Here is a 144,179-nt window from a genome sequence, read left to right as displayed (position 1 = left end):
TCTGTATACTTTGAGGATTATTAATTAGTCCCAAGGAAACCATTGTCATTCGATCCATTATTACGAGATCTTCAATACTAAGGTCACTATAACTTCTTCATCGTAGGGACATTTTTTATAGTATAGATTCCTCCTCATCACTTTCAAAATCATCCTCTTCAAACTCCATTGTTTCTTCTAGTATGGATTCCTTCTCATCACTTTCAAAATCCTCCTCTTCAGTCTCCATTTTTTCTTCTAGAGGAGCTCAGTAAGAAATATTCTACTTTCTATTTCCAACACCTCTTTTGTCTCTAGCTCCAAGGGTGGCCATATAAGAAGATAAACAATGCATTCATGCTTCAATGTGTCAAGAATCGCGTGGTGGGGGGGACTTGCTCAAGATGCTGCGCCGAACACACATAGAATGCACAAGGAGAAGCTCACTCAAGAGACAAGAAGAGAGATGGAGGCCAAAACGTTTTTTTCTTGCTGGTTTCTTCTTCTTCTTCCACACACTTTACAATGTACACAAAGTATAGATAAGATACAACATAAAGGAAAGTGGCCTACTAAATCAAACAATGCATAACCGACTACACTAGTCGATTGGAGCTATAACTATGCCAGGCTATAAATAGGTGTAACAACCTGAATATAATAAGTAATGAGTCAGTGGCCATGTGAGAGTCATAATAACCACCGACATGCTAAGTGTAGACGTGTGGACCCATCTAACCAGGTGGTCCATCATCAATGTCCGCATGTGTTGAGCTTGTCATCTCAACACAATGTCTATGTTGGAATTAACTTTAGAAGTTACTTCTAGATTAGGCAAGAGGTATTCATCTATTGATAATGGCTTTGTTTCTTTTGGTAATTAGTTTATATGGCCTACTGTTAAGGACTATGCCTATGTTTTCTTGGAAAGGATTTGCCTTATGGTCTCCTCTTCTACCAATGTATTATTTTGAGTTTCTTTGCCAAAGTCCAAAGTGACTTCTATGGAGGTGGATCTATTTCCTTTTTTAGGATTATATAGCTTCATGTCTACTTTATTTCCTTCCCTACCTAGGATAATTAGGATTCCTTTAAACCAATTAGTCCTTGTTCTTGCTTCAAATAGCCATGGTCTTCCCAATTGCAATGGTGGGTAAGATGTCCTATATGAGATAGGTTTCACCATAAATCAGTCCTTGCCCTTGCTTCAAACAACCATCACTACAAGGGAATGGGGATATATGACGAGCATTTTCGACGCAAATTAGCGACATCGCTATTTGCGACACCGTCTCCAATAGTGATGTCACTCTGAGAAAAAAATAAGTGGGTGAAAACCCGAGCACGGCATTTTGCCGCAAAGAGTTTGAGAGAGAGTGAAAGAGATCATGGCTTTGGGAGGGAGAGGGAGAGGAAGAGAGAAAGAGAGAGAAGGAGAGCTTCTCACCACCGCTGCCGCCATCGAAGAAGAGGGAAAAGTGCACAAAGGAGGAAGAGGGGCCATTGTGAAGAGGAGATAAAGAATCCATCATTGGGTTTTTGCGGTAAGTACATTGCCTCCTCTTGGTTTGTTCATGTTCTTTCTTCTTTTCTTTTGTTTGTTTTTCTTGAGAATAAGGTGCATTGAGGGAGAAAGAGAGGAAATGAGAGAGGGAGAAAAAGAAAGGAAAAGGGAGAGAGAGAGAGAGAGAGAGAGAGAGAGAAAGAGAGAGAGAGAGAGAATAAACATAAAAGATAATAAAGAAAGAGAGAAAGGGAGAGAGTGAAAGGGAGGAGAGAGGAGAATGAGTGAGAAAACACAATGGGGTAGAGAGAAACAAAGAGAGGGGCAACAAAGAAAGAGAAAGAGAGAAAGAAAGGGAAGGGAGAGAGAATATGAAACGAAGAGTGTAGAGAGAGATGGATAAATTGTGTTAGGTTAGTTTTTAGACAACTAAAGCTACTCCTCGAGGGAAGCGGGTGTTTACATTGCCCATGGATTTTTTATACAACAAAGTGGTCCTGATTAGCCAAGAGAATTCCATTAAAATTTTGAAATGTTAGATTAGGTCAAGTTAGGAATGATTGAATATCAACTATCCTAGTGTGTCATCCTAGATCCAAATCAATGTTATTTTAGGGGGCCTGAGTTGAGACTATACCTTATTAATAAAGTGATCGATGTATATCACTCCCCCTCATTTCTCACTCTCTTTAAACCAATGTAATGTTCTACTTAGTTTGAGAGATGATAGCAAAGTAGTTATCTTAAGCTAATGTTAGATAACCATGATAGGAGACTATAGTTACGATTTAGGCTTGCTTTAGGTTGATCCTTGTGGGGTTGAGGTGGAACTTTCCCTATGAGGTAGATTTAAGTAGTTTTAGGTAATGCAGTTTGATTATTACAAGGGAGTTTTGAGCGGAAGTTACATTGATTACCTCTTGATAAATTTGTGCCATTAGGATTTTGTGGATAGACATGTTACAAATATAGATATGCACCTAGATATGATTATAGTATCTAGATTTGCAAGGCCATGCACTCTCTAGATTTTGGATGAAAAGGGATCAATTTGTGCACACCTTAGATTGACCTTATGATCTTTCTCCATCATGAAAGGTGTTGGATATGGAATGGCATGTATTGCTTTATCAATGCCGATCATCTTCCCTATGTTAGAACCAACCTTAAGTAGATTAGTGGATGGAAAATATAAACGTTGTTAAATATTTATTAATGTATCTAATTTCCATGGGCAAATCTTTATAATAGGATTCTTATCATGATGTAATGTCTCTTAGCTATTGGAAAAACTTAAATAAAAGATGACTATTTGCCTTCTACTTGTGCAAGCTCAATAGCTCCTAAAAATAAATGTTAAAATGTAAGAAGGTTTATATGGAATCTTAATAGTGTATATTAAGGTAGCTCGTTATGTGTTGTAAACCAAGACGTTTCAATTGACATTAATTCTATTGAGTTATAAGAGAAGAAATCCCTTCTCAAACAAATTAAAAAAGAAAAAGAGAATGAGAACAAAAATTAGTTGTTTGTCGTAATGTAGACAAAATGGAAAACGATGATGGTGGTGATGTCCAAGATCGCAAGGCATATCTTAATTAGTGTGTCCCATATCCTTGCTCTTAATGCAAGTTGGCAATTAGACAAAAGTGTCGCTTGTTTATAGAACACCTACAACACTTCGGAGATCATTGATCAAGCGATCTCAGACTTTGAGCGAACAGTAAGAAAAGTTTGTATCAATCATGCCTTACATTCACAAACTAATTGAATATCATATACAAAAACATTAGACATAGCTGTAAAATTTATACAGGGAGGTGACGTCTCATCCCAAGGAGGAATGCACCTATTGCGGCTAGTTCGAAGAGTTCGTGGGCATGCAATGGATGGAGTGCCTGAGCCAATCCACCACTTAGAAGGCATGACTTAGTCTATACCATCAATATCAAAGGAGACACATAGCCTTTTGGACCTTCCTCCAATCTTGGAGCCTGAGATGGAGGCAATGATCAATGCATTGATGCCCATGGATGTCGAATCATCTGATCCGCTAAGAGAGGAAGCATTTATACCATTATATGATAGGTGCCAAGTATCTCGTTTGAAGATGCTGCTTGCACTCCTAAGTGTGCAGACAAAATACGGGTGGAGAGATGCGAGTGTAATCGAGTTGTTCAGGTATATTCTACATACACTACATTGAATTTTTTTCGGTACCATTATAAAAAACACGTGTTTTTTCAAGGTGTTTTATGATTTTTTTCAAGTTACTAAAGTATCATATATTATCACTTGAAAATACCATGCATGAGTCTCATGATGATGTGGGACATGTTTTACAAAAGCTTGGCATGGACTACAATAGCATCCATGCATGTGTCAACGATTGCGTATTGTTTCGAGGAGAGTACGAGACTATGGAGACATGTCTAAAGTGTGCTTCTCACATGTATCAACAGGACTTGCAAGGGCAAACCATCAATTAGAAAGTTCTTAGACACTTTTTCACTTATCCCTCGTATACGTCCGATGTTTCGTACGTCGGGCATAGCGACCTTAACAACGTGCATGCACAAAATAGATCCAAAAATGGAGTCCAACGAATATCAATGGATTCACGTGCATGGAGCCACATTGACTCTACCTTTTCAAGCTTTGCACAAGAGCCAATGAATCTTTGGCTCGATCTTGCTATAGATGGTGTGAGCCCATTTGGTCTCCACTCAACTTCTTACAATGTGTGGCATGTAATCCTTGTTAACTACAACATTCCGCCATGGCTTTCTACGAAGAAAGGACACCTAATCCTTAGCTTGCTCATTCTTGAGCACTACAAAGTCAAGAATATGAACATCTATCTCCATCCATTAGTTGATGAGCTTAAGATTTTATGGGAGGATGGAGTCACCATGGAAGATATGAGCAAGCGCAATGGTCGACAGTCTGCCAATATACGAGCCATTCTCATGTGGACCATGCATGACTTTTTGGGATTCAAGGAGTGCTCAGGTAAGTAGGCTTTCGTTCTCTTTGGTGATATCTAACATAGCTCGTTCAAGTCTATGATACAATAGGGATGTTGAGACAAATCTGGTTACCTTAGGTTATCATACATGGCTATTGTGTGGGCCTAGACTCCCGAAGGTCACGAACCAATGGTAAATCAAGGACACGCCACTTTCTTACCGGAGCATCAAAACTAAGGGAAGGTTTTCTTGGAGGACCTCCAGTATGAATGAACGCCCAAAGCTGGTACGAGTTGAAAACGGTCCATACGTAGTCACATCCAAACGGAATGCGAGGGTTCTCGGTTTTCTACGAGTTTCTGTATCGGACCCACTTATAGATCAACCACTTGTTGGATCCCATGCATATTCTCAGAAATGTGGGCAACTTAATGTGGGACCACATCATAGGAAAGAGTGACACTGCAGGGGCACGAATGGATTTAAAGGAGGTAGGCAGATGGAGGCGCTTTGGCCACTGTCGAGCGCTGATGGTCACTTGCAACAACCTCACACTCCTTGATTCTCTCCACTAAAGAAGAGTGCATTGTGAAGCAAATTATCATGTCTATCCACACCCCGACGGATATGATATGTTCTCTCAAATCCGCTTTTTCTAAAGATGACCAACTATCATGGCTAAAATCCCATGATTGGCATAAAATATGTCAGGTACCTTCTGGCCTCGATTGTAACTGATCTGCGTATTTTTCTATTTAGTGTCCAATTAGTGTTCGTAATGCTTCTTCATTTGTGGCAGTTTGTACTATCAATCGTGATTGCATGATGCCTCACTCCAGAAATATGCGGGGTGATTTACACGTCGTCGAATTTAGTGCAATGGATCTCACAGAAGGAGATCAAGACATCCTCTATTGAATCTGCAAGGCGGGGAGCAGTGGAGATGGTGTGTCTCTTTGGGAAGTACCTACCTACCAACAGACTCACGATATAAACCCACCTCTTGGTGCATCTTATAGTAGATGAAGTGGAGATTGCGATACCCATCCATACGTGATGGATATTCTTCTTAGCGCGCTTCATGAAAACTATGAAAGGTTTTGTGCAACAATGAGCTTAGCTAAAAGGTAGCATGGTTGAAGGTTGGTTGGTATCGGAGGAGGCAGTGCATATTTCATAATGGCTACCAATGGTGGGCTTAGACAATAATATGCTATGGTCATTGAAAGATGGTGATAGACTGACTGGAGATGTGGTGGTTGGAAATGGGGTAGAAAAAAGTATGGGTGTTGCAATGGACGAGAAAGAAGTGAATCGTTTTTGTATATTACACCATGCATCCATGGAGACATGGCTCGCCAGATATGAGCAAGCCAGAAATGATCGGGAAGAAGCGTGATCGGAATTTCGATGCATTACGCACCATCAACCGATTTGATATCTTGAGGGCATGGAAGAGATGCCGCGGTTTATGTCTATGCGATGGTTACATGGAGCTTTGATCATAGCTTCTCGCGAAGAGGTGGAGGTCTCTACTGAATGAGTAGTGCGAATTATCGAGGGGATGTAGTCTGAAGGTGACCACATGTTTTATAAGCTATTGTATCTAGATTTTATATGTGATAATTAATATAACCGTTTCAATATACAATACAAAATATACATTGTTGCATGGTCATATGGGTGACATTTTTGCATCGAGTGCATCGACAAAATGCGCTCCACAATGGATTATGGTGTCATACCAAAGTTCAAGTAAGAGAGCTGACGGCGAGCCACGGATCCAAACACTATTATAGATGAGATGGAGTATTTTGGAAAATTGCAAAGTGTTATCTCAATGGATTACCATAGCTTCTCCATGATCATGGTTCAGAGTGGTATTGGAAGGAGATAGGGCAACCATTCGGCAAGGTCCATCTAGATTTCTTGAAATAGATTCTGAGAAAAGATGGACGGATCTGCGTGACACGTTTGTCTTACCAACCCATTGTGACAATGTGCATAAATTATTTTTTAAATTTTTTTCATGACACAGATATGTCACAAATATTGAATCTCTCTTATATGTGATTTTGAACATGTATTTTTCTATCTAAACCCTCGACAATCTCGATGGTGGTATGTTGTGCCTTTAGCTCCTTGGAGTTTGAGAGTGTATGATGGAAGCAATATTCTCAGCATAGATGAGGAGAGTATGTAGGTGAAGGGGTCGATATTGCAAGGGGTGGAGGTCGAAGGTAGCTTGGAGCGTGTAGAGGAGATAGAACCGGGAACAATGACAGAAAGACAAGAGGCCATGAATTCTTTGAGAACGAGGTGGACTCATCCTTTTGTGGTGACATGTCTATCGACCTTCTAGTGTATGCGAAGTTGTGCTAGGAGATTGACATGAAACCATAGGCTACGTCATACTTGCAGCATCCGCCTACTCAATTCGTTGATGAATCGCTTATAAGGATACTCTATAATATGCATTTCAAGTAACATCAAGATTTTCAGAGTTATATTACCATGCTTTGCTTAAATCTTTATATTGATTATGCTAACATCATTTTCTTTCTGTGTCAGTGACCTTGGATGATATTTGGAGAGTAGGATGAGCGACGAGGAGTTACAAGAGATATTCACATGTATGTCTCTAGATCAGATGGCCCGATTCAGAGATATGGCAGACTAGGAGCTGTCTCAGACACCATCAAGTCATTCCATTAGATCTACTTCGGCACGCTTTGATGCTTTAGTTTCTAGTAGATGAGATCAACACTTCAGATTGGGCCCAGATGGAGGAAGTGGTTTTGGGGGGTGTTGCGGTGCCCAGGAGCGCAATCGTATAGATGGAAGAGAACACACCTTAGACATACCCCAGAGGGATATGGATACCTCATAGATGACATGACAGGAGCCATGATCATGAGTGATGAGGGGAGGAGGGTGATGTCTCACATGAGAGAGTTGTACCAACAAGTTATTTGGCACGTCTTGGACCATTGGAAGGACTTACCCAAGGGGAGCAAGGACTACATAGTAGCATCATTGCACGAGGAGTTTCCGGTACCCACCGCGACAGATAGGTTTTCTGTTGGGTGGATGATGGAGTGAATGCGTATGTACATGTCACATAGACGCTCGATGGACGCACGCAAGGCACTCAAGAGTGACACCTCAAAGCTTGAGTGGCTAGACATAGATGACTGACAAAGACTCAGGGATGAGGCTATAGATTCTCCAGGACGTTGGTGATAGTAGCGGGAGGCAGTGAGGGCATGACTTGAGGTAAGGGTAGTCCATCATCTTGGGAGTAACGGCTACAGGACTTATCTAAAGGACTTTGTAAGTTTTTCTTTTCTTCTTCTCGCTTTCTTATTTGCAATATCACTTGTACTGACAATCTGTTTCTAACAGTTGTGTTGTGTTTACTTTGCAGCACTCCATTACAAACCGCGATCCCACCCTTTTGAAGACTCGATATGCGAAGAAACATGATCTCACTACATTGATCAATAGACTATATGCATGCGGCGACCTAGTAAGTCAATCATCTTTCTTGTCCGTAGTTACTATTTTCTTTTAATGCATTTTGTATGGTGGACTGATGTATAGTTGTTCATTTTATAGAGTCCGATCGATGCTCCTTTGCGTCAGGACAAGCTTTTGAATGGCGAGGATCTATAGCTCATGCTTGGATTCATGGAGCGCACATCCTTTTCTTTTTTGGTCCTGTGATTTATGGAGCCATCTTCTATGTATTATGTTGTTATCATCCTTTGTATCTTACCATAATTCCATGAGTTTTTATCAATAATCCCAAATCCTTCATTGTCATGTATGTCATTATGTTCACTAAGGAGCCTCTATCAATCAATTCATCGTGCAATCCATAAGCTAGTCTCTAGAGTGCTAGTATCCAAAATGACATTGGCCACATCCATTTCCTCCATAGGCTCTAGAGCTTTGTTAGGTTTAGTTACGGTTGTTGGACTAACAATCCTCAATCCCACTCTTCTTGTTAGAATGCTGTTGAATCTTTTCAAGAGCAAATAAGGGACAACATTAACAACTCACAAAATGTTAGGTTAAGTCGGAATGGAAGAGGACCAAGACGCGCAAATAAGGGACAACATTAACAACTCACGAAATGTTAGGTTAAGTTGGAATGGAAGAGGACCAAGAGGCAGATAGCTAGTGGTGGTGAAAGATGGAATGGGAGAAAGTCACGGGTGTGTAGTGGGTATGGTAGTGGTGGAGAGGAGGTATGGGTGCTTCTCTCTCCTTGCATGGCTTCTTGTTCTTGTTTCGCTTCTTATAGAGCAAGAGTGGGGGCTGGGATACTGGGGTATTTTTTGCTGCAGTCGATGCAGACGTCATTGGAGATGGCAACGGTGTGGGAGATGATGATGATGATGATGATGGTTGCTAGTAGGCAGGCACTTGGGTATATGGCGACAGCTCCTCATGTTCATGGCAATGCACATGACGCCAGCACCCAGCACACAACGAGCACACGATGCAATGTAGGTCCATGCAAGCATCACATGTTGGCTCTATCCGGCACATTGTGGATGGTGTGAGCATTCTGGCTGATTGTGGAGGGCATCGGTAAGCACCTAGGCTAATGGTAGGGTGCACGTTGCCAAATGATGGTGTTGCAACAGCAGCATCAGGACCACCACCATATGGGTCTGGATAGATCCCAAGCCCCCCAACCTATCATTTTCTCCACGCAAGCATGTGGCGGACCCCGCAAGAAGCTAATCGGGGTAAACAAGAAATGCACACCTTTCTCTCTCTCTCCCTTTCACCCGTTAGGTCTGAGGGCTGCAGTAAACTCGCCACGAATCTAGCCTAGATCTGGATGTCGTTCCCTTCGACACATCATGCCTCTCCACCCTCACCTTATAATAATGATCGCAAGTAGCGGCTCAACAACCCCCACCACACGGCATCTACCATCCAATGAGTATTCCCTCACTATCACCTACCATCCTAGAATCCATTATCCCCCACTATCACTGCAAACGCATCTTAAATGAGAGAATGTGGCTCAAACAATTCAAATTTTACCACCATTCTTCCATAACCTACATCAACTAGCTAGAACTATAAAAGGTTATGAAAAGACATAGTTCTCCACATCACCAAATCACCTATATTTTCTTCACTTCCTTCTTCGTTGACACTAGTTAGAACTATTTCTAATTACACTTTCTCCATCCTATCCTTCTGTTACACTTATATACTTGCAATGGCTCAAGAATGCTGTCAAATCAATGTTCAAAACCCCCCACCAGGTTTGATTCCACAAATCTTCAATTGGAAACACGAGAAGATCCCCTTTCAAGGTTCAATGCTTTGCATCTTGCCTACATTCCATGGGAACGTGCCAATGATTTCATCCATGGTGAAAATAAAAGACCGGAAGCACCCACAAATTTTTGTGTGGAGTGGACTAAAAAAAGATTGCATGGGTCCCTAACCCATCCTACTAAAGATAGCTATCTACAATTAGTGGCGTAAGTTTTCTTTTGCTTTAGATTTTTCTAATTCTTATAGAATATGTGTTAGTATGACTAATTCTATATTTAATCTATCTTTAATTTTATAGATATTGGTGCGCCTTTGGCCCTAAAGATGCTCGTGAAAGCATGAATTCCGCAAATTTCAAAAAGAGAAAGGTGTCTTCCAAAATGCATTGTGTTGGATGCCAATGTCGCTTTGTGACAATACAACTATATTTATGGCCTTCTATAGCTTGTCTAAGCTACGTCTAATATCACCATGTCGATTCTCATGGCAATGTATGTCATGGACCACGTTACATAGGGGAAAGTTCTACAAAAATATTATTCGTGCCATGGCTATCACAAGAGATGAGAACTTGGGTCTATGACATGTTATATAAGGGTTTTACCCTCAACAGGTCTTACAACAACATATACATCTTCATGGGTGCAAATGATGGAAAAGTGCATATTGTAAGAGATATGTAAGCATTAGGATATATTTTGAATGTTGCTAGCAAACATGAGGCTTTGACTTTGCAAACCCATCAAGATGATGCTCATAATGTCCATTATTGGGTGCTGTCAAATAAAAGTCAAGCTTTTATTTATCAAATATATGATGAGGCAAAAAATCAACCATTTATACTAGGTATCCAAACTTCTTGGCAATTGGAGGTGCTCAATAGACATGGGAACAATAGTTTATTAGCAATCAATGCAACCTTTAGTAAGAATAAGTATAAGGTAAAATTTTATTATTATATTTTTTATATTTGTAGTAATAATTTCACTATGTGATCTTGATGTTCTCTTTACTTTTATCATTAATTGTGTGCAATTTTCTCTTTACACTATGTTAGTATTTGATGCACATCACAATGGTGTCCCAATTGCGTGGATAGTAACCTCCTGCTCAACAACCGAAGTCACTAAACTTTGGTTGATTGCCCTAAGGAACCACATTTTGGATCACAACAAATCATGGGAAGCAAATGCACTTATGGTAGATGATGCCCAAGCTGAGATTTAGGCTATCAAATATGTAATTTTCTCATAGGTTATATAAAAAAGTTCTACTTCTATGGACTAAATAGTTCAATGTGTCATTGCAGGGAAGTATTTGGTATACCAATTTATTTATGTCTATGGCACGTATGAAGGTGTTGGCTCAAGAATTTAATTAAAAAATTCAATGATCCTGTTACTCGTGCAACAAAGTTTAGAGCACTTGGGCATATCATGAATATGCAAACATCCAATGGAGTACTAAACAAAGAAGAAGAGGCAAAAGATCTAGTGCAAAAGTTTCTACACAAACTTCCTTTATTCTGTACTTCAAGAACTAGTGGCTAGGGAGAATAGGTACAAAGCTAAAATACTTTACATTGTTTTTTACAACTCTTAAAATTAAGATTAGAATCCACACTAATGTGAGAAAATTGTTTAGACATGTGGGTACGTGCAACAAGGATATTGCCTCATGCAAATCAAGAGACAAAATGGGAGCATAGAATCATATCATGGCATTTTAAAGTCTCAATTCTTGATTGGAAAGAAGACAATCCATGGACATCGACTAGATTGGTTGATCCAAAAATTGCTAGGTCCTTGCCACTCGTATTATTGGTATCACAACATGTTAAAGGAGGCACGTTTCAAGAAAAACTTTAATGTTCTTGAGGTTGTCTTAAGTTCACTAGAGCATGCAAAAGCAATTCCAGATGACCATATTCAATTTTTGGACGAGGAAAAGAAGATTGCAAGAGTAAAGAGCCAAAGCCAAAATGAGTATTGGTATACTATTCAAAATGCAGATTGTGAATGGGCTTGTTGCTCATGTGATTGGGCCACGAAAGGGAATATATGCAAGCATCAATTGAAGGCTATGATTGCAAATGGCCTACACACATCCATGGTGGTTGCCAAGTCTATGAACTTATACAATGATGATTACAAAGATGTGTCGCATAAGTATCCCTTAAGCCTATGTAAAGTTGCTTTGTAGCATGCATTATATCCTTGAGCCTAAAATGATTTTGCAAGCCATGCAATCTTAAACATCTCAAGAGACAAAGCATCCACACAAGCAACTACTTCAACAACAACCTTTCCCAATGAGACTATGACAATAGGTTGGATTTTTATTTTTTTTTTCTAAAGTACTTTTACATGTGCCTCAAATATGAATTGTGACATGTATATAAAACACTTGAGAATACAATTCATGTCTATTTTGCAAGGGCTCTCACAAAAGACTATCCAAGATGTTGATGATGTTGATAGGGCAAAAAATCAATTGGAGCATGTGCTCAACGAAGTCAAGGATGTTTGTGGTTAGTATAGGTGACTTTCAAATCATGGTTTTGAACATTTTAAACTCTTGAATATGAAATGTTTTCCCTTAAGCAGGTGTAGATATAGATATTCTCTTGTATGCACAACGATTGGGGCTTCAAATGGTAGCTTCCTTGTAGCAATTAAAGGCCTCTAAATGAACATGGGATCACATCCATGCTCGCATGTGCAAGTATTGAATCCGTCCAACTCCACTGTGGTGTTGAACCTAGTGATGGCTTTGATGTAGTGATAATAAGTTGCAGCTATGGTGAGTCTATCATGGCATGCTAGCTATTAATGATAGCACTAAGAGTTTGCTTTGCTAGGACCTAGCATAGCTAGGTTGTTACCATTTGCAACGAAAAATTGTGATTCCTTATAATCAATTAATCGATTCTGAAACTTGGCACTAACATTAAGTAGTATCAATAGTACTAACAAGTGTAACTAACATTACTAATACTACTAGTACTACTAATAAGTCTAACTATTTAACATTGATAATAAACTAATAGTAATACTATTAATAAGTCTAGCTAATTAACTAATACTAGTAATCGTACTTAATTTAGTAGTAACTAATATAATTGCTAAGTATAATAATATAATCTAATTATTAAAACTAATGGTTTTAACTAAATTGACAAAATCTAATGTAAACGTTAAAACTAGTCGTTTGAACTATGACAAAACTAACTATTCTAAGGAAGGACAAAAACTAAATAAATAATCATGTTGACTAATTAGAATAAACTAATCTTGACAAAACTAACTATTCTAAGTATGGACAAAGACTAACTAATGATGTTGACTAATTATAATATACTAAAAAGATAAAGGACAAATTTGTTTAAGCTAATCCTAAAAAGAACGAATGACGAAGATTTGAATCTAACCTTAATAAACTAAAAAGATGAAGGACAAATTTGTTTAAACTAATCCTAAAAAGAACGAATGACGAAGATTTAGATCTAACCTTTTGTCTTGCAAACATGATGACTCGGGAACTGACGTACACATCTCCACACACTTGTGTATGACCTTCCTCTCTCCTCAAATAAGAGACTAATTTCATAATGAAGAGAATGGCCCATACTATTTAGCTCTCCCCCCTTTATATAGGCTTAATGCTTCCCAACATTCAAAGCTTTCCTTTAAGCTTTTTAAAGCCTTTATAGTTTACAAACTTGAAAAGCCTACAAGCTTTCAAACATTTAAGCCTTTCTTAAAAAACTTTTCTTCAATTTGGGTGTAAGCTTATTTTTCCCTTCTTTAACCTGAAAAAATAACAAAAAAGATAATTACAAAATGTCACATAACTGTATCTGTAATAACATTACAAAACATTTATTTTCTTAGTTCCAATCATTGTCACGCTTATCTTTCTTTCAATATTCAACTTGCAAATTTTGTTTCCTGTTCTGTAACACATGAACATGCAAACAAATTCATGCTCAATGTCATCCATGTCTTAGCCCAATGAAAGTAAAATGTTGAGCTCAATGATGGGGCTTTGGACACCCTCTTATTCATTTAAGAGGTTCAACCACAAAGCACGATGACTATCTCTCATTTAGCCTCTCGCATATATCAGGAATACCAAGATCCACTTGTAATGAGCTTGTGTGGCCTTTCTTCAAGCATGAAGCATACTGTTGCAAAGATCCATGATCCACGAACGTGCCCCTTTCGTTCCCAACCCTCGATGGTCCTTACATGCAAGTGTGACATACCTGCCCTAGCTAAGCTAGGGGAGAGAACATTTGGTAATCGTTTGGATGTCTATCTTGGGAAAGTGCCATCTTGACTCCTCATGACTGACATACTTTATTGATCAAAGTGACTTCCAAGTCTACCTCGCAATAGAACATCACGCCATGACCTATTGGGATCAACCTAAGGGACTTATGATTTAAAAGTCTCTAACAGCTTTCTAGTGCCTAGCCGTGAAGATCGCATTGTAATTTGTCATAACTAAGAGTGAACTAGTTACCACACTTGGTTTAAAGAGAGTGAGAGACTATGAGAAGTCTGACTTGATCCCTCTGCTCATAAGGCATAATCTCAAAATTGGTCCCCTAAAATAGCACATAATCTCGAAAACATGGACCTTGGACAATTAACATTTGGCTCTATTCATATTTTCAATTTTTTCGAAAGCACCCAACTAATCGGGTCCACCCATCCATCGAACAACGATAGTGTGATGATTGCCTATGCACTTTCCATGCACACACTCAATGTGCTTAATTATCTAGTTAAGTTTTATCACATTCTTAACATATAAAAATAGCTTTCTTAATTATTTATTTAAATAATGATCATTGAACACCTTTAACTACATACATAGAAACAATGAAAATCATCTTTTACATAGTTTTAATTCCTTTTATTTTTACTCATCATCTCTAGCCTTATGTCCAAGACTTTAGCCACCATTAGGCATTCACCCCACCATTGGATGTTTTTGACCCCATCCCAAGTCTCTACCTCACCCTTATCCACTCTTTCTCTTGGGGTCTCTCCAGTGCACTAGCCTCACGCACTATGCTTGTTGAGGATTCTTTCCCTATCTTCACACTAGTTTGAGTATTACGATTATCAGAGTCCCATTAGTTCTTGTACTACCTTAAGGAATGAACATTGCTCACACGTTTGACCTCATGTCTAGGTGGTGGTCTACATTCTAGATAGATATAAACCAACTAGGCATAAGCCATGATGCCAAGACCTTAGGGAGAGTACATGCTAGCCATGGCGCTACCTCTTGTGGCAAGTTTGCACTTGACCACAATGTTGCCTCTAACGATGAGTCTATACTGATCATAGACTACCTCTTGTGAGATGAATCCGCACTACTATAGTACTACCTCTTGCGATAAATTTGCACTATATCTTTATATATTATCTACTTAATCTTTTTAAACACATCCAAAAATAGCCACATTCATCCATAATTAGAAATGGCCTTCACTAGGCTAAAATATCTTTATCAAGCAAAAATTCGCAACCAACCACCATAATTAGGCTTCGTACATTTCAACTATAGAACTCCACAACCAATCCTAACCAAGCTAAAATTGTTTGGTCAATAGCCCAAACCAAGCAAATCACATCAAATTCAATCAACCAAAAATTTTATTTTCTAGTCACAATTTTACTTTTAAACATCCATTTTTAATTATAACACCCTTTGTAATACCCCCCACTTATGTTAGGACACATCCATGTCCTTGTGATAGTGCATTCATGTAACCACGAGATTGATTGTTGCATAATCCTAATCAATGGAATTTCCATGCACATCCTAGTTTTATTACAGGTAACATTAGTCATATGTGCACACAACGTTGTAAGATTCTATTTGTGCAACAACAATCCTACCCATGCACAACCATCGCATGACTTGACTCATTTATCCATTCACATACCAATGTATAATTCTATCTCAACGTGGTATTTCCATGCACGTACTTAATAGCATTCCTCTAGCATTATGTATTAAGATGCAACCTTCTCTTTCTATGTTATATTTCCTTATTTTCAAGTTTATTTGTATTTATTTTTCTCTCCTGGGCTCACATAATTCGCAAATTTATTTTTGTTGAGCAGTCAAATGATTTTTTTCTTTTATCTATCAACTCATTGCCTAATTCGTAGGCCCAATATATATTTACTTTTTGCAACAATAAATTCCCTGATAAATATTTTCTATCATTGTAACTAGCTATCAAACTTTGCTAAGTACATTTGGTCATTTTTTTCTTTTGTTTGGATTTCCTTCTTTTCTTTAAATACTTAATGTTCCCTTATGCTATTTGATGTTTCCTTATCTTCTCTAGAAAGTCCCCATTGATTCCTATCCATAAGCATGAATGTCACGCTTTTAAAAAGACTTGTATGTTTCATTTCCTTTGTTGCTTACGAGTTTGTTAAGTCAATCCTACTACTTTATTTATTCTACTAAGAATCTTATTTTAAGACACTAACCTTTTCTCTTTTCCATCTTTTCATTAATTCTAGTCATTGAAATATACTTTTGTTCTTAATGCAACAATATCAAAATTTTAACGTCTACACTTAGACTATTCCATTTCTATTTTGTGATTTAGCCTTTTTAAAGAGACAACTATATTTTCACCAAATTTTCTCAATATTCATAATAACGAATCAATATGAGAAAAGAATCTAAAAATTTAGTGGCGATCGCACTTTTGGGTTCATTGATTGTGTTTGTAGAATAGTCCCATGAGCACCTTGCAATACCATAAAAGTCCAAGGAATGATACATAGATACAGAAGAAGGGGTAGGATAGTAGTAGCTTCGCACATAGTCTATGGTACTGCATGTAGCCCCCTCTTTTTCTCTACTTTTTTCCCTTTATTTCTTTTCTCTCTTATATCTTTTTCCCATATCTATTTTCTATTCTTCTTTTCCTATGTTTCTCTTCTTTCTATGTCTCTATTCTTCTCCCTCCCTCCCCCCCCCCCTCTCTCTCTCTCTCTCTCTCTCTCTCTCTCTCTCTCTCTCTCTCTCTCTCTCTCTCTCTCTCTCTCTCTCTCTCTCTCTCTCTCTCTCTCTCTCTCTCTCTCTCTCTCTCTCTCTCTCTCTCTCTCTCTCTCTCTCTCTCTCTCTCTCTCTCTCTCTCTCTCTCTCTCTCTCTCTCACAAATGAAAGGCAAGAAGGCAAGTACACTAAAATTGCACACACAAGAATAGCCAGTTTCATTCATTTTCATATGTTTTATATAAGAAATCTCAGGTTAGGGTTTTCCCATCCCCTTGGGCATCATGTCTCTTTTGTGGTCTTTCTAGTCAGTCATAGCTCTTCTTTATATGCAATCAAACCTTAACCTTGATGAAAAATAACCAGGCACGGGATGCTAGCTACTAAATACAATTTGTACGAGAGGGAGCATGAGTCTCATAAAAATAACTGTAAAAAGTGCTACAATAATTACTCATTTTTCGCCAACGTGACAAAAGGAGATTTGCATTGAACAAAGAGGACAAACATCAAACATGTGTGTCACTTTGATGTTGGTCAAGAGATGATGGACATTGTATGACATGCCTTGAACTCACCATACATATGAGGAAATTACATGCCCAAACCAATTGGCCTATAACCATTGGTTGATACAATAGTGCAAACACACACAATTGACTTTGATCCAATTGTTTGTGAATACAAGGGGAATAGACATGGGTTTTTCACAATCTGTCCTTACTTGTTTCTTGAGTCTTGATCCTTCTGAGTATTTTAACTTGGCCATTCCTTGTGAAGTTATAGTTTTTTTTTAAAGTGAAAAGATGATTGTATTACTAAATATCTTTGTTTACAAAATGTTTGGGGCTATAGAATGAAAGCCACACACTTCACTTTATTTGCCTTGCCCAATTTGCCAAGCATGCATCCCATTTCCAAAAACGAAGATGGTTTAAGAGCTATTTCCTACCATGCAAGCTTTGTCATTCCTCCTCTAAAGACCCTGGTATTTCAAGCATCCTAGATTGATCTGAGTGTTATTAACCTGGTTACATGAAGTGCTAATGGCTTGTGCTTGCTCATGCTACTAGTTTCTCCAAAAATCTAGGTCTTCATGAGTCAAGAAGAGGCTCCAAGCACCTTGAAAAGCTAATGTACTTGGGACCAAATGGGGAGTGCACTACTATAGCCATCCCAAAAGATGTGTGTGAGGGACTCTTCATGTATGCATCCACATAGGCCATCTTTCATGCCCCTTTCCTTAACTTCGGACCATAGAGCCATGCTTTAGTCATTACTCTCCATAAGAAGACCCTATCTTTGAGTGGGATAGGAAGGGACCAACTCATGGCAAAACAATTCTACAATGTGACTCCTCCTATCTTCACTCCCTAGTTTTAGTTGATCCAGACTTGTGGGTCAATTGCTTTATTTAGTGTAACCCTCCTAATGTTCTTAGAGCAAAGAGTTGTGGAGATTTCTTTGCCATTCAAATAGAGTGTTGTTATTTCTCTCTTAGTTACCAGGGGACTATTTAGTTCAATACACTTTTGGGCTACCTACTAGAGCCTTGAGATGTTCAATGCTCTAGATGTGTTTGGCAGTTTGGAGGCTTGGATTTCTTGGGGATTGCCATCATTGGGCTCAAGCTAGTTTCTGAAAGGTAATGCCCAACCTTGACCAAGTACATTCCTCACCTACCAAGTTGTATTGCTAGAGGAGGATTGAACTGTTTGGACCAAAAGACATTCTTGTTTTGACATTACCGTTAGGAGTTGGCTAGCTTTCTACTAGAACTGATGCCCAAAATGTAAGAAAATTATTCAACATTTTTTGTGCTTTAACCTTGCTATAAGTGCATGCGGTTGTGTGATCTCTAACCCATTTATGTCCCATGTGCCGCAGAATTTATGATTGTGGTGGAAATAATGTCTACTAGCATGTGCACCCATGGCATATCCTAGGCAACATCTTTTTAAAAACTTGGCTTTGAGGGCTATACTTTCTATGACTATGTCAAGTAGCCCTAGTCCTCCTTTGTCCTTAGGCATCTTGATCTAGTTCATCTAGATGGGGGCTCCTTCCCTGCCCCATAGAAACTGGCCTATCATTGATTTCCATTGCTTCTCCTCTTTGGATCCCCATTTTATGAAGGGGAGATAGAACAAAACCATGGGGCTGATGAATAGATTTAGGATTTTCAACTTTACATGTAGTGGCCAACTTGTTAGGTTCCAACAATTGATCTTGGATCTGATTTTTCCTAGCACCCTAGGAAGACCTGGATGACTGTATTGCAACTATCTCGATGGGTATGCCAAGGTATCAAAAGACTACACCCCTATTTACTATGTTGCCTTCCGATCCTAGATTGGCTAGGTGCATTTCCGTGATGCCAATGAGAGATGATTTCCTAAAATTGATGGTGAAACCTGTTGCTTGATAGTAAGCCTCTAGAAGTTTAAGTGCTTGCTCTATATTCTCTTTCTTAGCTAGGAGAGACATCAATAGGTAGTCTACGAATCCTTACCTGATGAGTTGTTTGCCCCAATAGCAAATCCCATGGAGCTTTCCCTTCTATGCTAACTTTTCCATGAGGCAGAATAGGGGGTGGGTTGCAGTAGCAAAAAGAAGAGGTCTAAGGGGGTAGCCTTGCCTCACTCCCTTGGAGATGATGAGAATAGAAAATGATGCTTGCCCATAGAGGCTAGATGTATGCTCTAGGAAGAGGGTTCAAAATCCCATATGCACAGTGAGGAGAGTGGTACTATCCAGAAAGCTATAAAGGCATGTACTTGACACTCATTTCAGTGTGTTGAAACTATCAATTTGAGTCATTGTCAGTGTCATTGTTCATCTTACAGAAGATTGTGTTTATGAGTCCAAACTAATCTATCTTGGAACCTAATTCACTTGTGTAACAATTAGTCTATCTAAGTCTATGTCATCGGTGAATTGTATATTCATCTTCCATCCACCATAGCTCCCACTATGCTCTAGATCCATGCTTCTCACATGGTATCAGAGCTCAGCTGAGCATGGCCCTAGCTCTCCTTTCACTCCTCTTAGCTCCTCTTCATCTCAGTGAAGTTCAGTTTGAGTGTATGACCCCCATTCTTCACTTGAATCTCACAATCACTGTTTGGCAACCATAGCCAAACAGGACCTACAACACTTGGAGCCTTCATATATATATATATATATATATATATATATATATATATATATATATATATATATATATATATATATATATATATATATATATATATCTCTCTCTCTCTCTCTCTCTCTCTCTCTCTCTCTCTCTCTCTCTCTCTCTCTCTCTCTCTCTCTCTCTCTCTCTCTCTATGTGTGTGTGTTTGTGTTTGTGTCTCTCTCTCTCTTCTTCACTATCAGCATTGTTTCTCTTCCCCATCATAGATCAGGGCAAGGGTTTAGGTTCTGATGCTACCAAGTTAGCCTCTATCCAAGGTTAACTTCGAATGAAGGGACAACGAAGATTAGCTTTGATTCAAGGGTGACCAATGGCCGCCATAGCATATGCATGATACAATCACGAGTGTAGGTGCTAGTAACATGAAAACTGCGAACAGCTGAAGTGCTTTGATGTGAATGATTTGCAGACCATTAGGCTCTCCTTAAAAGGTTCTGTTTGACTAACATATTATCATCAATCCTGGGATTTCTTGAAGTATGTTTATGCAAGCAGGCTATCAATGATAGTAGTACAATTTCCTTCTCACCTTTTGTATTGACACTTCTTGCGTCAGACACCTAGTTGAGATATGGTGGCGCATCCCATGGACTGAGAAATCCATGACAGATTTCTTATTGTTTTGGTTATTCCACCCCCTCACCCCAAAATCTTGAAAGCAATGACCTGTTAGCCTAAATGATATCAATATGGATACAACCTTGCAACAAACGACAATGTTCATTTGAAAGTAAGATCCTCCAGAGGTGGAAGCTGAAAACATTTCATTTTAGTAGAACAACGAGCAATGGAGAAAGTTTGTGATGGTCCGTTGTGAGGGAGCAGGTGTGCCTGTGCCAGAATTTGGACAAGTGATACAGGCTCTTAAATGGAAATTCTCTCAATTATTTGGGGAGCATGCAAAAGGAGAAGATATAATTTCTGCCATCAAATTTGTTAAGTCTGGGGAGCACCTTGCAACAAGAGACAGAGGAGGCCATGTTGTCCTTTTCAAAAAGACTGATGGGAAAGAGGTGCTTCCTCATGCTACCTTGGAGAGAACATCGGTACAAAACTGAATTCCAAAGTCATGAACCAGAGTTTAACTACTTAAAAAGTCCAGAGATAGAAGAGAAGATCAACAAGATATGGTGCAAAATAGCTAATGGTGCTCTTTTTTTGCTCTCAACAAATGACAAAACCATAACGTTGTGGAAGATCTCAGAGAAGAAGGTTGAAAAAGTGACATAAATGAATGTGGAGCCTTTAGTTCCTATGGGTGATGGATCTCCTTGTTCTAAAGAGCTATCAATGAATCTATTAGAAGATTTTGAAGACATTTCTACTACCTCAAAAATGATGAAAACTTTGCTAAAGGGGGACATGGACAAGAATAGCAAAGTCAAAGTCAAAGAAGCTACAAGCAAAGTAAAGAGTGACAAAGAGAGAAAAATGAAAGATAAGATGTTGTATGATCTCATTAGAAAATCCAATGTAATGTCAAGCCATGAGTCAAAGCCATATGAAATCCCAAAATCTATGTATCCCAAGATTTATGTCATGGTTCAAAAGTCATGTCAAGTCATAGCAATGTACCCATCTCAAACTCATTGAGAAAGTAGACCAAAAGGACCTCACAAAGAAGACTAGAGCACAAGATAATGAAGAACAAGTCAAAGATGAAGAGCATGAAGACCAAGAAGGAGTCCAAGAAGATCAAAGACACCCAAAAGATCAAGAAAAGTAAAGGATGCAAAAGAAGCATGAAGAAGATAAAGAAATTTCCATTGCTAACAACAAAGAGATTTTCCCTTAGGGGATCATGTTTTCCCATAGTGGATCTCTATTTCCCGTAGTGGATCTTATTTCCCATGGTTGATATTGTAAAAACCCTACCAAAAATGTAAAGTTTCAAACCTTAACTTGACTAGGCTGCCAAAGAGCTAGTCTCCCAGGCCATGCCATCATATAGGGGGGCAAAACCCAGCAAGGGTAGAGACTCATCATTTGAGGGGGGTGTTGAGAATAGCAAATGATGCTTGCCCATAGAGGCTAGATGTATGCGGAAGAGGGTTCAAAATCCCATATTCATAGTGAGGAGAGTCGTACTATCCAGAAAGCTATAAAGGCATGTACTTGACACTCATTTCAGTGTGTTGGAACTATCAGTTTGAGTCATTGTTAGTGTCATTGTTCATCATACACAAGATTGTGTTTATGAGTCCAAGCTAATCTATCTTGGAACCTAATTCACTTGTGTAACAGTTAGTCTATCTAAGTCTATGTCATCATGAATTGTATATTCATCTTCCATCCACTATAGCTCCCACCATGCTCTAGATATGTGCTTCTCACATGAGATAGGAATGCACCTAGAAGTGTCCCATTTAAGGAGATTTGTGCTTCACCTTGTTTGGTCAACCATGAAGGGAGGCTCGCTATCTTGTTGTGGAAACCCATCTTACAAAGTACTTTCTAGATGTATGTCCAAGAGACCTTATCAAAGGCCTTTTAGATGTCCGACTAGAGGAATATCACCTCTTTTTTTTGTGCCCATTCTATTGCCAACATCGCACTTAGCACATTGTTTGCAATATTTCGCACCCAGATGAATCCATATTTGTGCTTATTAATATGCTTATTGAAGAGTGGCATTAATCTATTGGCCAAAGCCTTGGCCAAAAGCTTGTAAATTATGTGCAAAAGGGAGATGGGTTTCCAATCTGTGAGCTGGGAGCATTGTTTCTGCTTTGGGATGAGGGTGATGATGCTTCTACTCCAAGATTGCAAGAGTTTCCTCCCCTCCAATAGTTGTTTATTAGGGCCTGGATGCTCTTTCCTATAAAGCTCTAGCTATGTTTGAGGAATTGGATTGTGACTCCATCATGATCTGGTGATTTGTGGATGCTCTTTCCTATGAAGCTCTAGTTGTGTTTGAGGAATTTGATTGTGACTCCATCATGACCAAGTGATTTGTGTGGTTCGAAGCTCTTCAGTGTTTCTACCAATTCTTCTAGGTTGAATGGTTGTAGAAAGTGGTCATTTTCCTCTTCTATGATGACCGTGGGTACCACATCAAGGAGGGCCTTTGTTGCTTGATCATTGGAAACCTACAAAGCACCATTGTCTCTATTAATATAGAATTCAGTGCACATTGACCCTATTTGTGTTTGGTCTGTGAGCCACTTGCCCTCCTTGTCTTGAATCATTATCGAACTTTGCCTAAGCCTTTGTCTATGCAACCCCTTTATGAATTCAAGTTAGATGCAATTGACATCAAAAATAGTATTTTGTTGAAAGAGTGGCTTATTTTTCCGAGCTCTTGTGTCAGAGTTGCTTGCCTAATTGCTTGACATTTAACAGGGAGTTGGAGCTCTTTACTTCCAAGAGGTTTGTGAGTGGCCACCTCAGCAATGCTAGCGAGGACTTCACTCACCCAATTGAGTTCTCTTCTTTTTGGACTATAGATCTAGGATCCTCGTTGCAAGGATACCATGTGCTGTGAGGTATTTGTGAAGTAGCCCCAAGGATCTAGGTGTTGTTTGTCAATATTTTTTGCTAGTTTTTGGGCTACTCCTACCAACATGTAGTTAAAGGAAAGTTATTTGAAGTGTCTTGCATTGATGTTGAACCATTTATGCTCTCCTCTAGTTATGTTGAAGGGGACCATCCTTAGTTGTAGTATGATTGCAAGGTGGTTTGATAAAAGACAGGAGCAATCTATGTGTAGCAATGCAATTGTTGGTAGCCACTCTCCACTTCTGATGCATACCATCTGTCTATGCACGCCTAGTAGCCCTTACTTCTAAGGGAGTTGTATGTGTAAAAGGGAGTATGCGGATTGGAGTGTTCCACCAGATCTCTGAACTTGTGTAATTCTGCTCTGCAGAGTTCCAAGCATTCCCCTCTTCTCCATACAAGATTGCAAAATGGGGATGATGAATCCAGAGGAATTAAGACCATGTTGAAGCCCCCCCCCCCCCCCCCCCCCCGTGAAGAGGTGATGACCAACAGGTGCTTGCATAAGGTGATGCCATTGCTTGACTGTGATTCTTTTGTCGATGGAGCCATAGACATTTGTTATAAACATCTTCTCTTCTCACCACATTATTGACACCAAGACCACTTGGTCATTCAAATGGTTTAAGGCATAGTGGACTAATGGCTAGTTTGACAATTGTCATGCTACCTGAATATGAGCCAGGTGAGCCTCCCATGAAGCATGTGTAGTCCTTGTGACCGAATTGAGTTTTCTATCTCATCCCCAATATCAGCATCAACACTCAACTTCACATTTTGCTCCAATGGCACTGAAAGAGGCTTACATGCTATCATACCATACTTGCACAACATATCCAAGCCATATTGCCTTTGGGATAGCCATATAGCATCATTCCTCATTTCTTCCATTGGATTTTCAAGAGTGTGGGTGATCAAACTCAAGCCCTTTAAGATCATAACCTAGCACTAGCTGATCACTAAGCTTATTTGGCTCTGAGCTACTTCCCATGGCATATTGGTCATTATTAAGTTGACCAACCCTGATTATCCCCCAGCAATTGATATGAATGGTTGTGCTTTGTGGCTACTTGGATCTTTGCGTTGAACCCTAGGAATTCCTTGTTTAATTGATGGAGAGGAATCCTAATGCATTGAGTGAAGGTACTTGCTCGGCCCCTACTTCTTTGGGGAATGGAGACCTTATTCTAGAAGTCCTTAATGGGATGTGAATTGGATGCATTATTTTGTTGGATAATGGATGGCCAACTTTATTCACTATAGCTTTATGTTTGTGGGATTTGACTATCTTCCGACCCTCCCCCCTTTGTCTCCCTTGGGTTTGTGCTATGCTTACTTGCTTCCTTGGGCTTTGCCGTTTCTATTTTAGAAGTTTCCTCGCCTAATTTTCCTTCTCCTTTTTCACACTCATTACTAGGGCGTTCCTTGTAGTAGTGTCCCCATTGTCTACATTTGTGATAAGAGCCTACAAATTTGCTCCATGATATCTTAAGTTTGATGCTTCCCACCAATGGGATATCTAGCTCCATGTAACCCGGTTTATGATCCTGTGTATTGCAGAGGAGGCATATATAGTTTCTAAATGGGCTAGCCAATGGGGGAATGTATAGGGGTTTCCCCAACCCTTTGGCAATATCTGGTAGTAGATTTTAGAGATAGGCTAGTAGTTTGGGTATTTCAACCCAAATCGGGCATTCCTTTTGTAGGCAGTCTCATCCAATCTCAATGGTTTGCCATGCCATGAGATAGACTAGGTCCAAGCTCTAGAACAAGATTCCTTTATTAAGGACTTTCTAAGTTGCAATTTTTTTGCTAAGAACCACTTTGTAAATTCCTTTTCCCCCATAGTAGATCTGTTCCACATGCCCCTTGCCTTTGAGTAGGGCATTGAAGCAGGAGGTGGCATCTGTAGCCTTAGGGGGCTTTCTAGTGAAAAATGCCAGGATCGTGCGGGTGTTGAATCAAGGAATGTTATGGTGTACCTTCTTAGACTTGAGGGTGATTTGTTTTGTAGAGTCATTAGGCTTCTCATCCATACCCTTCTATAGGACCGGGCCGAGCAAGTCCACAACCACTTGTGGGTTTGCTTCCAATTGGAGTTGGAAGTCTTCTTGTGTCCAGAGTCTTATCCCCTACTAATGTGCAGTTGCCTTTTTTGTTTGTTAGCTCATGCTAGGATTGTGGGTTCTGTATCTAGGCTAGTGTTGTCTTGCTTCCTTTTGAGAGATGGTGGCTACATCCCCTACCATGCTACCTTCCTCAAATGTATCCTCCATTTCTGCATCCTCATTTTGTTGGGAGGCCTTGCTTAGGATGCTCTAGGTAAGGCTCCATATAGTCGTTTGCATGGAAGAGTCGCTTCTAGTCCTACATACTACCACTTAAGTATTAGTTAAGAGTAGTTAGTGGGCTTGATGGGCTTAGTTAGTAGATAATCATTTCTCGCCACCTTTCGGACCCAAAGACGCGGTGTATATCCCTCTTTTTAGTTACCATAGTGCGCCCATGTGTTTTTATCTATTCTTACTTATTATTTTCGTTGGAGGTTTGGTTATCTCCCGAAACTCCATTTTTCTCCCAAGCCTCTATCTTCCTCCCAAGCCTCTCTTTTTCTCCCAAACCTTTTGAATTTGAATTGCATGCTTGAATTTGAATTGCATGCATACATGGGAGGTTGAGGTGGCTTTAATGCCCCACGTCTTCACGTCCTCCCTCTCTCATGATGAGGATAAACTTAGATACAGATAGGAGGGTGGAGAAGGCTTCGCTTTCGTTCATTTAGGTGCTTGAGGAGCTTTCGAGGAGCTTTCGTTGATTCACGAGCTGAAGAAGCTGAAGCAGCTTCGTGTTCGTTCGTTGAAGGAGCTGAACGTGCTCTGAGCGCCGTGTTCATTCATTCAAGGTTCTCTCTCTCTCTCTCTCTCTCTCTCTCTCTCTCTCTCTCTCTCTCTCTCTCTCTCTCTCTCTCTCTCTCTCTCTCTCTCTCTCTCTCTCTCTCTCTCTCTCTCCAACCCCCCCAAGTCACGCTGCCCCCCCCCCCCCCCCCCGGCCAGTGATACCCTTCCCCCCCACCACCACCAAGTTATCCTCCCTCCCCGCCAAGTCATCCCCCTCCCCAGTCACGCTGCCCAGCCAGTCATCCTCCCCCCCCGGGCAGTATTAATCCCCCCCGGCAGTTATTAATCGCGCCCCCCCCGCTAGTGACGCGCCTGCCCCCCGCACGCCGCTGCGCCCCCCCACGCCGCTGCAGCCCCCCCCCCCTCCCCCCCACGCAATTATTAATATTAATAATCATTAATTAATAATAATTTAATTAATTGTTAGTTACTGTGATTAACGTGATTACTGTTAGTTACTAATGTGATGTGATGTGATCAATGTTAATGATTAATGTGATGTGATTAATTACTGTGGACAATGTAATGTGATGTGATCAATGTTAATGATTAATGTAATGTAATGATTAATTTTAGTTAATGTTAGTTTATCTTATTAATGTGAATGTTAGTTAATGTTAAATTAATGTTAAATGTTATGTTAGTTATTATCAATGTTAATTATTAATGTAATGTAATGATTAATTTTAGTTAATGTTAGTTGTTAGTTTATGTGATTAATGTGAATGTTAGTTTATTATTATTACATTGCATTACATTTTTATTATTGTATATTGTTATTATTATTATGTTAAAATGTTAATGTGTTAAGTGAATGTGTTAATGTTAATGTGAATGATAATAATAATAAAATTATTATTAGGTTATTATTACATTATATATTGTATATTTTTATTATTGTATATTGTTATTATTTATGTTAAAATGTTAATGTGTTAAGTGAATGTGTTAAATGTTAATGTGAATGTGAATGTGTTAATGTTAATGTGAATGATAATAATAATAAAATTATTCTTATTATGTTATATGTTATTATTACATTACATTTTTATTTTTATTATTGTATATTTTTATTATGTTAAAATGGTAATGTGTTAAGTGAATGTGTTAAATGTTAATGTTAATGTGAATGATAATAATAAAAAAATTATTATTATGTTAGTATAGTTATATAGTTTTAAATAAATATGCATTATATTATAAATATGTATTGTTTGTTTGTTATGTTATGTTATTATTAGTTATGTTATGTTATGTTTATGTTAATTTTGTTAATGGTTGTTATTTTAACTTTGTTATTGTTAGTTATAAATATGTATTATATTATAAATATGTATTATTTGTTTGTTATGTTATGTTATTATTAGTTATGTTATGTTATGTTTATGTTTATGTTATGTTATTGTTGTTAATGTTATGTTGATAGTTGTGTTATGTTAATGTTTTTTATGTTATGTTATGTTATTATTGTTATTGTTAATTAATAATAAATGTCATGTTAATGTTTATAGTTATGTTAATGTTAATATCTATCTAATTATTATGTTGTTTTATGTTATGTTTATGTTATGTTATTGTTGTTAATGTTAATGTTGTTAATGCTATGTTATGTTAATGTTAATATGTTTAATGTTATGTTATCTATCTATCTAATTAGTTTATTTATTTATGTATTTATTTATTTATATTAGATTAGATTAGATTATTAGATTAGATAGATAGAATGAGTATTTTATTAGTTTATCTAATCTAAATCTAAATAATTGAAAAGTTATGAAATGAAATGAAATTATGAATTATGATTATGATTATGATTATGATATGATGATTATGATTATGACTATTTTATTTTATTATTTTTAATTATTATATAACTAACTAATTAGTTTGATTAGTTTATTGTTATCTATCTAATTAGTTTATTAGTTTATTTATTGTTATCTAATTAGTTTATTAATTAATAAATATTAATTAATGTTATGTTAATGTTAATGTTGATAGTTATGTTAATATCTATCTAATTATTATGTTATGTTTATGTTGATGTTATGTTATTATTGTTAATGCTATGTTATGTTTATGTTTATGTTATGTTAATGTTAATATGTTTAATAATATGTTTCATGTTTAATGTTTATAAGTTTAAGTTTATGAATATGAATATGAATTATGATTATGAATTATGAATTATGATTATGATATGATGATTAATGATTATGATTATGACTATTTTATTATGTTTATTGTTATCTAACTAACTAATTAGTTTTATTAGTTTATCTAATTAGTTTATTTTTTAGATATTAGATTACTAATTACTTTTATTGGTTTATTGTTAATGTTAATGTTAATTAATAATAATAATAATAATAATGATTAATGATAATGAATAGATGATGAAATTGTTTTATTAGGTTATTAGTTTACTAATTAGTTTATTGGTTTATTTATTGTTATCTAATTTCTAACTAACTAATTAGTTTTATTAGTTTATTGTTATCTAATTAGTTTTATTAGTTTATTTATGATGATGATGATGATGATGATGATGTTTAGATGTTTGGATTAAGATAAAATTTAGATTTAGATATTGTTTTATTAGTTTATTGTTAGTTTATTGTGGTATCTAATTAGATATTATTATTATTGTTGTTGTTGTTGTTGTTTTATTGTTATCTAATTGGTTTATTAGTTTACTAATTAGTTTATTGTTATCTAATATCTAATTAGTTTATGATTTTATTGTTATCTTATTAGTTTATTAGTTTATTGTTAGTTAGATCATGATTAGTTTATTAGTTTATTGTTAGTTGTTAATGATGATGATTGTTATTGTTAGTTTATTGTTGTGGTATTATTTTATTTATTTACTAAGTAGTTTATTAGTTTATTTATTGTTCTCTAATTATTTATTGTTATCTAACTAACTAATTAGTTTTATTAGTTTATTGTTATCATCATATAAAGATAGATAACAATAAACTAATAAAACTAATTAGTTAGTTAGATAACAATAAATAAACTAATGATAATGATGATGATAACTAATGATGATGTTTAGATGTTTAGATTAAGAGAAGATTTAGATTTAGATATTGTTTTATTAGTTTATTGTGGTATCTAATTAGATATTATTATTATTATTGTTTTATTGTTATTATTATTTTATTGTTATCTAACTAACTAATTAGTTTTATTAGTTTATTGTTATCTAAAATGATGATGATTGTTGTTGTATAATGATGATGATGATGATGATTAGTTATTTAGTTTATTAGTTTATAATTTTTATAATGATGATCATGATGATGATTGTTATTGTTAGTTTATTGTTGTGGTATTATTTTATTGTATTTAGATTAGATTTAGATATTATTAGTTTGTATCTAAATAATAATATCTAATCTTAATAATAATAATAATAATATTTAATTAGTTTTGATGATGATAATGATGATGAATTATTTTATTGTGATTAAGATAAGATATAAGATTTAGTTATTATTATTTATGATTTATGATTGTGATTAGGAATAGTTTATTATTATTGTTGTTTATTGTTATTATTGGTTGTTTTTTATTTAGATATTATTAGTTATTAGTTTATCATTGTTTAGATGGATATTATTAGTTTATTATTAATTATTAGTTTATTTATGATGATGATGATTCCTGTTGTATTGTTTATTAGTTTAATGTTATAGTTAATTAATTAATTAATAGTTAATAGTTATAGTTTAATTATGGTGATTATTTTATTATTATTATTATTAATTTTTTAGATATTATTAATTTATTATTATTTATTATTTTTAGATATTATTAGTTTATCTAATTAATAATATTGATCATAATAATAATATCTAACTAATTAGTTTATATAATATAATAATTAAAAATGATGGTGATAATGATAATAATGAAATGATGATGCTGATGATTACTGTTGTATTGTTTATTAGTTTATTTATTATTAGTTTATAATTTATTGTGGTTTTATTTTATTTAGATTAGATTAAGATAAGATTTAGATTAGATATTGTTTTATTAGTTTATTGTTATCTAATTAGTTTGCAGATATAGATATAGAAGATTAGATTAGATAGATGTAGATATTAGTTTATTGTTTTTGTTGTCTTATTTTATTGTTGTTATTATCTTGCTGATAAACGTTTTAGGATATGTGGATAGAACTATCCTTTGCCTCATTGATTGCAATTCGTAGGGCATTATTCAACTTAGAAAGCTAGATATAGATTATATTGCTATTTACTTATTCGTGGTCGTGACTTTCATTATTGAGAGGTACAACTATCCTTCAGATCAACTCATTGTGATTTGTGGAATTGGCATGGATGTGGTAACCCTTCATGGCATCAAAAATTCATTATTGATGTTTTTAAACTTAGGAGATTGTTTAGTGTGTGAATTATAGTTTCATTGGCAAGGGTGGGACATGATTTTCTAAGAAAGGATATTAGTTGGTGTGCACCATGCAATGTTAGGTGCACCACCTAAAATACCAACTCACTGGTCATTGTGGCGTTGGCTTTGATCCTTGACTTTTCTCATTATGCAAGGCGGGTTTTGCATCATAAAATCGATACATCCATTGTGACAAAAAGCCTAATCTCTCAACTAGGAAGCCATGAGAATTTGCTTGAAATAATCCAAATGCATCTTGAAGACCCACTTGACTCCTATGTGTGGGATAAACAAATTGAAACCTCACTTTAGATGCTACTTACTATAGCAAATTCTATTATAGTCAATCATATGGTCTAATGCACGTATGTTTAAATTTAATGCATTAGAAGTTAATCTAATGTCATCTAGGATCTTTCACTGTTTCTAATTTTTAAGATAAGATAAGAATAGTTGATATGCACCTGGATGTTGACGCATGTGTTTTGCGCGGCATGGAGGAAAAAAATGCGTCTGTAGCAAATGTTGTGCAGTGCACTCCTAGTGTGCAAATGAATGTGTGCAAAGGGAAAGAGGTTGTAAGGAAGAAGGCAGTTCGTCGTGCACACAGGCATGTTGGAGGATATGAAAGTTCTGTTAGTTTTTTGAGATTCATTCATCGCTTGGATGGGCTTGAGAAGCAAGTAAAGGCACTATTTCGACATCAAAGGGCTTCGATTTCTCTTGGTGAGAGCATTGATAGCTATCTATAAAGGATTGAGAGAATTTTGGAGGAGAAATACGAAGGAAACCTTTGTGATGGGGTGAGGATACAGGATGAGTTGGAAGAAATCAAGGGTTATATGGGCGAGATATATGACCATGTCCGAAAGTATTGGCCACGTATTGGATCCTTGGATGATCATGATGAGAATATGAAAGATCTTATTGACAGTGCTGGTCATATAGAGGATGGCGTATGTGAGTTAATTGCTCACAAGAATGAAAATGTTTCCCTTGATGTGCAACTTACTTCTTTAAAAGTTTCCCTTAATAGGTTTTCGACAATCTTAACCCAGATGAATCACTGTGTGGGTTCATTCCCTTTCACTCGAGAGCATTGCCCTTGATGTGCAATTTGCTTCTTTCAAAGTTTATCTAGATAGGTTTTTGGCAATGTTAACTTGGATGAGTCGCCGCTGCATAAGCGCATCCTTGAAAATCTCCATTTTGAAAAACATTGTCTATCTCTTCCAAATTGAAAATCGCCACATACTTGATATATATAATCTTTGCAAGACTTTTTAAATGAGTTGTGTAAAGACTTTTTAAATTGATAAAAATCTCCATTTTAATTTTAATAAACATTTTCTATCTCTTCCAAATTATTAAGATTTTTTTATTTTTGATCTCATTTTGATAGTTTATATTTTCATATTTTCACCTTGGTATTCATTCATCTTTGAGCATCGAACATCTTTGGATCTTTAACACATTTGAGCCTTTGCCAAGACCTGTGTATGGATCTAGACTAATGAACATCCATTAGTAGGGCTTGCACACACACACACACACACACACACACACACACATAGAGGAGAGGAGGTAAGGCATGGCTATACATTTGGTGAGTGTCATGTGCACATGTAGATGAATGGACATCCATTGAAGAGGGGAATCATTAATTGGATTTTGGTGAGCACTGTGTATGTGTGTGCTCATGCATGATTATTTACACGTGTTCGTGCATGACTATTTTTTTGTCTTCGAGTCCAACACGCTTTCGATTTAGGGTTTTTAGTTGGAAATGTGTTTGTCTTCAATGGCTTTGAGATTTGAGATTTCTCTATTGGGACTCTTATACTCTATTGAAAGTTTTGTGCAGTCATCATGGAACAAAGCAAAGCTATGGACGATGTTCTAGACATACTGCATTCGACTCCATTGAATGCAATTGATTTGGTTGAATCAAAGAAAACAACGACAACATCATCTCTTCGACGCTTGCCTGCTTGGAGTTGTTCGCATGGGTATGGGAGATAGTTATTATTCTAATAATTGTATTTTCACCAAGGTATTTTGTTCTTTTTTTAAAGATAGTCATTTGTGTATTTTGTTGCAGCCAAAATGTGGAGTTTAATAGAGGGAATAAAGTTAATGTGCGAAAGATGAAAGAAGTGGCGGGGCAACAAGGAGGGCATGTTAGTAAATCCACAAGGACATCAACGATCCGAAGAAACACAAAGGTTGCTTCAAGTTCTTTGGAGTTTAAACGCCTCGAGACCAAGATGAATGAGTTGATGGAATTGCAAATGAGTTTATCCACATGTGTCGATTATGCACTTGCTATTTACTCTGCAGAGTTGCATGAACAAGCTAAGGGTTTGTATGGTGTTGTGTGTGAGACAAAGCACACCCAGAGTGTTCTTCAACAAGTCTCGAGTGGTTTGGGTGGTGAAGTGAGGGAACTTTCAGCAATTGTCTCTGAGACAAGTAGGTTGATGAATTTGTCGTTGAATGATATGTGGGCATCGTTTTGGGGGCATGGAGATGACCGCGAGCCTATAATTTGCCAGAGGGGTTGTCGACTACCGTTTTTGCAGTTCCAAATGAATGTTAATAGGTTCAATGCCTTGCTACAACAATTGAGTCGTCAAATGAACGGTCCCAATTGAGGAGGATTTGCTTGGCTGAGGCTTATGATCTATTATCATCTCGCTTATATCTTGCTTGGAAGTGCTTGGACCAATGTTTTTTTTGTAATGATGTGTGCTTCCTTTTTGTGAAGCTTATATTGGTTTTAAAGTAACGATGTGATACCTCTTTCTTGAGGTTTGATCTGCATAAAGAATTCTATGGTCTAATTGTAATATTCTCTCTCTCCCTCTCTCTCTCTCTCTCTCTCTCCAGTGTTTGGTTCAATTTATTGGGGGTGATGCATTCTTCTCTCTTTTAAAGAGTTTGTAAACATTGATCTATATCTATAGTTTATTTATAGATATAATTATTATGTCTTGCAATCTAGAGAGAAAACTTCATTGATTTTTTATATGTAGTACGTATCAAAGAGTAATATTTTTGCAATGTAGTACATATCAAAGAGTAATATTTTCTGTAAAATATGTTTCAATGTCTAGGAACTTGCTATGTATTAGAATAAGATTGTGTATTCTTTCTCTTTTCAAGAGTTTGTAAATATTAAGTACATTTTTATTTTTAAATGTATTGTCTCTTTCTTGAGGTTTGATTTATAGAAATACTTATTATGTCTTGCAATCTATAGAGAATAGTTCATTGATTTAAAAATCCTAACATTTTATAGTTTATTGCGCATTCATGTTGAAGAGTGATGTTTGGGTTTGAGTTATAGGTTGGGGGATCATGCGCCGGTTAGATATAGCTTTCTTTTTTGTCTTTGGGTTAGATATATTTTGACTACTATTGTTCCTTGCATGTAGGAGGATTGTGCTGATTTAAATTATCGTAGAATTTTTTGGATTATGTGCTTCTAGATTGATTCTACTTTTAAGTCTTTTTGAAAATACTAATCCCAATCAAGTCTCTCCTTGAAAGAATGCATGTTTTCTCTTGATGTGCAGGCTTTGTGAGAATCCAAATAATATGGGATTAAATAATCAGAGAACTAGCAGGGATTATGTGTTGCGTATTCATAGGCATAGACTCAACTCTACACGATATAGACGACGACAGATTGCTAGGCTTAGGGCTCAAATGGCAAGACATGACCGGAGGGGGTATAAAGAGATGTGTTCTACTATAGTTAAGTGCCAGAACGTTTTGCAAGGAGGGGCTCTAAATCATGATAGCTTGATTCGTGAGAGACTTCACAGCTTGATTGAGCAGCAATTTGCTAATGATTATAATTGTGATGCTGAAAATCACCAAAACTTAGGAAATGCTGTGATTAATGAGTCACATGTCAATAATGCACCAACCTTTAGTGCTCGAAATGGAGGTTTTTGCTCCATTTTACATGCTTTGCCTGCAATGGATATTCATCCTGCAACTACAATATTGTTATTTCAAGACCCGATTGTGCATTCCATGGGGAGTCTTTCTAAGATCTGTGAGAGATGTTCGGCTAAATTGTGGATATGTGAGGCTCAAGTGCAGGGGTCAGTTTTGTTCGGTAAACATTGTTGTCAAAATGGAAAAGTAATGTTGCCACAGTTGCAATATCCACCACAACTATTGCATGATTTGTTGCATGGTATGCATCCTCAAAGCAGAGTATTTAAAAATAATATACGAGCATATAATAGTGCTCTTGCATTTGTGTCGCTTGGTGTCAATGTTGATGAGCTTTTGCCTGTTGTGGGAAATTCTTATACCTTTAGAGTGCATAGCTCCATTTATCATCGTATAGGCTCTTTGATTCCTAATGTGCAACGACAAGAAAGGCCAAGATTTGCACAACTTTATGTTTATGATACTGAGCATGAGTTATCTAATCGGTTGGATGTTATGCCTAATTTATTGCCAAACTTGCTTGGGGAGCTTCAGTCTATGATGCATCAACACAATGCATATGCACAAGCTTTTAGATCCGTGGGTATGCAATTGCAAAACAATCCCTTGCATGATTTGAGAATGACTATTTTTGGGGTTCAACATGCTAATAGACAATACTTAGCTCCAGTGGCAACTGAGGTTGCAGCTATCATGCCAGGACAAGGCGGTGAGAATACTCTTGATCGTCAAGACATACATGTTTATAGTCGGGATGGACGATGTATTGCTATTTCAAACTTGCATAGGGCATATATGCCAATGCTATACGTCCTTCTTTTTCCTATGGGTGATGATGGTTGGCATGTAAATGTACCTTATAGTGGTGTTAATGTTCCAATTAATATACATGGATTATCTAATAAGGATTGTGTTACTCAGATGTAATTTTATGCATTTCGACTACAAGTGCGTGAGGACACTGAGGTGTGCATGTTGCGGGGTGGGTGATTGTCGCAACAATTTATTGTTGATGCTTATTGTAGTATAGAGCAATGTAGGTTAGCTTGGTGTTGTCAAAATCAATCAGTTTTAAGCTCAGAAGTTTATAAAGGCTTAGCAGATATGGTGGGAGTGATGGATGATGGGCCGATGGGGATTATTGGTGCATCTATTGGTAAAAGGGTGGTTTTGCCGTCTTCTTTTACTGGTGGGCCAAGACACATGTATCAGTTGTATCAGGATGCCATGGCTATGGTGCAAAGTAAGGGAAAACCTGATTTGTTTATAACGATGACATGTAATCCAAAGTGGTTAGAGATAACTAATGCTTTGTTGCCTGGACAGACTGCTTATGATCGTCCGGATTTGACTGCTTGGGTATTTCATAAAAAACATGCTGATATGATGCATACATTGTTGAAAAGGAATCTGTTTGGAAATGTTGCAGGTTATGTTAGTGTGATTGAGTTTCAAAAGTGGGGGCTACCACATTCTCATACTTTGCTAATTTTGGAGCACCCTTTTAAATCCTCTGAAGTATGCCATTATGATAGATTTGTTTGTGCTGAGTTTCCTGATAGATAAAAGTTTTCAGCTTCGTTTGAAACTATCTCAAAATGCAATGTCCATGGTCCTTGCGGTGTAATGAATCCCAAGAGCCCTTGCATGCGCAATGGTCGATGCACTAAAAAATTCCCTCGGAGGTTTGTGAATGTAACAACTGTTGATAGCTTTGGCTATCCTATTTATAAAAGACGAGATGATGGAAAGACAGTCACAATAAAGGGTAATACTATTGATAATCAATGGATTGCTCCATACAATCCGTGCTTGAGTAAAAAATACAATGCACATATAAATGTTGAGGTATGCTCAATGGTGGCAGCTGTCAAGTATTTGTATAAGTATATATACAAGGGACATGATCGTGTAATGATTAAATTTTCTATTGGAAACTCAGGGTTAAATGGTACGACCTTTCGTGAAGTAGATGAGATTGAGAGTTATTTAGATGCACGGTATGTTTCTGCTTCGGAAGCGTGTTGGCGAATATATGACTATGCATTGCACAATGAGAAGCCTGATATACAGCGGTTGCAGGTGCACTTGCCTGCTGAGAATTATGTGGTGTTTCAAGATACAGACAATATATCAGATGTTATGCAGAATGAAGATATCAGGAAAACTACTCTTACGGAATGGTTTGTATGCAATCGTGTTCATCCAGAGGCTCGAGCTATTCGGTATCAAGACTTCCCGGTGTATTGGGTGTGGAATGCACAATGAAAGGTATGGACAAAGAGAAAGCATGGAAATACGTGTGGTCGAATATACTTTGTGCCGCCCACATCTGGTGAGCGTTATTACTTGTGAATGCTTTTGATAGTGTCTCGAGGATGTATATCTTTTGATGATTTGCGTATTGTTGGCAATGTGGTGTACAACACCTTTAAGGAAGCCTGCATTGCAAAGGGCATGTTAGAGGGTGATGATGAGTGTGTTGTGTGCTTGGAAGAGGCTGCATCTGTACAAGTTGGTGCCCAGTTGCGTGCTTTGTTTGCTGCAATTTTGGTCTTCTGTGAGCTTGCACAGCTTGGTCAGCTCTGGGATAGGTTTATGTCATCGATGGTGGAGGATATTTTGTATAAGTTACAACTAGAGCATGTGCATATATCTTCTGCAGTTCTACAACAAGAGGCATCAAAGAGGGCTTTATTGCATCTTCAGGATCTTTTGTGACAGCATGGGCGAAGATTGTTTGATTTTGATGGATTGCCAGAACCTCATCGAACAGATTCTCAGTTATGTGCTAACCCTCTTTTAGAAGATGAATATGCATATGATATACTGGAGCAACGTAGAGTTTGTGTTTGTATGGAGGCAATGTTGAATGATGGACAGAGGGTTGCATATAATGCAGTTATAGGTGCCATTGGTGGAAACTTTGGGGATTTTTTTTTTTTGGATGGTCCCAATGGGTCTGGAAAGACATTTCTTTACAAGTGCTTGCTTGCTAGGTTGCACAGTGATGGTCATATAGCATTGGCAATGGTATCATCTGGCATTGCTGCTTTGCTTCTACAGGGTGGTTGTACTGCTCACGTGAGATTTAAAATTCCATTGGATCTATGTAATCGATCCACCTGTAATATTCCTGTTCAAAGCGATCTTGCTCAACCGTTCAAACAATCGAGCCTTATTTTATGGGATGAGGCTCCCATGATGCACATGTTTGCATTTGAAGCTGTTGATAGAACTTTAAGAGATATTATGAGCTGTGATAAACCATTTGGTGGAAAGGCTACTTTGCTTAGGGGTGATTTTAGGCAAATCTTGCCTGTCGTGGTGATGAAGGGCTCCCGTGAAGATATTGCTAATGCGGCACTATGTTGCTCTCATTTATGGCAGTATGTTAAGGTGCTAAGGTTGTCTGGGAATATGAGGATGTCAATCGCTAGTGGTGTAATGGATAATGGATTTGTTGGTTGGATTCAAGGGATAGGGGATGGAGTGGGTATTACGGAGAATTGTGATAAGTTACATATTCCATCTAGCATGGTATTGAAAGGGTGCTCTATTGAAACCTTGGTTAATATTGTGTACGGTGAAGTATCCGCGGTGGGAGACTTTGGGGCATATTTTAGTGAGCGTGCTATACTTGCAGTATGGAATAGAGAGGTGGCTTATTTGAATCATTGTGCATTGCAATCGATGCCAGGAGAAGTTATAAAGTACTATAGTGCGGATTCAATTGCAGAGACGGGTGATAGCTCATTTTTATACTCTGTAGAGTATTTAAATACACTGGATCTTGGAGGTGGATTTCCTCCCCATCTATTGTTGCTAAAGATGAATGCGCCTATTATTCTGTTTAGGAACTTAAATCCAGCAAAAGGTTTGTGTGATGGTACACGGTTGATGGGTAAGGCATTCAATAAAAAAGTGATAGATGCTAAAATAATAGTAGGGTCAAATGTAAGGGAACGAGTTTTTATTCCTAGGATCACTTTTATTCCTAGCACCTTGCAGTTTCCGTTTGCTATGAGGCGGAGGCAATTTCCTATTCGATTGGCCTTCGCTATGACAATCAATAAGTCGCAAGGCCAGACATTGTTCGTTGTTGGTCTTTACTTAAAGACACCAGTATTTACACATGGATAGTTGTATGTTGCATTTTCAAGGGTGAAATCCTCATGCGGTGTGAGGGTGTTATTGGGTGAGGATGGAAGCACTATGAATGTCATGACGAACATTGTGTACAAGGAGGTTCTTCAGAAGATGCAATGAGGTGCATTGCTTTTTTGCAAAGATGCATACGGAGATGAGTTTTTTGGAGAGTGGAAGATATGCTTGCATTTTTTTAGAGATGTATCTATTGAATTTTGATGGCTTTGTAGTCCTTGCTTGGTGTGTAGGTGAGATAGCCTCGAAGCTGTATTCGGTTGACATATACTCGATGGTAATTGAGTATATATCCCCTACATTGTATATAAGTGTTTGCTTGACTTTTGCAGATGCCTACTCCAAGCTGGGGTTATTATCCAGCTTCTGAGTATCACAAGGAACTGCAGTGTAACTTGCGTGCAGTGACAACGGATGATATTATAAGAAGAACGCTTGCAAGGGTCATTGAGCATTTGTATGATGATGTCAACATAGAGATTTTACTTCCAGTCTTTATTGAGGTGGTGCATTGTGGGTATACTCAGTGCTTTCGAGTGCATATGGGTGAAGCTGAGCAGGACAAGAGGTTTCGGCGATCTCACACTGATAGAATACCGAGGAGGTGGCCGGCGTATGAATTTAAGGATCTCAATTGTTTTGTGACGCTACATCAAGCTGTGACAATGCCTGCCAAGTGGTTTGCAAGTGCTAAGCCAGGTATTGTTATTCCAATGTTAAGTGATCTTTGTCAATTGTTGGATGTGTTCATATTTACGTTGTGAGCTTTTAAAATTTAAGGTGCAAGAAAAAGAGGAAAGACTATCATGTCCCCTGCACCATCACCGGGACAAAGAGTGGAAATGGAACTTGCTTCTCCTGAGCATGCTGTGTTTGAGAATGGAATTTTTCCCAGTGATTCCTCAAAGAAAAGAAAGCTTCATTTTGGTTAGGCCCGATGGAAAGTTTCAACATCTTTGTAGCGTTTGGATGTAGATGTATCTATATCTACTTATCATAGGTGTAATCAAGAAGTGGTACTTCGTGGTCTGTTGATACTTGGATTCATGGTACAAAGTTTTCGGCTCTGAAGCAAGGTTTGGTTTTGGGCTTTGCTTCACCTATCTGTATTTGATGCTTGGATATGCTTACACTTTGTGGTTCATTTCAGCGTAGCAATGTTATTTCTGATTGTAACGCCGAATGATCATGTAGAGCTACTTCTAGCTATTGCGCATAGCAGGTGGTGTTGTTTGAATGTTAAGTCCCCTGTACCATCAACAAGACGAAGAGTGGCGATCGGACTTGCTTCACCTTGCCATGCTATATTGGAGAGCGGAAATACTATTATGTTCCCTGTATCATCAACAAGACGAAGAGTGGCGATCGGACTTGCTTCACTTGGTCATGCTATGTTGAAGAGTGGAAAATTTTCCAATTATTTCTCAAAGAAATAAAAGCTTCGTTTTGGTTAGACCCTATGGGAACTGTAAATTTTTTTGTAACATTTGGATGTAGATGCATAGGCACAATCAAGGAGTGACACTTTGTGGTTTGTTGATACTTGAAATTGTGGTGCAAAGTTATTGGTGCAGTCTCTAGAAGAAACTTTGGTTTCGGGCTTTGCTTCACCTATGTGGGTTATTAATACTGGGAGTTTGCATGCAATGCTTGGACAAACTTAAATTTGTGGTGTGGCTCATATATCTTTTATTTGTGGTTCGTTTCACCGTAGGAATGTTATTTCTCATGGTAACATCCAAGGATACAAGTTGTGTCTAATTGTTGTGCAGAGCAAGTATAGATACAAGTCTATAAGTTTGGGGCATGATCATTGCATGTATATATGAGTCTTGATGCAAATGGATATTTGGCCTTTTATACATGTGTGTAAGAGAGAGAGAGAGTGATTGAGTGAGTGAGTGAGTGTGGATAGAGAGGGGGGAGGTGTAAATGGGATGAGAGATAGAGGGGTTGTGAGTAGAGGAGAGTAAAGTATGTGATGTTTTTGTGATTGCATCGCACGGCAGCTTCACTTCCCTCGCACCCCGCTTCGCAGCTTAGAGGGATAGCGTTCCTTGTGCGCGAAGCGCGCCAAGAACGCTAGTTTGGACTATGGAGTTATAGTTAACTGGTTGGTTTTTCTCAATAAACACTTTATGCCGGACATTTATTGGAATTTATAAACCGTCATACGCAGTATGTCTCAATTGTGTGAAATTTGTTAGAATTCGACATGGGAGCTGCAGACTCAAAGTATTTCAGACATGGAGTGTTTGCGGTCATTCTATTGTTTGCAGTTCTAGTTCGAGTCCTAATTTCTCTGCATTCTTATTCTGGTGAGTGAACGCACACACACACACACACACACACACACACACACACACACAGAGGCTGACAAACCCCCTTCTCTGGCTGTGTATGTGAAAGGTGCCGGCGCGCCCCCTCGATTTGGTGACTATGAGGCCCAGCGGCACTGGATGGAGATTACTCTGCACACCCCCATACGTGACTGGTATACTAATACCACTGACAATGATCTGGAGTACTGGGGTCTGGATTACCCGCCTCTCACAGCATACCAGAGCCTCCTTCATGGCCTTGCTTTGAATGCTGTGGAACGAGAGTCCGTTGCGTTGCATACATCTCGTGGCTATGAAACGGCTAGCAGGTTATTTTCATCAGCTTCAGCTTTAAGAAAATTGGTCATGCAAATAATTCAAGTGAACACATTCTTTCCCATACGTTCATAAATGAAGCTTACATTTAACCCAACCACCTATTGCCATTGTATATCCCAAACTCGAGATTGCTTCATTCAGAGGTACGAACATTAGCCCAAGAGGCTACTTCATTCATGGGTAAGAATGTTTCTAGGACGATCCCATAATTCAGAAGTGCCACTTTTGCAAACGTAAGAAGAAGATGCAGCTACATATCTGGAAAACTGAAAGTAGAGTCCAAGAGATTGTACTCCTGTTACACTATAACGGGCATAATCTACTATCACCACCTGCAAATGCTGGCATATTCAGCTTACGGTAAAGAAGCAAAACATTCTATAGCAGGCATATACCCTTCCCTCAGTTACTCACACTTGACAATGGATAATGAGACATAAGACCTATGCAAAATGGGCACTCGCGTTCTCTAAAGGCAAGCAATGAAAAATCAGGCCATAGCTATTGCTATTTGATCACAAAAATATTGGCCAAATTTATTCGGCTCTAGAATAGTTTGATATAAGAAATATTGTCTCATGGTAGGAAAAAAGTCCAACATCGTAAAAGCGGCCAATGGGGTACTATCACACTTCATTTTCGAACACTTCAGTTTGCCCAGCCTCCATGCTAGCTTCATAACTCACATGACTGCCTTACTGCATGGCAACCATCTTTGGTGCCCTAGCAATTGCTTTGCTACTTGGTGGCCATCCTCGTTGCTACTGCATGTTGCTATCTGATAGAGCTCATTTGAGTGTCTTACGTACCTTAGTAGAATTAGGTGGCCACTCTTTTGGCTACTTTGTGTTTCTCTTCGAGGGCAATTACTCATTTGAGTTTGTGTGTCCTTGCCCTTTTGTGGGGTCTCTTATGTACTTCGCTTTGGCATCTCATTGTACAGACCTTGGAGGCGAGAGCTGCTGCCCTTGGCATGGATGGGAGGCTACAATTGTTGCTTCTCTTCATTGTGGTGATGGCTATCGTATCTTGTCATGTTGCATATTGGTGGATTCAATTTCTTTGCTCTCATCAAACTCTTTATGCGCACATCTGTTGGTTGCCAAAGAGAAGCTGTTTCCTTTGTTTCCTTCCTGTATTGCACTCTATGATATGGGATCTTGCATTTCTAATTTACTTTGGTGATTATTCTTGCTGAGGTGCTTTTAAAAGGAGCTGAAGAGAGATGCACAAGAGATCTCTTGTTGTGTTGTTGCTTGCCAGAGACCCATAATATAGGACTTGTTGTTTGATGCTCAAGGATTGAGGGGTGCTTTGAAGTGATGTCACCCCAACAAGCAGCCCAAGTGAAATGCTTGTGGGGTCTCCAAATTGGATGTTTGTGTCTCAAACCTAGAGTACAAGACTGACTTCATTTGATCAAGCCAAGCAAAATCTCTCTCCTTGGTTGATATAAACGCTCTGAAAGCATCTCATCCCCATCAAATTAGAGAGCGACAAAGACTTCATTTGATCAGGCTAAGCAAAATATCTCTCCTTGGTTGATACAAACACTCTGAAAGTACTCTCATCCCCATCAAATTAGAAAGTGGTTCATTCACAAATTCTATGTCTATAAGCTTATCATGAGGATTGGGAGTCTAAAAGCTTGTAGTGCCTTTTGTGTTTGTCAGTAACCTATGGGGAGACCTCAATAAAGGTAGGCTGTTTGAATTTCATAAGATTATGCAGCATCCAAGAGACGCTCAAGAGATCAGTTCATCTCATCCTCAAGGCATCGAGATAGATTGGACATTATCCCATAGTGAGGACCAATCACTTTTCTAGAAAGTGAGTGTAAGGTCCTAGTTAAGACTAGTCATCTTTCCCTTATGGGGCATGCCATTATACATACTTTTTGTAAAGAAATGGTATGGCAAGCATAGAAAATGCAAAGTGCACGACAAAAGTAGAGACCACAATCTGTAGAATGCTGAACGATAATGAAGATGATACAATCAGGGGGCCTCGAACCTCCATGTCCAAGGATCCCAAAAGTGCAGCAACAGCAGTCCAATATGTCTGATGTAGGTGGCAGCAGTGTATGCAGTTCAAAATGTGAAAATGCAGACCTGGCTGACCTGCATTAGTCAAAGATATTCTAAAGCTGCTACATTTGTGTTTTACATGCAATGTCTGATGTAGGTGGCAGCAGTGTATGCAGTTCAAAATGTGAAAATGCAGACCTGGCTGACCTGCATTAGTCAAAGATATTCTAAAGCTGCTACATTTGTGTTTTACATGCAATGTCTGATGTAGGTGGCAGCAGTGTATGCAGTTCAAAATGTGAAAATGCAGACCTGGCTGACCTGCATTAGTCAAAGATATTCTAAAGCTGCTACATTTGTGTTTTGCATGCAGCCTGCATGTAAAACACAAATGTAGCAGCTTTAGAAGATCTTTGTCCAGCAAATAGCAACTGCTGGTATGATGATGACAGGTTGAGGATGATGCAGGGATGCTGGCCGGCCTGTCAAACCAACAAAAGCAGAGTAGAGAGTGAAGACAATTGTTGGAGAAGACCTTGAACATTTGGGTAGTGTGTAGGCTGAGGAAACACGCTGGTAAGCATCAGAAGTGGATGCAGCAATGGAAGCATAGAAAACTGCTGCAATAGACAGCGTAACACAAGAAAGAGGAGAAAAGAGAAACACTACAAACAAAGAAGAACAATGTGCAAGGAACTCAGAAGAAAAGAGATGCTTGGGAAATGGAACCCATATACCAAGACATGAGATAGTATAGAAACGATAGTGAGTCATTGGCTGTGTGAGTCACTGGCTGTGTGGACAAAATAATTGGTCAGCCTGGAAAATGCTAGCAATACATAGGTGCACATAAATGAGGCAACCACATCACACTTTGAAAGAAATGTGCCTAGCCCATTGGGACATGCATAGACTCACTCATGAACGGACTCATATGCTAATAGTAGGAGTGTTTGAAACATGTTGCCTATGTGAGGAAGGGTTGTGGTCAATTGGGTGGACTGGAGATGATGAAGATGATGTAGTAGGAGTCCTCTGAATCAGGTCCAGACTGATTGGCAGCACTTTGATGAACCTTCTTGAACTGGTGATGTCCTCTGGAAGGCGTGTGGGTAGGAGTGAGGGAGAGAGTGCTAAAGGCTGAAGGCTGGTGTAACAATGGATTGAGGACTAGCATGGATTTATATCTATAGAGGATTGGGGTGCACTTGTCCTATAAAAAACAAGCTATTTATTTTTGGTAATTCAGCATTAGTTGCTTTTTGGGGCTGTTAAATGGAGATTAAAGTAGGGGTTAATGCATGATAATTGTGATTGAGTGCAAACTCTAATATTAGTGGCTCAACACCCCCTCTTAGGCCCAAAAGGATTGTGTCCAAGATGATGCGTAAGTCATGTTTCCACCCCTTTTATATCTAAAGGGTCCCACCCTAAAGAAACCAAGGTATTGGACCAATAGTGCCCCTATGGCTTGCCCAAGGGCCTACCATGATTGTAGAGGTGATGGTATCTTCTTTCAAGTAGCCTAATTTAAGGGATCTTACTTTTTAAAAAAATGGCTATAGTAAGAGGGGAGATTGTAGCATCCTCTATAAATAAAAAAAATGTAAGACAAGGCTAGGGTGAAGAAGTATATGCGAGGGAGTAGTTGCCATTGTAGATTGCCATGATGTTAATATATTGCAAGTATGATAGATCCTGTTGTCCACTCTTTTGACGAGGTAAAAGGGAGACATGTTAACATAGTGCAAGGAGTTTTCATCCTTGTATGGGCACCTCCTTTCATAGGTTTTTTCCTATTGAAAGCACTCTGTTTCACACTAACAAAATGCCAGTGCATGGGTGATGCAAGCATTGTACACAATGTTATGCTCAAAGAGAATGCTATACACAATGTAGTGGTATCATTTGAGTAGTGACCTCATAGTGGAATTGCTGACTTGCCCAAGTGCCCTTTTGCAAGCATGATCATCAAGATGCAAGTGAATGATAATACAAAGGGATGAAGATATCAATACAATAACCAAGATCCTATAAGAACCAAGAGAATGAGGCCTCCCCTCACTACAAGACGATGAAGAAGTAAGCACCCCCTCTTACCCTAGCATGTTGATGCCGAAGGGGAAGGAGAAGCATTTGATAAAGATGAGTGAAGCACAATTTGATAAAAGTAAGTGAAGCACATGTCTAGTTGAGAACTTGTGAAATGAGTGGCCTCCATGGTAGTCTCAAGAAAGTTTGCAACTTTGCCTTGGAAGGAGAATCTCCATGCTGGTCTAGAAGTGCGAAGCTCAACCAAAGAGGAGCAACCTATATAGGAGTGCGGAATTGGAGTATACTAAGATATGAACTGATCTTCTTCAAGCTTCAATACAAATGGTTGTCATAAATGACCAGAAACAACAATAATCAATGGGCCCCTTGATTTGAGTGGAGATTGGTCATAAATCGATCCTTAAGCTCTTGTATGTAAGTCAAATCAAATGGAAATGGTCTCATCCCTCAAATCAGTTGTAAATCCTCAATTCACTGCTGCTACTTTAACTACAAGGCTTTCAATTATTGGGCACGGATTCCCAAGTGGTTGAGAGACCCCAATTGTTGCTGTAAATTAGGGTATTGCTCTTCACCAATTGTTGGAATCTGTTGAGAATTGTTGAGGGAATATCGAAGAATGAGAGAGAAATCAGCTGAAGTCAATTATTGGGCATGGACCCCCAAGTGGCCGAGAAACGCCAATCGTTGCTGTAAATTAGGGTTTGGCTCTTCACCAATGGCTGGAACCTAATGAGAATTGTTGAGGGAATATTAGAGAATGAGAGATAAAATCAGCTTGAGAGAGAATCTTTTGAACTATAGCTCTGATGGCGTTAGTAGGTTCAAAAGGGGGGTAAAATCCTAGTGTGATTTTGTGTGACTAGCGAGCGCTCGTCTTCTATCATTACCTCTCACCAAGGCAGAAAAGGAAACATGTTGCCTTGTCTTGTGATAGTAGGTGATCAGCTATCATTTGATCATTTAGGTTGTTGCCAACCTCAAGGAAGCCTCTGGATGCTGTCGCTTGCTATTTGTGGGTCTTCTTCTGGTTGGTACAGCCTCCAATCTGCTCCTAGCTGGTTGGAAACCTCTCTCACAGCAGCTGTCCACCTCTTCCTCGAGAATGGCGGCCAGCACCCTTAGCCAGCCCAAACAGCCTTCTCTTAGTTTGCAAGGGCAAGTTTGCCAACTGGCAGCCTTCTAACAACAATCTCTAGCATTAATTAATTATGCATTTGACCTTGCCCATTCATTGGTTGGTGCCTATCCACATTACTAGTATTAATTTATTAATTAATGCCTAGTCGTGATGTCACCATAGGACATTCTAAAGGCCCAACTAATGTCCTAGGTTTAAATTGACACCAGGCACCCACAAGTACTTGTCCAACATAACTAAATACAACTTTTGCCAATGTCACCCATTGCACACTTAGGGTACTTAGGTTGTCACCGTGACTTAATTGACTTACACTTCACATATGTATCTCACATATGCATAACTTAACAGTACCAAAGCTAAGGATTAAAAATACATACCCTAGTGACATTTCCCGCCTTCGAAAAGTGAGACTATCAGAGTGTCCCCTCATGTGAGCTTGGACTAGAAGCCATAGTCATAGGGAATGGACGGGACGGACCCTTGGGACAACGAGATGCTGTCCCCGAGACGGATTCGTGATGGGATGCGCCACTTTCAGATGTGACATCACTTTTATATCTGTCACAAAGTGACGGAGCGAGATGCGAAATGTGATGCCAGGTCATGTTTGTGATGGAAGGTTGGGACAGATTTGTGATGGGGGTAGTTGACTCATGAAAGTTTATTATCGAACTTCAAAGGCTTAAGCCTTATCTAGATGAAATGTGACATACATTTGCGATTAAAAGATGTTGATACGAAGGCAAGATGACATGTCAGATTAAAAAACGGGGGCTTCAGCCGACTCATCCTATGACATGTGGCCCGTTGAGTTAGAAATTAGCTGACTCCCTTTGCTTTGGTAAGCTTTGAACAAGTTATATTAAAGTGTTTGCTACAGACATGTTTAAAACTTCACTTCAGAACAATAACGTTAGCCTCTAGCTAGCTCTGAACAGTAAACTCCACGCTTATAGCCCAGAGCCTGCCTCTCTCTCTCTCTCTCTCTCTCTCTCTCTGTGCTACAGACTGTAGCCTATCCCAAGTTTCAATCTCTCTCTAGACATCCACACCACAGAAAAATTAAAGCCATCATTGAGTGCCACTGGAGACAGATGCTGAGACGCCTCAGCCATGCAGAGATACACCTCCCTAGAGAACAGACATATTGATGGAGAGTTTTCCTTTCTCTACTCTCACTTTCAGATCAGTGACATGTTTCCCTTTTATAGGACACCATTTCATTCTTTTTCAGTCTTATAGGCATGTTTTTCATCTTTTTCTTGTTCTAGATGAGAAACACACCATCATTGTATGTACTGCTTTGGTCTCATAGGCCACATTGGCCTTTTAGAGATGTTAATATACTCTCTCTCTCTCTCTCTCTGTGTCTGTGTCAACCTGTTTTAATCTTCCTCATCATCTCAGATTCTCATGGCATCAACAGCTTGAGCATGGAGTAACCACTCTTGTCGAGGTGGTCATCATGGTGGAAGAAATAGGAGGGCTAACACATGGTCTTGGTGGGATGAGGTGCATGCTGAGCATCTCAGAAGTGGTGGAGGATTTCGTGCATGGACATGTAAATTATGCCCATATCGGCATATGAGTGGAACAAGCAAAGTTCGAGCTCACTTCTTATATATTGAAGGATATGAGGTGCAATATTGCCCTAATGTGACCCCCGAGAAGAGAGGAGAGCTCACAGAGAAGGATGTCAGGCTACGGGTCTGGTCTTCTGTGAGAAGAGCAACACGTGTGCTAGCCGTCGACCCTGCTGCATTTGAGATGGTATCGACCTCTCAGGTATCTCGTACACCATCTAGCGCCGATGTTACTTCATTTGTTTGAGATACATTTGTGATTGGAACATTAGTTGGGCAAGCACATCAGTTGATCCTCCTAGGCGACAACGCACTCTTGATACTGTTTGGGAGCCACAACAAAAAGAGGAAGTTGATGCTGTTGTTGCACTTTTTTTTTCCATGATCACATAGCCTTTAATGTTGGACGTCTGAATATTTCAAAGTGATGTGCAAAAGGTAGGGGAGTATGGTCCAACTTATACTCCTTCATCGGAAACATTGCGTACTACATTGCTTGAAAAGGAAAGGCAAGTGGTGGAGGAAGCAGCTGAAAAGACCAAGCGTACATGGCAAAGGAATGATGTGTCACTCATTGCAGATGGATGGAGTGACTCGTGCGAGAGATCTATCCATGGGGTGGTTGCTTATTCTCGAGGTGACATGTACTTCATTTCATCTCATGATGCTTTAGGTACAGGAAAGTCAGTTGATGCACTTGTTGCTAAGGGGACAGATGCAGTAGAGTTTATTGGCAGAGATCTTGTTATGGGGTTTGTTGTTGATGGTGAGCCCACAAATAGGGCTGTAGCTATTATTTTACAAAGCGTTTATCCTCATATTACAGTTTCTTTTTGCATGGCTCACTGTCTAAATAACTTGTTGAAAGATATTGGAAAGCTCTCATGGATAGAGCATGCCATTGATAATGCAAATTTGATGGTACCATTTCTGCTGAATCATCAGTTCTTGCGCCATGAGTTCAGCAAGAAGTCAAATAAAATGCTTTAAAAATATTTTGATATCCGGTTTACATTTAATTTTCTCATGTTGGGTCGATTGAGCTCATGCAATGGTGCTTTGGGACAACTTTTTATTAGTGATGAGTTTACTTCTTTGCCGCTGGCTATCATTGTTGCAAGGATGGAATGTAAAGAATTGACAAAAATTCTTGTGTTTTGGGATGATGTGAAGACTATTGATGCTATGGTACAACCAATAATGCATTTATTGAGGGTTGTGGATGGTATACAACCATGCATTGGTAAGGTGCATGAGGTCATGGACAGGATGATAAGAGAGATTGAAAGATTTGGAGTCTGATGCAGATAGGTATGAGACCATCTTGTCAGAGTGAAGCAATGCGGAAGTGAATGACCAAGACAGAGTGAATAGAGAGAGAAGAGAGAGAGAAAGAGATAGTGAAACACATAAAATCTGCAGTGAAGAATTTTCTATAAGGATGTAGAATTATACACGGGTATAGAGAGAATATTTGCGTATGTCTCCACCTTGAAGATCTCGGTCTCCGTCAGCCCTGAGTGGAGTCTCCATGGTCTGGAACTTGAAATCTGTGGGAGACAGCTGATTGAGACTATTGGAGACAAAGCCTATAAATAGGCTGAAAATAATGGCCAAAAAGATGCAGGTCAGCTGCAATTAATGCAGCCGATTGCTGCAGTTCGATTGCAGGCCACGTGGCACCTGACCAATTGCCTGCCATGCGGTGCTTGCCTGTTTGGGAGATGACTAGCTAACACCCCCTCTCAGATCTTGGACAAGGCATAAGGCGGAGGGATTTGGAATGTTGGCAAAGTAGAGCATGGGTGTGACGATGACAGATGACTCAGAAGAAGACTATGAAGCCAGAAGAAAACAGTCGGGATGGGTGAGCACGAGTCCTTTCTTTCACCTCCCAGCCTTGCTTAGTATATTGCTGGCCAGACCATCGTGATCCGATTGCCAGCCGTCAAACCTTGGTGAGTCCTACTATTCTTGGACTCTTTTTAGTTCTAGGCTCCCCTTAACCCCGTTCGGGCGCCCAAGAGCCCGGACGGTCATCCTCGTTCGTGTTCCCCTTGATTTACCTTAATGTCACATTAAATGTCACTTTAATGTCACATTCAATATTTGTGACCTTAATGTCACATTAAATATCACTTTTATGTCACATTAATGTCACAATGGGGAAGTGCCTTCGTAAACAGATCTGCAAGGTTGTCCTCAGTCTTATAGTATTCCATATCAATGGTCTCATCCAAAAGCTTCTCCTGATGAAGTGGTACTGAATCTCTATATGCTTCGTCTAGGCATGGAATACAGGATTCCGTGCCAAGGCAATACAACTCTCATTGTTGCACCACAGAATAGTAGGATGAGTCTGGGGGCAGCCAAGCTCCTCCAACAATTATTGAAGCCACACAATCTCACATGTGGTAGAAGACGCGGCCCGATACTCCACCTTAGTCAAAGATAGGGCTATCGGGCTGCTTCTTGCTACTCCAAGAGATAACACCGGCACCCAAGGTAAAACAATAGCATGTGGTAGATTGCCTATGGTCCATATTGTCAGCCTAATCCGAATCACTCCAACCTACAAGAACAAGAATGAAAGTACTTGTACTTGCTGGATAGGAAATCCCGAGGTCGAAGGTTCCCCTCAGAAATGGTAATATCCTCTGAGCAGCCTGCCAATGCACCTATTGAGGTGCACTCATGAACCCAACCAAGAGACCTACAACAAAACATAGATCAACCCGGGTGTTGAGAAGCCAAATCAACGATCCAATCAGCTGACAATAGCAGGCAGCATCCGCCAAAGGAGAATTTGAATGTGAAGTGGCCTTCCAGTTCTGATCCATAGGAGTAGAAATGGACCAACAATCCTTCATCTTAAAAGTCACCAAGAGCTCCTATACATCTCTCTGCTGAGAGATGAAAATCCCCCTCCGAGTCTGATAAATCTCGTGGCCCAAAAAGAAATGGAGAAGTCCTAAATTCATCATCTCGAACTTCAGATGTAAGGTTGCCTTCGTCTCTGTGACCTGCTGTCAAAAGATGACGTACCAGTGAGACAATAGGGTTTGCGGGGAGGAACACGGAGTGAACTCGACAAACATGGAGAAGAGAAGAGAAGAGAGAAGAAACTCTGATGAATGGAATGATGAAGATCTGAATCATGGAGTGAGTGTGATACAAGAAAATAATGAGAATAAGGGTGCCGTAGCACAATGAAGATGATGAAGACAACCACGAACCCCGAACCGCAATATCCTCGTGAAGGGGTGTAAGGGTAGTGCAGAGGCTGGAGAGAAGAGGTGATGGACTGAATGAATCAGCCGTAAAGAATGAGTGACAGAGGCAGCCTATAAATAGGCAAGAGACTGTCTAGGGTGGCGCCACATTGTGGCCGCCCAGTCCCTTTTTGGGGCTGTCCAGTGTGAAACCCTATATGCAAAACACGAAACCCTAAACGCAAAATGCAAAACACAAAATTGTGGGTGAAGGGTTTCTCAACACCGCCTCTTAGGCCCAAAAAAGGGGAGCAAGAGAAGAGAGAGGTGGAGATGCAATGCTACATGTTGAAGAATGCTCATGCAGCAGGTGCCACTTGGACAGTGTCCCTTGTGGGAAATTGTTCACTTGCCCAAGCGCCCTAGTACAAAGATGATGAAAACATGCATTGCATAGGAGGAATGTCAGACTTTGTGCAGTGCCGAGAACCATAAGGATATGCCTGTACTCGATCATCTTGGGAGTTGGCTCCTTGCTGACCAAGGGACGAAGAAGATCCACCTTGTAATATGAGAATACCACTTGAAAGGAGACCTTTGAAGATATTCAGGAGAGTGGATGAGGTGTAGAACCTGAAACTCAACCTCAGGAAAAGAGCCACTAGCTCCGTGACTCCATGCTGTAAGGAATACGAAGGCCTAGCCACCAAGTCATTGCTAAAGACCCAAGGGCCTGGATCTAGGTAGATCCTCTAGATCCTGGGTATGAGTAGAGGATATCACTGCTTAAAGGAGAGTTACTCCTCGAAAGTGAAAGGTGATGGTGTGTGAAGAACTTCATCACATAGGGTCCCTCTCTAAATCGGAAGGAGTAGAAGTAGGAGTCCCCTCTGAAGCTAAAGAAGAACTGGAAGCGCCCTTTGATGGTAAAGTAAGAAAATCCCCCTCTGACTCCCAGACTGAGAGAGAAAGGAAATCCAACCACGGGCCTCTCAAACCTGAGTGGAAGAGGGTGGGGAAGAAGGAGGCTTAGGATGAGCCAAGGGTGGGGAACAATCGCAGGCTCTCAGGAGAGTGGACTGTGGAGGAGATGTGTGCCGTGGAAGCCACTGTACCTGGAAGTAGGTGGGGGAATCCTCTGTGCAGTGGGGTGGTTTCCAGGAGGGCTTATCACCTTGTAAGGTCTTAGAGCCTCCGTGTGCTCGAAAGGACTTAGTGTGCGTTGGTTGCGGCTTATTGCCTTGAGCATAATACTCTGATAGCTGATGTAGAACGATCTTTGTGGCTCAGAAAGGAGAGGTGGCACAAGGAGTGCCTGGTGGAAGATGCATATACTCCGGAGGGGTGGGGAGCAAAGGTCGATGTTGATAGTCATCGATGGAATGACTGTTCTTGCCGTAGTAGGAACACCTTGTAGACTAGTCATTTGTTGGGGAAGAAGCCATGGGTACCAGTGTGCCTTGTTGAAGAAGGAAGAGATCAGCCACAAAGCACAAGCCACAATGTCTGCCTCAAGGGGTGGGAGGGCAGGGAAGGGCTGGAAGTGGGCTGCTGGCTGCAAGAGTGTGCGTAGGAGGTGGCTGCCAAGAGGAGGAAAACAATCGCCCGCATCAGAGAAGAGCCGCTGGTTGGAAGGAGCTGCTTGGTGCAAACGTTGGAAGGGCTAAACCACCAATGGTTGGGAAGAACCACCAGCAGTCAAGGTGCAGCCACTGGCTGTGGGAAAAAACCGCCAGCTGTGAAAAACAGTCCTGGTTGTGCCGCCAGCAGTAGCCTGTGCAAACACAAGCAGATAGGGAGAAACCGCCTGCTGTAAACACAGACCAATAGAAGGGAGGACAGCCAGCTAACTGGGTGGAACCGCTAGTATGCAGCCAGTGCCGCTAGGTAAGAGAGTGGAGCCTCCAGCAGCTTTTGGCAGCGCCGCTAGGTAGAGAGCAGATATGCAGGCTCATAGGGTGTAGCCGCTGGCAGCAGGAGCTGAGCTGTCGCGGCTGACAGGAAAACGCCGCCAGTAGATAGGCTGTGCTGCCAACAGCAGACACTTGAAAAACGTAGGCAGATGGAGTTGAAACACAACATTGCCAGGAGGGAGAAACACTGCCAGCTACCAGAGAACAGCTGCCAGGAGTTGGGCGGAGGTCAGCCAGATGCAAACGCAAGCTGGGCTAACCCTTAAGCTGGTTTGGCTGAGTTGCAGGCTACAAACGCTGCTTAGAATAGCCGTAAAAAAAGTGTTGATGCAGCAAAAGAAGAAAAGAAGTGGATGCCGAACCCGCCACCAGTCTTTGCCTTCACTGGAGTGGAGGATCTTTGCCACTATTTGAGCAGATCTAGCTCTGATACCATGTCAAAAGATGACGTACTAGTGAGATAATAGGGTTTACGAGGAGGAACATGGAGTGAACTTGGCAAACATGGAGAAGAGAAGAGAGAAGAAACTCTGATGAATGGAATGATGATCTGAATCATGGAGTGAATGTGATACAAGAGAACATGGCTGCCGTAGCACAAGGAAGATGATGAAGACAGCCACGAACCACGAACCGCAATGTCCTCCTGAAGGGATGTGAGGGTAGTGGAGAGGCTAGAGAGAAGAGGTGACGGACTAAATGAATCAGCCGTAAAGAATGAGTGACAGAGGGAGCCTATAAATAGGCAAGACTATCTAGGGTGGTGCTCGGAGGGAAGGCATCAATTGTCTAGGGTGGCCCCACATTGTGGGCGCCCAGTCCCTTTTGGGGCTGTCCACTGTGAAACCCTAAACGTAAAACGCAGAACGCAAAACTGTGGGTGAAGGATTTCTCAACACTTGCTGGGCATGGTTACCCTGTAACAATCAAGTCATCAACGTACAAAACAAACAACACATGACCATATGTAGAAGTGTGCACATAAAGCTGTGGATCGGCCCTAGAGCGTCGATATCCCAACTTTGCTTGAAGAAACGAGTCAATCTTCTCGTTCCAAGCACGTGGAGCCTGCTTCAGGCTATACAAGGCCTTCTTCAACGTGTAAACCTACCCATCTGAGGAACCAAAGCCAGGAGGTTGCTCTACATAGATCTCCTCCTTCAAATTACTGTTCAAGAAGGCCGACTTCACATCCAACTGAAAGACAGGCTAGCTTCTGAAACCAACCTTCCTTCCGTGGATGGGTGGTAAATCATTGATTACAACTTAATTACAGCAGCAAACAATAAATGCAAATCTGAAAATACAAATTTACCTACTGATCTTGGACAATGCATACTCGATTGGCCCCAAAATTGGCGCCCCTTTCAGTATTTCTTTAGCTTTATTGAAGAAGAAGTTGATTTACAATGGGATTCTCCCAATCCCCTTTGCAATCCAAACTCCCCTTGCTGTCCAAAGCGACCAGCAAGTCTTCAATCTATTTTGCCCCTTGATTCGAGCACTTAATTGGCTTACCCACTTCATAGATGATGGAAATGCCCCAAATTCAATGGTTGGCTAGTTCTCCACTTGAATTTAGCTGAAATTTACCTTCAGCCCTAAAATATTCAAGACTTGGAGCTTCCAATTTTGGCGCGCTTTCCAAGGCTGCTGCTAACCCCTAATTTTTGCTGTAAATTAGGGTTTACAGTAGAAAAATTTGCAATTTCTTAGCCTCCAAGGGTCCAAATGCTGAGATCTTCGGAGCAAGGCTGTGAAATGGCTGGGAGATGAGAGAGAAAGATGTAGAGAAAGAGAATTTAGAGTTTTGTTGTGAAGAATGACTGAAAATCAGTCAATTGCAGCTATTGCCCTGCCACAACAGCATTAAATGCTGTTGCCTACAACTGATACATCCAAATCAGCTGCCACCTTGTACCTAGATGTGATCGCCCAGTAGTGGAGGGTGAGAATCTGCAATTGCCTCCTCAAAACTCACTTGTGGCTGGCTGCAATGGCTGAAAATAGGTTGGCCATGGCTGCTCACAGCTCTCCCACATTTTCTGTAGCTAGAATCATCTCGTTTTTCCTCTTCTTCAACCTTTTACCAGCCTGTATGGGCAAGCCTGCCAAGTGGCAGCCTTTCCAAATGGTTTTTTCAATATTATCCATCATTAAATATTAATTTTCAGTCTTTAATTAGTGAAAATTAATCTAATAGTTATTTCAGTGCCGAGAAAAATAATGTCTGGCGAATAATTAAGTTGGCTAGGCATCTTCCACTCCCAAGTCTCTCTGTGCCATCTTTGACCATTAGATCAACGCTAGGTACCATTAAATGCCACATATCTAGTGTCACCAACTGTCACTTATGGCCAAATGAATGACCTAGGCCAACAATTGACACCAGATACCACCAAGTACCTGTGCAACATAACTTACAATAACTTTTGTCTTTGATATCCCATGATTTTCTCGGGTCCCGGGCTCGTAAATTTACTCTAATCCCAGTTGCACCTCACATATGTAACATTTACTTAATCATGTGATTAAAAATTAATCCACATGTTAAGTGAGGTTTCCAAAATACATGCCCTCATGACAGCCCTCTCCCTTGAAATTCTTACAATCGTCTTCAATTGCACTGCAAAATGCATCAAAAGCAAAGTACTTCACTGGAAATTTCCATAGGGCATCATAGTCAACACAAGATTGCGCATTGCTGTTCAACCATTCCATATGCCCAACATATGCTGAAAATTACCAGCCAACATAACATAACGTAAGACTCACAAAGAATCTCAAAAACATTGCTAGATTATCGTGTGGCATTTTTATTTCTCATGAGCTCAACTCATCTGGCAAAACCAAACCATAGTATAGCGAAAACCAAGCATAAACCATGGCTGAAACATCAATGTCATCATAAGACGTGTTGCTGGCCATTAACTGATGCTACACCCAAGTATAACCAATGCTATACCAAGCGTAACTGATTACACACCGAGCATAACGGATGCAAATGTACAGTTTCAAAGCTACAATGAAAACCATATCAATCTGCATACCAAACATAGTGACTAGTACACTGAATAGTGATCTCTTGGCAAACATACTGTTCAGCTATAGTACCCTGAATGTATGCCGAATACATTCGAGATCCACTACTTGTAGAGCTGTCCCCATTACTGAGGAGTGGAGGTGCTAGCTTCCTCACAAGCATTAGGTACTACTCTGGACCTTTGCTTTGCTGAACTTGATTGAGCTCGAACTAAAGTTGGCTCTAACTGGAAAGCATCAAGGTAAAGCTGCAACAAATTAGGATGGTTTGCCAAGTCATCCTCCATCCATTTGGCATCCATTGGTGAATAATTGTGAAACTTCACCAAGTACCTTTTGGAACTCTTATCCCTGATCTTTCTCTCTGTGTGCCAAAATCTGCTTTGGTACCGGTATTTCATCGAGCTCTTCAACCTCCGGCTGAATTTCAACAGATTCATCCTCTAGCACATCTCCATGAAAAGGTCCAAGCAAGCTCACATGAAAGGTATTGTGTATCCGCTAGTGTGGAGGCAATTTCAGCCTATAGCATGAAGCATTGATCCTCTCCAACACTTGAAATGGCCCATAGTATCTCATAGACAACTTTGGATATAATCACTCTTTGCCCTTCATCTTTTTTCAGCCGTGCCTTTTCAAATCGTAGCAATACATAATCTCTCTCTGCAAAGTGCAAAGCACGCCTACGATGATCAACTACTCGCTTTTGCTTGTCCTGTGATCTTTGAAGCGCATACTTAACCTTTTGATAAGCTGCATCCATGCTTTCCACATAGCAATCAGCCTCAAAGATCTTATTTTTTGTGTGCAAAATAGGGGGTACTTTCTTACCACCCTCTACCACCTCAAAAGGGGCCTTACGAGTGAAACTATGCACCGTGTTGTTGTATGCAAACTCAATCAACGGCAAATACTATTCCCACTGTGCTTTGTGGTCTAATACATAGCACTTCAAAAGATCTAACGCTATGGAATTTGCCCTGAGACTGACCATCAGTTTGTGGATGGAAGGATGAAGAGAATTTCAGCGTTGTGCCCATATTCTCAAACTATCCTTTCCAAAACAAACTTGTCGTCCGTGGGTCACGATCACTAATGATTGACTCTGGCATACCATGATACTTAAACACATGCTGCATAAAAAGTTGTGCCATATGATCAGCCTTTATCTTTTTCCTCAATGGAATAAAGTGGGCCTGCTTACTAAACTTGCATATGATAGTCCATATCCCATCATTCCCTGTAGGTATGCGTGGAAGCTCAAAGATAAAATCCATAGCAATGCTTTGCCAAGGCCCATCGAGAATAGGCAAGGGCTGCAATAAACCCAGCATCTTTTGCCTATCATACTTAACTTTTTGTCACACTATGCATGTCCTGACAAATTGCTCAACATCATGCCTCAAAGCTAGCCAATAAAAGAAGCGCTCAATTGCCTTAAATGTGGCATCAATAACCCTATGACCCGCATAAGGAGGAGCATGATTCTTAGTCATCACCTTGGCCCTCAACTACTTTGTGACACACAGTTGTCCATACATCATCAGAAAGCCCTCTCGAAGTACGAAATGATCATGCCTTTGGCCATTGCAAAGCTGATCATAGACATTTCCAAAGTCAGAATTAGTAGCATACTGATCCTTCATGGCATCCAACTCAGTGTGATAAACCATAATGACAGCCGACAATTGAGGTTTACGTGACATTGCATCAGCCAATACATTCTTTTTGCCATCTATGTACACAATCTGATAACATAGACAAAAAGTTTGCCCACCGCATGTGCTTCTCAGATAACTTCATTTGAGTCAAAAAGTAGTGCAAAGTTTGGTGGTCTGTCTGCACTGTGAAATCAGCCCCTAAGAGATAGTGTTTCCATGTGGAAAGTGCATGAATTACAGCCAAGAGCTCTTTCTCATAGACCTGCAAATTCCTCTTTGCACCATGGAGCAATACAAACATAGGATTTGAAGTCGTCTTTTCTTTTAATGCATCAAATGTTGAAATTTCCACTGTTGTCCATCTGAATGGCACATTCTTCTTCTGCAATGCATGCAATGGAGAAGCAATTTCAACAAAGTTCGGTACATACTTCCTGTAGTACGAACATAGACCCATAAAGCTACGGATCTCATGAACAATTCGAAGATGTGGCCATGAGCAAATTGCCTCAACTTTAGTAGGATCCATACGAATGCCATCAGCCGATACAATGTGGCCCAAAAAGTGAATTTCATGCAAAAAGAATTCACTTTTCTTGTATTAATCAACAACTGATGCTTACGCATCTCATTGAATACTATGGCAGCTGAATAAAAATAAGTGCTTTCAGCCTATCTTGCGCACCACTGAAAGGCTCAAACTTCACGCTTTTGCCACCTTCATCATAGTCCTTCGATGGACCCATGGGAGTCAAGTTATCATAAATGGGCTGCTGCAAAAAGGGTGCATTGGCTATATTTGCAAAAAAATCAGCACTATTTGAATCACCTACATGACTAGCACCAAATCCTTGTGCTCCAACAGTCCCTGGGGGTGCCGATACATATCCATATGACCCGCTTTGTGCCCCAGGCATCATGCATATGCTGCCGTACATGGGATTAGGCATTCCACTTACATTACCTGGATACATTGGGTGTTGTGAGCCATGCATTGGCTGCTGCATACCATAGGGATTTGTGCCATACATTTCCGTATGTGGTGCCTGTCCAATCATAGCATGAAAAATGGTACCACCAAAGTATCCTTGCTGTCCCATGCTTACATGTGCATAATTGCCTTGTTGCCCATGTTTCCATGGATTGGCACTACCAAGTTGGCCATGCATTTGCACTTACTGCCCCACGGATACCAACTGTTTGTGCTCATTATGCATTTTGGGCTCTTCTAAAGAAGGCTTAGGCATTTCCTTTGGTTATTGTGGCTGTTCCGAAGCTGTAGAAGGTGTCTTCTTCTCTTTGCCTTTGCTGTCCTTCTTTAGGGCATTCAAGAATTGAGTAAACTGGGGATCCTTTGCCAATTCAGCAAAAAGATTTGTTGCTGTACGGATTCGATCCTTGAAGCTATCATCAAATTCTTCAGCCCCTTGTTGGTCGTTAGCCTCTTCATGCATTGAAGTGCCAACATTTGGGTCATTTCCCACATTTTCAGCATGCTGTCCATGCTGAGAACCATGCCCAACATCAATCCCTTCACCTCGTGATTGACCAAGGAGTGATGCATCCTCTCCACTTGATCCCATATCACCATGTGAAGACATGCTTGCTGTAATTCACTACTAAGAACAATTTCAGCAATAATGCAATAGTCCCAAGTTGCAATAAAGTACCACGGGCCCACCAATTCAAAGAATTTGATGGTGTCCCGAATGGAACCATGTAACCAGCCTTCCTTTTGTGGATGGGTGGTAAATCCTTGATTACAACTTAATTACAATAGCAAACAATAAATTCAAATCTGAAAATACAAATTTACCTATTGATCTTGGACAATGCACACCCGATTGGCCCCAAAATTGGCGTCCTTTTTGGTATTTCTTTAGCTTTATTGAAGAAAAAGTTGATTTACAATGGGATTCTCTCGATCCCCTTCGCAATCCAAACTCCCCTTGCTGTCCAAAGTGACCAACACGTTTTCAATTTATTTTTCCCCTTGATTCGAGCACTTAATTAGTCTTCACTCACTTCATAGACGATGGAAATGTCCCAAATTCAATGGCTGGCTAGTCCTCCACCTGAATTTAGCTGAAATTCACCTTCAGCCATGAAAAATCCAAGTCTTGGAGCTTCCAATTTTTGGCACGCTTCCCAAGCTTGTTGCTACACCCTAATTTCTATTGTAAATGAGGGTTTACAACAGAGAAATTTGCAATTTCTTAGCCTCCAAGGGTCCAAATACTGAGATCTTTGGAGCAAGGCTGTGAAACGGTTGGGAGATGAGAGAGAAAGCTATAGAGAGAGAGAATTTAGAGTTTTGTCACGAAGAATGATTGAAAATCAGTCAAACGCAGCTACTACCTTGCCACAACAGCATTAAATGCTATCGCCTACAGCTGAGACATTCAAATCAGCTGTCACCTTGTACTTGAATGCAATTGCCTAGTTGTGGAGGGTTTGAATCTGCAATTGCCTCCTCAAAACTTATTCGTGGCTGGTTGCAATGGTTGAAAATAGGCTGGCCATGGTTGCTCACAGCTCTCCCACATTTGCTACAGTAAGAATCATCTCGTTTTTTCTCTTCTTCAACCTTTTACCAACCTGTATGGGCAAGTTTGCCAAGTGGCAGCCTTTCCAAATGGTTTTTTCAACATTATCCATCATTAAATATTAATTTTCAGTCTTTAATTATTAAAAATTAATCTAATAATTATTTCAGTGCCCAGAAAAATAATCTATCTGGCCAATAATTAAATTGGCTAGGCATCTTCCACTCTTGAGTCTCTCTATGCCATCTTTGACCATAAGATCGGCATTAGGTACCATTAAATGCTACATCTCTAGCGTCACCAATTGACACTTATGGCCAAATGAATGACCTAGGCCAACAATTGACACTAGATACTACCAAGTACCTATGCAACATAACTTATAACAACTTTTGCCTTTAACATCCCGTGATTTTCTCAGGTCCTAGGCTCGTAAATTTACTCTGACCCCAATTGCACCTCACATGTGTAACATTTACTTAATCATGTGATTAAAAATTAATCCACATGTTAAGTGAGGTTTCAAAAATACATGTCCTCATGACAGTTTCTATGACCAGTAACGCAAGAGTAACACAGATCGTTGCCATACGAGTAGTGGGGGCAAAAGTATCATGGAAATCAATGTGTGGGCATTGAGCAAAACCTTTAGCAACAAGGCGGGTCTTGTGCTTGTCCGAAGAGCCATCACTATGGTACTTGGTCTTGAAGACCGATTTGACACCGATCACCTTCTTATGAGAGGGATGAGACACAAGGTACCAAGTGCCATTCCGCTCAATAGCCTCCAACGCGGCTTGTATCGCTTTTCGCCAGTGGTTAGACTGTAAAGCCTTCTTCACGGAGGTAGGCTTTCTATCCTGCATAACATGGGACATCAAATAGTAGTTAGAGAAACAAGCTTCGTAGAATATGTCTGGTTTCTCCATGACCACCGCGGTCCATCCTACGATTGCTACTCCTTAGGGACCCCCTCGATCTCTGAATCTCGGAGTGTGTCGGGCCCAACGAGGAGGCCGGATCTCGCCTCGGCGGTCAGCCATCCGCTGAAGTTTCTGGAAGGTCCATCGACGACAGAGCATCAGTGAATCCGGTGGCTGGGAACTAAGCTCCTCATCCGAAGAAGAGGCCTCAAGAGTCACAGGCTCCAGAGGAACAATTGTTGGGGCCTAGCTATCAATGGGATCTCCAAGAACAGGGTGGTCCTCCCCCCCCTCTAGGGTTGGAACCTCCATGAACTGAACGTCACGGCTCGTGTAGACATCCCGCTTAACAGGATCATACAATTGGTAGCCTTGAGATTGTGAGCTATAGCCCACAAACACCTGTCTTTTGGAAGCTGCTTTAAATTTGTCACGTTGTGTCTTCGAGATGTGAACATAGGCATCACACCCAAAGACCTTGAAATAAGAAACATCTGGGTTTGACCCAAAGTACGCCCCATAAGGAGTCATACCAACAACAATGGAAGTAGGGGAACGATTAAGGATGTGAACAATAGTAGCCATAGCCTTAGCCCATAGACACTGAAGTGTCTGACAATGCTCCAGCATGGTACGGGCCATCTCGATCACATTGCTTCTGCTCCAAGATGCCATTCTCCTGAGGGGTGTTTGTATTGGCAAACTCCTAGGGAATACCACGATCTGCACAAAAACGAGCAAATTCATTAGAAACAAACTCTTCGCCTTTATCCGATTGTAAGGTTTTTAACTTCCACCCCAGTCGGTTCTCCTCAAAGAGCAACCGATTCTTAAAGTTGGAGAAAGCCATCGACTTCAGCTTCAAGAAATAGGCCCATGTCATCTTGCTGTAATCATCCATAATCAGTATGAAATACAAGCTCCCTCTAAGGGACTCCGTCCTCATTAGTCCACAAAGTTCGGTAGAAACAAGCTCCAAGTGTGCTAAAGACGCCTTGAAGCCTTGCTGGGAACAACATCACGAGTTTGATTTCCACAGATGTAGGATACACAAGGCTGTTGGCTCACCACAATATTTGGCAAACCTTGAACAAAATGGCCCTTAGACACCTTGTGAAGATAATCATAATTGAGGTGGCCAAATCGAGCATGCCAAAGCTCGGACTAAGTTTGAGAGGTAAGAAAAAGAGAAGTCAAGGCAAAAGAAGAACGCAACTTGTAGACTCCATTCTCCTCATAACCTGAAGAAAGAACTTGTCTCGATCCTCGATTAAGAATCCGAAAGGAATCCACTTCGAATTCGACCAAAAGGTCGAGGCCACAAATCTTGTGCACTGAGAGAAGATGATACCCCAAAGCCGGCTCATAAAGTACCTCAGATGCATGGGCACCACCACGTCCATTTGGAATGAGGTGCATGTTACTCCGTCCTTGAATAGGAATAGACGAACTATCACCACCTGACCATGGAAAGGCCGCAAATGAGCAACACTTGTTGAAGAGGAGTCATGTGCCGGGAGGCACCATTGTCAACAATCGACTCCCGAGTGAATGGGTTGTTGAGGCAGCATCAGAAGCCGTCAGGGTCGAATCCTCAACCACCTCCAAATGGAAGCAGTTGATGAGGGAGTAGCCATTGCTCCGGAATTCTTCGAAGATTTCTCCTTATTCTCCTTCTCCTTCTTCTCCTTGTCGGGGCAATCCTTCTTCTAGTGACCTATTTTGCCACAAATGTGACAAGTAGACTCCTTGTCTTTGTCCTTCTTAGATTTGTCCTCCTCCTTCTTTTGGTTCTTCCCCTTCTTCTGAGAGGATTGACCAACCAAGGCCTTAGATTTCGAAGCATTGGTTCCTTTCAGTTGCTCCTCTTGGTCCAAGAATATAGGAACCAACTCTTCCCACTGAAGAGTCTTAGGGTACCCTGAAATAATCAAGGTGGAATAAAACCATTGAAGCGAGGCGGTAGCTGGGAAAGAAGAGTTATCGCCATGTCTTCAGAAGTAATCACCTTCCTTGCGTTTTGAACTTGTATCTGAAGTTGCCTTAGCTTGTTGATATATTCGCATGGATGATGACTTGTTGACACTCATGGTCCGCATCTACACTTTCAAAGAAACTTGCTTCACGATGGTCATCCAATTATACATCTGATTCAACTCCAGTCATATCTCTCGGGCCATCGTCAAATGCTTTATATGAGAGATAACAGCCATAGTATAGGAGAGAAATAAAAACGAGCGAATGTGAGCATTGAGTTTATCCCAATGTACCTCAGCCTTTGCCCAACTCCACCTTCTCACTGGAAGAGAGTTTGGACTCGTCGTGCGAAGAAGTACGATGGATAGCCTCCATAACAAGCTCCACCATAAGACTCCAATATGGCAAGCATCATGATCTACCAGATGCGGTAGTTCTCACCATCGAGCTTTTGATTTGAAGGAAGAGTTAGTAGGACAGGCACCTTCCGGTCCATGATCACCTGAAACTTTGTCTTAGTCTTAGAAGACATCTTCACCTACAATGACTGCCCAAAACACAAAGAGCAGCCTCCTCTGACTGTGAAAATACAGCCTGCTAGGGCTATGGTTTGCTCGTTCTTCTCCTTCACCCATCGGAGGCAATGAAAAGGTAAAATCTGCACTTGAAGGCCCAAAATGCAGCCTTATTCCTTGTCTAACAGCAAAAAACAGTAGCAGCTTCAGCAAATCTTCTCTTTTCTAGCACGTCCACACTCACCTCAGCCTTGTTCTAATGGCAGCTCACTTGCTCGCACTTGAATGCTGAAAACACAGCCTTGTGTCGTGCTGAAATCTCCTCTTTAGATGGGTCCACCCTAGGTCAATCCTTAGTGCTTTGATACCATGTCAGAGTGAAGCAATGTGGAAGCAAATGACCAAGACAAAGAGTGAACAAAGAGAGAAGAGAGAGAGAGAGAAAGAGACAGTGAAACACAGAAAATCTGCAATGAAGAATGTTGTATAAGGATGCAAAATTAAACATGGGTGCAGAGAGAATATCTACGTATGTCTCCACCTCGAAGATCTCGGTTTCCATCAACCCCGAGGGTAATCTCCACGGTTTATAGCCTGACATCTGTGGGACACAACTGACTGAGATTGTTGGAGACAAAGCCTATAAATAGGCTGAAAATAATGGCCAAAAAGATGCAGGTCAGCTGCAATTAATGCAGCCGACTGCTGCAGCCCGACTGCAGGCCACGTGGCACCTGGCCGATTGCGTGCCGTGTGGTGCTTGCTTGTCCGGTAGATGACTAGCTAACACATCCGTGAGTTTTGTGTTAGCAGATGGAATTCCTGCCACTCTGCCTTGCATGCAGCAGCATTTGTCTTGGATCCGAAGTTTCAGGGCGGTGATCAAATGACAAATAAAGAAGTATTGGCTGGTTGGAGAGCAATATTGGATAGGTTGGTGCCCAATACCAACACTAGGAGAAAAATTAGAAATCAGCTAGCTTAATACAGGGAGCAAGAGGGCTCCTTGTGCTGTCCAGATGCACTTGTGGATCATTTCACAACGCTATGGTGGGAGGATTATGGTGTGGATGGGTGTGAGCTGCAGAGTTTGGCCATGTGTGTGCTTAGCCAAGCAGTTAGTTCATCGTGTTTGGAGAAATTATGGAGCTCCTACAGCCATATAGCATCCAAGAAAAGAAATCGACTTAGCATACAAAAGGCAAGTGACTTGGTTTTTGTGAGTGCCAACTTGCGTATGCTTGGTAAAAGCATGATTGCAAAGGCGGATCCTTTTGTGGAGCGGGAAATGTAATAGACAAAAGAGGCAGAGCCTAGAGGAGCATGCCACTAGTAGGATGAGGATGAGGAGGATTTCGAGTGATGTCAGATGCTTCCAACTTTCAGCTTTGGCATCAGTGATGCCCATTTGGATTAGTGCTTGCTTGCAACTCAATGTATCTTGGGGCTTGGCATGCATCATATACCATTTTTGACTTGTCATGACTCATTTCGATTTGTTAGCCTTTGCCACAGTCATTTGGACTTTGTTTGAGCAGATTTTCTACTTTGGTCCTGAGTTTCAGCTTTATACTATGTACTTGTAGTCTTGCTGGCAGCTGAAATTTGACCATCAATGGCAAAGCTAACATGTCACATGAATCAAACCTTGTTCGAGCAGATTTCCTACTTCGGTCTTAAGTTTACTGTTTCAACTTTATATGTTTCAGCTTTATTATTTATAGTATGTACTTGTAGTCTTGCTGGCAGATGAAATTTGACCATCAATGGCTAAGCTAACATGTCACATGAATCAGACTTTGTTTGAGCAGATTTTCTACTTCGGTCTTGAGTTTCAGCTTTGTATGTTTCAACTTTCAACTTTCAGCTTTTTAGTATGTACTTGTAGTCTTGCTGGCAGCTGAAATTTGATCATCAATGGCAAAGCTAACAAGTCACATGAATCATGAATTTATCATTATACATTATGCAGAATTTCAGATATTTGAATTTTGTATTATATAACATGTTATTATTAATTAGACTTTAGCTTGAGGCTTGAGCCTTGTATTAGTGTTGTAGCTCGTTACTCGTAAGTTGTTGCTCAAGTTACACTTTTGTATTTTGCTTTGATGATGCGTATTCTCATTCTAAAGAAAGTTACAGATTTTGTTAAATTTTAAGTATATTTTGCATTTTTTTAATGCCATCCCGGTCCCTCGTCTCCTACTTTTGGCTGTCCCCATCCCCGTCCCCCGTCACTTGTGACTATGCTAGAAGCAAAGAATGCTTGGTGCTCTCTGTCACAAAAACAACCCGTCATGAACTAGGAAGTCAATCTTGCTCTAGGATTTCAAGACTTTGCGAGACTTCAAAAATGGGTGTAGGAAGCTACACTCTAGATCCATTGCACTTGCAGATCAATGAGGCTAAAATACCTCACCATCACCACTCTCTCACATTTCTCTTTGACATTCTAGAGTCATGAGGGATGGCATCACACTAGGGCTTGAAGATGAAAGAGGAGGCCTTAATGCTCTTCACCTTTGCTGCATAAGAAGACCCCTTTGTAGCCTTGGCAAGAGGGCTTGAGTCGGAGTCTCAATTTGAAGATGACTTGTCAGAGGATTTCTTACCTTTCTTCTTCTCTTTCTCCTTCCATTGTGCCGCTAGTTCCTTGCACTCCTTTTGGAGATGCCTCGCTCGTCTTACCACAATAATAACATTGTGCTTTTGTTGCAAGGATGTGAAATTTTATTGCTTTGTTGCTTTGCTTAGCATTTGATTAAAAGTTAGTCAAATATGCTAATGTGACTTGCACATCTGAGGTGCAAGTTAATTATTTCATAATGTGGAACATCCAACGCATGAGAAAATTCTCATTAGTGATAGCTCTTCGGTCCCCATCAAAGGCGAATGTGATATGCAATTGATTTTGGATAGGCATGGTGGTGCTCACACATTAGAAGTTCTCTGTGTGCCGAGTTTGGGATATCATCTACTTTTTGTGAGCAAGATTCATGCACTTGAAGTTATGATGGAGTTCAATAAGGACTCCTTCCGAGTTCTTGATGGAGATTCAAAATAGGTTCTTCATGTAGGCCCCAAGGAGAATGAAGTGTACAAGATGCAGATTTCGTTCGCCTTTATCTCTCTTTTTCTTTCTTCTCAGCTCGCAGATTGAGCTAGGGTATGCTGTGTTTAGCTACCTCAACTATGAGTACCATAGGAAGGCGGCTCGTGGACAGCTTATATATGGATTGTTGAAGATTGGGATGAGCCATTCCCCATGTGTGTCTTGCGTTTGTGGCAAGTAGCATAAATAGATGATTCCCAACAAGGCTTTGTGAAGGAAAAAGGAGCCCTTGAAGCTTGTTTCAATGGACTTATGTGGACTAATGAATGGAGTCCCTTAAAGGGAGTTTGTACTGTATGCTAATTGTTGATGATCTCAGTAGGATGATATGGGTTTTTTTCTTGGAGTTGAAGTCTAAATCATTTTCATACTTTAAGGATTGATTGATCTTCTAGGAGAACATGTCTGGTACAAAATTAAAGGTCTAGTGATTCGACAAAGGAGGGATTTTTTGTCACAAGGACGTGAAATTTTATTGCTTTGCTTAGTGTTTGATTAAAAGTTAATCAAATATGCAAATGTGACTTCCACATGTGAGATACAAGTTAATTATTTCACAATGTGGAACCTAGTACCTTGAGATATTAGTTGGTACCAAAGGGAAAAGCTGTAATAAGTTATGCTAATAGGTACTAGATGGTACTCGATGTTAGATTTTGGTCTAGACTAATTTATTGGCCACTAATGTTAATGGTGACATTAGATACTTGACATTAATTGATTAACTAATGCTAGTTTAAGTGCTAATAATTGCTTAAGGATACTTGGAAGACAAATTGGCCTAGCCAAAATCAATTATTGGTTGGTAAAATTATTTTTTGATACTGGAATAATTATTAAATTAATTTAATAAACTGCATAATGTTAAAAATAAAATTAGAAGGTTGCCACTTGGAAAAACTTGACCATGTAAGTAGGAAAAACGTTTTTGGGGGTTGGTGGAAGTCTATTCTCGCCATTATGAGAGAGGAGGATGTTGTTAGAGAGCAAGGAGTTGCTACTGTGATTTGTAGCCACCACACGGACAAGTCCAGGTGTAGATGACAGTAGCCCAATGTCCTTCTGGTGTCAGTGATAGCATATAGGTGGGGGCAACAGCCTTTTTGATGGTTCTAAGTTATAGTTGACAGCTTCCATGTCTATTGAGCAGGGCAATAATAGTTTTTTAGCCTTTCTCACAATGAAACTTTGAAATTTCTCTTTTTACAGCATCCCTTCTCATCTTACAGCCATGCCGCAAGTTATTTCAACAAAATCTAGCCATTTGAGTCATCAGAGGTGGAGATTTTGATTAATCTATGCTGTAAACTCTAATTACAGTGGAAATTAGGGTTTGACAGCCACCTCAGGATGTGTGCTTAGAATTGAGAGCCTAAGATTTGAAATCCAACAGTTGAAATGAAAGATTTTCAAGGAGATTCAAGAGACCAACTAGGCCATATCAAATTTGGGACTTAATTTGTCTTTCGAGGAGCAAGGTGAAGGCCAATCCTGAAGCAAACCAAGGGGTAAATTGGTTTGAAGGCTTGTTGGTTAGTTTTGACAGCAGGAGGCACTTGGATTAGCGGAGTAGATCGGAATATCATAAGCAGTGCTAGTTTTGGGGCCAACAAGCTATTCATTGTCCAAGATTAAATAGTAACATTTGCATTTTTAGTTTATTTGAACTTTATGCTTGTTGTCAGTGTCAAATCAGGTTAGTTATTACCCTAGGGATCCAAGAAGAAAGACTGGTTTCAAGGTTTCATCATTGGGATACCATCAAGTCCCTTGAATTGGTGGGTCTGAGACACCTAATTGAAGGTCAAAAGCTTCGCTCTAGTGCTGAAATTATATTTAGTTGAGCATTATCTTGGACAAGGCATGCAACATGGATAACAAGTTGATAATGTTGGTTTAGAACAAAATGTGGGCCTTTTTAGATCTCTTGAAGCTGATGATTAACAAGAGGAAGAGGAATTTGATGATTAGTTTAAAGATTAACTGAGGATAGTAGCTGAAATGTTTGTGCAATTGGCGAATGATCCTTAATTTATGTGCTTTTTGAACCGCTTAAGGTTAGTTAAGTTGGACTTGGAGCAATGTGAAAGTATAAAGCATTGCAATGCTTAAGAGGGAAAAAGACCTAGAACCTAGTGGAGATTTGAGGTAACAAGAGATAAAGTTTCCATGTGCTTCTTGATGAGACTTAGCATTGTTTCACCTATGAAAGAATGCAATTGAATGAAGGAGAATGACCTAGCAGATCATCCTCAGTGATGCACTTTACCTTCATGTGTTTCAATTAGATCCAATTTTGGATGAGGCTCATTCAGGTATAGTAGAGCATAGAAGGTCCATAGTATTGCGTATTGCTTAATGGGGATGTTGTATCTCCACTCCTCTAGTGATGGACAACTCAATTATGTAGTGGATCTCAGATGTACTTAGTTTGCATCTAGGGTGTTGTATGCTGACATTATTTCTACCATTGGGATCACTATTCAATATACTAGTTACCTATGAGTTGGTATGCAAATGGTATGGTTTGCACCTAGGCTCTCAAACTATACATTTACAAGGTTGCTAGCATGTATGGAATACATAGAATGTACATTTGGATGTAAAGTATGTTTGCAAGGCATGTATGGAATACATGGATGCTATACAATGTACATTTATAGGTGATGCAAGAGAAGTACAATTGCATAAGTTACATATGGTTTGCAACTGATGTATGCTTTACATGCCTATCATGTGGTACGTCATTGCTATGAGGTGTTGTTTATGCTTAATTTATGTATTACAATGCCTTAGTGGGCCTAGAATAGTGCTAGGTTTTGGGTTGTGGATGCATTCCTTATGGTTTTGACAATGGTTATGGATTATAACTAGTTTAAGTAATTGGAATTTCACATGCAGAGGGCATGATTATGCTTAAGCAATAGGTATACATGTTTGACTACGATGCCAATATGTATTTTTAGTAGTGGCAATGGATGCTTTGGCACATTGCAATGCAATTGAGGACGATTACAAGTATTTCAAGGGGGTGGTTTGTCACAAGAACATGGATTTTTATTGCTTTGCTTAGCATTTGGTAAAGTTGATTAAATGTGCTAACGTAACTTACATATGTGAGATGCAAGTTAATTATTTCACAATGTGGGACCTAGGATTCTGAGATATTAGTTAATGCTAAAGGGAAAAGTTATAATAAGTTATGCTTAATAGGTACCAAGTGGTACTCGGTGTAAGATTTTGGCCTAAATCAATTTATTGGCTACTAATATCAATGGTGACATTAGAGACTAGGCATTAATTAACTAATTAATGCAGTATAAGGGCTACTAATATCAATGGTGACATTAGAGACTAGGCATTAATTAACTAATTAATGCAGTATAAGGGCTCATAATTACTCAGGATACTTAGAAGACGAATTGGCCTAGCCAATTTAATTATTAGCTGGTGGAATTATTTTTTTGAGCACTAGAATAATTATTAAATTAGTTTTTAGAATGAATATCCGAAAAATTAATTTAATAAGTAGGATAATGTTAAAAAATGGGATTAGAAGATTGCCACTTGGAAAAACTTGACATTGCAAGTAGAAAAAACGTTTTTAGGGGTTGGTGAAAGTCTACTTTAGCCATTGTGAGAGAGGAGGCTATTAGAGAGTAAGGAGATACTGCTGATGTGATTTGCAACCACCAGGGAGTAGTCCAAGCATACTAATATGTAGGGCTTTCAACAACAAGGTCGTTAATGCAGAAATAATTATAGGGCCAATATTGGAGATAGAGTATTTATCCCAAGAATAAATTTCATCCCAATCACACTATAGCTTCCTTTCTCAATGAAGCATTTACAATTCCCTGTTCGTTTGGCATTTGTAATGACAATCAACAAATCTCAAGACCAAACGTTCTCATGTTTGGGGATATTTATGAAGATCCCATTCTTTACTTATGGTAAACTGTATATTGCTTTCTCAAGAGTAAAGACCCCAAACAAATTGCAAGTGCAAATGACAACAATCCAAGGTTTTTTATATGCAGGTGATAACATATAGGAGGAGACAACAACCTTTTTGATGGTCCTATGCTGTAGGTGACTGCTTCCATGGCTATTTGAGTAGGGCACAACAAATTTTCAGTCTTTCTCGTGATAAAACTCTAAAATTTCTCTCTCTATAGCATTCTCTCTCATCCTACAGCCATGCCTCAAGTTATCTCAAAAAAATCCAGTCATTTGAGTCATGAGAGGTGGAGATTTTGGTTAATCTTTGTTGTAAATCCTAATTTATAGTACAAATTGGGGTTTGATAGCAACCTCAAGATGTGTGTTCACAATTGAGGGCCTAAGACTCGAAGTCCAATAGCTGAAATTAAAGAATTTCAAGGAGATTTAAGAGGCTAGCAAGGCCATATCAGATTTGGGGTTTAATTTGTCTTTCAAGAAGCAAGATGAAGGCCAATCTCCAAGCAAACCAAGGGATAAATTGGTTTGAAGGCTTGTTGGTCAGTTTTGACAACAAGAGGCACTTGGATTAGTGGAGATCATCACAGAATTTCCATTGTACTCCATCCATTTGCAATACAAGCTAAATAAATACTGCAAGGGGTGCCAGTTTTGGAGCCAACAGGCTGTCCATTGTCCAAGATTAAGAGGTAACATTTGCATTCTTAGTTTATATGAATTTTATGCTTGCTGTAGTTAGTGTTAAATTAGGTTACTTACCACCCAATTCAAGAAGGAAGGTTGATTTTAGTATGTCTTTAACAAGCTGGCCATATTATGTGTAGATTATGGTATTCACAACAGTTTGCCAACATAAACACACTTCAAGAGAATGGCATATTGGAGCAGAAAAATTGGAGTGTGATTGAAATGGCATGGACTATGTTGGAGCATTGGTAGACACTGCAATGCCCATGGGTTGAGGCAATGACTACTGCTGTCTATATCCTTAATTGATTACCTACATCAGCCATGGTTGATATGACCCCTTTTGGGTCTTACTTTGGTCTAAAATCCGATTTTTCTTATTTCAGGGTGCTCGAGTGTGATATCTATCTTCACATCTTGAGGTGGCTTCCAAAAGACATGTGTTCATGGGACATAGCTCACAGTCACAGGGATAGAGGCTTTATGATTTCATTTCATGGGAGATCTATGAGTCAAGATGTTTGGTTCATGGAGTTTTCCATTGCAAAGGGTGCTAAGCATCTTGTACTTGGAGATCAAGGTGACAATTGGGCACCTGAGCTAGTGTCTTTGGAGTCTATGTCTCTTGAGGATCCACCATCAATGGAGGAGGAGATTGCTTTACCACCTGATCTACCCATTGAGTCGGTATTGGTGGATAGTCCTGAGACTTTATTAGAGGTAGAGCGATGAGGGGAGTATTGGCCCCCTTGTTGGGCACATGATATACTCTGTGATACAAGGATTGGGGGAGTTCTTGAGGAGTGACAACCGTAGGATGGGCTGCGGCAATCTTGGAGGAACTGGGTACATTTCACTAAGCTTTTATTTGTACTAACTACTGTTTGATAACTCATGCTATACGAGATAGGGAGCCCACCTTTGTGAAGGAGGCTTTCTAGTCTTTTTTTTTTGGCAAGTAAAATGTGGCTGATTATATTACTGAAAAACACTGATTATAACAGAGTGCTCATGCTCAACAGACTAGCTGGAGCTGATGTAAAGTCACCAATATATCATGTATACAAGCCTCTCAAGGCGGTTTGGGGGGGATGGGGGCAAGAAACCATGGGGGGGGGGGGGAGGGGGGGGGCGGGGATATATCGCCAATTGGGGCTGCCTGCCTGCATCACGAAGAATAGACCTTGGCCGCTCCAAGTGTGCATGAAGTGACGTCGGAGCTCCTGACGAGCCTCGGACTGGCCCTACACTTGATCCCATCGGCCACGGAGGGAGTGGATGATGGAGGTCCAGAGCTATGCTAAGGTCGCATGTGTTGAAAGTCTCTCTCCGCCGAAAGTCTCTTGACACCGCGCCTTCCAGATATGCCATCCAGTAAGACTCCCTATGATCTCCCATACCTCCGAGCAGTCTGCTGTGGGCTCCAGTACCTGGCGGATGGGTAGAGCCTCCAAACCGACCACTGCGCACGACCCTGCCTCGATAATGAATATCGTGTCCTACATCTCGGCCTCATATAAAAGGTGACGGCGGCTCTGGCTGACTGCCTGCAACAGAAAGCTCCCCATGAGATACACCCAAGGCTAAGTGCTACACGGCGAAAGATGCAACATGCTCCTCTCCACACAAGCTGCGCCCTCACATGACCAAAGGCAATGCTTTGGGTTTTCCAGAGGCTGTTGTGTGTAGTGTTTACAACCTCCCTTCTTCTGCATCTGGGCAAGCCAACTTCCCACCTCCAAGCCTCCATGTGCCACCAGCCATAAGAAATATGACACCCTCCTCGACCTCTAGCTATCCCATAGGCGGCGCTAGAAGGTGCCTCGGAAGGGCTCCGTGATGCTGTGCTCCGCCCAATGCCTGCTACGTGACGGTGCCCAGTCCATATCCTCCTGCATCAGTACATGTCTCCCAATCCTGGCAGTGTACTCTAGGAACCTGGGTGGCTTCTTGGCGATCATAGATGCCGGCCGTAGCCACTCTCTTAGATCCCACTCCAGCTCATTAAGTGGTATGCCCTCCCAGATCCAAAGGTGCCACTCCCTGAGCTTCTTCCAGAAAACATAGGGGTCCAATCTCCATGTCTTCCCCTGAAGGCCCACCACATGAATCCTCCTCCACGAAAGGGCGGCAATCCCCTTATCCTGCTGCCCTTTGTCAGGGGCCAGACGTCCCCCCTCCTGAACGGTTAAGAAAGTCCTTTGCAAGGCGCCATCCACTCTACCTGCCACCTGAAGGGGGATGCCTGTTGGTCAAAACCTAGCTGTCCATGCCTCCCCGGGCTCTATCGGCTCTCGTATCGGGGGAGCAAGCCACTCCGAAGGTATTGCTGTGTCTATCTCCCTTCTCCTCAACTCCACTCCTCTGTGGCAGTCTGATACTCGCTGTAACACCTCGTTCGCCATCCTATACGCCTCCAGCCATGTCCTGATGGTACGAGTCGGGCCGGCCTCCCATCCAACCCACTGGATGTAGGAGCGCTCACCTATCTGTGCCCCTTCCCGATCTTTGACTTGGGGGTTCCAGATCACTAGCTGACGGTCTATTTTCTCCTGGCAGCTTGGGGGGCTTTGGATTAGGGCCTTACGGAGGCCTTGCCACACGCGGAGTAAGCTGTGAAGGAAAGGTGATTTGGGGGAGTGATTCGGGCTGACGTGAAGATCATTCTCAGGGACGGCCTCCACTCACCGCCAAGCCTCGGTCTACAGTCTTAAAAGCCCTCTTGCAATAAGATCTTCTAGGTCTGCCCGCCTCATGTGAGACCGCAGACAACTAGCTTGCCCAAGACGGCCATACTCTGATACTCTGGGTCTATGATTCCAAGCCCTCCCGGCGAGGCTGGTGCACTTGGAAGAACTCCCTGCACATCGTGTTCCCCTTCTGCGCCCAAAAGGCTGCTGAGGTTCGGAAAGAGAACTCCGAGCGCTTATCCTCTAGGCCAGCAATGGCTGCTCCTACGCGCACCTCCTGTGTGTGGAGGGTGGGATCCCCTGGTGCCTCCTGCAATAATCTCTGCGTGGCTGCAAGGTCCCGCCGCCGGAGTGCTCTCCTTCTCCTAGCACTGCTGCCTGGCCTGTATGGCTGCCTCTTGGTACCTCAACTCGGCTAGAACCTTTGCAACCTCCAGGAGAACCGGGCAATGATTGGACAACGTGGTGCTTGCCAATTGCTCAATCTGGCCTCCACGAGAGCCTCCCCACTCTCCCACATAAAACCTGTCCAATTGCTCCAGCAGGACTCCACCTAGCCGCCTGTATCCCCAAGAGAAGTCCAAGGACCTCTCCCTCCTGTGGAAGGCAGGGTCTCTCCAAGCATCACGTGCTCCGACTGCAAGCAAAAAGACCTCCCATGCCTCCTGCTCCTCCCCAGCCATGCCTTGGTAGTTTCTGCCTTTGCCTTGCTGGTCCTCCAAAGCCTCCAGGTTGTTGAAATCTCCTCCAACGATCTAGGAGTCCACCTTTGGAAGTCCATCTACGATCTCCACCCAGAACCTGCTGCGTGCCCTAATCTTCGTAGGGGCATAGACATTGAGGACTCCAATGCACGAGTCCCCAATATCCAATATGATCCCCTTCCTGCCACTATCGTCCCGTGGTCTCGTACATAGGCAGTGAGACTCAGGCCAATAGAGGTGCATACGCCTCCACTAGTGCCATGGATACCTATGGTGTGCTCCCAATAAGTGTGCGAGCTGTCCGGAAGTACCTTTCCAACCCGTTGGGCCAGGGTGGGGGTTGAGCTTGTGCTCCTGCAAAAGTAGGATGTCGATCCGTCCGGCAAGGGTAGGCTACAACTCCTGCCGAACAATCAACTTCCTGGAACCATGTGCTCCACTGTAGTGGAGACTATTCATATTCCAGGATGCAAGGTGTAAGCTCATGGGGAAACTTGTGACTGACCGAATAGGCATCTGTTCGGTGTGGATGCTGCTGATGAGGAGGAGAAACTTTGAGGCATGCAAGTGTGCTTTGCCGTGGTCTGGACGGTGAGCTCCAGTCCCCCATGGTGGCCCTCGGTCGGACCATAGGGGTGATAGATGCTCTAGGTGGTACTATCAAATGTATCTATCAGCCATGTTGAGAGTCGCGACTCTATACATTGGTAGAAACGGGCCGTGTGTGCTAGGGGCCACTCAATCACGTCCCTCGGAGCTCTCCACTATGGAGGGGCTCGAAAGATAATGCTCAAGTGTGGGACCTCGGCACCAGCCCACCAATTAATGTCCATCATGCAACTAGGCCACTGTTGTGCAAACAGTGCTATTCCTTCATCTCCCATCCACTGGGAGATGTGATCCCCCACGTGACTCTTCAACTCCTCAATCTGTGTAGTCATCCACTCCCTTGAGTAAGAGGACTGAAGAAAAAAGGCGTAGTTTGGTCCATTCGGTGGTGCTAGTAGATGGACCTTGCCCCTCCTTGACTTATGAACCATGAAGATCCCCACCTCTAGAGGCAGTGGGAACTCTCCACGCTCCGCAACTCTCAGGTGGGACCATGGGCCACTGCGGAAGAACTCCTGTGGCAACAGCTGTGCCCGTCTCGGGAAGGTGTGGCAGGTGGCAGGGGCGGATGAGCTGGTGGCTGTGTGGGAGGGGGAAGATTATTGGTGCGCGGAGGAGGTAGGTGCGTGTGGCTCATCACCTCTTGTGGGAGAGGGGGGGGGTGGGTATGGGGGGGATTACCTAAACCAGGTGCGGATCAGGGGGGGGGGTGGGTATGGGGGGGATTACCTAAACCAGGTGCGGATCAGGGGGATGTTCAGTAGGGACGGTGGTGGGTGGGAAGAGGATCGAGTGGGATGGACGGAGATGCATGGTGGGTGTTGGGGGGGGGGGGGGGGGGTGGCCCTAGAAAGGGGGTGCTATGGGCCAAGGTCAGTGCGGGGGGGTGGGTGAGGGGACTGTGGGAACTCAGGCGAGGTAGTCTGTGGCACGGGTGGAGGATGTGGGGGGCTGCGGTCCTGCCGGGTGGGACGGATAAGGGGGGCTGTGGAGTGCTCTGTTGAGGGGGCGTCACTCGCCCGCCTGCACCCTACTGACGAGGCTGGGTCGGAGGAGCTGGCTATGCCCCCCCTGCCGTCTCCCTCTTTGTCGTCTCTTGACTCGTGTGAAGTTGTCAGCATCCACCTGCGGGCTTGTCGGCGGAGCCACCTTGACTCTGAAATGCGTACAACCTGTTGCTTGATGCCCAAAGTCGTGCAGCGCAGGTACTACCCTGGTTGCCCAGTCACAATGACTTGCTGCCTAAAGGAGTGCGTGTCTGCCTTAATCTCTAGGAACTGTGGGGTATTCTTGATCTCTTTCACTGCCACCCGTACCTTTGGGACTCCTGCTGTTGTCACTACATCCGCAAAAGACGTGGGAAGGATAGTGCCGAAGAGCCGTCCAAAGTCTTCCACCAACTGGCGATACTCAATCGCCAGGCCGGGAAAAAGAAGGGCGACCAGGTGCTGAAGAAACCTGTTGTGGAGTGTAAACGCCTCCACAGTAAAGCCGCTGTACCATGGGACCATGTATACGACCCCCTTCGTGAACGTATATGGTGCATTGGCGAGTAACTCGTGAGCTACGTCTGTCGAGCTGAGCCGGACCATGAGGATCCCTTGGTCCAATAGAACCGCCTTCACGATCTGCGTTGTGCCGATGCGTAGTGTGGAGTGAAGCCAGTCTCGAAGCTGGGCCCTGGCTGGGGAATGTCCTACTACTCGACCATAAATTGCTGTTCCATTAGCTCCAACTCCTTAGCTCGGACGGCTAAGAGCTGCTCCTCAGAGAGAACTACACGCAAGGTGTTTGACTGGAGAGCACTCACTGAGTGCGCTGGTGTCTGACTAGAGGTTTCCATTGCGTGTCCCTTCTGAGAGAACTGCCAATCGCGCCGCGGTGCTACCTGAGGGGGGGGAGTTGTTGCAGATAGAGGGAGCAATTGGAGGGTGGCAGGGATCAATGGCGGGGGGGGCGGGGGGGGAACATTGCTTTTTTTGATACACTGCGGATGGGGGAAGCGTGCTGGGGGGGGGAGCGAACTATTTGGGTGGGAGGGTGAAGTCTTGCCTGGGTGGATAGGCCGCCGGGGGGGGTAGGGAAATGTGGGGGTAGGAGGGGGCAATCACGCCTGGGTGTACAGGTGGGGGGAAGCGGCCAAGCAGAATGGAAGGCCAGGCGGGGGACAAATATCCAGGCGAGGGGTCAAAACGGTCAAGCGGGGCGGAAAGACGGGAGAGAGAAAAACGACCCGTGATCTGGAGGGGGGGGCGCAATCAAGATTGGGGGCTAGCGTGATCAGACGGAGCGGGGGGATAGAAACCTTATGACGTGATGGTGCTGAGCGATTCGCTTTGGGGACGCTTTCTAGTCATAATATTGGTGGAAGAATATGGAATAGGAGTGGGAGGCTATTGAGTGGAATGGCACTTAGGATCTTGTGTTGTGGGCTAGTCACAGAAAGGTGATTCGGGTCAAGTGGGTCTTCAAGACCAAATACCAGAGTGATGGCACTCTGGATAAGCACAAGGCACAGTTTGTTTACTAAAGGGTTCATGCAGTGGCTAGGAGTGGATTTCCATGATACCTTTGCACCTACAACTCGGATGGCTACCATTAGGGCCGTTCTTGCGTTAGCCAGCCATAGGCAATAACTGATAATGAGCTAGATGTGAAGTTTTCTTTTCTGAATGGCGATTTGAATGAGGAGATCTATATTGAGTAACCTCTTGGTTTTTCCTCGTCAGATGGTAAAGTTTACATGTTGAAGAAGACCATTTATGACATCAAAGTTTCTTAGCATTCCGCTATTGATGCCGAGTTGTATGTCACATCAGCTGGAATGTCACTTTGTTCGTGCTTTACGTGGACGATATCATTTTGATAGGTGACCATGCGCAAATGGTCAAGCAGACAAAGGAGGCACTACATGAGATGTTCGAGATGATAGATATGGGACTTCTCTATTTCTTTCTAGGTCATGAGGTTTGGTAGACTCTAAGGGGGGTTTTCATCTCTCACCAGAATGATATGTGTAGGAGCTTTTGACTACCTTTGGGATGGAGGGGTGTTGATTTATTTCTACTCCCATGGATTCGAACTAGAAGGCTACAACCCATGTAGATTCATCGGTAGTAGATGCTACCTACTAAAGGTAGTTGATTGGGTCGTTGATATGGCTTCTAAATACTTGGATTGATTTGTGTTTCCTTGTTGGTTTGCTTGCAAGGTTCATGAGTGAACCCAAGCTAGTTCATTGGTAGGTTGCCTATGGGGATTTTGTAGTTCCTGAGGGGGACCCTTGGCCTAGGTATTTATTATCTAGCAGTAGGTATAGGATGTTTACCCTTTAATCTATAGGGCTGAATGGATTCAAACTGGGCTGGGGATGTTGGGCATAGGAGGTCAACAACCGGTTTTTCTTTACTTTGGATGCAAGTGCTATCTCTTGGAGTAGTAAGCAACCCACAGTTGCCCTTTCATCTATAGAGGTAGAGTATAGAGTGGCATCTTCTACTATTTGTGAGGCAATGTGGCTTCAATGGTTGTTAGGAGAGCTTGGCTGCCCTCAAATAGGTCTTACACTTCATTTGTGACAATGAGACTTGCATTACTTTGGCACGGAATGTATTCCATGCTAGGTTGAAGCGCATTGAGATACAATACCATGTCATTAGGGAAAATATCTTAGATGAGACTATTGATGTGGTGTATTGTAAGATGAAGGATAACTTGGCAAACTTGTTTATGAAAGCTCTTCCTTAGGTCATTATTTGATAGCACTCCAGATCCTTGAGCCTTATGTTGCTTCTAGGATTTGAGAGGTGGTGTTAGAGATTTGGTCATCCCTAGGACAGGCACATCTAGTGTACAGTTAGTTTAGGGCAGATTTAAGCGTTTCCGGATCAGGTCGGACAGATCTATGCAATCACTAGCTGATTGCAGCATTTTTGGTCATGTCGAGCAGTGTCAACAATGTGCAATGCGGCAAGCAACATTTTTGCTGCAGCATTTTATTATTATTTTATTATTTGTGCTGTAATTGGCCTGTTTGCTGCAGTCGGCCTGCATTTTACTGGCCGATCTGCATTACACTATCATTTTTCTTCAGCCTATTTATTGGCTGGCCTCCCCAGGGGCACACATCATTCGATTTTATTGTGTGGAGGTGGGAGAGCCTTGGCAAATACATTCGACATGCGAAAGCGGTGAAGTTTGCAGCCTTCAATGGGGCACAAGATAGGCTGAGTGCTTTACCTTTTATTCAACAGTTTGATGCAGCCTGTTTGGGAGGCAACTTCACCGAATCCTCAAAGATGCAAAAGGCAACTACTTCCTTTAAGGGGAATGCATTGTAGTGGTGGTCCACACTCTTGATGCAAGGTAGAGTACAATCAACATGGGTACAATCTAAGCAAATGTTTGCCTTCAAATTGGTTGACTAGTACATTTGAGGTGGACATTATGATAGCTTGGAATAAGCTTGATGCAATGCAATGCAAGTATATGGATCAGTATGAAAAGTTTTGGGATGCCTTGCTGCTAGTGACTTCTTATCATCCAGTTCTTTATGAGCAAGGTTGTCACGTCTGATAGTGTTTGATTAGTACCATTCAATACCAGTACGGTACTAATCGGACTAATAAATCTTGGACCTACGTTCGATAAAAAAATTTTAACGTATAAATTTAATGCCTATACTTAATGTTGGGACTTAAAATAATACACTTTAAACATTTAGAGACTTTATACTACGAGTTTACATATTAAGAGCTTGAGGATAGAGAGGATGGCCGATGGAGAGCTTGAAAGTGGAGGTAGGATGGAGATATCGTGAAGGACAGCTTGAGGGAGTGGGGTTAGAGAGCTTGAGGGGAGAGAGTTTGAGAATAGAGAGCTTGAAATTTGAATTTGAAATTAGAGAGAGAAAGAGAGAGAGTATGTTGCTAGGAGAGAGAGAGAGAGAGAGAGAGAGAGAGAGAGAGAGAGGGATTGGGGGTATATACAAGTGGATTGTGGAGTAGAAGCCTAAACAACACCTATAATTTACCCCAAAAGTGACCCAAATGGTCACAAACAAGCACTTTGAAATAGTCGGATAGTTTCCATTGGATGCCATCGGATGTGATCAGATGTGTCGTATTGGATAGGACGGATCGGACGAGTTGACCTTTCCGTCAGAGATGGATTGCTAGGTTTATGAGCAAGTAGAAAAGTATGTATGTGGGCTGCCTAAAGGAATTGGGGATATTTGGATTAAATCCACCGTATCTAGCTAACACGCCTTAGCTCATAGAAACATCTTATATAGCTGATGCTTTGCTGTGTGGGAAAGATTTGGGCTTCAAAGGCATGGATGAGAAGTTGAATAAGAAGTTTTCAAGGGTCAAGAAAAGGGCCAGATTTGAAAATCAGGTTGAAAAGAGGTTAAAACAGTAAGGACATGGCTGAAAAATAGTTGCACAACCAAGGGAAGTAAGGGCTGCAAATAAATGCTTTGTTTGTGAACATGAGGGTTACATGGCTAAGGACTGTCTTAATAGGCAACAAGTTGAAAAATCAGAAAATCAAGGAGATTCCAAGGAAAAGTAGCCCAAAACATTTGTTGATTTGGTACTAGATGTTATTTGTGATCCAACCCAGAGATGATACTACTGAGTTATGCAGAGCATGGGGGATAGTTAGAGATTAGCATGTATTAATCTTCCTTGATAAAGGGGTACGAGCCAACTTTATCTCCATGGACATGACAGTGCATCTAGCCATCAAAGAGGATAAGATGGGATCCATAAGAGAAGTTGATATGGCACGCAAGGGTCATGTAGAGGCCGTCACATTGCTCATTGGGAAGCTTTGCTTGCACATTCAGGGATATGTGTATAGCGAAGAGTTTTTCATTGCATCGCTCGAGGATTATCGTGTATTGCTTGGTATACCTTGGTGCCATTGTGTGCATATAGTGATTGATTCACATGCTAAGGTGACCACTATTCAACATAAGAGCAAGACCTATGCTTTTGGATGTAGAAATGAAAGGGAAATTTGTTCCCATTGTATCAACTGCTAAAGTAATGAAAAATCACCTTTCAACATACTTGGTTTTTACTAAAGATAAGGTTGATAATGAAAATGTTGGAAATATATCTAAATTAGAAAAGGAGGGCACACCATTTCTAAAAATGTATGTTGATTGCTTTTCTCAGTCGATTTTAAGGTAGCTACCATCTAAAAGGTAGGAAGATCATGGCATAGATCTTATCTGCAGAAGTAGCCCTCCTAATAAGCTACCCTACAAGGTAAGTGCAGCTAGTAAGAGGAGATAATGACCCAAGTGAATGAGCTATTGGAAAAGGAGTTGATTCAGTTCAGTTCATCTCCCTTTTGTTCTTTAGCGCTTTTGGTTAAGAAAAAAGATAGATCATGGCGTATGTGCATTGACTATTGTGCTTTAAATAAAATCGCCAAAAAGAATTGGTTATCGATCCCTCGGATCGATAGTGTTATGAATAGATGGCAAGGGGCAACCATATTCGTTCGTATTGATTTGAAAAGTAGGTATCATCAGATTCACATTAGACCAGGGGATGTGCCTAAGATAACTTTTAGGATACCTTTTGGGTTGTATGAGTTTCTTGTTATGCATTTTGGACTTACAAGTGCTCCTGTCACATTGAATTAGATGATGGATCGCATCTTTAGGTCACATAGGAGTTTTGTGGGCACTTTCTTTATGTTTAGTATGATGCATGTAGGAACAACGCATGGGTTGTTTAAATGCAGCATGACCGAGTTGTGGCTCATGAGAGTTGTGTTTTCCTTGGTATAGAGAGGAATTTGCAAGTTTATGATGAGAAAGGGTTGCTTAGTGTAATTCATGCACTTTCGATATGGAAACACTCTCTTTTGGGGTGGGGGGGCAGGGGGAAAAGGGGATTGATTTCATAGTGGAAATGAACCATTAGACATTATGCTACTTTTTGACTTAGATTAAGTTGTCTGAGAAGCACATGGGATGGACAAACTCTTATCTATGTTTCACTTTTAGATTATGCACATAGATGGAAAAAAGAATGTGGTGGATGATGCTATGAAAGATTAGTATGCTTTTGATTTGGACTTTGTGAATGTATATGATCAACTTTGCAATGGGTAGAGGCATAAGCACTTTGTGCTTAGAGATGGTTTTTTTATGATGCATGAATGGTTGTGTCATAAAATAGTTGAGGCCTAAAGTGATCATTGAGAATTATGCTCCTCATTATGCAAGGCATAGAGGTATTGATATTACAGTAACAGTAACATGGAATGAGGGACGGGAACGGGGACGAAGACAAGGATGAGGTTGGGGATAGGGGGCAGCCAAGAGCAGGGAAGAGGGATTGGGGGGGACACGGGGAAGGAGATGGTATACATAAATAGCATTTTAAAATGTATGTATATAATGTGGTGGGTGAATGTATACTATTAAAGAGCATATACATGTGCATGCATACATGTATTTTCCATTGTAGAAAAACTACATGTGTAATGTGGGATGATTTGATATGACTACATACAAGAATATGTTGATTTTGTATGTGTGTGTGTGACAAGAGGGAAAGTCCTTGGAAGAAGTTTAAGAAACTCACCGACAAAAAGATCCACCCCCAAAAGACATCCACAAAAAAATGGTCCCCTATCGGGGGACGTGACAAGGGGATGCGTGGGATGAGAGGATGGTTGTTGGAATGGAACAGGGACGTTCCGTGTTCTATTTCGACATCCCCTTCAGCAAATCCATTTGGGATGGTGTTTTCACGTTCCGGGGGCCTAGAACGGCCGTTTCTTTTTTATTATGGCTACAGTTAAAACAATGGAGCATTTCTTTTGTTAGCCTTCTTTGAGATACGATGTTGAGCAATTTGTTAGGATATACATTGTATGTCAAAAAGTGAAGTAGAATAGGCAAAAGATGATGAGTTTATTGTAGCCCTTGCCTATTCTTGATAGGCCTTGGTAGAGCATTGCTATGGACTTTATCTTTGAGCTTTCTAGAATGCCTACAGGGAATGATGGGGTATGTACCATTATTTGCAAGTTCAGTAATAAGTAGGTCCATTTCATTCTGGTGAGGAAGAATATAAAAGCCGATTGTATAGTGCACTTATTTTTGCAACATGTTTTTTAGTATCATGGCATATCGGTCAATCATTAGTGATTGATATCCTTGGATGACGAGTTTGTTTTGGAAGAGGCTGCATGAAAACATGGACATCATGCTGAAATTTTCTTCATCCTTCCATTCGCAAATAGATGGTCAATGAAAAGAGGTAAATTCTAGTGCTTGATCTCTTGAGATGCTATGTTTTCGAGTATGAGTCATAGTGGGAGAAGTATTTGACTTTTGTAGAATTTGCATACAATATGTATAGTTCCACTTACCAAGCTCCATTTAAGGTTGTGGAAGATAGTAAGAACGTGCCTCCTATTTTGTATACAAAGGACAAGATCTTTAAGATTGATTGGTATGTAGAAAACATAGATGTTGTCATGAGGACATGTATTTTTGAAACCTCACTTAATATGTGGATTAATTTTTAATCACATGGTTAAGTAAATGTTGCACATGTGAGGTGTAATTGGGGTTAGAGTAAGTTTACGAGCATGGGACCCGAGGAAATCACGGGATGTCAAAGGTAAAACTCGTTATAAATTATTTCGCATAGGTACTTGGTGGTATCAGGTGTCAGTTGTTGCCTAGGTCATTCATTTGGCTATAAGTGTTAGTTGGTGACACTAGAGAAGTAGTGTTTAATGGTGCCTGATGCCAATCTGATGGTCAAAGATAGCGTAGAGACACTCGGGAATGGAAGTTGCCTAGCCAATTTAATTATTGGCCAATCAAATTATTTTTCTAGGCACTAAAATCATTACTAGATAAATTTTCGATATTTAAAGATTGAAAATTAATATTTAATTATGTATAATGTTGAAAAAACCATTTGGGAAGGTTGCCACTTGTCAAAAATGCCCATGCAAGATTGAAAAACGTCTTTAGAGGTTGAAGAGAGGCATTTTAGTACATTCTGCCAACAAGAGAGAGGGAGGAGATGTTGCTTGTCTGATCTGCAGCTATTGGAGGGCCTTTTGAGGCACCCAAGGGCAGGAGAAAGCCAATCAACAACACGATACAACATCTGCAGGCTGTTGAGATAGGGCAACAACAATAAATGACTGATTTTCTTTAGTTTTTTCATGAAGAAAGTTTGAAATTTCTCTCTTCTCAGCATTCTCTCTTATCTCCCAGCCTTTCTACAGCCTTGCTTTAAGGATTACAACATTGAGATCACCAGAGGTTGAGAAATTTCAGATTTCTCTGCTGTAAACCCTAACTTGTAGCAGAAATTAGGATTTAGCAGTAGCCTCGAGAAGCGTGCTAGAAATTGGAAGATCCGAGACTCCGATTCAATAAGACTGAAGTTGTTTTTAGTCAAATTCAAGTGGAGGGACAAACAAATCAATGAATTTGGGGCATTTTCCATCTCCATCAAAGCGGGTGAAGGCCAATTGACTGCCGGAATCAAGGGGCAAATCAGATTGAAAACATGTTGATTACTTTGGACAGCAAGGGGAGTTGGAATACTGAAAGGGATTGGGAGAATCCCATTGTACATCAACTTCTTCTTCAATTAAGTTAAATAAATATTAAAAGGGGCACCAGTTTTGGAGCCAACAGGGTGTCCATTGTCCAAGATTGTAAGTTAATTTACATTTCTCAGTTCTGTAATAAATATTGTTGTTGCAACTAAGTTGTAATCAGGGAACAACCACCCATCCACGGAAGGAAGGTTGGTTTCAGATGCAGCCTATGCAAAGGTTAAATATGCTCTTCAAAGGTCTCAAGAGAAGTAGCTAGTGGCTATAGATGCACTTTTCAATTTGTAGAGGGCGATTATATGTTGTGTTTTGAAAAGGCAAGGTTGAAAAAGATGAAAGGTAGAGAGAGGTTGCTTCCAAAGCTGAGTATGAGATATTATGGATCCTTCCAAGTATTGGAGAGGATAAGCAATGTTGCTTATATTTTGAAATTGCCTCCACATCGCTAGATACACAATGCTTGCATGTGAGCTTCTTGAGGCATTTTCATAGCGATGTGCTTGAGAATGTATCAACTGAAATTCAGCTTGAGGCTGAGGAGCTAGGTGAGATATAGATACTCCAGGAAATTTTGGCACATAAAGAGGGAAAGATTAGAGGTAAAATTTTTAGAAGATATTTGGTGAAATTTCAATATTATTCACGACGACTCGGCAGACCATCCTTAGTTGTTGCAACTAACTCAAGGATTTTCAGTTAGAGTGGACTTTGGATCAAGCTCAATTAGGCTTAGCAGAGCAGGGGTCATTGAGCTAAAAATGCATAAGCTTTATTAAAACAGACCCAAAACTCAATTAATCAATAAATTTAACCTTTTATAAAAAAGAAATCCATTCCTAGAGAGTGTCTATCCTATAAGCACAAAACCTAATTGGGAGGACCCTAACTTTCTATAAGTAGGTATGTTACCCTCCATCCAACCTTAATCTTGTTTTTGCAACTTGTAGGTGCTAGAGCTTTGTTGTCCACACCTCGTGCGTGGAAGATATCTATCTGGCCTTCTATTGCAAATTGTTGCTATTTCCAGCCGCGGATCTATTGCTCCCGATCAGGCGACTGCTGTTAGGCACCACTCCTACTGTCACTAGTTGACACGTGTGCAGAAAACTGCTGCGTTTGCATAAGTACGTATCGGTGTATCATCAAAGATTGATTATCAGTTGTTGGTTTTCAATGGATGATCATCAGTTATTATCAGTGGTATTCAATTGGTTTTGTGGACAATAATCTGTTTAATGAATGCTATTGAAAGTTCAGCTATGGTTTATGCTTAATTTCAGCTTTACTATTGTTGTTTAGCCAGAACAGTTGGGATGTACTAATGAGAAATGCATTCTATGGGTTTCCGGTAGCAATATTGGATTCTTAATGAATTCTATGTTATGGTTTTTGTTGGTTGGAAATTTTCAGCAAGTATTTGGCAAGAGCATAGTCAAGTAGTAGTGGCCAATGTTGTGTTGACTATGATGCCTTTTGGAAAATTCTAGTGTGGTATGTTTTTGGCATTTGCTTTGGCACATTGCATTGCAATCGAGGATAATTCAAGGGGGAGGTTTGTCATGTGACGTGAAATTTTAATGCTTTGCTTAGCATTTGATTAAAGAGTTAATCAAATGTGCAAATGTGACTTGCACATGTGATGTGCAAGTTAGTTATTTCACAATATGGGACGTAGGACTTGGGGATATCAGTTATTAGTGCCCAAGGCAAAAGTTGTAACAAGTTATATTGGATAGGTACTCGACAGCACTTGGTGTCAAAATTTAACCTATATCATTTAATTAGCCTTGAATGTCAATGGTGACACTAAAGAATTTGCATTAATTAATTAATTAATTTTGATTTTGGGCTAATGAGTCAATTTGGTGATAAATTGGCCTAGCCAATTTAATTGTTGACTAATCAAATGATTTTTTTGAGCCATAAATAATCATTAAATTAAATTTTAAAATTAATATTTTGAAAATTAATTTACTAAGTTGTATAATGATGGAAATTGTTTTTGGAAGGCTACCACTTGGCAAAACTTGCACATGCAAGTGGGAAAAGTTGGTTAGAGGCTTGGAAAGAGAGGGAGAGACCATCTTAAAGGTTGAGAATTAGTGGAGGAGCTGTCTTATCTCATGCGCTAGCAGTCAAGGGGCATTGGCAGCAAGCCAAGAGAGTCCTCACAGCAAGCGATTGTCTCTAGAGGCTGTCCAGTAGTAGGCGACATGCTACAAGGTTAGTGACAACATTAGAAGGCTCTAGGGCACAAAGCAACAACATTTAATGTTGTCCAAACAGAGCAGCATCGTTCGATCCAACATTCTCTCTCATCCTCCAGCTAATTCCCATTCCTCATCAATAATTTCCAGCAAAAGCAACTATTGGAGGTGGAGATTTTGACCAATTTTTACTATAAATGCTAATTTACAGCAAAAAGTTAGGGTTTGACAGTCACCTTGGGAAGCATGCTTAGAATTAAGGCCTTAAGGCTTGAATTTTAGTCACTAAAATTGAGGCAATTTTAGGAGATTTAAGTACCACACCCACTGCTGGGCGTTCATAGGGGGAAACACCCTTCTCCAGCTAGAAGGTAAAAAGTGCCAGCGGGATAAGGGAGTGTTCATACTAGAACTAAGGAGGAACACGATAAGTATAACAGAATCCATGTACCAGGGCTCAAGAATAGTACAATGGTGTAGGTAGTGGGCCATGGGTAGGGTGCACCTATCTTCCTCGCTCTAGCTAGAAGCGATTGTATTGTGGGATGTGTATCTAAGTGAATGATTGAGGAAGAGGGAGACCGCCTATAAATAGGTAGAAAATAATGCCAAAAAATGACTAGTTTGCCAGCCTAAAGATAGGCACCAAAAATGAGGTTGGCTAGCATAAAGATGCTCTAGCATAAAAACTGAAATGCATGTGCATAGACTTTGATACCCTATGAAGTGTACTTCTCTAACAACTTTTCCTTGCTCTTGTACCACATATAGCTTATACATTTGTCCACTGTATGCTCAGTGTTGGATCATTCACTGCATGCCCTGTGTCAAATCTTTAACTATTAAATAGGTAGAAAATAATGCCAAAAAATGACTAGTTGGCCAGCCTAAAGATAGGCACAAAAAATGAGGTTGGCTAGCATAAAGATGCTCTAGCATAAAAACCGTAATGCATGTGCACAAACTCTGACACCCTATGAAATATACTTTTCTAACAACTTTTCCTTGCTTTTGTACCACATATAGCTTGTACATTTGTCCATTGTATGCCTGGTGTTTGATCCTTCACTGCATGCCCGGTGTCAAATTTTTCCCTATTAGTGCAATGGTCACCATGCCAAAGAGCTAGGGGTACTAAAATTAAAGCTCATTTTAATTAAATATCTTGGTGAAGTTTACTTAAATCATAAGTTCACTTCTCATTTTGGTGATAAATGACATGTAATGCCTTCATTTTCAAATTGGCCTCATGTTTTCATGGTTGTGTGGGTTGTGTTTGAGGACTAATGTTGTGGCAAGTGAGTTCCATGGTTTTTGCTGGTGTGGTCCTTGGAGGGGTGCTGTTCTCCCCTAGCTGTACCCACTTGGTGATTTCCTTTTCTTGTCATAGTAGCTGTGTGGCTTCCCCTGTTGTATTCTACCTATCTTTGACACCGCTTGGTTGGTGAGAAGATGCTTTGTAAATATTTCTTTTCTTTAATTCAAAAAAAAAAAACACGCACACACACACACACAGAGGTGATTTTCTTGTTTGTTTGAGTGATTGCAGCAAGCTTTTGATGCGTTGGACGGTCTTGTCGTCAGATGCTTTCATCTTTTTCCCAGCAGCCTTGGCTTTTGTTGCTGCCTATTATGCTGGGAAAAAATTTGAGGAACAGGCCTGGGCTTTGATGATTATCCTTATGCAGCCGGCTTTAATTTTAATAGACCATGGACATTTTCAGGTACTGTGCATTTGTCTGATTTTACTTCTATATAGATGTGCTGCTATGGTTCTGATATCAACTCCTCTTGAACAGTTTAATTGCATAAGCCTTGGATTAACAATCGGTTCAGTTGCTGCCATTTGTTTGGGAAGAGACCTTTTGGCAAGTGTTCTTTTCTGCCTTGCTCTTAACCATAAGCAGGTACCAATGTGCTGTATTATAGTGCTTTACCCTGCCTTTCTTATGGTGGGTTTCTGAACTATATGTGAGTTGTTTCACCTGAACACTGCAGATGAGTGCCTACTATGCTCCAGCCTTTTTTGCATATCTGCTTGGGAAGTCATTACGGTGTCAGCACCCGTTGTTGGAAGTTGTGAAGCTTGGTGGGGTGGTTGTTAGTACATTTATTTGTTGTTGGTATCCCTTTCTTGGTTCAAAGGAGACAGCGGTTTTGGTAAATGTGTTTTTTGGCTAAAAAGGATGACATTGGTTCATTAACATTTGTAGAAGGTTACATTTTATGGTATTGATGTTTGATATAGGTACTATCTCGGTTGGCACCACTGCAACGTGGTATATTTGAAGATTATGTTGCTAACTTCTGGTGTGCAACCTCTATTGTCATCAAGTGGAAACAACTTTTCACAATTGGATCCTTGGCTCGCATTGCTCTTTTGGCAACGACCAGCAGTTTTTTACCATCTGTTCTTCAGCAGATCAAGTCTCCCAGCCTTCCTGGGTTTCTTCTAGCCATGTTCAACAGCTCACTCTCCTTCTATCTCTTCTCATACCAGGGTATGGTTCTCTTTCATAGCCTTTGCAATGAGATGATCAAAGTGTTGCATTTGTTCTGAAGACACTGCTAACTAATTTCTTGGTGGCAGTTCATGAAAAATCGATTTTATTACCATTGCTTCCTGCTACTCTTTTTGTACTGAAGGACCCCTTACTGTACAGAGCGATGGTGGTGTGCTCTATGCTTTCCATGTTCCCTCTTCTTCGCAGAGATGGGCTGGTGGTACCTCATGTTGCCCTTTTTGTCCTTCATTCCCTCTTACTAAGAACTGGCAGTGATTTTTCTAACACGGAGGGACGTTATGTGCTTCTACTCAATCATTTAATTAACGCAGTTTTCACAATCGGTTGCCTCCTGAACTTATGCTACCTGGTGATGGCTCCTCCAGTGAGGTATCCTTACATTTTTGAGGCTTTGATATCTGCTTGTGTGTTTGCTTTTCTTGTTATACTTTTGATATATGCCAATTTGAGGCAATGGTCAATTCCTGTGGAGAGTCATCTTACATCTAAATGCAAAATGCCATGATTATAAGGTTGTGTCCCTGAGACTATGAGAGTTTTGAATTGACAATGACTCATGAGTTGGTTTCTTACAAGGGACCAAATGAGAAACAAAGTTGTCAAGGTAGGGAAGTGGTGGATTGAAAATTCCATCATGGACAGTCATCTTTATAACAGTAGTCTTACAGACTAACACGACAGATTCTGTTGTTTGAAAGGCTTTAGATACCTCTTTGAGCTTAAAATGTCTGTCCACTGACAACCCTTAAGCTGTGGAGACTGCACAATATGGTATTGGTATATATTTGATTTATTATTGTTAACGAACCAAAGAGTCTCTGAATACCCTGAAATGTCCCACAGCCATGCAAAGGTCTTTTGAATTATTTAGAAAGTATGGAGAGAGTTAGGCATATGCAGAATTATAGTGGTTCAGGAAGAGAGCATGTTTTTGTTGTGTACATAACCAGAATTAGAGATACCAATCAATTGTTGTCGAGAAAAGCTTTGGTAGGGAGAATGTGAGAAATGGCTGCCCGAAGAAGAACACCACAGAAGGTGCAGGTTTTGAGCAGGTAAGGTATTTCCGACTATGGAGAAATCTGACGGTTTATTGAGGGTGAAATAATGTCTTTCCAGTGCAAGTTGAGATTTTTATAAAGATTGGCGAGCTTTGCATATCATTTTAATAGCTTGACTCAAATCGATATGCTATCATTTTAATAGCTTGACCCAAATCGATATACTATCATTTTTCATAAATTTAGATTTTTCAACACTCGGAGAAGAGACCTTTTGGTGCTCCAAGGACTTGGTGATACATCCATATGTGTTTTGAATGTGCGGGGGATGGTTACTTAAGGATGTGCTCCAATGTATTATTCTAGCAAAGCTCGCAATAGCAAGAAGAGTCCAAAGTGAGCCCAACATGGAATCATGCTTGATCCCATTGTGGATCTAAATCCTTACAATGTGGTGATCACATGTCAATTCACTAAGTTGCACCATAAATTGACTTGTAATGTGCAATTGGCAGTGGTTTGTCTACAATGCTAGTATGATCATGGTTTGGAGTGGCTTCGACATTAAGGGGCACTATGTGCATAGCACTTGGGAATTGTAGGCCTTATGTTAGCTTTGTTACCGAGACTTTGATCCCCAACACGTAGTGCTCACTATAATTGCACCATCTACAACACAACCCATGCCAAATGTGATTCGATGACACAATTTGAGGTTGTTGCCAAGTGATGTGAATTTATACATGGGAACTAGATGATTTTCAATTAGAGAGGGCATGTCTATTGAAGTTCGTCCTTACTTTCTTCTTTGTCTCATTGAATTGACATAAGTGGCCCTTAGAGAGCTCCTTATAGTAGCACAATCCTTTTCTTTGTGACTTGAACTTTGATACAGACTACAAAAGAGGTTTTTCTTCTTGGAGTTTTCATTTGAGCTTTCTTTACCTCTTGTTAATTATAGAGAGCATGTTCTATTTGGATATGGAAGTGGTGGATTTTTCCTTATTGGGAGACTTCAATTCAATTTGCATGTAGATATAGAGACCTTTCCGTACATTTTTAATGTCATTATGGTAGTTGAAGCAATGATCTTGTGCCAAAAATTCACGATGTAGCTTTAGCTTGGGCTCTTGAAGTGAGATCCAATGAGTGGTTGGTCTCACAGATCACCTTGGCACAATTGCACTCATCCACATCATTCATAGATATGTGATCTTAACCAAACTTAACATGAACATCCCACAAAATTAATTAAAAACTTCTTTCTTCTCTTTACTCTTGGGAGGGCTCCATAAACCTTTTTTTTAGCAAACATTTTATTTAATCAAAATTTTAGGTTGGACCTTGCATTTGCAATCTCTTCTAACACTTCAAAGTTTAAGCTCGAAATCTCTTAAGGACTTGAGGAACATGAAAAAAATGTGGCTAAATCAATCAAGATGCAAAGGATTTTCTTAACATAAAGAATTAAGTATCTCCATTCTCCAAAATTAATTTGCCAAAATTAATCCAAATTCATTTGTGTGGTTGAATCGACCAAGATTAAGGATTGTCTTATTACAAGTAATTGCTTACCTTCATTCTTTGAATTTGGGCATGTTCCCTTCACTCATTAGAATCAAATAAGTTAAGTTTATTGATCTTGTGGATGCTCTTTGTTGACATATTCAATTTTTGACAAAATTATAGCTCTTTGCTAAGGTCAATTTCCCACAAAACTATAGCACTTTGCTATGGTCAATTGCGAATTTGTATATTAAGTTTTGGATTCATTTGATGATAATATTCAAATTAAGTTACTCTACCCTAGACATTAGGATTAATGCATGATGGTTGGTTCCTTTTCTCAAGGCAATGTTCATAGGTGTTGAAGACCCTTGGTTCACTAATAAAAATAACAAAAAGTAGTTATCATGCTTTGAAATTGATACTCTCGTGCTAAGTTCTTACATTGGAGTGAGATTTACATAGGTGTGGGAAAGGTGAAATTTTCGAGGGGTGGACGCATAATTAACCATCCATATCACAAGCATTCAAAGGTTATAGAAAATTGCCCTTCACTCATACGTTTAAGGCAACTAATTGATCCCCTTTTTCTTGAGAAACTTATGAGTTGTTCTCAAATTACAATTGGAAAAGCCCCCTATGTGAATATATAGGCCTATAAATTTATTCAAATTCTATCAAATAAAATAACCCTTTTGTTGCACCCCCTTGGGTAAATCATTGAGGGCAAGTTTAGTCGAATAAATATGACCCAATGATTTGCTGAGTATACTTATTGAAGTATTGAAATGCATGGCTAGGCACCTAAGATCTTACCTATTAATCTGCTCCAAGAATGCCAATCTCATGGTGGATGTCACACTAATTATGCATATTATAAAACTAATTACAAATATATCATAGAATACATTAAGAATCAAATGAGTTGAAAATCATAAATGCATTAGAAGGAATGGGTTGTCAACAAAAAGGTAAGTATCCCTTTGACCATTTTCTATTGCTTCTTATTGTGCGACACTGAAGGAAGATCAAAGTTACTCTCTTCTTAGACCCCTAAATTTGCAAGGAGTGATTCCTCTACATCCATGCCCCTCTTACCCTTCAGCTGAAGAGCTTATATACACATCTTTCCTAGCTTGAAGGAATAGACATGATTGGAAAGAATTAACTAGATGAGGTCAAAATATAGATTGGTGGAAGATACCTTAACTAATGTATTTATTTGTGATTGTGGTACTATTATTATGGGTGTGCATGCAATGGAGAAAACTTAGAAACGAAATAAGCATACATGTGAGAACATTTGGAGTTTCAAAGCAAAGAGAAGAAAAACTAGGAGTGACATATAAAATACTAAAGCTTTTTGAATCATGAGAGAAATAGAAAACAATAATCATTAGAGATTTATAATAAGGAACTTATTGATCTAACATGGGCAACACATGCTTAGTGAAGCTTTTTGAATTGTGAGAGCAATAGAAAACAAGAATTACTATAGATTTATAAGGATCTTATAACATGGGCAACAATGCTTAAAGAAGAACATGTTGACCAATCCACCTTTTACATAGAAATTTCAAGGGAAATTTATAAATATATATTAGAACTTAGTTGAATCTCACATACCCCCCTCATATTTTCAAATTTTTAGCATACTCTTCAATAGAAAGAAATTTCCAAAAGGCCATTGGGGATATTCAACATGCTCTTAATATGTCCCTTATATTTTCAAAATGTTAATTTACCCTTACACAAAAACAACCTTCAATTTTCAACAAATTTCCAAGATGTCCAAGGGTTATACAATTAACACAATCTCAAAAACAATTCTCCCAATTAAAATTAACATCAAAACTTTGTAGTTGTATTGTAAAAATATAATTAAAATATAAACAAATTAAAGTACACTTAAAATAAAAATTCACTTTTCAACAACAAGAGCTTTTCAATTGAGTAGAATAGGTCACTATAAGCAGGCAAACACATGCTTCTCCTTGAGTTGATGTAAGTGAGAAGACAATTTTTGCGATGTTGGTTGTGAGGACATCTCAAGTAGTTGGTGCAGGTAGAAGGATGTGCTCATATAATAAGTGGACTTCCATGTGTTGATAATGTTGCAAACGTTCTCTTCAAAAAGGGAATTTGTGTAATTCTATGCACATAAGGGTGTATTAGCTTATTGTTACACACAGAATGAAGTTGGAAATCCCATTTTGAATGGAATTGAAGAGATTTTTTATGGATTATCACTACCCACAATACATCAGGATTCTTGATATCCAATTTGAATTGAGGATCAACTGAAGGAGATGGGTGCTTGCATGCTTCACATGGTGATATACGCTATAGTACTAAGGTCCTATTGTGGATTGATTTATATCTCAAGTGTGTTATGGATTTTCATCTCCTTCATGCAATTTTGAGATAAATTTGGGCTTTTGAAAGGGAGAAAATTTAGTAAAATTATTTCAACAATATAGTCCTCAAATATATTGGGAATTTCCAAGAAAGTTTCTTGAAATTGTATGGCCATTCCTATAATTTCACAAAGTTCATTGAGCATTTTAACCCAAAAAGTTGTACAAGACTATCATATGAATGTTATCACATAGGTAATTATTATGATTCAAGAATTAGGATATCTCATAAAAGGAATCAAGAGAAAATGAAATAATCAAATGAACCTTAAGTAAAACCACCACCCATGGATAAACATGTAGTCATATAATCTCTAGTGCCTGAAACCTATATGAAGTAGTAAAATTGAGTGCTTCTCACAAAGCCTACACTCTTGACTCGAAGTCGTATAAGGATGAGCTCCCTTTTTCCATGTAAAATTCTCTTTCAATAAAATGGTAATGCTTATATTTTATATGCTACTCATGTGTTGTCGAAGGGTCGAAAATACATCCCATGTTGCATGCTACTCAAACCATGAGTCAATTGACAAGAGTTCAAGATGAGTAAAATCCACCATATGAATAATAATAACCAAACTTATCATAACAAAAATATCAAAGTGAAAGTAGCATTGTTGGAAATCCTCTTTATTTTCCATTAGGTTTAGTTGTCTTTGGGTCAATTATTTAACTATTTCTAGACATTGTAGCTACTTTTAGGAAATTCTACATCTTTCTTTGCATTGTACCTTGGACTCCTCCCCTTAGAATATTTTTTCTGTTTTGGTATATGTTGATTCTTGGTGAGCTTTTATGCCCACTCCACCTTGCTTCAAGTTGAGTTTTCAATACACTTTGGACATGGAGATAAGTCTTCATCCATGGATATCAACCCATTGGTAGCAATAGTATAGGGTACCCTAGTGTGGACATATTGGCCACTTAGCACCATTGGTGATTTGGCCACCTAGAATAAATTTTCATGCATAATTCTATTCTTACTCATGTTGCGGGCCTTTTTTCACCACTACTACTTGATTTTCAAAGTTTTTTCTATTGCTTGAGTTTGCTTAATTTCAATCGGTGTTAGAGCATTCTACTTTGTGCAACTTCTCCAGTTCAATTGATATTTGATATTTTGTAGCCACCCTAGTTGGGTCTCCCCTTTCATGCGTCTGTAGATGCATTAATGTAGCGATTGGAGCTGTTCTTATGCTAGGAAAAAGTGAAAGGCAGTTTGGACCTACATAATATGCAAGAAATAGATTTACAACAATGAGGAATAATTACTTTGTTAGTGACAGAAAAGCCATTGGATGATTGTCTGAAACATTGATGGAGAGACAATAATACCTTGATTCCATTCCTTAAATGTCTTGGCCTACTCAGGTGTGGCATTTTTCTCTAGTAATTCTAGAGCCTCAACATTATCTCCTTCAGTATAGTTGTAATAACCTTTACCCCCTTAAGGAAATTGGTCAATTTAAACTTCTAAGCATGTAAGTTATGCTTGTCAAGTGGCTCATTAACAATCGAAGATTGTACAAGAGAGATCTCCAATAGATGTACTTTATAGCTAGGATTCCTTGTAGACTCTTCTGCTTGTGGCTCATAGCTCCTCACTTGAAGGTCAATCCAATACCATGAGAATATATGGGTAGAGAGAGAACTTGACCTCTTGCAAATACACAACACATAGAGAATCCATACAAGATAGGAAGCTGAAAATCCTAGTTTTTCTTCTTCTTCTTTTTCTAAACTATAACAATCTACTAAGGAGAGAGAGAGAGAGAGAGAGAGAGAGAGAGAGAGAGAGAGAACAACAAATATAGTATACAAGCAGTCTATAGTGTGAACACACTAACTAGAAATATGACTAGATATATATTGTAGCTTAGGTAGGTGGAGTCAACTATAAGGTTTCACTAGAATGATATGCCAATGCAAGTACCAACCACGTCAATGACATGAATGCAAAAACGATCATCCAAGTACATGAATAGTAGCTTGTATTGAGCTTGATATGTCAACATCAAATGCAGGATAAACCTTTTCCTATGCCTAGCTTGCCTCCCTCTAATCTATAAGTGATCCAAAAGTTCAACAAAATATGGAAACTTGCATGGTCCAAAGCTTAGTGGGACTTGAGGTTTAGTCAAACATAGTGCCATACAATCCAACCAAAAATCTCATGTCTATTTTGATTACTACTTCACAAGAGTGTCTAGATTCAAGAGAAGGCAAGGAATATTGGTGTCAAAACAGGGATATGCCCTTTACGTGGATGAGAAATGGAAACTGTCACTCACATATTTATCAATTATACTAATAACAAGAAGCTTATGCCATGGTTGTACGTAGTAGTTAAACACCTTCACCCTTAAGCTAGAAAGTTACAATTGAAGTTTGAGTTAAACAATTTCAAGTGTGGCAACATGTCTATCAATGACTATGCATTGAAGATTAAGAGTATTGTTGAAGCTCTTGGATCCATTAAAGTGTAGGTTGATGATGATGATATAGTGGCTATATGTCTGGATAGCTTGGGCAAGGAGTACAAGTAGTTCCGATTCTCCATCAATACAAGAGACACCATCCCTAATTTTGCAAATTTAATATCTAGGTTGATATTGAAAGTTTTTTTTTTGGGTCTTGTTACATCATCTCAAAGCAAGAATAGTTCAAAACAAATGCTCTACTCTAACACAAGTAGAGGTAGAGGTCATGGTGCTAGAGGCCATGGTGGTGGCTATACGAGAAAAATCAAGGGAAATCTCATGATTCACAGAGTTAGTCACATATAGGTGGTAGATGCCAGTCTCGAGGCTAGGGAAGCCATAGAGGATGTGCTATATACAGAATGCAGGTTATGATGCAGAGAATGCTATAATTGTGGTCAGAAAGGTCATATTGCATATGACTATCTAGAAAAGGGAAGAGGTGAAAAAAACAAAAATGGGAGAAGGTAATATAATAATTATGCATCTACCAATAAGACCGATGAATAAAAACTAATTTGTTATGTAGCACATGATGAATGTAGTGAATATAGATGCATCGGTAGTAATGATTAATTATGTATGCTATGTGGATTTAGATAGCTCTAACCATATGACTCTCATGGAGGATGGTTTAGAGAAATGAAAAATCCTAGAATACCTAATTTTTAAAAATAGGTGACAATATAGCACATCCTATTGCTCATATTGGAAGAACCCCATTGTCTACATAGGATGGAAAAGTTAAATATTTGGTTGATGCACATGCGTCTAATATCATAAAGAACTTGCTTTCTATTGGGAAAATGGTTTAGGGATTACAAGTAAAGTTCAATCAGAATGACTCCTTTGTAAAAAAATTCAAAAATAGATGTAAATTGGTTGCAAAATGCAAGCATGTGGGAAGGATGCTTCCTTTAGATGTAAATGTCACTGAGATGCTAAAGGTTGTTATGTTTGCACAAGGTGTAGGAGTTATGGTTGATATTGACATTTGGCATAAATGTATTTGGTATGTAAACGTGCAATGGTTGAAGAATATATCATCATAGGAAATTGTGATAGGCTTGCCTAAGTTCAAAGTGATTGATATGTTGAAAGTGTGTGAAGCGTACCAATTTGAAAAATAAACAATGTATGCATGTCCTCATGATAAATATGTAAGCATGCATTTATTGATGTTGTACATTTGAATGTGTGGGGTCCTACAAATATTACATCAATAGCTGGATTGAAGTATTATATAACTTTTATTGATGATCATACAAGAAAGGCATGGGTGTATTATATGACAGAAAAAATTGATATACCCTCTCACTTTCAAGATTTTAAAAATCAGGTTGAGAAACAAACAAGTGTGTAGATTAAATGACTAAGATCAAAGGGAGGGGGAGAGTACCTCTTCAATGAATTTAGTAATTTTTTGAAACAACATTGAATTTAGAGACAATTTTACTTTCAAATATACTTCGCAATAAAATGGTGTTGTTGAAAGGAAAAACATGGACATAAAAAATTGCACAAGCCTTGTTAGTTGAAAAGAACATGCCTCCTTATTATTGGTTTAAAGTTGTCTCTACAACTATGTATATTATGAACAGGAGTCCCATTCCTCTAGTGCATGATGTGACACCAGAGGAGAAGTTTGCTTGCAAAAAACTATTTTTTTTGCATGTTAAAGTATTCGGATGCACTGCATATGTACATGTTCCTGATGAGCTAAGAAAGAAGTTGGATTTGAAAACTGAGAAGTATGTATTTGTTGGCTAGGTGAGCATAGATATTGTATTTGTTGATGAGTTGAGTAGTTGGTATGCTATTGAAAAATATATTATTGCAGATGATGTAATAGAAAAAGTGGTTGCAAAAAACATGGGTGCATAATCACAAATTGAGTGGGCCAAAATAGTTATCTTCTAATAGGTCTATTGAGAGACCATGAAGTGGCAGTGTGCATGTGAATAGCACTCCTAAACGTGTAAAGAATGTATCACAAAAAGAAAAAGAAAAAGTGATTGAGCCACTTGATGTGCAAAATGTTTTTATAGGCTATTCACATGTAGGTGATGAGTCCAACAACTCAAATCGTATGGATGAATAGTTTGTTATTTCCATCGTTCATACACCTAGTATAAGGAAAACGAGGACTGATGTAAAGGAATCACAAAGTGCTTCATAAATGCACAAGTCAATGAGAGTAAGGTATCACTTGTAAATAGGTTGACATATGATGGTTATGTTGCTCAGTATTATGTGTATGAAGAAAATGTTATAAAATTAGATGAGCCCAGTTGTTTCAAGGAAGCTATTAGTCATGTGCATTGGGATAAAGCCATGGATGAAGAAACAGTTGCATTGGATGTGAACCAGAGTTGGGACTTAGTGTCACTACCTAAGGGAAAGGAAGCTATAGGTTGCAAGTAGATTTACAAAGTAAAACATAATGCAAATAGAATCGTAGGCAAGTATAAAGCAAGACTAGTTGCCAAAGATTATGATAAACTTATGGGATTGATTATAAGGAGACATTTACTCTAGTACCAAAGACGGAAATTGTAAAAGCTATTATTACAATGGCTACATCAAAAGGTTGAGTCTTGCACTATGGATGTAAAGAACACATTCTTGCATGGTGAGTTACAAGAAGAAATATATATGGAGTAGCCACATGGTTATGAGAGCATGTGTAGGCAATGCAAAACCTTATATAGGTTGAAACATGCACTGAGAGCATGGCATGATAAGATCACATAGTATCTTGTCTCTATTGGTTTTCATATTGAGAATGCATATCATTCTCTTTATGGGCATCAAAGTGATAGGGATATTGTTGTGATTACATTGTATGTGGATGATTTGATTCTTGGGGGTGATAAATGCAAGAGATGGAACATGTGAAGAGTCTTCTCAAGGAGAAATTTGACATAAAAGATTTGGGAGAGTTGATGTACTTTTTTAGCATTGAGGTGATAAGGACATCTAAGGGGATAGCTCTCACAAAGGTAGTACATCTTGGATGTGTTGATGACAAAGTATGGTATGGCTGATGATTGCAAGCTAATCTCAATGCCATTGGATCTTTATCACTATCACTAGGCCAAATTGTAATTATAAAGTTGGCTTGGAGATTCAATTTATACAGGTGACTCCTAAGCCTCATTTGGACAATATGAGACATATACTGTGTGATACCTTAAGACCACATTAGATTATGGTATCTTTTATGAGATTGACTTTGTGGTGCAATTATTTGGTTATATTGATGCAGATTATTGGGCAGGCAATGTATCCAATAGGAAGTCCACCAATGGCTATGTATTTCCCTTTAGGAGTGGGACTGTGATTTGGAGAAATAAGAAGCAGTTGTTTGTTACATTATCAAGTACCGAAGCAAAATCCAGGGGTTTTCCTATGGCAATATGTGAGATAGATTGGGTGCGAAAGCTACTTGATGATTTAGGGATACAAATAGATTGGAGAGTTGTCATTTATTGTGACAAGATGAGTAGCATACAGTTTAGAGGAACCCAATATTTCATGCATGCATGAACCACATTGAGATTCATTAACATTTCATCAAAGAGAGGGTCTTGGTAGCTGACATTGATCTCATATATGTGAGCACAAAGGAGTAGGTTGCAAATATCTTCACCAAGGCCCTAGAAGCAGAAAAGCTTCAATGATTTCAAAGCTTACGTGGAGTACAAGTCATGGAGTTAGCTTGAGAGGGAGTGTTGAGATGTCAAGCTCAACATGAGCTGACACTCATGTACCTGGATGACCGTTTCTGCATGTATATCATTGAGGTGGTTGGTACCTATATCGGCATATCATTTCAATGATACTTTATAGCTGAGACATCAGTTAGTCCACCTACTTGAGTTACACAACGTCTTTCTAGTCATCTTTCTAGTTAGTGTGCTCACACTATGGATTGCTCGTATACTATGTATGTTGTACTCTCTCTTTATTCTTGGTAGACTATTATGGTGAAGAAGAATAAGAAGAAGAAAAACTAGGGTATTCAACTTCCTATCTTGTGTGCATTCTCTGTGTGTTGTGTGTCTTGCAAGAGCTCAAGCTCTCTCTTTCTCCCCCTATCTTTTCACCTACCAACAAAAAAAAACACATTAGTATTAAACTGAAAATCACACTAAATAAACAATGGGTTGGATTCACTCCAAATCACCTTTCTTTTTGTGATGAGTTCAAGGTCTAAACTATTAATATCATCATGTTATCAAGCCAACTTTTAGAGGGAAAGTCCATAGGTCCTTTCACACACAAATACCTTTTTTGTTAAGTTTTGTCACAAGTTTGAATTAATCTTAGGGAATAGGAGAGATTGTCTGGCTTAGCCATAGGGAGCCTTGGGTAGACCAGCACAGTGTTTTGGGATCAAACTAGAACTTGAGGGTGGTCTTGTACCTCTACCAAGCATCTCCAAGTTGTTTAATCAACAATGTGGCTCCTCAAGGGTTGAATTTAACATATGAAAAGATCACTATGTGGGGGGAATGTTGAATAGCCTTGGACAAGGGGAGACTCTAAACTTGGCTAATGAGTGAGTGAAAAGGATAGCTTATCTTCATGGGGCTATGCCAGACATCTAAGAACACATTTTCTTACTAGTTTGTCAGCCAAGGGATGAATGTCCATTATGCCAAGGCTCCCTAGTCTATTACGTAACATGCAGGTCTTTTGGGCAACTTTCAAGGTTTTGAATTTACAAGACTCCCTTCCTCAAAGGTAATTCCTATAAAAAGCCTCCAGCTATGCCAATCTTGATTTTGGAGGGTGCCATTATGATAGGAAGTATACACATGGGGTAGGATGATGTGATTTAGTACAACTACCTTGGAAGAAAACCCTTGTTTGTGGTCATTCCATTTACTTATCTTGCTCTACAACCTATCCATGACTTACTGGCACCTTTGTTTCATTGTGATCCATCATGAGGGATTCTAGAGTTGCCTTTTATTGGTTCAACAAGTCTACAAATGGCCTACAAACTATGTAATAATTGAATTGGGAAGAATTTGCTTAGTATTCTAGAATGAAATATCAACACTTTGAATATTAAAGACATACATTTTAAGTCATAAAGCTATCCAATCTCTGTGGGAACATAAAGCTCTCCCTTGAGATAGAGAGCATAAATGCATAGTTCCATAGAATAGGTCCTTCAAGGTAAACTTTTGGTGTTCAACTATTCTAAGAGTCAAAAGAACTTGAATCCAAATCTCAGAAGGGGACACTATGTATGATCCGAAGTTTTTGAGAAAGAACAAGGCAATGCTCAAATAGACAAAGGTTAAGAAGGTGGCGATGATAATCATGTTGATGATCATTATGATGATGATTCTTAGAGATGAGGATGAGGTAGTGACTACTCAATTAGTGGGTGAAGGGAGAAAGATGATGCAATGGTGATAAGGATGATGAGGAATACTTCTTAAAGGTAGCTAAAAAGGAGGTGTTTGAAGGGTGGTGGACTTGTATGTGAAGTGTTCATATGCAAACTTAGGTATGCCTATATAGGGGAATGGTTGCTACATTAGGATGTATGTATGCCTCCACACATTATATACATATATCTATCTATTTCCATGTAAGAGGGTAGATATTAAAGTGTTTACATGTTTGTGTTTCCATGTTCAACAAGGATGCCAAGGTTGTGTGAGAGCTTTTACATGTGAACTTGTGTGTGTGTGTGTGTGTGTGTGTGTGTGTGTGTGTGTGTGTGTGTGTGTGTGTGCGCGTGCGTGTGCGTGTGCGTGCGCGCGCGCGCGCGTGCGCGTGCGCATGTGCGTGTGCGTGCGTGCGTGTGTGAGCTTGACATTGATTCTAACTCTTATTGTTATCATACATACATGCATACATACATACATACATACATAGTTTCTCTTTTCTGCTATTTAGGGTTTAGAGCTTAATGTTGGTTCTCTTTCTCTCTCTTCTCTCTCTCTCTCCCTCTCTCTCTCTCTCTCTTCTCTCTCTCTCTCTCTCTCTCTCTCTCTCTCTCTCTCTCTCTCTCTCTCTCTCTCCTATTATTTTTACAATAGGGTTTGATGTCAATTCTAACTTTAGAATTGATTGTTTGCAGCAAAATCAACATAGGGCCAAACATATTATGTCCAATTATAATGTGTACTCCACAATGTTATGCAAAGAATGCAATGTTGGAAAGGATTCCATCTTCTATTTAATAGGTTTTAATGATAGTAACTTTTGTATCAACAGTTCTTGTAGTAATCAATAGAGAGAAATGCAAATGTTCTATCTTATAAGTAAATTTTCTATATTTTGTGTTGTCAAAATCCATATGAATGATTAATTATTTCAAGTGCTAAGTTTTTGTATCATGTAATATTGAGCAAGCCATAGGTGAAGTATGTAACTCTCGATCTAATTTATTGTGGTGAGTAATTCCTTTAATGGATGGCATGGGTCTCAAGGTTCAAAAATCCCCATACCATTTTGCAACCATCCATTTAGATCATCCATTTAGATCACAATTTGCTAAGTTATAGAACATCTTAGATGTCAATAAAAAAGTGTCTCTTTAGATTTGCATACCATTTGGATTCCATCTTGCAACAACTACTATGTAATATCCACATACTCATGCAACATATTCAGTCATATCAAACTCTATTTATTATAATGAATTTTCTTTCTATGAAATTATCTAAGTATTTTTATACTCTTTCATATAATTGGTATGATCAATATAACATTTTGAAATTAAATATACACATTGTGTCCATGTACATATCTATATGTATGTCAATATCGATATTTGTGTCAAATTACAAGGCATGAGTATATCTCAATGCCACAGTTGATTCAAACATCATATTTGTGATTACTAGTCAAACTTAAATTGCTTATTGTTTAGGATAGAACATATACTTCTTTGCATCTATTGCATAGGTTATAATGCCTAAGAGAAGAATGAGCATTTTTGCGATAGAAGTACGTAAGAGGAAAGTTGAGGAAGGGAACTAGATCACTAATACATATTATTGCTCGTCTTGGGTGCACTTGCCTTTCAGGCTTCATTCATTGTGGCCTACAACATTGATTTGCATTTACTTTTATCTCCCTTTTTCCTTGATTTTAATGAGCTTTAACTATGGTTAGAGAATGTGCTTACATGGACATTTTAGCAACCAAATCCATTGATTACCCCCGTGTGGTAGCCCTAAACATATAGTAGGGCTTTGGGGATTCATCATTGCTTCAAGTTTACTTTTTGTTGATACCTATGGTTGTAAGCTCTTGATCTCTTAATTCTTCTTAGTGGAACCATTTGTTGCTTGATTTTGATAACCTTAGTTCTCCCTTCTTGTTAACTATGGCAACTCTTATTTAAAGTCACTCTATTATTATTATTAATCTTAGGTCTCCCTTCTTCTCTGGTAAGAGGATCCTTATCGAGTGGATTTATTTCTCCTCTTGAGCCTTGAGCAACTCTTTGAGCACATTCTTTACTGTCCTCACTAGGGGTTGTGCCTCATTCTGAGGTTGGTTTCTTAACTTTTCCTTACAAATAGCCAAGATTGCCTTTATTGAAAACCATGATACTTTTGACACTTGATAGGTTGATGTATATGCATTGTGGTGTGTCTCATAATTGATGCCCCATTTGGTCACGTACTTGAAATTTTTTTGAAGAAAGACTTCATTTCCTACATTTTCATGATTCAAAAGCACGCAAACATTATCGACACACTTAATGGTTCCATTGTCATGTGAGAATCTTGTACTTCTCTAATAAGGAGTATAACAATCCTTCATATAGTATGATAGCTATATTTGTGGATACACATTCACATTGTCTGATATCAATCCATGTGTTAGTTAAGATATTGAGATTTGAACCCTCATCAATGAGAGCATATGTGACATGCTCTCTTTTTCTATGAGTTTGACCCTATGAAAAATGCAAGTGGTATAGCTCATCAATGTTAGAGTCAAACTTTGTAGCCTTAGCCTTTCTTATTAAAATCTTAGGCCCCATAAACCCAAACATGGTACTAGTGGATACCTTGTTTTTATGGAACTCTTGATACATATACATAATGCTATACTCATTGCATCTTAGGTCAATCTTATTTTGTTGGGGAAGTGCTTCTTCAAATAGTTCTCTATATATGCCCAAGTTGATTGCAACTCTTATAGTCAACTTTCTTGCATGGTTGGCTCATGCCTCTTCCTTTTTTTCATCCTAGAATATGTTGGGGTAAAGGTCAATTGTATAGCCGAGTGGGAACCCCATGTATGTGTACACAATGTACAATTATATATAAGTAAAGAAAACAAAGAATAAGAGTACCATTTATTTTATACATACATAAATCTATTGTGTTCTTTTATCTCTCAACTCTCTTGCACTCCATAGCTTCTACCTCACATCCCACCATTGCTTTTCTCTTAACTAGTTTCAGAGCAATGTTTAGTGTTTGTGGGAGAGTGTGCTGGGAGTGAGGAGCATGAGTAAAGATTTATCATGAAACTTTTTGTATAGTAATGTGTGTTTTTGTTACATTGATAGATATATTATTCTCATTAAATTTGAACAATACCTAAGCCATTGAGGCTTAATTTAGGGCCATAATAGCCCATTTGGCATTGATTAGGGCAACCATTAGTGGCTAGGATTGAAGCAAAACTACTTGACTTTGGATACTCAAGAAGATATCTCAATATGTACCTAGCACAAGGCTTGCTTAAGCAAAGAGGTAACTTGTCATTTGGAAGCAAGGGGCTTACTTGAAAGAGCATAGGGCTTAAGGATGAGGTTTAAGTAGGGCCTTTAAGCAAGGGGCTTGCTATAGTCTATAATAAAGAAAAGGAAAGAGAGAGAGACTTGATGATTTACTAAGATTTCAATGTTTGTGGACTATACTACTTATCTGGAGCCTCTAGGAGGTAGTTTATGCTAAAAATGACCGTGTTGATGGATTTTGGCGAATCAGGCTACATACCCCATTTTTCCACAATTTTTCATGTTTCTCAAGTTAGACAGCATGTATTTTATTTCAAAAGACCTTTTTTGTAACTTTTTGTATTCAAATCAATTGAGCTTGAACCAATTTTGCACTGCAAAAATAAGATATGTATGTTTTGAAGATTGTTTTGCCTCAAATTTACAATTGAAAATTTACTAAAAGATTGATATGTGTTGAAGATTACTCGAGCTATCTTGATATTAACTTTGCCATTACGGTAAACACTTGGTTTTGCAATTTTTTGGTCTTGTAGTTGACCATATCTTGGTTGTTTAGTATACATTTGTATTGGTTTTTGGTTGTTAATACTATTTTAGCCATTGTTTGGTTTGATGGAGCAATCATATTGCAGCAAATTGCTCTTTTCTTAGCATACCTTGGAAATTTGGTATGCAATATATTTTATTGTCATTATGGATTCTTAATCAACTTCAAAAATGTTTGTCAAATATTGAAAAACTTGATGTTACAAACATTTCATATTAGAAAGAGAAAATCTATAATATATTGGTCTAAATGAAGTGGATGAAGCCAATCAAATGTAATGGGATTAAGCTTGAGAACGTTTGTCTAAATTTATGGGAGAAATGATAATCTGGATGCTATACTACTATGTCGACACTCTTGAAGCATTTTAATGTGAAAGACACAACATGTACATATGGTGTATGGAAAATGCAATCTCACAAGTTTAATATTTAAGAAAACTCATTGATCTTTGCATGGAGGAGAGAGCTTTAATGTCTAACCATGCTAATGAGGTCAACACTATTTTCAACCAATTAACATCTTTAAAAATTGTCTCCTATGATTTAGTGAAGGCCATGTTCTTGTTAGTCACCTTACTTGACAATTGGCACACTTTGAGGACAACCATTAGTAACTCCACACCTACAAGTGGTGAATAGAAAGAACAATATAGGGTCAAAGAGCTCTAATACACTTATGGTAAGAGGAAGATCAAATGCTAAGGAAAACTCTCATGAGACAAACAAGTTAAGAATCAAGTCATGCAACAAAATGAATATAGAATGCTTCTTTTGTGCAAAGAATGGTCACATAAAAAAGGACTACTACAAGTGGAAGAACAAGCAAAAGAGCAAAAAAAATAAATGAGGATGATGGAAAAATGGAAAAGAAAAGCAAGGTAAAGATAGAGGAGATAAATGCATGCAGCAATGATAATGGTGATGTTTTATGTGTATCCTCTATGGACAATGCATTCTTGGTTGCCATGGATAATGGCATGTCTTAGAACTGGCTTTTGGTTTGTGGAGCATCATTTCATGTCATTCCACATAGAGAGTGGTTTACTACCAATCATGCTAGAAAGACAAGATGCATCTATCTTAGAAATAATTGTGCATGTAATACTAGTGGCATTCAAGATATATAGTTGTCATCGTTGGATGGTCCTTCTTTTGTCTTGTGGAATGTTTGACATATTTCAAACTTGACTAAAAGTCTAATTAGTGTAGCATAGCTTGATGATTGTGTTTACAATGTGATCTTTGATAATCATATGTTATTATAGGGTGATATTTGGTGATCATGTGTGTGGTTACAAGGTAATCTTTTATGATCATGTGTGAAATATTTGCAAGGAATCTCTTATTGTGGCCAATGGGTCTAAATCCGTTACATGGTGATCTTTGGTGACCATGTGTGGAAGCAAGGGATCTCTTGTTGTGGCCAAAGGGCCTAAATCCAATACTTTGCATCCTTTGCATGTTTCTAGACTTAAAGACCATGTTATAGCTATCACTAAATAACCATATGTTTCGTTATAGCATCATAATTTGGGGTATATGTCAATCATTAGAATGAAAGCTTTATGCCATTGAGCTATATTCTATGTCTACATTTTTCTAATATTAGTTTTTGTGAGTACTATATCTTTGGAAAGCAAACTAAAATGTCGCATAACTTGAGAGGTATTGGTACTAGAATATCAAAATGTCTTGATTTGGTTCATAGTGATTTGTGTGGACCAATGTCTATGGTTTCATTAGGAGAAGCTTTGTATTTTGTTTCTTTCATAGACGATGCCACATTAAAGGTTTGGGCTTATTCTCTTTGTAAGAGAAGTGATGTGTTGGATGTGTTTTAAAAGTTTTGGTATTTGCAAAGAATCAGTTATGCAAAAAGCTTAAGTACTAAGGAGAGTTATAGTAGTAGTGAGGACACCTCTCATGCCCTTATGGAATTTTGTACAAGCCATGGTATCCAAGAGAGAGTTAACACTTGAGAATCTTGGTCAAAATGGTTTGGTTGAGAAGATAAATAAGAACATTCAAGAAAGGATCCATAGTCTGCTCTCTAATGTTGGCCTTACTAATGGATTTTGAGCTAAACTTGCAAATGCAATAGTGCATTTGATCGACAAGACTCCTAGTAAGCTACCAAAAAGGCTAGGGATGGTAGTCTTATGATCTTGATTCTTTATATGAATGATGTGCTAATTTCTCAAAAATCCATTAAGATGATCAGTGTGTATTCTCCTCATCACTCATGATGATGATGATTTCAAGGTGTAATAGATAACTCAATGACTAGGGCTGAACATGGCATTGCTCATAGGTGATGAGGATGATGTTCTACTTGCACATGACTACTCATGGCATTGATTTGAAGAAGACAATGATGATGATTGTCAATCCTCTTTTTGTGCATGGTAGTGGCACCTTGGCCATGTAATTCCTTCATGCTCTCTTCTTGTACTATACATTCACTAGTCGTACAATGAGGTTGTCCCATATCTAGCTTCTACAAAGTGCATTGTGAAGAGGTTCTTGAGCATTGATAATTGAGAACTTTTTGTAGCATCCAAACCCTTAAACCATGCTTTCCCATTTTCCTCACAATAATCTAAAGGCTCACGCTTTTCTCGAGTCTATTGACTTAAGGTCATTAGCTCAAGCACTTACTCAAATTGTTGTATAGAGCTATAGTGATCATCTCCTACTCTATACTTTTTCACATGGTTAGTGATAAGGGGGATTTTGTTTTGCTCTCTGGTCTCAAGTGTTTTGTCTAGTAATGTTAGTAAGGGGTAGGCTACATGCATTCCAACTTAGAGCATGTTAGAGTTACCAAGAACTCAGCATTGTGCTAATTCCAATATGAATCATTGGATGATTGTGTTGCTCTCAAATTCAAGATTAACCTCTTGATACCATCAATCGCTCTTTATATTTAGGATCCTTTTGGGTGGCTATGTTTATTCTAGTAATGGATTGAGTGTGTCCATGCCCTTGTTGTGATCTTCCTATAATGATAAGTCTCTTTCTCTACTCTAAGACTGTTGTTTACTCTTGAAAAGTGGTCTTGTGGCTCTTGAGAGCATGTCTACTTTTGGGATTTTTTAATGGTCGTTGATGAGTCTAGTCTCTTTTTTTATTCTTGTGTTTTGTGGACAACATAAGACCTTGAACATAAGCAATATCACAAGTTGCAATCTAGATGGGGTGGAATGGGCTAGATAGGCTATGGACACTATTTTTAAAAAATTTGAATTATCAAATGCAACATGTTTGCTACAATATGACTATGCTACATCAATGTGCTTATTGATGCTAGTGAACCCGCTGCATTTTGGCAAGATTGATGTAAATATTTTACATCCATGGGCTCACATAGTGCATCCCACCTCATTTAGCTAGCAATTCATGATATTGATCCCAATCTAGGTCCCATCCTACACACAAGCCTTGAATCGAATAGGACATTAGCACATCGTACCATTGATCAAAACATTGAGAGGAGAAAGGAAAGGAAAGAGTGTTCATGGAAAGTGAGACAAAAGTTGAGGTGGCAAAAATAAAGTAGAAATGAGTTACTTATAGCAAGAAAACTAGCTTGATAAGTTCTCTAGTCTAGTAGTAGTTTAAGTGGTCTCCTTGTGCCAAAAAAATACAAAAATAAAAACTTTTCAGAAACCTATTTTTTGAAGCAAAGTTTGCTAGTGTTGCATGGGAAGTATTGAATCTCGAGTAAATGGTTGTTAGAGTTGAAATCCTCTTTCCACATTCCTTGGGTCCACTTTTTTCTCCTTTCCTCTTTAAAAAAGAGAAATTTTTCTCAATTTTTAATTATAAATGGAACTAACCACATCTATCCCATTTTAATACTAACATTAAATATCCAAATTTTTATCTTAAATCATTTGAGCTTCATTGTAACATGTCCGCTCGTCCACTTGTGGGACACGTCTTAGTAGCCCATCAGGAAGAGAGTCTAGAAAGCGCCGCATGGCACTCGCAAGGAATGTCATAGGGTTTGCAATCTAGGTCTTCCCGAGTCTGCCCTGAGCGGAAGTATTTGATCGTTCCCACTTAGGACCAACCTAAAGTCAAAGTTTCTTTTCTATCAGCAAAGTCTGTAGGAAGCTAACGTCGAGCTCCAAATGACCCACTTTGCGTAGAAACAACAAAGTCGAAGCGGATTTATGCTGCACTTGGTTCATGGAGAATGGAAAACGAGAGGGATGCGAAGCTCAACATCTCTACCCATAAGGCATAGTCCCATTCCGCTCCCCTAAAACAGCGTAAATCGGGATTCTAACTCTACTGACTCTAGAGTCTTTACAGTATTGTTATCACATCTTTTGAGAAAAGTTCCCAGCTAACCGGGACCATCCTTCCATAGTAGGACGAACCCAAGTCACGTCCACCGCACTTTCCTCGGTTTGCTTAGTTATCTAATTACCTACCACATTATATTTGGCATGCAAAAGCAGCTTCCTTAATTAATCAATTTTAACACAGGTTCCTTCACATAACTTAGGCACTGACACAAAAAATGTCAAGCAAGTTCCTTTTTCAAATTTTTGATCTTTATTTATCATAATCCTAGAGTACATCAAGTATCATGCCCAAAGGCTATCCCAACAACCAACACGATTGCTGCTCCAAGTTTCTGCCCGTAAACTAGTACACGAGCCTCGAGATCCCATCTCGAGTCACGTCGACCTGTTGTGCAGGATCCGAAGGCAAGGAATTTACGGCCAAAGCCTCCCCTGGCACCCAAACGTCCTCCCACTCCAAGCAGCACCCACGGAGAGACCTCTCGCGGCGGGTTCGGTCCATATACCTGGCGCGGCTAACAACCCCCTTGGATAGGGCCAAGTAGACAGTCGGAGATAACTGAACCTGCCTCTCCCTCCAAGCTTTTTAACTTGAAGCATTAAGTGTTTTGCCTTGAATTAGTTCCCTGAGCAAGGAAATTCAAACAATGTACTTAAGTGTACAATCATGATCATTTCGGAGGTTGTTTGTACGACCAACTGCTAAGATGTGATTCCTTCTTCCCGAATGCTCCCAGCATTCGATCCCTCGGTTGGTCAACTTGCTGGTTATCTCCTAGATCCCTTGTAGTACCTATGAACCTTTATCTTTGATCTTAATTGATCAAGATTGTCTATTCCCTTGACGATGGTTGGTCAAGATGGTTCTGTTTAGAACAGTCCTACTCCGTCTTAAGCATAATCTTCTTAAGCTCTCTTAATAATACTCATAGGCGCTTAAGATTTTACCTATCCCTCTTGAAGTCACCAAGGGCTTTGACATGGGACTCATGGATTGCAGTCCCATTTGGTAAATTACAAACAATGTTGAATTTTTCCAACAACTTTAATGCACGCAATGTAATGCCATGCCTTCATTTCAATGCTTACAAATTTGATATAATCCATATGATATTTTGTGCCACACATGCGAAGGTACTTTCTATGCATGCAATCTTAACATTATCCTCTATGTAATTATTTACACGATCTATGACCTTCTTGAATTATCTAACTTTATGTAATCATTGTATGAGCCTACCTGCACTTTAATCTTTTCAGCAAATTATTACATGTACCTTAGAATCCTTCTTGCGATATGGACATGCACTTTGTTTCTTTCAATGTCCTCTGAAATGCATTTTTAAGCAAGAACTTGTGCAAGGAGCAACGCACTTTATGCAAGAATTTTTTGGCAATCTACCATGCAATTAGCTAATTAATTTCACCTATTATGATGTCACCTCACAACGGAAATTATCTTGCTCGTTACATACATCACAACTAAGTTTATACCTAGGAAATTATCAAACACGCAATTAATGTGATACATGTGAATATGATTTTTTCCTGTGATAATTATAACCTATGATTTAATAATAGCGCAACCTAGGTTTGGAGTGATGCTGTGATTCCAGTGGTATTGATGCCTGATAAACCGTTCGTGGTTGCGGTGCCACCTTGTTTTGAATCTCCATCCACACTTGCAAGGTTTCCGGCCATCTTTGTGGAACTACGCTTCGGGGCCATACTCGAAGACGGGTATACGAGAGATAGAATTCCCGCACTCTCCTATGCAAAATTCTTGCCGCCTCTCCTTGAGTGGAGGAAGAGATTGAAGGGGGAGGGGAGTATTTCTAGAGATGTCAAGAGGGGTGTGTGACCTCTCTTTAAGGAGGAAGTGAAGAAGCTTCCAGAAGCTTCTCTCTCTCTCTCTCTCTCTCTCTCCCTTCTTCTTCTTCTTCTTCTTCTTCTTCTTCTTCTTCTTCTTCTTCTTCTTCTTCTTCTTCTCCTTCTCACTCTCCTTCCTCCTCCTCCTCCTCCTCCTCCTCTTCTTCTTCTTCTTCTTCTTCTTCTTCTCTCTCTCCCTCTTCTTCTTCTTCTTCTCCTTCTCTTCTTCTCCTCTGTCTCTCTCCCTCTTCTTCTTCTTCTTCTTCTTCTTCTTCTCTCTATCCCTTCTTCTTCTTCTTCTTCTTCTTCTTCTTCTTCTTCTTCTTCTTCTTCTCTCTCTCTCTCTCTCCCTCTTCTTATTCTTCTTCTTATTCTTATTCTTCTCTTCTTCTCCTTCTCTCTCTCCCTTCTTGTTCTTCTTCTTCTTCTTCTTCTTCTTCTCTTTTTCTCCTTCTCATCAGCGATGATCACGGCCGGGGGGGGGGGGGGGGGGGGGGGGGGGGGGTGCTGCTGACGACAAAGGAGGGGGGGCGCTGCGTGCTAACTAGGGTGGGGGCTGCCGTTCACGACGAGGGAGGAGAGGGGCGTTGTCCTCCAGCCCCACAAGGGGCTCCCTTTTATAGAGGGGGGGAAGGGAGGTGGTATGGGGGAGGGGAGGGGAGACGACTGTTCACAGCCACCACCCTCCACCTGGGGGGGCTGCATGCCCCCCTCTCTTAGTTTCTCTCTCTCTCTCTCTCTCTCTCTCTCTCTCTCTCTATCTCTCTCTCTCTCTCTCTCTCTCTCTCTCTCTCTCTCTCTCTCTCTCTCTCTCTCTCTCTCTCTCTCTCTCTCTCTCTCCCCGTCATGTAGTCGACGGGGGGAGACAGGGAGGGAGTAAAAAAATTTGAATAAATTTTAATAATTTTTAAGGGGGGTTCTCGTGGGGGGAGGCACAGGGGATATCACATCCTCTCCCCCTTAGAGAAATCGAGATGTCCTCATCTCAAGAAGACATGGGGGTATTGTTGGTTGAGAGTATTTTCGTCCATCCAGGTGCCATCCTCTTCTGGATAATCTTTCCACTGGATGAGGTATTCTCTCAAGGTCCTTGATCTCAAATGCCTCTCCCTAACATCTAGGATTCTATCAGGCCGTAGCTCAAGGACTCCTTGGCTAGGCATTACAATTCGTTGATCATCAAGTACATGATTCGAATTAGGTAGATACTTTTTCAATAGGCTAACGTGGAATACATTATGAATCTTTAGAGTTGTGGGCAGCTGTAGTCGGTAAGAATTAGGCCCTAGGCATTTGGTGATCTTGTAAGGTCCACAATACTTCGGACTTAGCTTCTTGTACTCTCCCGAGGACAGTGAACTCTTTTTAGGGCGCACACGGATGAAGACCATATCACCTTCAATGAAGGATTTATCTTGCCGTTTCAAGTCAGCATAAGCCTTCTATCTATCCTTGGCAGCTTGAATGTCTTGTCTTATTGATTTGATTTGATCATCCATGACCTCCAGCATCTGTCTAGAAGCTTCTAGCCTCAAAGTTGGATTTGAGTAGTTCAAAGGGGTACGACAATCATGCCCATACAATGCTTGGAAAGGGGTCATCTGAATACTCTATTGGTAAGAAGCATTGTAGGCAAACTCAACTACTGGAAAGTATTGAATCCACTTTTTGGGTTCGTGACAGCAGTATGCCCTAAGCATATCTTCAATGACTTGATTTACTCATTCTGTTTGACCATCAGTTTGGGGATGGTAAGCTATACTGAAACAGAGTTGAGTTCCAATGGCCTCAAAGATAGCCCTCCAGAAGTGTGATGTGAAAAGAGAGTCACGATCAATAATGATTCTTCTGGGTGACCCATGAAGTTTGAATATTTCCTTGATGAATAATCTTGCAATGTCTGAAACTTTATAGTTCGTCTTGACAGGGATGAGATGTACGACCTTGGTGAGCATATCTACTACAACAATAATAGAGTTATATCCTCCCTGAACTTGGGGTAAGCCAACAATGAAGTCCATACTAATGAATTTCCATTTCATTTGGGGAATGTCAAGTGGTTGCAATTTCCCAGGCATTTAACATGTTCTGCCTTAATGCGTTGACAAGACAAACATTCCGTGACATATTTGAGTACGTCTCCCTTGAGCCTTTCCCAATAATAGCTCTTTCTGACCGCATTAAGGGTCTTGGCATAACCAGGATGTCTTGAGAAAGGGGAGTCATGGGCTTCCCACTGTATCTTCTGCTTGAGAGTTTGGCTTGCAGGGATACATAATCTTGTCCTAAAGTAGACAAATCCAGTACTGATGGAGAATTCTTAATACTTTGTCTTTAGCTTCAGGTCTTGATCTTTGATGGGGCTTTCTTGCAGACCAGCTACACCATGTGATCCATGATTGCTACCATAGGGGAACCTAAAAAATGTGAACCAAGGGTTAGACCCTGAGGCACAATAAAACTATTTACATGGGAGGGATTACACAATGGGTTATTAAGCGCATATGATGAGGAGGGGAGAGGTGAGGCATGCAGTGTTTGTTGTAGAGGGACGGCCCCTATGATGATGTTCGTTTTGCCTCCATCCATTAGCAGATCTTGGCTTATGCTAAGTTGTGTGGACTAGTTGTCATGGAGTGGGGCAGGGCTCATCCCCGGAAGGATAGACCGGAAAGGGGAAAGGTGTATAGAAAGGGACGGTGCCCTGTCTACACCATCAGAGATGTTGGTCAGGGATTCCTATGGTGGTAATGAGGGTTGCATGCCCTCCACTTGGAGGTGGGAATGGTCACACGACTTCTAAATGTGTGAGAGGAGGACCTGAGGAGCTTAGCCTATCAAACCCAACTCTTCTCCCTGTGCTTGACTATCATTGCTTGTGTGTGTTGATATTATCTATACAAGGTCACAAAATTCATTGTTTATTTATGTACATATTTACAAATCCATGTCACTTCACGAGGATAAAAACCAATTGTAGAACTCCGGATTGTACTGGAGTGTGGCACACACATCCAGTACTCGTGGCAGCTTACTCAATAACGATAGATATTTTGCAACATCGAGTAGCATGGCACCTTGTCTGAGTCTACTGGCAACATGTAACTCCTCCTCAGTGAGAACCTTATCAGCCATAGAGTTCTCTTGGCTAGTTCCAGCTAAGTACATACCCCAAATGGTAATCAGCACTCGAAAGGAAGTTGGTGCCACATAGGTTGGGTCTCTTTGAGACCGCCATTTGGCCAATCACTCCTCTAAGACTTGCATAATTTGGGCTCCTAGTTCGGCCATTGCAACACGGTTTTCAAACCAACGTTTTTCGAATTGACTTTGACCCTCTAATTGTCACTTTAGTTGCTCTATCTCTAAGAGATTTGGTTGGTAGAGCACATTATCGAATGTTACAGTTAAGTGTAGTTCATCGGCTTCTTCGTCACCAGAGGTGAGTCGCATGCATTTGTGCAGGAGCCTGTCATAGTGCTCGTCAAGATGTTCTTGATCTTCCCAGGATAGGGGAAATGGCAAGTATTCTTCAAGCTGCCCCTTAGGAAATGCACCCATGTCCGAAAGGATGTAGACATGTGCGAATACTTTGAGTTTAGCATCCAACTCAGTTAAGCATTCTGCAACACTTCTATGTTCAACGAGGGCTTGCTCGGTTTCTATCTCATGCAAGGCTCTAGGAGTTTCCCTAGGCTTTAGCATAGCTGGGGGCTCAGGCCTAGATGAGCAAGATTGGTCAACTCTAGGATTGCTTATGCTCTCGGGGTTTGCATGTTTCCCCTGAGGCTTTATTGTTGTGTCATGGTTCTCCTTAAATGTGACTGGTATAGATTTGTCACCCTATTGAGACAGTGTTGTATCCACTCTTGATTGGTCAAAGTGAGTTCTGCTGTCGGTGGATTGAGTGTTGCAAGCAACCGCTGATGATGATGGTTGCCTTGACTTATCAAAACACACAAATGTGTCCGAGGTTTCACCATTGTTAGGGGAGATGGCACTAGGTTCCTTAGTGGGTGGACTCAATGCTTTATTCCCAAGTTCTTCTATGCTCTTGGTCTCGATTGTCTTGGTATCTACCACCACTTGCAACTGCTATTGTTTCCGTTGTTTTGTCCTCTTTTTCTTGGACAATTGTAGTGTCTCCCTTAAGGACTCTGGACCCTGAACTATATCAATTGTTGATGTGCTTGGTTGGGCCTTAGTACTCTCTTTCTCTGGCGTGCTCTCATGGGACTTAGCTGTGACTTGTTGAACAGCCTTGCTAGGTTGATTGGTCAAATGCGTCCTCTCCTTGGTCACCTCTTTGAGATATTTCTCCTCAAGCCTAGGCTTTAGGTGCTTTGGAATTATTGGAGGTTCAAGGATGTTGGTTGTGACGCCTCTTCCATGGGTGAATTGCTAAGGACGTATTCAGCAAGGGGTGTCGTCACGGCCAAAGGCTGTGACTACTATGATCCTTGATTAGAAGTAGTAGCAGCTAGTTCAGTGGTCCAACTACTATTAGTAGATTGCAGTGTCAGGTCCTTAGGCAAATCGGAAGTGGTTATGTCTTTTATTGCCCTTTGAGCATTCACTGGTGCAGATCGAGCCTCAGTTAATCTAGCCACGGTGGGTTTCACAGGCATGTCTTTGGGTCAAGAGCTATGGGTGGTATCATGTTCCACCTCTCAAACATTTGGAAGCTTAGCTCGAGATAGAGATTGGGATTGAGCAGCTGCACTTGACGACTGCTGTTGTGCTTTCTATGTCCGTTTAGGGAAAAAGGGTGTAGGAGACTTGGGACTCCTAAGTGGCTTCGACATTGGCTGGAAGATTTGCCTGTGGCTATTAAATGATTTTACCATTTGCTTTGTTGAGCATTTAACCTTGCCATGAGCAATGTTGTGACTATGATGTATGTCATCCTCTTGGAAAATCAAAGGCTCCTTGAGCACTAGTGGTCTTTGTGCATGCTCAATGGTTACATCTGCCATCTGCTTATTAAGCATGGTAGGCTGAGGCTCTACACTTTGAATAGTCCCGTTTGGTTTCTTGATTTTGATCGTGAGGGGCTCCGTCACCCCAATGTTTTTAACTTGAGACTTGGTTTTTTGTTTAGATTTCCTCCTATGCTTCTTTGCTCTTGATACGATCTGGCCTTCACCTGATGGAGGAGGTTTAGCAGGGGGTTTTGGTATCCAAAATCCATCGGTTACCTGCGTAATACCCTTGAGCACGTAGCAACGCTTTGGATATCCATCTCGGCATTGTGCTAGCTCTCAATCAATGGCTTCGTTCGTCTATAAGGCTTAGGCTTCTTTTGTGGTCTTCTACGATATTTGTAAGTCCAAAGCATGTCCTTAGCATTGGCTCCTGACCTCCTTGTTTCAAGCATGGCCTCACTCACTGGTTCTCATTGTTTAACTTGTGCTTGTATCAACTCCTTCAACAGGTCCTTGCTCTCAGTACCTTCCTTGTCTTTCCCTCGAGGTTTGATGAGGTCACCCTTGCTAAAGGTTGTGACTATCTTCACACCCGATAGTGTCAAGTGTATCCTCTATGCTATGTAATCAGCCTCACACTTGGTCGCCCTTTTGAAGGGTCTTCCTAGGAGGGTTTCCTTCCCGCAATTAGCAATATTTGGAGGAACATGAAATAGGATAGACAAGCTTTCAATTTCAATTGTCGCAAGGATTTTGCACTTCCCTATAAGTGCTTGTGGGTGTCCCCCGTAAGGGCTAAGAGTTGCATTAGTCGATGTGAGCTCTGGTTGGCCTAATCGGGTCCATGCTTCATAGGTCAAGATATATAAATCTGCTCCTTCATCAATTCGAGCATCAATAGTGTACTTTCTTTTCGCGGTGAGTTTGACCCTAAGATAAGCAGGCAGTATTATGTCTTCATCTTTCGGGTCTTGGCTTATAAATTTAAGCCTTCTGGCAAATGCCCTTGAGTCCCCAACTGCATGACCAAATGTGGATTCTCCACTGATGTCTTGGATCCCCTATGCAGTGCTATTCAAGGTGCATCTATCGTTAGGATTGTCATATCTAGTCATCCTCGCCGTTGCAGCTTGATGTTGTTGCTTTCCGCTTTGACTAGATACAGTCTAAATGCAACACGTACATGTTTTTGCAGTGCGGCCTTTTTGCCCTTGTTGGCTAGATTGGCCCATTGAGGTTCTAGGGGTCTTTGTTTGTCTTTGTTTGGGTATAGGCTTTTGGTTGCTCTTTTGCAAGTGAGAATCCATGCGCATGTAGAGCCATTACTACACTAGGGTCTGATTTGGAGGACCTATCACGACGCGTGTTTTCTCTCCAACCTACTTGGGGGAGGTGCAGAGGGGGAAGAGCCCCCTCTACGAGGGTCCAAGGGGGGCAATCCCCCCCGGCCCGCAAGGCCGTTACAGTAAACACCATGCGCGATTTGAAGGACTGTTCGTAGCCAAGTTTTGAACTACTTGCTCTACATTTCAATCTAGTGATAGGTCTATGATGTGCTTTCAGGTCTACATGGTCTCTTGGTCAATTTCAAGGTCTACAAGTTAAGATTTGAAAAAATCCAAATTCGGCCCAACAAGTCTGAATTGTAGGGGCCAAATGCCTGATTCTGCCCGTTCGAGGGCCGAGGGCCGAATGAGAAAGGGCCGAATGTAACTGGTCCGGATGTCAAATTTGGCCAGTCCGAGTGTGCTTGTCTGAGGGCCGAGTGGCCGAGTGGGCTGAGGGCCGAGTCAAGTGGGCCGAGTGGTGAATTCGGCCGGGCCGAATGTCAACTTGTTCGAGTGGGGTTGGGCCAAGTCAACAAGGCCGAGGGCCGAATTTCAAAGTTGGTCCGAATGCTTCACTCGGATGGGCCGAGTGAAAGGCATCCGAGTGTAATTGGTTGAGGGCCGAATGGCCAAGTGGTTCGAGGGTCGAATGGCCAAGTGGTCCGAGGGCCGATTATGGGACTCGGCCCAGAATTGCCATCACTTAGACGGGCCAAGTGCGACACATTTGTTCATCGAACTTCAAAAAATTCATTGCGCCGAGCAATGGAGGCCTTCCTACTAGTCGAGCACCTCCAGAACCAACCTACTCATGTAGGGGAAGGTGTGGAATTACCTGGGCTAGGCAAATAACTCCTAAACAGATAGATTGAAGTGGATCCACGCGACAAAGCTCTCTCCTGCTCTCTTGAAACCCTCCAATGCAAAATGTGGCATTTCTTGCCACTCCTAACCCTTATCACCCTGCCCAAGCTTGTACTCACCTTAGTCTTGCTTCCCTTATTGACCTTTAACAAAAAAAATTATTTTTTGCCCTTGTTTTTCCTGTTTCAGTCTATTATATAGCAACAGAAAACCCTACTGTTTGCTCCAATGTTTTGCTCCTATCCTCCCTAAATGCAAGAAAAAATCATAAGGAAAATACTTACACTACTCCATCATGCTTTCCCAAGTCCAAAACAATAAAAACTACTTGCTAAGGAGATCGAATACCTCTTCAAACTCCCTCACTTCCTACCTATCTACCTCAATCACTAGTTCGGGGAAAGCCCTACTTCGATGCTCGATTCGAAGCGCGCAAGCGCTCAAGGCTTGAATCCCTTGGTCCAGGCAACAGAACCAAAATGTGGTAGCTTTCGCTCAACTGCCAAGACCCACTGACCGCTTATTGTTTCAAGCGTTCCAAGCCGAGCACTAATGGCTACCTCTCACATAGCTGATGGGCCATCCATATCTACGGGTATAGTGAGCTTACCTCCATGCCGATCGAGTTACCTCCTCTCCTGTGCACTCCAGTAGCTCCACGATCCAAGTACAAGCTTCAAGCAAGCTCCACACTCCAAGCTCCATTGCCGCGAGCAAGCCAAGAGAAGAGAAGAGAAGAGAAGAAGAGAGGAGAAGATGGAGAGCTTCTCCTCTCCGGTCCCTCACCCTCACACACTCACTCCCTCACACTCTCACACTCCCTCTCTCAAGCACAAGCTCAAGTAAGTAAGAACTAGAAGAAGAAAAAGAAGAAGAGAGCCACTTTTGGCCACACACAAGAATGAGCTTCTCATTCACTTTTCAACTTTATATACAAAATCCTAAATCCCCTTTGGCCGATCATCCCCTTATCCCCTTTTTTACATGGCCATGCCTAGGTTCTTTTTCCCATTGTCCTTCTATCTTTCTAGCTTCCTTCCTACTGCCCATCTACCTTTATAAATTGCACAGGTGAGAGCCTGGCGCTCTTTAAATTAAACCACAATGCGCTTGCGCTCTTTTACAAAAGTATTGACTTACGTTTTTTTCCTGTGCACCTTTTTCCTTTATTTAAGACTTTGCTACACTTTTTGTGCTTCCATATTTTTCTTGGCGCGCCTTCATTTTCCGTTTCATATTTTCCTTGGCCTTTGTCTTTTGCTTTAGATTTTTCAAATTTTCCACCTTGTTCGTCTGACGATTAACACTCATGATACCCTATAATATCCCAAGAGTGACTATAAACTCTACACGTAGTCTCCTCATAAGTAAGAGACTCACTAGATTTTGTCACCATAACATAATCTATGGAGAGTGTAAATCGATTAACTAACATCTATTTCTTGTAGACCATCACAAAATAGACTATGGGGGCTGTACATCCTATCCAACACCATGATTATGGGCCACTGAAATATGAGTTTTAGGCTATCTAGTTGGCTACATGGTAATATGAGGCTCATCCTAAAAGATCACCCTACATACCTTAACTACATGCTCATATTACTTTTGCATCTTCTTCTCATGGAAAATTACATCATGGAAGCGTGTAATCTTACAAGCCTACAGATCCCATAGGTGATAGCCCATCTCATCTACATCCCCATAATCAAGAAAGATGTATTTTACTAACTAAGAATCTAGCTTATTGTATTTGTTCTTAGGTACATAGCAAAAAGCCTCACATCTAAAGACTGTAAGATGTGCATATGAGAGAGGTTTTCCAGACTATACCTCCTCTACAACTTGACAAGCCAATAGCAATGCATGGGATTTTGTTTATCAAATGTATTGCAGTAGTAATTGCATCATCCCAAAAATGCCACAATAAGCCTACCTAGCTTACTCTCTCTTGAATCATCATGTTCATACGCTCCTCCAACACCATTCTAGGGTGGGATCTAGGGGGCAATCAATTGACGCTTAATAGCTCTCTCATTACAAAATTATTCAAATGATTTAGAGATATATTCACTCACATTGTTAGATCTTATGCATTTCATCCTATGTCTAGACTAGTTCTCAACAAGAGCAAGCCAATGTTGAAAGATAGATAAGACTTTCAATTTTTGCTTTAAGAGAATATGCCAACATGGTCTATAGATTCAAATATAAGAAAGGAATAGAGGTTGCCAGCCTTGGCACCTTAAGCAAAGAAAAGATTCCCACATGTAATCTTCCATGCAGAATCACCAAAAGATATATGACAGCCTACATTATTCAACGATCTAGCAAAAAGTAGCCTTTTGGTTAAAGCCAAAATATGGCATACATCATGCAAAATAAAAATGTTGCCTAAAGCAAACTGCAGAGCCCTACATCCCCAATGCCAATGATATTCAATGCCAAGTCATTTCCTAGTCTAATAGAACTTGTCATGCTATGATAGGAGTGAAACCAATCTATATTCAAGGTAACATGGAAAGAAGCCCCTAAATCAAGTAGCCCCAACACTAAGAAAAAGTGGACAAGGCATCAGCTAATTGACTAGCATCAAGAGAAGAAGCTACCAAGATATACTCATCATTGGACTTATCTTGCACTACATTTATCTCCTCAATCTTTACCTTGAACTCACTAGGGACAAGACTGCAATCGTCAGACTTTTTCTACATTTTTCCCTTGCCTCTCTCTTCGTGCTTATTATCACATATCTTATGGCACTATGGCTAAATATGATTCTACTAACAATAATATGTAAGAGAAACCTTATGACCACGGAACTTATTGTAAGACTACCCGCAAGATGACTAAGACCTCTATGAGTCTCTACCACTATTGTCATTTTTGCTCTTACCATCATGTTTGCCGCCCCCCCCCCCCCCCCCTTATAATCAATGCATAAGTGCATGCAATCCACATTCTTTTTGTTTATCTCTTTTGTGAGTAAGGCATCCTTAACATCCCACAGTTTCAAACTATCCTTCGGCATATTAGCACACATGGCAATATGAAAAGCATCCTATGACTCAAGAAGTGTCACAAGCAAGAATAAGGGAGGAACATTATCCTTGTGAAGTCAATTGGTTGAAAATCAAATGAAAGTCGTTCAAATACACAGACACACTAGTCCCTTCCTTCATGCAAAGGTCTATGCATTGTTTCAACCAATATATCTATTAAATAGGACTTTCCTTTTCATAAAGATTGCATATCTTTTCCCATAATTGGAAAGCATTATCCTCAAGTGCCAAAACATTGAACTAAACATGTTTAGACAATGCCAATATAAGAGTAGATTTACATAACTCATCCAACTTATCCCAAGTATCGTAATCAATGCCTTTGGGCTTTGCACTCTTGGTTTTCAAAGGCCAAACGTGCTTCTTTTAAATCAGTACTTATCATATCTGCATCTTCCAATAGGTAAATTAGTGCCATCAAGCTTTTCAATATTGAAAATGGCACTATCATTCGAAGAACCAGATGTAATGACAGGATACTAATGCAAAACTCAAGAGTACAGAATATTGTAAATGACTAGATAATATTCCCAAAACTCAACCAAAGTAAGGGCAAAATAGGAGGGATAAGCAAAATAAAGAGTTATCCCACTAATTTCAAGTTACATATTGTCAAATCCAAGTATCTGCTCTCATAAAGAATGCTAAAAACTATAATTACAACACAACTGTAATAAATGCAACAATATGGCAAGAATCAATTGTGGGAAATTGATCAAGGAAAGCCAAGCTCCCATTGCCAAGAATATTTGGGAATAACTAGGATATCTAAAAGAAACTAGTAGTGAATATGCATATAATCGGTAGGAAGATCTATCACAACCTCAATGTGTCAGTAAACCATACATATAGTAGGCATAAACATCATGCATGTATTAGGTCTTAGGGGTAACATAAGAGAACTGCCAAGTGCACAACTAACTGGCAAAAGGTATTGTAGCTCCACACATAGCCAAGAAGCATGTATACATTACTAACATCGTGTTGATAGGGTTAAGTGTCAGCATCCAATATATGTAATCGAATCAGCCCACTAGTAGGGTAACTGTATTCACTGACAAGAGTTTCACTCTGTCAAGAGATCGAGCTCAATTGCATAAAACCCAAAGCTCAAATGCCAATAACAAGTAGCTCAAAGTAGCTCCCACTAAAGCAAATTCAAATGGTAAATGAGTGGTGTAAGCTTAATGCATCTATGTGACCATCCAAATTCCAAGATACATCAAGAGTATGTCAAAGAGCATAAGTCTGAATAAGTCATTGGGCTTGTAATTGATAAGCACTAAAGAAACCAAAGCATATAGCTGAAGCTCCAAGACATGTAATCAAGCTTAAATACAAAGCTCAAAGTATTTCATGAGCATAGCCAGGTGCATACATGGCAACCACATATCAATGCATTCAAGTGCTATACCCATTTATAATAGTTCTCTAAAATCTAAGCTAAATGAGCTCAATACAAGCCATAAAGCATCAAAAGACATTTTCCAAGCATGTACCAATGGCATGGGTACCAATAAGCATGAAGAGAAGCATAGACAAGCTTCAAACTCTAATGAAAACCTTTCACAGACCTATGTTACAATAGGTCTACTATTGCATACATCATATGGTATGGTTATTGCTACTGCAACATAAGATCTAAGTGCCTAGATGCTTCAAGAAGATTACCAAGGTTGATTTCCAAATGCTAGGGGCCAGAAGAGGCAATAGAAGTGAACTATCAATCTGGGACAACAAGCTAAAAAAGCCACACATGCTACGCCAACAAGGACAAAGATGTGTGAACCATAATAGGTCTCAACCAAGATGTAATGGTGTCTTTTCAATCCTTGGAACAAGCTTGAGAAGATCAAGAAACAATGGAACAACAAAGCATATCTTGTCAAGTTGAAGCCAGAACCTAAGTCGGAGCACACAAATCGAAGCACGAGCAAAGCAAGAGTTATGGCAGATGAACCAAGAGAGCAAGAGAGAGGGACATTGTATGTGGGAACTCCAACTATCACAATGTGTGAATAGCCCTTATTCAATAGTCACTTAAAGAATAAATAATAAAGCAATAGTGTGATAGGCACGCGCCATCTACAATGTATAGGTGTACAATCATGATACAATGTACAACCATGTGGCCACATTGTGTGTAGTAAATACAGGGCAGTGTAGGCACAAGCACCTTTACCCCCAACATAACATATTTATCTAATGCACCTTTGGTGGCACAATTTTGATAGCCCATCAAGAGATAGACCTAGGCAATACCATTCGAAATTCCTTTGGAATATCATGGACTTTTCTACCTAGGATTGGACGGTGAACCCCAATCAAGCGAGGTAGAGAAGATATCAGTTGGAATCCTGATGGTGTAATCCCTAGTCGTTGCAGTATTTATAATGCTTTGGAATAGTTCAGCAATCTCCTTCTTGATTTTACTTCTCTTTCCTCTTTGGAGCATCTAGTACTCGAACGTTTGATGGAGGTCTGCACGTCATGTGTTGCTAATTTTTGGGCATTTCTTTGAACCTGCCAACAAAGATCCACTTTAAGTTTAGGGAGCCAATCAACATCTTTACCATTAAATACTTTTTCATTGTGAACAAGCCATATGGACCATAGAAATATTCTGCATATCAAGGTCCACAAGGAGGGGGAGAGACCGTTTGCTTCACCCACCATAGGAGGATTTCTTTCCATGCCAGTTTATATGGATGGCCGGGGAGATGAACTCTTGTAACCAGTTGACATAACACCTGTTACCTGGGAATAAAATAAAAAGGTGCACGATGGTTTCTTTATCCCTCTTGCACCGTGGACAAAGGCCATTGCCTATCCCAATATGTTTTGCTTTGACTTGGGTCCAAACCGCCTTATGGAGTATGAGCCATAACAAATGAGAGATCTTTGGGGGAAGGTAGGGGGCCCATATTTGTTGAAAATGATATTCCCATTAACAACTATTGCAGTTAAGAAGCCATCTCTAATTGAGGGCAGTGATCAATTTACTGTTGTCCCTGGGTAAGTTGGGCAGAGGGAGCAAAGAGGACTTGGTGTTCCACCCGAAATCCTTCGCTTAACTTGCACATTACACTGAATAAGCATTGGGTTAAAATCTTGCCAGATTCTTTTCTGGTCTTGAATGAACCTTAAGTCATCGTTGTTCAGCCTGTACTGCCTTTTGAGCTCTTCCGGATCCCTCCAAATCCTATTGTCCTTGTCCCAAATGTCCAACCACATTTTGTTTCCTTTCCTGTTAAGTTTGGAGGCTATCCCATACTAATGAGGTTCAATTGGAGGAAGAGTGAGTCTTAGCCAAATGGAGTCTCTTCCAATCCATATCCTTGACTTTTGGGCCTCATGGATGGTTACCAGCCTTTTATATTGCTGCCATACTTCCCAAATACATTTGACCAGAGGGGATGTAGTGCGGGATTTATACTTGTATGGGGAGAATACTATGGTGTGGATTGGTAGGTCTTTAAAACAGGAGCGGTGATCGACATTGAAATCTTGAACCTAATTGAGTAGAAGGATTGCCTAGTCCTCCTCTTGGTGAAGCATGCATCTGATGACCCATTTTATAGGTAATTTCTCGAATAGAGAGAAGAGGTCTATAAGCCCCAATCCCCCTTTGTCTTTGGAGAGGGTGCACGTGTTCCGAGCAACTTTGGGACATTTATACTTATAAGGGTCTCCCCCCCCCCCCCCAAAAAGTTCCTAAATAAGGATTCAAGTTGTTTGAGGAACCCTTTGGGGGGTCACCAACATGCTAGGAAGTGGACACAAGTAGGAATCATGATGTGCTTGAGAATAACACTGCGTGAAGCAATTCCTTGTGGGAAACCTCTCCATCTTTCTAGCTTAGAATGGATTTTTTTCATTACCCATTGCCATCTTTGTTTAAGTGTCGCTCCAAAGCCCATTGGGATACCTAATAATTGAAAAACCTCTCCTTCTAGGATTATTTGGCAATCAGTGTCCAGGATCCATTGAGGAGGGGCCTGGATAAGAGTTCTAACTCCTGTTTTGGTATGGTTGATTTTGGAGTCTGAGGCTAAACAGAATATGTCCATGCAGTTCCAAAAGGTGAGGATGGACTCTGCATCGTTATTGAGTGTAGCATTAGTGTCATCTACAAATAGGTTAAGTATCATTTCTTTTTTATTGGGTAGTTTGATGCCCCTGATTTTACCCTAAAGTCTAAAGTGCTCTAAGAGCTAGCCTAATCCGTTTGCAACTATCACAAAGAGGAGAGGTGCTAGAGGACATCCTTGCCGGATGGACTTGCACAAACGGAATGACTCCGTTAGTTCGCCATTGACTGAGATGGCTGTGGTAGCATTCCCAAGCAGAATAGAGACAAAATTGGCATACTTCCTACCTAATCACATGTCTACTAAGGATTGTAGTGTATAATCCCACTCTAGCCTATCATAGGCCTTATCAAAATCTATCTTGAGAAACATGAAGTCCTGATGTTGTTTCTCTGCATATTCCACTCCCTCCCTCAAACTGATGATAGCATCCAGTATGTAGTGGCCCTTAACAAAGCCTTTTTGCTCCTTCTATATCCAAGCTTGTAGGTGGTGTACCAGTCTCCTTGCCAAGGCCTTGGCGAAGACCTTGTAAGCGGAGTTGAGACAAGTTATGGGCTGCCAATTGCTCATCAGCCGCTCCTTAGCTCCCTTCTTATGAATTAGTTTAACCACCCCTTGGTTAATTGTGATAGGGAGAACCCCATAATGGACTACTTCAGCCCATACCTCGATAAGGGGCATGAGCAAAAAGTTTTTGAATCCTTGAAAGAATTCGTTGGAAAGCCCACCAAGGCCCGGGGATTTTCCCTTAGCTAAAGAATCAATCGAGTCTGCTATCTCAACCGCTGAAAGGTCCATGCCCAAAATTGGAGTTAATTCGGGTGGGAGAACTTTTTTTCTATATCAAGAAATCGTGGCTTCAGAGGCTGTCTGCTCTAATGTAGGTTTGTTTGTTTTCCCAAAAGGGTCAAAAATGGTTAAAGGTGACCATTAGGTTTTCTACTTGGTCTGAGGCAAAGGTACAATTAGGTTTTTCCGATAGGGGAAGCCTCTCTTTGGCCTGCTTGGCCTTCAAGATACTGAAATTTACCTTAGCCTGTCTATCCGTGTGGTCTGACCACTAATCTCAAAAAAAAAAGGTGTAAATTTTTAGCTTCTAAGGCCTCTTCTTGTCTAAGGGCCAGCCTTCTAGAGAGAAGCAGATCCTGAAAGTGAGGTTCCCCTTTAGTTATTTCTATCTTGTATGAAAGAGATTTCCTAATACAATTTTGCCCAGATGCTCTTGCCTTACCCTTGTTTGTGTTTGTTTTGCCCTACTAAGAAGTTTTTGGCTTTCTTTGATGGCAGCTACCTAGGTTTGGGTTGGTGGGCTACCTGTCATTGGGAAATGATTGGACCATATGGTTTGAATTCCCTTACGAACATGATGGTATTTAAATATGTCTGGGTCCGCGTGGAACTAGGCCGCTCTACATGAGGCAAATGACGCTAGTGAGAAGGAAGAGATCACTAGTTTATGATCCAACATTGCTATGTGTGTGATGTGGTTTGGGTATAGTCAGCAAAGGATGTGAGGACAATTATAGATAGATAACACCCATCTAGATGAGTTTTTCTCATAAATGGTAGGTCAATGGTGATAGGGTGTGCCATTGATGGTATGAAGTGGATTGCATATTACAAAATAGTGATAATGACAAGTGAATTAAAAATTTTGGGGGGAGAGAAAAATGAAGGAATTTTGGATACAAAGAGAGGATAATGAAAAAATTGAGAGAGAGAGAGAGAGAGAGAGAGATGAAAAAAATTTGAGAGGAAGAGAAAAATTTTGGAGAGAGGAGAGAGAAAAATAGAGAGACGGAGGGGGGAATCAGAGAGAGAAAGAGGGAAAAATTTTAGAGAGAGAGAAAGAGGGAAAAGAAATTAGAGAGGGATGGGGAGGGAGAAGAAATAATAAATAGAGAGAGAGAGAGAGAGAGAGAGGAATTGTGGAAAGAGAGAGAGGGGAAGAGAGAAAAAAATTGGAGAAAGAGGGGGGAAGAGAGAGGAGGACAGAAAATTTTGAGAAAGAGAGAGATGGGGGGAAGAGAGAAAATTTGGAGAGAGAGAGAGAGAGAGAGGAAGAGAGGAGAAAAAAAAGAGGGAAAATGGAGATAGAGATAGACATGGGAAGAGAGAGAAACTTTGGAGAGAGAGAGAAACAGAGGAGAAAGAAAAAAGAGGGAAAATGGAGATAGAGAGAGAAAGTTAAAAATCTAGGGAGAGAGCAAAAAATTTGGAGAGAGAGAGAGAGAGAGAGAGAAAGTGAAGTTGGTGTGCAATCGGGAAGCAAAGTTGATGTGCAATAATGTGAAGTTCACACGGCAACTTTGCTTCCCTCAACACTACTTCACAATAGTGGCATAACATTCCATGCACAAGAAGCATGCAAGGAATGCTAGTATACACCAAAGTAAAATGATTGCAAGAATTTCTTGCTACAAGTGAAATCATATAAGGCATCACAAAAAGGATTGTCTCTCTTTAATTTGAATTGAATAGATTTTGTTAATTGAACTAAATTGTTTGTTGCATATTTTCCCATGGTTGAGCATCCAGGGGTGTTTGAATTGTAGTATTGGAGGTAGTACTTGCAAGTTTACCCATTGATGTGTTAGGCATGTTTGTTTAAGAATTACTAATCATCAATACCATGTTCTTAAGACGAGTCTTGTGATATGGCACTTAATATGTGAGGTTTCACTTGATCCTACTCATTTAAAAAATTGTAGGTATGGCTAAATGCTAATATCTTAATGGAGAGTCAAGTGTTGGTAATCTTAGTGTTCAATAAGAGAGCTCGAGTAGAGCTCTATCCTACCTTGATCCCTCTTAGCCTTCCATAGTGTTTGCTACAAACAACACTAGCTAACTTATCACTGCATCTTTACATTATATATTGTTTTATTTATCTAGAGTGGTTCTCTCAAAAAATTTTGCAACTTCTCTGCACGACCAATAGCATGGTTTTGTATTATCAATGGTAAGTAGGTCTACTTTTAATGTGCATTGGGATGGTTTAATCACCAACCTTGTTGTGATATGTGCTACCATTATTTGTTTCTCCTTCAGTCTATTAGCTCCTTGTGGTACTTTTCTTCTATATATTATTTTCAATACAGGTATGGAAAGGTTCCAAACCTCTAGAAAGCTTTTCGAATATCCAAAAAGCTCCATAAACCTACACCATAGTCAAAATTTGATTTAAATTTCAAATTTCCTTTGTCTCTCTCGCAACCAAGCCTATCTTGCTTTATTACACTTTCTCCCTCTTTATCCTTTTAGCAAGAATTTCACTTCTATCTCTGCCCATACTATGGTCACATGGTGGTTGAGCACTAAGCCTCTCTCTCTCTCTCTCTCAAAATGTCCCTAGGTAGTCCAAATGTAGGCAAATGGGTAGGGACATGTGGGCACAACTGTGCTAGGCAAATCAAGGAAAGTTAGGTGACAAACAGAATGTGTGGCTCATAGGTTGGCAGAGGTGGATAGGTGGGAAACCTTGACAAATAGGCCCCAACAGCACTCAAATAGGGGATATATCTCGGGGGGGGTCACTATGTATAGATCCTATATATGATGTGTGTTCATGGCATGTTTTATATATCCCTATGTAACCTTTTTTGTGATTTTTTTTAACCCTTCTGTAACTTCTTACCATAATTTATAAATCCCTTACTGTAAATTTATTTTTTCAGAAAAGAATTTAGCAAATCCTTATGTAATAAATACAAAACACTATTTTTATCATAAAATTGATCACAACTAGCTCTTGAGGGTTCATAAAAGAGTTTAGCTTTTTAGTGATGATGAAGCTTTGCAAAATATCTTCATGATATATAACATCCAACTGTAAAATTTAGAATTTTATGAATAAAGTTAGGGTTTTGAAAAAAAATCCAAATAGAGACACTAGATGTACAATGCACACATGCTAGTAAGCTAGTTGCTCAACTCTATCGTAGAGCCAACCTTGTGGTCTTTAATTATAAAAATTGAAGTAGAAATATCAGAATACACATCTTGACCATCCTAGTACTACCTTAGGGCTCTCTTAATTGCAATATTTATCTTGGAGTTGTCATATTGTGATAGCAATGGGCTATCATTACATCTTTTGCATCTAATTCATCTTAAATTTTTTTCTCTACCATTCCTACAAAGCACATCATGTGCATGTAATACATACACACACAATAACAATATATGACAAATGCTTGATGAGAGAACTGTGTATAGATAAATAAGAATGATATGAGCTTGTGTTCTTCTCATCTCAAGGATTGGGAAAATTGAGCTTTTGAAGCATCTCTGAGAATGTGTTGTATCCAAGACAGATCCTAAACACAAGAGTAGTCCATCTATGATTCAAGAATGATGCCACCCAATTGTGTGGCTGTCTAGACAGAAAAAATACAGCTATGATGGTTGGTTGGTAGCATGGCAGACATTCAATTTGTTCAAGCTTGTTTTTTTACTAAAACTTTCAATTTCCCACCACAATTATAGCGACAATTACACAATTACAGTGACAAGACAATCTAGAAGCACTATATTCTAACAAAAGGCATTACCTGAACTGCAAATTCAAGCATGGGACTTGCAATTCTATTGGCATATTGTGTTGTTGAAGAAGGGATCTCTTGCCAATACACATGTTTGCAATTGTGAAAAAGGAAGATAATCACATATGCACAACACTACACCCCAGACAAAACATGTTTGATTACCAAAGTGCTTTGGTTTCCCAACTAAGAAAATACAAGGTGTTCCTCTTTGTTCTCTTGGATGAGAGTACAAGACTATATAGCACTTGCCATTGTAAAACTTTCCATACTTGCTTAAAGGTGTAGCCTCTTTTGAGTTTGACTTTATATGCCAAACTTGAGAAAGTCTAATTGTTGATTCCCTATAGTCATGCCCTGCCATAAAAAATATTAGCCACGGATATACACACAAAAAAACTAACATAAGTAAAAGTAGATATTCTGCTAAACGTCCAACAAAATAAACTCCACATTCAAAAACAAGAATGCTCAATTTCAAAATTCAACTTAATCATATCCTGGAAAATTTTGCAAATCCTAAAATTCAAAAATGAAGGCTTGGCTAATGCTCAAAATTGCCTACAGGGTTTGCTTTCTCAAGCTTGTTCAAGAAGTATACCCCCTATTCTGCTGGCATTGTCCTGATAATATCAGAATCACCTGAGATCATCAATAACCAAGTAACTATCAGGAGCTTGATCATGATAGATTTACATGTATGTATGAAATGGTAAGCTGCATAAGTTTCCATCAATGATTGTGTAAAAGAGTATGACTTACCAAGATTAGTGATGCTAAGACAGCACACTCTGTAATACCTTCCACAAGCAATGCCAAGATCTACATTGTCTGCGTATAACACATACAAAGTGATCCAATGAGAATCAAAGAAGCTACTCTAAAAATTTTGTTAAAATATGAAACGGTAGGTTTAAACTCACTTCCAGTATAATGATGTATGCCAGTCTTTGAAAGCATCCCATAATACTCAATTTTTGACTTTCTCAAAGTTGGGCAGTTGTTTGCAATAATGATCAATTTACTTGCATATCAAAAATGTTTACCATTTAGCAAAGCAAAGCACCAATCAAACCCTGAAGTGCAATTGAATAGATATGTACCCTTGCCACCACGCAATGACTTCAATGTAGCTTTATATCCCAGAGTGTACTTTCCACTCTTCATAACAAGTGCAAGCCTATTGTTAATACTTTCTTACTATGACATTGGATCTCATGCCATGGATCCCCATTCACACATTGCCTGATAACAATTTTATAACCACCACTAGACAAGAATATTTAGAAGCTTGTATAATAGATTACGCCTTACCATGTCATACATTGATCCTTTAGGCATAAGGACTTGCTCATCCTCCATGTAGCCCTCTTCTTGCTTCCTACAACTAAAATTACAAATCCTCAAAGTTTTGAGCTTCGGTTCAAGCATGCACTAGTCATATGCACTCCACTTGCATTTTACTTCCTTACTGCTAGGATACTATTGCTTAAAAGTTCTTCCTACTAGTTGAGTTCTGACTTGTGCTCGGACTTAATTTGGATACTCCAGGTGGATAGCTTGCTCTTCATGCTAAGGGACTCATGTGTTCTGCTGCTGCTCCCTGTTCATGGATATTATTTCCAATCATCACTTACCATTGAACCCACATTGGAGGTCTAAGAGGCTATACCGGCATTCTCAATCCTCCCAAAGCATGCTCTATACAATTACTCGATGCTAACTTAAAGCATCTGTTAGCAAATAAATAGAGCTACATCATTGGTAAATTACAAGCTTGATGCTATACTTGTGTTTTTAGACCTTCCAATGTGCAATCTATAGGGTTGCTCCAAGCTCATTATTATACCAAACATAATGCAAGAACTTTCAAGATATTTAGAACTACCATAAACATAAACTAAAAGAAACTTCATAATATAAGCCCATAGCTCACTTTGGATTGCACCTCATAATAGATTGATGATAGACCTCCTTGGGAAGAAGCTTGTATGCCACCACATTGAAGTTAATGGAGGACAAAGGATTATTTTTGTAATCCTCGTGCTGGTCAAGGTTGTTTACAGAATGCCCATAATGTCAAGCCAATCCTCTACATAGATGATCTTCGAGTAGCTGCTTCCATCAATTTTGTGGCATCACATGGTAGTCATTCTAGACACCTAAACAGCCATCTGCTTTCATATAATAAAGTAGTTAGTGTCCCACACAATAGCAACATGATAAAAAGTCATCATGAAATTGATTTTTTAGTTGCAGTAAGGGTCAAGCTTTCATGGATGGCTCCTCAGCAGCATTGAACCAACAATAGGATTCTTCTAGAAAAGCTTTGCAAGCTTTCTCTTCTTCTTTAAATTGTTTCAATACTCCCCTCATGACCAGAGCATATGTGCTAGTACCTCTGAGGAGATGGATAGATTCTGGCAGCTCTCTCTAAGAAGAAATTGAGGTCTCACTCCTTGAAAGTTGAATCCTCTAGTGTTTTATGCAACCATCCTTGGAATCTGGCAAGTTAGTTGTCCACTTTGTTCCTACCCCAATAGATCTTTGATGGATGACATAGATAACCTGCATGCCTACCCTAAAAAGATCTCCACGAAGAATATCCCAGCCCTCTTCTATACATGTGACATCCTTCTTGCTCTTCTTATACAACTGCTCCTCCTTTCATTGCTTTTGTTGTCTTTTTTTAAAGCAAACTTGTTCTGTAAGCATGAGATTTGCTTACTACTTCTTTATCATTTCTTCTTCCAAATCACTGATCTCTGAAGCTTGCTTTTAATGATAAACTATAGTTCTTTCGAGGGTAACCTTGGTATGAACCGATGGAGTACATGCTATAGAAGACTCCCATGGTCAATAACATCAAAAACAGAATGTGAGGGATTCCTGTTGTTGCAGACACAATGACCTATAAAAATACTTCTCCCCTTCATTCCTTCATGGTTTGAGGCTCCATGATCTTCTCCACTTCTACTAGCTCTCTCAGCATCACAGAGAATCTCCCCTCTTTCTTTTCATTGCAGTCCCAAAAGGAGTTTTCATTGTAGCAAGATTTGTATTAAATTCACCTTTAAAAGAAGAAGATCAATACCATCCCTCTTCCATTTAGACATTGTTGATTCCCTTCACCTCTCTCATGCTTGACACATGAACCTATTACTGACTTTCTCCTGCAACTACCTATGAGAATGATGAAAGAGTTAAAACACACTCAAATGCTTCATACAGCTCACAAAAGGATTCTACCCATGAGACTAGTCAGTACCAAAGAGAGTATCATGTCTACTAATCGTTTGAATGCATTCGCAGCATGATTATGAGCAGAGAATTCCAGAAAAGCATAACCTCATTTTGACACTCCATTTGTTCTCAGTGTATTTTGACCACTTCGACAATCTAAAACATTGCCCTCACATCATCCTTTAATGCACTCGCAGCATGATTGTGAGAGCAGAGAATTCCAAAAAAGCATACCTCTGTATCCACGTTGTGACAAACACCTCAAGTCTCCTCCTCGTCTGCCTTTCTCCATCTGGCCTCTACTCAGGTAAGGTATCTTCCTCCTCTCCCTCTCCCTTGTCCTCAGTTTTGCGCTATGAGGGGAGGACGCTGAGATCACAAACAAAAGAGGATCGAAGCAGTTTCTAGGATGTAGAGGACTCAGGATGATTGAGATGAAGAAGATGATGCTGAGGAGGAGGACAAGGGAGAGGGAGAGGAGGAAGATACCTTACCTGAGTAGAGGCCAGATGGAGAAAGGCAGATGAGGAGGAGACTTGAGGTGTTTGTCACAACGTGGATACAGAGGTATGCTTTTTTGGAATTCTCTGCCCTCACATCATCCTTTAATGCACTCGCAGCATGATTGTGAGAGCAGAGAATTCCAAAAAAGCATACCTCTGTATCCACGTTGTGACAAACACCTCAAGTCTCCTCCTCGTCTGCCTTTCTCCATCTGGCCTCTACTCAGGTAAGGTATCTTCCTCCTCTCCCTCTCCCTTGTCCTCCTCCTCAGCATCATCTTCTTCATCTCAATCATCCTGAGTCCTCTACATCCTAGAAACTGCTTCGATCCTCTTTTGTTTGTGATCTCAGCGTCCTCCCCTCATAGCGCAAGTTTTGCGCAATTTCGAACCTCCAATTTTGACCATTTAAAATAGCGTCCTCTACCTAAATCTTGCTCAAATTTGCCTCCTCTCTCTTTCTGTTTTTTGGCTTTTTTTGAATTGGCCTCACTCCTCCAGAGCCCCTATTCGCATACCAATAATCTATATATATGCAAGTAAGCTCATACATACCAAAAACAAGCATATATATGTATCAGGCACACGATGTTCACTAAGGAAAAGATGAATGCATTCGAACAAGTGCATAAAAAAGTTGCAATTAGTGCATCTTCCCCTTGGCATGGAAGTAACTTGTGAAGTAGGGGTATATGAAGCCCCAATGCGTGTGCTTAGAAATAATGTGCAGTTAAGTGCTTGTGACCCTTTAATCCTAGTGAACTACACGAGTTAATGATCAAGAAAATTTTACATTATCCTCTTATTGCTTAGCCTTGTGCATCCAGCTTCCTTCGAGCATATACACATGACCAAATATTGGCATACAAGTTTGTATGCATTATGGAAATTCAAAACCAAAACAAGGTTTAAGCTCCTTACTTATTGGAGATCGAGTTCTTTTTCAATGATCAAAACTCAAATGCCACTATCACACAAACAAAAAAGTCCAAAATCCTAGCCATCCTATGTAAACTTAGGAAATTTTTAGGTTTAGCGAAATCACATAACAACACCTTCTCGGTGCACATGGAGATTGCTTCGAGTGAGTAAGGTTGTTTGGGTATGAAAAAGTTACATATTCAATATTCTATGAATTGGCCTTATTTCATTGACCCAAAGAGTTTCCAAAACATGCATACATGTGTCCTAAAAAAAGGAAGTTTACCATTACTCTTAGGCCCCTCAAGTGTGCATGCATACAAATACAATTAGACTTCCCAATACTCCCTATGCACCCTCCAACAAGACCAATCAAGATGTGGTGTCCAATTTTGGACTTTGCCTAAATCATTTCTTGTTGGTGTGTGTGTGTGTGTGTGTGTGTGTGTGTGTGTGTGTGTGTGTGTGTGTGTGTGTGTGTGTGTGTGTGTGTGTGTGTGTGTGTGTGTGTGTGTGTGTGTGTGTGTGTGTGTGTGTGTGTGTGTGTGTGTGTGTGTGTGTGTGTGTGTGTGTGTGTGTGTGTGTGTGTGTAGACATACATATAATAGAGAAAGAGAGAGATTCCATATGGAGATGCAAACAGGTCCAAATATATTTTTGAGTAACTTGATTTGTGATGGATTCTCTTGCGGGGATGCTCCTACAAATTAATGAGGGCTCCATATAACATGGGCATGGGCTCACTACATAAGGTAATGCATCTAAGGTCTCTTGATTAATAGCGCTACATAAGAAAGTTTGGTCACAAAGGTCTTGCATGACAAAAAAGCATGTGTATTGTGCTTGCTTCAAAACCATTTTAGTGACTTCCATTAGACCATGGATTATGAAATTTGGATGCAATGTGTAAAACAATAACTTCCTGTACATTAACATAATTGGGCTAGTAAAGAGCACATCAACACATCAACATTCTATATGTTTTACACTCTTTGAGATTATCTTTACTTGTTGGAAGCTATCTTAGTCTTGGCCCTCACTAGTGTAACTTATTTTTGTCATTGATGTTATTAACCCTTTATATGAGATATTCAGCTCTTGTTTGAACAAAGTTACAAACAAAAACAGATGCGTGAGAATCATTGGCTTGTAATTGATTAGAAGCAAAATCGCTTTTGTGTGGCTTCCTCAAAAGAGTTTCCCCCTCATCTTGAGATATCTCCACTTCTTTGACAGGTTTGTTAATGTCATGCTCATTAGAAAGTTTTGAAGGTTTACAAAACCCTTGTTTCTAATCCAAGAGCTATTTTCAAACTCTTTTTTATTAAATTATGTAAATTAACTTCTCTTTGTGTGTGTGTGTGTGTGTGTGTGTGTGTGTGTGTGTGTGTGTGTGTGTGTGTGTGTGTGTGTGTGTGTGTGTGTGTGTGTGTGTGTGTGTGTGTGTGTGTGTGTGTGTGTGTGTGTGTGTGTGTGTGTGTGTGTGTGTGTGTGTGCAAGCATGCATGTATGTATGGATGTACATATGTGTGTAGATGTATATATATCTACATATATAAAGAAAGTAAATTTATGTATATGTACATGTATTTGTGTATGTATGTACATGTATGAAGAAATTGCATGTTCTGTTAAAGATAAAGACAAAACATAAGGCTTTTACAATAGTTATTATTAGGAAGCTTAACCTATGTCTTATGATAGTAGGGTAATATCACTTTTGAAGGCATGTGTTACAAAATCCTGTTGTTGCTGACTTACATGGCTACTTACTAATTATGTGTCCCTTGCATCTTAAATTGGAGTGTTCTCAAAATTACTCTTTTATACCTCCTAAGAAGAGAAAAGAATGCCATCAACTGTTCATGGTCATACTCCTTTGAGCCTAGTTTCACACACACACACACACACACACACACACACACACACACACACACACACACACACACACACACACACACACACACACACACACACACACACACACACACACACACACACACACACACACACACACACACACACACACACAGAGGAATGAGAAAAAGAAAACAAATCAAACTGTCACCTTACATGCATAATCTATCTATTAATAATAAAAGAAGTATAAACAATATTGTAGTTGCCTTCAGAGAATACTTTAGTCTCGAATGTGTCTGTTGCTTTTGATTAACTTCTAATAGAAGAAGGAAGATTCGTTCCATCTTTTTCACATCTTTGTGTGTGTGTGTGTGTGTGTGTGTGTGTGTGTGTGTGTGTGTGTGTGTGTGTGTGTGTGTGTGTGTGTGTGTGTGTGTGTGTGTGTGTGTGTGTGTGTGTGTGTGTGTGTGTGTGTGTGTGTGTGTGTGTGTGTGTGTGTGTGTGAGAGAGAGAGAGAGAGAGAGAGAGCATGCATCTCTCATGCAACTCCACAAAATAATGTAACAATCACTCTTTATCTTCTTTTAGGTTGGATTTACAAAATCTAAGTCCAAGTGCTTGACCACTTTAGAGAATGTCTCTTCAATGTTAGGTATTTTCACCCATGAGTCACCCATCCTCCACCTCTTGTATGAGAGAGAGAGAGAGAGAGAGAGAGAGAGAGAGAGAGAGAGAGAGAGAGAGAGAGAGAGCATAATACCCTAAAGATTAGGGGTACTATATTTACTTGTTGAGGTTCATCATATAACCCTTTTGTTAAAGATCTAGGCCAGTTTTATGATTTAATAATACCCTTTTGTAAAAACTTTACATGTTCAATATAAAGACCCCTTTTGTGAATAGATTTATTGCTTTTAAAATATTTCCTTCTGTAGATGTACTTATGTAAGCCTATGTATTTTTATATTCCCTTGTTTTGAACTCATGTTACACACATTTTTATACATACATACATACATACATACATATCTCAACATGTCCTCATGCAGTCCAGATGTGAGCAAATGGGTAGGGACACATAGGCACAAAGGTGGTGTGGGCAAATCAAGGGAAGTTGGGTGACAAATGGAATGTGCAACTCACAAGTGGGCAGTGCAGATATGTGGGCAACCCCAACAGATAGGCCCCAAATGACACTCAAATGGGAGGCACTATATATATATATATAAGGCCCTTGCAAGCAATGCATATGGTAGCACTATGCATGGCAAGAGGCAGCAACACTTCAGTGAAGACTCTCTCTCTCTCTCTCTCTCTCTCTCTCTCTCTCTCTCTCTCTCTCTCTCTCTCTCTCTCTCTCTCTCTCTCTCTCTCTCTCTCTCTCTCTCTCTCTCTCTCTCTCTCTCTCTCTCTCTCTCTCTCTCTCTCTCTCTCTCTCTCTCTCTCTCTCTCAATAAACAGCAATAGGTATGGCACCGGTTGGCCAAATAGTAGCCTTAGTAGCCATAGAGACACAGCCATGTGAAAGGCAGGCGACAACTGCATTGGCTATGGAGAGAGAGGGGGGGAGGAAGGGATGAAGGGAGGGAGAGAAGAGAAGGGGGAGAGATTGAGTAAAAATTTAATGAGAGAAGACAAAAAAATGGAGAGAGAGAGAGAGAACAATTAACAAAGAGAGAGGGGTAGAGATAGAGTGAGTTAAAAAGGGAAGCTGGGTGACAAACAGAATGTGCGGCTATAAGGTGGGTAGTGTGGATATGTGGGCCACCCCAACAAATAGACCCCAACGGCACTCAAATAGGAGGAAGAATCTCTCTCTCTCTCTCTCTCTCTCTCTCTCTCTCTCTCTCTCTCTCTCTCTCTCTCTCTCTCTCTCTCTCTCTCTCTCTCTCTCTCTCTCTCTCTCTCTCTCTCTCTCTCTCTCTCTCTCTCTCTCTCTCTCTCTCTCTCTCTCTCTCTCTCTCTCTCTCTCTCTCAACGGCACTCAAACAGAATGTGCGGCTATAAGGTGGGTAGTGTGGATATGTGGGCCACCCCAACAAATAGACCCCAACGGCACTCAAACATGTGCGGCCATAAGGTGGGTAGTGTGGATATGTGGGCCACCCCAACAAATAGACCCCAACGGCACTCAAATAGGAGGAAGAATCTCTCTCTCTCTCTCTCTCTCTCTATATATATATATATATATATATATATATATATATATATATATATGGCCCTTGCAAGCAATGGGTATGGTAGCACTATGTATGGTGAGAGGTGGTGGCACTTTAACAGCATGGGGACTCTCTCTCTCTCTCTCTCTCTCTCTCTCTCTCTCTCTCTCTCTCTCTCTCTCTCTCTCTCTCTCTCTCTCTCTCTCTCTCTCTCTCTCTCTCTCTCTCTCTCTCTCTCTCTCTCTCTCTCTCTCTCTCTCTCTCTCTCTCTCTCTCTCTCTCTCAATAAACGGCCCTATGGCACCAATAGCCAAAGAGTGGCCCTAACAGCCATAAAGGCAAAGCCATGTGAAAGGCAGGCGACAACTGCATTGGCTATGGAGAGGGAGGGAGGGAGAGAGGGAGAGGGGAGGGAGAGAGAGAAGGAAAAGGGGGAGAGATTTGAGTAAAAATTTATGGAGAGAAGACAAAAAAATGGGGGGAGAAAGAGAGAGGAAAAATCTTAAGAGAGAAACATATTTGGAGACAAAGGGAGAGAAAAATGGAGAGAGAGAGAGAGAGGAAGAGAGAAAAAGAAAATTTTGCAAAAAGAGGGGTAGAGATAGAGTGAGTTAAAAATCATGGAGTGAAGAGAAATTTGAGAGAGAGAGAGAGAGAGAGATTTGAGAGAGACAGAGGGAGTAAATATTTATGGAGAGAGGAGAGGAGAAAAATTTTAGGGGGAGAGAGAGATAAAGGAAAAATTTGAGAGAGAGAGGGGGGAGAAATTTTTGGAGACTAAGGGAAAGAAAGAGAAAAAATGAAGAGAGAAAGACAGAGAGAAGAGAAAGAAAAAATTGATGGAGAGGTAGGAGAGAGAGAGAGAGGGGGAACAAAGTAAAAAGATTGGTGGAGAGAGAGAGAGAGAGAGGAAAAATTTTGGGTGGGAGGGAGAGAAACAAATTTGGAGACGAAGGGAGAGAAAAAATGGGGAGAGAGAGAGAAAGAGAATTGATTGAGAGATGGGAGTGAGGAAAATTTGAGAGAGAGAGAGAAAGAAAAAAAATTGAGAGAGACAGAGGGAGTAAATTATTATGGAGAGAGGAGAGGAGAAAAATTTTGGGGGGAGAGATAGAGAAATGAAAATTTTAGAGAGAGAGAGAGAGGGGGAGGGAGGGAGGGAGGGAGGAGGGAGGAGGGAGGAGGGAGGAGGGAGGAGGGAGGGAGGGAGAGAAACAAATTTGAAGATGGAGGGAGAGAAAAAAACATGGAGAGAGAGAGAGGGAGGGAGGGAGAGAGGGAGAAAATTTTGGAGACTAAGGGAAAGAAAGAGAAAAAATGAAGAGAGAAAGACGGAGAGAGGAGAAAGAAAAAATTGATGGAGATGTAGGAGAGAGAAAAAATGGAGAGAGAGAGAGAGAGAAGACGACAAAGGAGAGAAAGAGGAAAATGGAGAGAGAAAGAGGGAAATTTTTTTGAGAGGATGAGAAATAAATTGGAGGAGAGTAAGAGAAAAATGGGGAGAGAGAGAGAGAGGGGGGGAAATTGTAGAGAGAAAGAGGGGAAAAGTTAGAGAGAGAAAAAGGGAAAAGAATTTAGAGAGGGAGGGGGAGGCTGAACAAATAGTAAATTCAAAGAGAGAGAGAGAGAGAGAGAGAGAGAGAGAGAGAGAGAGAGAGAGAGAGAGAGAATGGAAAGACCAAGAGGGGGAGAGAAAAATATTGGAGAGGAAGAGAGAGAAAATTTGGAGATAGAGAGAGAAAGTTAAAATTTGGGGGAGAGAGAGAGAGAGCAAGTGAAGTTGGTGTGCAATCAGGAAAGGGAAGTTGCTATGCGATAGTGCGAGGATGGCAACTTCGCTTCCCTCGATGTTGCTTCATGATAGAGGCATAGTGTTCCTTGCACACGAAGCACGCAAGGAATGCTAGTATATACTATAGGAAAAGGATTGCAATAATTTCTTGCTACAAATGAAATTATATAAGCCATCACAAAAAGGGTCATCTCTCTTCAATTTGCATTGAGAAGAGTTCGTGTCAATTGAGCTAAATTGTTTGTTGCATGTTTTCCCATGGTTGAGCATCCAAGGGTGTTTGAATTGTAGTATTGGAGGCAATAATTGCAAGTTTACCCTTTGATATGTTAGGCATGTTTATTTTGAAATTACTAATCATCAATACCATGTGCTTAAGATGAGATGTGACATGGCACTCAGTATGTGAGCCTTCACTTGATCCTACTTGTTTCAAAAATTGCAGGTATAGCTAAAATGCTAGTATCTTAATGGAGAGTGAAGTGTTGGTACTCTTAGTGTTCAATAAGAGAGCTCGAGTAGAGCTCTATCCTACCTTCATCCCTCTTAGCCTTCCACAGTGTTTGCTACAAAGGACACTACTAACTTCTCACTACATTTTTACTTTATTTATTGTTTTATTTATCTAGGGCGGTTCTCTCAATAGTTTTTGCAACTTCTTTGCACTACCATTAGCATGGTTTTGTATTATCAATGGTAAGTAGGTCTACTTTTAATGTGCATTGGGATGGTTTAATCACCAACTTTGTTGTGATATGTGCTACCATCGTTTGTTTCTCCTCCCACCTATTAGCTCATTGTGGTACTTTTGGTGAAGCTACAATTTATTTCCATCCACTACCTATTCTTCTACTAGCTAGCTTGAGTTCCCCTTTTTTGGCAATCTCTAGTAAAGTACCCTTTCTTTCCACACATGTAGTAATTGTTCTCCTAGTAGGTCAACTAAAGCTCCACTATTGGTATTCACTCCTTGGTCCAACCCATCATGCCTCTCCTAATGGGGCAACTAGTCTTACAACTAGTGCTAATTAATAACCTATCTTGTCATAGTAATTGAAAGGGATGAGAGGATCAAAAGACCATGCACGAGCTATGGCGGAGAGCAAGAGCAAGAAAAGAGAGAGAGAGACAAATGGGAACTCCAACAGTCACAATGTGTGACCGGGCCTTCCTTTATTTACTAGTCACTGAAAGAATAAAGAATAAGTGTGACGGTGACGGGCGCCCGCCACCTGCAGTGTGCAGTGGTGGGTACTGTCAATGTAGTAATACACGGGGTGGCACGGCGGAGGCGCCTTAACCCCAACAACCTCCCACTTAAAGGCGAATCTGCCCCAATGAGAGAGAAAAGAAAAGAAAAGACAATACAAATGTACATAGGTACAAGGGATGAGGAAAGGCAACATCTCATCCAACGCCCATCAATCTCCTAAGGAAGGCAAAGCGCTCAGTAGTGAGGCTTTTCGTGAGCAGATCTGCAGGATTGATGTCAGTGGAGATCTTGACAAGGTCAACAGACCTGTCTTCCATGACACCCCGAATAAAGTGATATCTCACCTCAATATGTTTCGTCTTCGCATGGAAGACCGGATTCTTAGCCAACTGAATGGCACTCATAGAATCCGAATGCAGTGTAGGAACAACATCAATCCCAAGGTTAGAAACAAGACCGCCTAGCCAG

General features: G+C 40.1%; 3 protein-coding genes across 5 annotated transcripts; 2 read left to right on the top strand and 1 right to left on the bottom strand.

Moving 5' to 3' along the window:
* Positions 1-26,267: 26,267 nt before the first annotated feature.
* Positions 26,268-33,529, top strand: LOC148021620 (uncharacterized). The gene is made up of 3 exons (XM_087696637.1): positions 26,268-26,399; positions 32,684-32,828; positions 32,921-33,529. The coding sequence occupies exons 2-3, from the start codon at positions 32,689-32,691 to the stop codon at positions 33,471-33,473; spliced, it is 693 nt and encodes a 230-aa protein (XP_087552763.1). The 5' UTR covers positions 26,268-26,399; positions 32,684-32,688; the 3' UTR covers positions 33,474-33,529.
* A 7,418-nt stretch (positions 33,530-40,947) lies between these two features.
* On the top strand, positions 40,948-91,238 carry LOC148021619 (ALG6, ALG8 glycosyltransferase family). 3 transcript variants are annotated; one of them, XM_087697079.1, is made up of 8 exons: positions 40,948-41,065; positions 41,160-41,270; positions 41,362-41,602; positions 89,353-89,527; positions 89,603-89,710; positions 89,802-89,963; positions 90,052-90,304; positions 90,394-91,238. In XM_087697079.1, exons 2-8 carry the CDS (start codon positions 41,168-41,170, stop codon positions 90,831-90,833), a joined length of 1,482 nt encoding a protein of 493 aa, XP_087553205.1. In that variant the 5' UTR covers positions 40,948-41,065; positions 41,160-41,167; the 3' UTR covers positions 90,834-91,238. The 3 variants fall into 3 exon arrangements, with proteins under 3 accessions (XP_087553205.1, XP_087553207.1, XP_087553204.1); XM_087697081.1 differs by lacking the exon at positions 40,948-41,065 and having other exon boundaries at positions 41,116-41,270; positions 90,467-90,704; XM_087697078.1 differs by lacking the exon at positions 40,948-41,065 and having other exon boundaries at positions 41,117-41,270; positions 90,394-91,237.
* A 41,386-nt stretch (positions 91,239-132,624) lies between these two features.
* LOC148021618 (large ribosomal subunit protein eL30-like) lies at positions 132,625-133,382 on the bottom strand. Its single transcript, XM_087698082.1, has 5 exons — positions 133,328-133,382; positions 133,096-133,216; positions 132,944-133,044; positions 132,783-132,851; positions 132,625-132,662 (listed from the first exon to the last, which is right to left on the bottom strand). Exons 1-5 carry the CDS (start codon positions 133,380-133,382, stop codon positions 132,625-132,627), a joined length of 384 nt encoding a protein of 127 aa, XP_087554208.1.
* Positions 133,383-144,179: the final 10,797 nt, after the last annotated feature.

The sequence above is a fragment of the Lygodium microphyllum genome, chromosome 17, assembly GCF_053477565.2.
Source record: "Lygodium microphyllum isolate KBCC chromosome 17, Lygodium_microphyllum_v1.1.10, whole genome shotgun sequence".
Classification (NCBI taxonomy): domain Eukaryota; kingdom Viridiplantae; phylum Streptophyta; class Polypodiopsida; order Schizaeales; family Lygodiaceae; genus Lygodium; species Lygodium microphyllum.
This window is presented reverse-complemented; position numbering and strand designations above follow the sequence as displayed.

Excerpts from the sequence above, each read along its gene's own strand:
- LOC148021618 (XM_087698082.1), bottom strand. The coding sequence starts at position 133,382 with ATGGAGGATGAGCAAGTCCTTATGCCTAAAGGATCAATGTATGACATG. Across the intron at positions 133,217-133,327 it reads AATGTATGACATGGTAAGGC|AAAGTATTAACAATAGGCTT; the intron begins GTAATCTATTAT and ends TGTCATAGTAAG. Across the intron at positions 132,663-132,782 it reads TCTTAGCATCACTAATCTTG|GTGATTCTGATATTATCAGG; the intron begins GTAAGTCATACT and ends TGATGATCTCAG.
- LOC148021619 (XM_087697079.1), top strand. The coding sequence starts at position 41,168 with ATGGGAGCTGCAGACTCAAAGTATTTCAGACATGGAGTGTTTGCGGTC. Across the intron at positions 41,603-89,352 it reads GGCTATGAAACGGCTAGCAG|CAAGCTTTTGATGCGTTGGA; the intron begins GTTATTTTCATC and ends GAGTGATTGCAG. Across the intron at positions 89,964-90,051 it reads CAAAGGAGACAGCGGTTTTG|GTACTATCTCGGTTGGCACC; the intron begins GTAAATGTGTTT and ends TGTTTGATATAG.
- LOC148021620 (XM_087696637.1), top strand. The coding sequence starts at position 32,689 with ATGGAACAAAGCAAAGCTATGGACGATGTTCTAGACATACTGCATTCG. Across the intron at positions 32,829-32,920 it reads GCTTGGAGTTGTTCGCATGG|CCAAAATGTGGAGTTTAATA; the intron begins GTATGGGAGATA and ends ATTTTGTTGCAG.